The sequence below is a fragment of the Thamnophis elegans genome, chromosome 1, assembly GCF_009769535.1.
Source record: "Thamnophis elegans isolate rThaEle1 chromosome 1, rThaEle1.pri, whole genome shotgun sequence".
Lineage (NCBI taxonomy): Eukaryota > Metazoa > Chordata > Lepidosauria > Squamata > Colubridae > Thamnophis > Thamnophis elegans.
This window is the reverse complement of record NC_045541.1, coordinates 117088749-117232927: the sequence shown is the minus strand read 5'-3', so window position 1 is coordinate 117232927 and position 144179 is coordinate 117088749. Positions and strand designations below refer to the sequence as shown.

At 40.3% G+C, this 144179-nt stretch overlaps 2 protein-coding genes across 3 annotated transcripts; both read left to right on the top strand.

Annotated features, from left to right (window-relative positions):
- The first annotated feature begins 29027 nt into the window (after window positions 1-29027).
- On the top strand, window positions 29028-30684 carry LOC116505973 (transmembrane protein 151B-like). The gene is made up of 2 exons (XM_032213492.1): window positions 29028-29168; window positions 29263-30684. Exons 1-2 carry the CDS (start codon window positions 29028-29030, stop codon window positions 30682-30684), a joined length of 1563 nt encoding a protein of 520 aa, XP_032069383.1.
- Window positions 30685-44318: 13634 nt separating this feature from the next.
- TYRO3 (TYRO3 protein tyrosine kinase) lies at window positions 44319-136469 on the top strand. 2 transcript variants are annotated; one of them, XM_032229305.1, is made up of 19 exons: window positions 44319-45567; window positions 62698-62881; window positions 67299-67399; window positions 81113-81283; window positions 85948-86034; window positions 96913-97028; window positions 103682-103853; window positions 104305-104447; window positions 107055-107199; window positions 109798-109927; window positions 110886-110983; window positions 112533-112628; window positions 114021-114101; window positions 114818-114910; window positions 116770-116891; window positions 120934-121043; window positions 128065-128224; window positions 130202-130338; window positions 132076-136469. In XM_032229305.1, the coding sequence occupies exons 1-19, from the start codon at window positions 45474-45476 to the stop codon at window positions 132437-132439; spliced, it is 2604 nt and encodes an 867-aa protein (XP_032085196.1). In that variant the 5' UTR covers window positions 44319-45473; the 3' UTR covers window positions 132440-136469. The 2 variants fall into 2 exon arrangements, with proteins under 2 accessions (XP_032085196.1, XP_032085188.1); XM_032229297.1 differs by having other exon boundaries at window positions 44324-45567; window positions 103679-103853.
- The last annotated feature ends 7710 nt before the right edge of the window (window positions 136470-144179 follow it).

Genomic DNA, 144179 nt, shown 5'->3' with positions numbered 1-144179 from the left:
CAGATAGAACACACCCATTGTGCAGGTCCAGATTCTGAGTTCAGCACAGCAAGAGTCGCTGGGTAACCAAGTCCAACGGATACATAGAAGGTCCAGGAAAACAGTTCACAATTCAAATGGCACGAGCACACAAGACACAGAATTGGACATGTTGGTCCAGCAACACTCGTCTTCCGGGCAGGATTAAGTAGGCAACGGGGCGCAGCCCTTCCTGAGATGCAAGGTTGCCTCTTCATGAATAATCTAGCTGACCGGCATTATGCCTGTCTCATCTCTGCTCTATGTGCTCTTACTTCAGGAGGAGGTGTGGACTCCACCTCTTCTTCATTGCAGCTGCTTCCAGTCCTCACCTGGAGCCTCCTGGCCAACAGATCCTCAGACTGTACTTCATCTAATTGACCCAGCTGAGGCTGCTCCATCAGGCTAGCACTGTCTGAGCCCTGATCCTGACCAATACTCGGCTCTGTGCTTTCCTCTGCAGACTCACTCACCCTCTTCCCCTGAACTCTCATCTAGAGAGAGTTCTGGGGGCAGATCCATGACACAGAGAGTGTTTGCCACTGGGCCCCCTCCTACCATACTTCCTGGCTGATGGGCCCATTTTTAGCAGATAAAGAGTAAAGAGGATGTCTTGACACAGAGAGAGGAGATTCCTTACCTAAGTGCTGGGAGGGATACTGCTTAAGTCTAAACAATGGAAAAGGAATGTGAATATTGTATGTTTCAGACACCTTCCCAATTTACATAGTATCAAAGAGGGAAGAAGTAAATCATAATCAGATTTTCAAGATTCTGTCACTAGAGCCAATCTTCATAACAGTAGCTTTAGCCTTAATATGGAGATGAATTCTTGGTCTGATCTTGGGGTTCAAAGATAGTTTAGTTTTTCAAGTAAGGTGAATAGAAGCTATTGAGGTGTTTTTGGTGCTCTCTGAGCTTGCTTGTTTTCTTACAGACATTTCATTACCCTAACTAGGTAACATCATCACTGCTAGTTCTTACTCGCACTGATGATGTTATCTAGTTAGAGTAATGAAATGTCTGCGAGAAAACAAGCAAGCTCAGAGAGCATCAAGGACCCTTTATTTCAACTCTGAGATACAAATATTCTCCTTTATTAGAAGCTATTGAGAAATTGTATTTTTAAGGCTTTTGGTGACAACTAGCATCTTGAATGACATTTGGCAACATATGGACAACTAGTGCAGCTTCTGCAGCAGAGGTGCAGTGTGGAAATATCACAGCTGGCATGAACATATATGCCACTGCATTCTGATTCAGCTGAAGTTTCCAAGTAGTCTTCAAGGGCAGCTTGATGTATAATAAGTTATAGTACTCTAACCCACAAGTAAAAGGCATGAATGGCCATCTTCAGTGCATCCCGTTATGGCTAAGGCCAAAGGAACATCGTCTGAAATTACAAAACCTTCCTGACTGTGATCACGGCCTACTTTTGGAGAAATAGCTGTGAGGCCAGGAGGACCCCAGACTGTGAGCTTGCTGTTTCTGGGGAAGCACAATTCCATCAAAAGTCAAAGATAGTCCAATTCTGGAATCAATCTAACTATAAAACAATAGTCGTCATTTTGTTTGGGATGAGTCTGAGCCTGTTTTCCCACATCCAGGCCCTGTCAACTTTCAGATCAGGTCTGCATTGTATCAGTTTATGCAGACATTGATTTTGGGGGGTTGAATTGTTAGAGGCTTTAGGGGGCACTGCAGGGCCATATAAATCTAGAGGCTTATTTCACTTAACTCTTTTTAATTATGTAGAACAAAATGTTCTCGCTGCAGGTACTGGAGTTACCAGAGTTGTTGTTAACTTTCTATATATTTGAAAGTATTTTTTTCTTGTTTTGTACAGAAAAGAGATTTTTTGTGGGTGGCTTCTATAAAACGTCAATAATTTTTCAAATTTCTTATGGTGTTCAGAGCCAAATGTACTCAAGGCCAATAGCTTGGTAGGTGTGAAGGAACCGGAAGAATGTGAAAACTGAAGGTTTATTCTAAAATAACTATAGAAGTGATTACATAGCAGTTGTCCTGACAACAATTCAGTTACATACACAAACACACACATACATACACCGATACATTCTAAATATATATATAAAAACGTCTTCAGTGTGTCCATTTCCATTGAATTATACAGGAATGTAAAGGGAATCAATTATACTTAATATACTGGTTCACTATTGTTAATTTACTTAATTGAAAATGGTTTGTAGCTCATAAAAGCTTATGTAGCTATTCTTTTTAAGGTACAGTTGCATTAGATGTAGTCCTCGACTTACGACCACAACTGTGTTAAGTCCTTAACTTGCGACCAGTCCTAGGTCCTTGACTTACAACCGGCCACAAATCCTCAACTTACATCTGACAGCCGGCAACTGCTCAGCCATGCCTGATTGGCTAAGGCACGGCAGGCTGAGCCCGGGCTGTTTGCACCATTTCCATTGGTCGCCCTGCTTGACAGCTCGCGTATAAATAGCTGTCAAGCAGGGCGAGGTGCTGAACTCTGTACATAGTTATTCTGGTTAGCTGTTCTTTTGAAATAAAGCTGTTCTACTTACCTCAGCCATTCCACGTCCCTTCAATCAGACCAGCATTCAATAAACTGAACTCAAAATGTCTGCTATGGTGCAAAAACAGTGAGTTTTGCCCCATATCACGACCTTCCTAGCCACAATTGTTAAGTGAATCACTGCAGTTAATAAATTAGTTACATGGTTGTAAAGTGAATTCGGTTTCCCTTTTGTCGGGAGGTTGCAAAAGGTGATCACATGACCCTGGGACACAGTAACCGTCATAAATATGGGCTGGTTACCAAGCATTGGAATTTTGATCATATGACCATTGGAATGCTACACAGAGGTGGTATTCAGCTGGTTCTGACCAGTTTTCGCAAACCAGTAGCAGAAATTTTGAGTAGCTTGGAGAACAGGCAAATACCACCTCTGACTGGTCCCGCCCCCATCTATTCGCTGCCTCCCGAGTCCCACCTGATTGGCTGGGTCTTCTTTTGTTGCTCTACACAGAACGGAGCTGGAAAGCAGGTTAGTGGGTGGGGAGAGAATGGGGATTTTACAGTATCCTTCCCCCAGAAGTGGGGAGGGAATGGGGATTTTGCAGTATCCTTCCCCTGCCATGCCCACTGAGCCACACCCACAGAACCAGTAGTAAAAAATGTTGAATCCCACCACTGATGCTGCAATGGTCATAAGTGTGAAAAACAATCATATGTCACTTTTTGAGTACTGTTGTAACTTTGAATGGTCACTAAATAAATAGCTATAAATTACCTGTATTCTATACTAGAGTAAATTAGAGTTGATAATTATCAGGCGCAAAGAATCAGATCCAAAGTTCCAGTTAAGAAGATTCATTGCTCAAGCCTATGCACAAGAATATATTCAATTAATAGCATTAAACTGGCACTAGATAAGAGTTAATGGAACTCAAGGGGGAAAGCTGGATTTGGGTTGCTTGTCAGAATGTAATGATTGCAGGCTGATTCTTCTCTTAACTCTGTCCCCATGCTCTGCCTCTTCTTCTCCTACAATAATTATTGTTAATTCGTATAATAGTTATGCTTATATCTAAATTGGCCAGAAATTGTTTTTTTTTTAATTCTTTAAAGTCCTGTCCTTAAATTCAGTGGAATTTTTAGAGTAATTTACAATATATATTTTAAAATAATATAACATCAAAAATGCTATATAGCTAAATAATATGGCTATATCTTCCAACATTACAATATGGCAGCTTTAATTGTTGAAAAGCAGACAGGAAAACTCACCTCTTAAAAAAGTCAAAATGATGGAGTGGTCTGAGACCAATCTCCTGTCTTTCCTGTCTCTCTCTTTTTTTAAAAAAATATTTTTTTAAAAAAATAATTTATTTATTTTTTTAAAGCAGGAATATATCTTCAAAAGTGATAATATCTATAAATGGACACTTTGTTACTGAAATTATACAATTGACACTTCTTATTTGTGGATAAAAGTTTCCAAGCACAATATATTGAGTAGTTTTCATAATTTAAAAAACAGAAAATGTTGAGCTGCATCCCAAAATATTTATTATTGCTTATCAATTTTTTAAAAAGAATAAAAATACACCTTTGAAATACAGATAAATGTTTGATTTCAAAAGTATATAAGTCTAAGTACTATTCCTAGTACTATTGCTATAAAAGCTAAGAAGGAAACGAAAAGATCAGAACGCAAAAGACCAGTCTTGAAACTACCATATCCATTTTCTAAACATGCAAAAGTCTGAAGGAGTCCATTGCCTTTATTCTTCAGTCTATCAGCATAATTGGCAGATATGAGACAGGGCGGATGTTACGTAATACAGTAAAGCGTGTGGGTCTTGCTAGTGTCAGGAAGATTTGCTATTTGCACATCAGTTTGACCTTGCTTACATATAAAACAAGAACAAAATTACATTGCCAGGCAAGCAATTCTATATAGGGTTGTCAATTATTGCAGCTTTCTAGATTCTATGCACTTCACAAAATATATTCCCCTCCCCAACACACACACACACACACACACACACACACACACACACACACACAAGAAAATACATCCTCTTTGAGTTCTATGGTTTTAGGTATCAGGACATAATAGATAAAAGTAGGCAAATATAACCTCAGATGAACAACAATTCATGACATATTACACCATGTCATCTTTTATTTTACAAAAAGAAATGTCATCTCTCCAAGAGCTTGGCCAACATTGGATCATGCAACAGAACAATGATCCACGGCACAACAGCAAATCTACAACAAAATGACTGGGGTGGGGTTGAGGGTGGGGGAATCAAGATGTTGCATTGGACAGTAAAAGTCCAGACCTCAACCTGACTGAAATGCTGTGGTGGGACCACAAGAGAGCTGTGCATAAACAAATGCCCCACAAACCCCAATAAACTGAAGCTATGTTGTAAAGAAGAGTGGGCCAAAATACTTTCACAACAATGTGAGAGACTGACAAAGTCACACAAAAAATGATTAGTTCAAGTTATTGCTGCTAATGGTGATTCTACAAGCTGTTGGATGGTACAAGGTGCACTTAAGTTTTTCACACACGGTTTCTCCATTTTGGCTTTCTTTGTGTAAAATCAATAATAACATGGTGTAATATGTCATGAGTTGTTGTTCATCTGAGGTTGTATTTTAACTACATTTAAGAACTCATGTGCAAAAAGCACATTGCCACGACTGCCTTCTTGACAGTCCTGTTTATAATAAAGTTCTACTATTGGTGATTAATGACTACAGAAAACAATCAATCTTTACTATAGTCAAAGGTCAGCATAAATTCTAGTGAAGTTTTTCAGATCTGATGCCTGCCTTCCCACTCACCCCTTCTTAATTCCTGTTACGTCATCTTTTTTATACTCTAAGCCAGAGGACAAAGAAAGTCTACATAAACCATTGAAGCTGTTTGGGTTGGTACAGTAAACAGGGTTAAATGCTTGAAATAAATAAATGTCTCAGTTAAGCAAGTTTGGGCAACAACCAAGGAATTGCCGGGAACACCCCAGGAGAAGGCACTGGCAAGCTACTGTCATAGTACTGCCAAGAAAACTGCAAAGTTGTGTCCAGGTAGTCACATTCACTTTAAAACAATATTTATGAATACTCTGAGACTGCTTTAAGAAGGGTGCGACATTGTCTAAAAGAGATTGAACATTACTATCCAGACAAATAAACAAACATTTCCTTGAATGGTCATTCCACTGTCTCAAAATTCAAGTTCAGTTTATTGACCCTCAATCATTCTGTTACTGATTCCAAGCAGTCATTCCCTGAATTGCCTTTGGTAAAGATGAGCTGCAAAGGAAGCCGAGAAAACCAACAAATATCTGAATAGCAGGAGCTGTGGGAAAGCCAAAAGGTTGGCACTGTTTATATTTTTGATCCAATCACAAATAAGTTATGGGGAAGGGAGGTGAGAAGTAAGTGGAGTGAGGTAGGATCTGTCCAAAGTGCCATCAAAACTAATTCAGATAGGTCTTTGGTAAGGTCAGTGCCTTTCTTTGGCAGCACCTTTTAACAGATTAACAGACTTGGAAGGGACCTTGTAGGTCATCTAGTCCAATCTCTTACCCAAGCAGGAGACCCTAAACCATTTCGACAAATGGCAGTTCTGTCTCTTCTTGAAAGCTTCCAGTGATGAAGCTCCCACAACTTCTAAAAGCAAGCTGTTCCATTGGTTGATTGTTCTCAGTCCAAAAATTTCTCTTTATTTCTAGGTTGAATCGCTCCTTGATTAGTTTCCATCCATTATTCCTTGTCCGGCCTTCAGCTGCTTTGGAAACTAGCTTTACCCCCTCCTCTCCATGGCAGCCCTTCAAATATTAGAACACCAACCCTAACCTTTTCTTTCACTTGTGCAGAGATTTTGTGTGATCTCAGTTAACCATATTAGTTAAGCAACATCCTCTGGCTGACAGAACTGCAGCTGAGTTTCTTTTGATTAAAAAGTGTTATCTTCTGTTCTTCATGATCTACTATCACCATAAGCTTACTGGTCACCTATATATGTGTAGAACAGAGACCACAAGGAAGTAGCATCAGTTGCTAACATGTAATCATGGTTGTCCAAGAGGCTATCTGCTTTCCCACAGTGCAGTCATCCATTCCCTCCTCAAACCTCTAGATTTAAACATAAAAGATGGTTTCCTACAGATTTCTTTGAGCATCTCAAGGAAACTGAAGAGAGAAGGACAAATGACATTCATGTACCGTATATGCATGTTTGGAGGCATCGTTCCATCAATCTCTGACACAAGCCAGAAAAGTTCTGATATTAATCATTTTAGTTCATTGTTTTGTTTTGTGTTGTGTTGTTATAAGGCTTACATACCACTTTAGGCTAGGCAACTGTAAGCAATGTACAATTAGAGCAATTATATTATATGGGATATACCAATGCAAAGTTTAAAAGATCACATCAAATTTAACAACACTAGATAAAGCAATTTACTATTTCACTTTGAGCTCATCAGTTCCTGAAGGTCCTCTGAAGCAACTGGGTCTTACTGAGTTTTCAGATGTCCACAACGGGGAGTGCCATGCTAACTTCAAGGGGCCATCTCTTCCAAAGGAAGGGAGCTCCTACAAAGACTGCCCAATTTTTAAGTCCTTCCCTTGCACCTGTTATGGGGGGCGGGCTTCAGCTGGGATTCTCTGTTTGCATGGTGTGGCTAGGCAATATCTACCTGGGAAAAGTGGTCTTGCAGATATACAGACTGTATACTGTATACTGATATACTGAGCTGTATATCTATATTAGGTTTTATAGGTGATGGCCAGCACCTTGAATTGCACTTGAAGCATATCGGTAGACAGTGCAGCTTTTATGGCAGAGGCATTACATGGCAACAATGAGACAATTACATAAGCCTATAGGCTGTGCATTTTTGCATCAGATGAAGTTTCCAGATGTCCTTTAAAGGCAACCCCTTGCCAAGTAAATTGCAAATAATCTAGTTGCAAGGGTGACTTTTTGGAAGGGCTCCCATCTTAGGAAAGGTAGACAAAATCCCTCTGTGTCATAGCTTCCATCTACTCTTGGAGCAGAAGCTGAGAGTCCACAAGGATTCCCAAGTAATGTAGGCTCATCACTTCTGGGCACAGGATTCTCCACCAATATGTGAAATGTAGAGAGATCAAGAAGAAGAGGGCAACAGTGACCCTTGGATTTTTGCTGCGCATAATAATCAAAATCTGTCATAAAATGAGAAACACTAAAATAGAAATGCAAAACATGCAACCACAATTCTACTTTGAATCAAAAGAGTTTATTTCATGATTAGTTCAAACATGACAATGCTAGAGATTTGCATCAATACCTAAGTTAGACTGTGCTCACATGACACGAGTTGCAACACGGGTCAGAGATAGCAGCTATGTCCAGTGAGGAGCAGCTACCATCAGTGGCCTCGACATGATCACAAACCTTCTTTTTTATATCTTTTCCCTCATATCTTCTGTTCCTTTGGAATATTACTAGAGAACTTCCTCTTTTTGCAGAGTTCTCCTTCATTTACTGTATCTTGATATGGCCCTCTGAGATCTGCTACCCTCTGCCATTTTCACTTTCCTCTTCACTTGATGTCCCAGACAAGCAATGTTTAAAAATATCAAAAAACTGCATTTTATAAGGCTTTCACAACAAGGATTATAAATGTCCATTTATCTGCAAGTTTTAGCAAGTTCTATAATATGCCAACTTATGGGTCTCTACTAAGAATACAGGTGTACAGGAGCATAGGTATAGAGTCAAAGAATACTTGAACAGGAGGGGTCTTTTTCCTCACACATACAATATCTTCCTTCTGCAGCAAGCAGAAAACTTTTCAATCTTTTTAAGTGGACCAAAAGGAAGGATTTCGTAGAAAAATATAGAAAGAGATTCAGTATAGAAGATTTTCGATCTTCACAGCAGCTCTTCAGTCATTTTTATAATCCCCAAGAAGCTAGCTTGATATTTTTTAAAAAATTTGGCAACTTTAAGATGTGTGGACTTTAACTCCCAGAATTTCCCAGCCACAAATTCCCTAGTTAAGGTTAATGTCTTGATGTTGACAAGTTTGAAAAACACTGAGCTATCAGGATTCTGTAACAGAGTTAAAAGATGGTTGTATTTTACCTTTAGAGGGGAAAAAAGATGTTATCTATTTCTTATTGGCTCATCTGCCAAAGGAGATGGAAAGGGTTGAATCCAGTAATTGCCTTAAAGAGCCTGTTTGGTGTACCAGTAAAGGCATCAGGCAGAAACTGGGAGATCATGATTTCTAGTCCTGCCTTAAGTACAAAGCAGCTGGGTAAACTTGGGCCAGTCCCTTTCTCTCTGCCCTAGGCAGGAAGCAATGGTCAACTACTTTTGAAAAACATTATTTAAAAAAAAACTGCAGGGACTTATCCAGGCAATCTCTAAGAATCAGACATGATGGGAAAATCACTACTTTAATTAGCTAAACTCTTTAATTAAATCATTTATTTTGGAGATATAATGTTTTGCTTGTTAAGTGAAGTGTATATGGATTTTCCATTAAGCTTTATTCTTTTCTACTTTTCTGAATAGCCTTTAACCTTGTTAAAAAAACCTTGTATTGTCATGCTCACATTGTGAGGACAACATACCAAAGAATGGCACTGTAATGGGAGGAGGGTCAAATCTAATGTTCTAAAGCAGGGGTATCAAACTCCAGGTCCAGGGGCCGGATCCAGCCCACAGGGTGCTTAGATGTGGCCCATGGAGTCACCCTAGAAACAGCAAAAGACCAGCCTGTGGTGCCTCTGTCAGTGAAAACGGAGCTCAGGAGGGTCGCAGGCAGCCCTCATGAGCTTCATTTTCACTGGCAGAGGGTTGCAGGAAGCAGTCACAACCGAAGACGGAGCTTAGGAGCCCGTTTTTGTTGACAGCACTTGGGTCATCACAGGCACCACCGACATGAGTGATGTCGAGCTGGCCACACCCACACCAGCCACATCGCTCCCCAAGGTCAAACACAACCCTGATGCTGTCCTCAATGAAATTGAGTTTGACATCTCTGTTCTAAAGTTGGTGACCCAAAATGAGTAATTCTTTGGGTGCAATACATATCTGAAATATTAAAAAGGGTTCTGAGTAAGTAAACCGTTAAATATATCAGGACTTGCCAGTTGAAATTTTGCTTCAACCTTTTCCCTAAGAAGATTTCCAATAATGAATAGATTTTTCAGGATAGAGAGGCCTTTTGGGGAACTAGTGTTCCTTTCTCCCATTTTTTTTAATCACCTCTTTGCTAAAGGGGGTCTTATTCATGTTGTGTAAGAAAGGACAACCCTGGGAATAAGATTCAGTGAGGGATAGAAAAAGTTGAGCAAGAGAATCCTACGTTCTTAGTAACTGAAAGGGAAACATTGTCTTTTTTTAAGGCTTTAAGTCTCTAGCATTTTGTATATTGGATGGATGGGTGAATGGATGGATAGATACAGATAGATAGATAGATAGATAGATAGATAGATAGGTAGGTAGGTAGGTAGGTAGGTAGGTAGGTAGGTAGGTAGGTAGGTAGGTAGGTAGGCAGGCAGGCAGGCAGGCAGGCAGGCAGGCAGGCAGGCAGGCAGGCAGGCAGGCAGGCAGGCAGGCAGGCAGGCAGGCAGGCAGGCAGAGATAGATAGATATCAAGGTAACAAGATAGTGAAGTATCTAGATATCAAGATATTCATGATATATTATATGGATATATGCACAGGTAGTCCTTGACTTACAACCATTTGTTTAATGAAAACTTAGAATGATGATAGCCTCAGAAAAAGTGACTTATGACCAATTAAAGATACAAGCGTTGCATCATCTCTGTGGTTGTGCGATTGCACTTTAGGCACTTAGCAACTGGCTCTCGTTTAATGACTGGTTGCAATACTCTGTTCACATGCGATTATAATTTGTGACATTTTTGCCAACTTATTCTAGCAAAAAAAAAAACCATTGGGAGGGCTGAATTTGCTTAATGTCTGTGTGAGCCACTTAACACTATAAAATGGTTGTAAAATAGGGTCCAACTCTACTTATGATCACAACAACTTACGATGGAAATCTGGGTCCCAATTGTGATTGTAAGTCAAGGACTACCTATAAATAAATCATATAACTAAAAAAAACCTGCCCTAAGCATCCAGTAACCCCATTTAAAGTAAACCAAATGATGCTTGCATAGCCACAGTTTAGAGTTAGTATCACTGCACTTGTACAGAGTAGCTTCAACACCAATGTATTAATCAAATTAGGAAGCTATATAGCAGTAGCAGTAGCACTTAGACTTATATACCGCCTCATAGTGTTTTACAGCCCTCTCTAAGCAGTTTACAGAGTCAAGATATTGGCCCCAACAATCTGACTCCTCATTCTACCGACCTCGGAAGGTAAAATAACTATTTAAATAATTATTAAAATAGAACAAGGAGTAACAACAGGGCAGACACCATTCCACTCCTCGAAAGAGCTATTATAATAGATGTTGCAGTATTTATCAATAAACATATGGAAGGCTGAGTCAACCTTGAGTCTGGTGAAATTCGAACTGCCAAATTGCTGGCAGCCAGCAGTCAGCAGAAGTAGCCTGCAGAACTGCATTCTAACCACTGTGCCACCATTGCTCTGTCAGGACTAAACAGGTGAAATTTTTCTCCAATCTTTTTCCTAAGATTTCCAAAAAAGAATAGATTTTTTCAGGAAAGTGAGGCCTTTTGGGGATAGACTAAGTTAAGAATTGGAATTTCTTTTCCTCCCTCCCCGGAGCTCCGTCCTCAAGACCTCTACTAAGATGACAGAATCCATTTGGTGTCAGAATTATGATAAGCTGTGGAGCAAGCTCATATTAATATTTCACCTTTTTAGTATGCATGGTTGAAAACAGGCAAGATTAAAGTACTTTGAAAGCTTAACACTAAATTTTCACTCTTTGATCTATGAACTAAAATGTAAAATGTCAAAAAGTTCACTGCAATTATTATTTTAATTATTTCTCCTTTTCCAGTTAAATTGTCAGTTGTAGTTTTGAAGTAGCTGAGGAAGATAACGGTTAGCCCCAGCTATGTAATGCTCTGAAAGCATTGGTAGAATTAATCCCACATCCCCATTTACTACCCATGTGAAAAATTGCATGGCTCTGATGTTCTGCTATTAAGAGATAAAATTAGCAGAGGGCATTTGCGTAAAATATGCCTCTATGTAAGGCATCCATCAAACATTTAGCATGGAATATATAATTAATGTGTATTAGAATAGGAAGAAAAAGAGGGCTCTTCTATACAAGTATTACTGATAAGGGATCCCATTGATGAAATCTCAGAATTATCTTCTTAACATGAATATTGAATACTTTTTCTGGAACGTGAATTTTTTGACTGCTTTCCACCCTTGGGATGCTAAAACCAATCATAATTGCAGAATGTGAGCTACTTATGAAACAACTCATCTGTTCTTTTAAAAGGGCTATTGTGCTTTCTTCCCATATTATGCTACTTTCCTTTAGAATGTTGTTGCAGAAAAATGCATTTAATAATGAGAGCCAATTTATGTCTCTGTCAAGAAGCTTGATTGGATGTATTTTGTACCAACTTTGGCCATGACATTTCACTCAAGGAGAGAACTGCTGCCTTGAGGCTTTGGTCTAAATCTAAAAACATCTTATGATGCCCCAGTTCATCATTCACTAAACTGCTGTGATATTAAAAAACTTTGAATGCTTGAAGGACATCAATGAAGAGGGATGGTGGGTGTGCATTTGTGTGTGTGTGTGTTTTCTCACAATAACTACCAGCCAATAACCCACCTGCCTACTAAGCTACAGGACCATATCGACTAGGAGTGTCAAACTCAAGGCCCGTGGGCCGCATCCAGCCTGCAAAGTGCTTAAATCTGACCCACGGGACCGGCCTAAAATAGCAAAGGACCAGCCCGTGGTGCCTCTGGCAGCCAAAATGGGGTAGCACAAGTACTGGTACTGCACATCAGATCTATAAAAGCTTGAGTCCACCACACTAGATAGGATGTGAAGTGCAAACTATGCAGAGAAACCTCAGAGACTGTCTAACACATATGGGCAGGGCTTAAGATGCAGGCAGGAATAAAATACAGTGAAGCACTGCACTGCAGGAACATTTGCACAATATATGGGCTCGGCCCATGATGGCAAACTTATGACACACATGCCACAGGTAGCACACAGAGCCCTATCTGCAAGCATATGAGTGGGTTGCCAAGCTTAGCTCCACCGTGCATGCGTGTGCACCGCCCACCCACCAGCTGATTTTCGGGTCACTGCTGCGCATGTGAGAGACGTACATGCATATGCGTGGGGCATGTACACATGCATGGGGGGAGTGTGGGGGTGCAGCATCTCCCCCACACCCTGTTTTTGGTTCCGGGAGGCTTCAGGGAGGTCTGCTAGATCCAAAACATGGCATGAGAAGGTCATGCACATGCACAGGGGGCAGGGAAGCATGGTGGTCATGCACATGCATGGGGTCACGTGCATGCACAAGGGTCATGTGCATTTGCGGGGTCACGCACATGAACGGGATCACATGTGCATGCACAGGGAACAGGGCACATTGCATTATGGATGCGGGCTCATGTCTGCATGCATACCTTTAGCACGCGAGGACAAAAGGGTTAGCCATCACTGGGCTAGGCCCTCCTAAGTCCAGAAAGTCATGGAGAATAACTGGCTAAGATCCTTGGGACTCCCAGATTCAGATGGCCGTGCAAGTACTGGCCAATCAACCAGACACTGTGGTAGTAGATAAGGACCAGATGATCACAGTGGTGATAGATATAGCAATGCCAAATGAGCAACATCAGAGAGGAGGAGCATAAAAAACTGGAGAAGTACCAGGGCCTGAAAGAGAAACAATAGAAGATGTGGAAAGTAAAGGCCAAAGTGGTCCCAGATATGATAGGAGGACTGTGATTCCTAAGCTGGGAGACTGTTTCCAACATATCCCAGGAATAACATTGGAGCCAGAAGATACAGTGCTAGGAACAGCTAAGAAACTGCAAGAACCCTCAAACTCCCACTGTGCTAAGTTATAAACAGCCTGCATTTGGCAATTGCAGGAGGTGCACTGTATTTTAGTATAGATTGACAGAGACTCAATCAGGATATTTCTTTGTTAAAACTGCAACATATCTAGTTTTCCTCATAAACCGTCCTTATGTCTAAGGATAGATTTAGCACTGATATCGTGCTATCTCTGAAGGAGCCATTTGCAATTTGCATCCTCCATTAATTTGCAATTTAGACTCCATTAATGAGTACTTGTTCAGTATGGCAACTCAACCAGCTATGGGTCTATTTTAGAACTCCCTGGCTTACATTGTACCATCTTGTCAGCAAGAAAACCATAGATCTTTTCATGTGCTTTGCTGAAATCAAACCAAATGTTGCCCAAGCATCTCCACGAACTATTGGACTGCCATCCCTATTTTGAAAAAAACAAACACCGTATAGTCAAAATGAAGTGCTTGCTTGACCCACAAGACTCTTTTTAGCCCCCCAACAAGAAATAGGAAAAGATATGTTCAGATCACAAATCATATGGGCATTCTTTGTTTCCCTTTATTTTGGTTTTCCTAAATCTCCTAGTTTCCTTGCTGCTCTCCAGTTTCCCTGTACTTTCTGATGATCTGATGATCCCCATCCCAATTTTTTTTAAAAAAAAATAGTTCCAGTTTTATACTCGATTTCTGCCAATTTGCCATAAATTTTATCTTATAGGAATCCTTCTACTGTATTACAAAATTTCCACTATCATTCGAAATCAATCCATTCATGCCACTGATAATTCAGTGTGTGTATGCTTCCTCCCATATTTGGGCATACCAGGGGTTGTGACACAAAACACATACCTATTTCCCTGGCTCAGCTGATAAAGGAGGAGAACTTCTGGCTTACACCATTGCTTAAGATGTAATACAGCACAGGTTCAAATCCCAGTAAGAGTATGGCTAGCTGATGAGAGCTAAATAGCTTGAAATAGATCTATACTAGTCTCCCTTTATTTATTTATCAGCACAAATTGCCACACACACACACACACATATATATCCAATAGTAACTATATAAATAGTAGTTACTATATAAATTAGCTGAAAGAATAAATCTCAGATGTGGTTATGTTTCATCTAGAATCTAGTTCAAGAATAACCTTTGTATGGAGAGCCAGTTAGTGGCCAGTTGTTAAATTATATTTAGGATGTCAATATTAGGCATTTAATGTCTTCCTGCTTTGGATAGGAGGTTGGATCAAAAGAGCTCTAGGATGCCTTCCAAGGATCCCTCCTTCTAATTCTATTCCCCACGCCCCAAACAGCTAATACTTGGCTGTCACCAAGAGGAGATGAGGAACACACCAAGGGATATCTGGTTCATATGTCAGGATAGAACAGAAAATGTTCAGTCAAAGGGTTTCTGGGACGTAACCTTGAGAGACTTTTGTGACTATCTAGTCCCAGAGAAGATCGATCTCTTTCCTTGCCAATCCTAAGCTTATCACTGGCTTATCACTTATCAGGAAGGGCTCCACAAAACATGCGTCACCCAGATATGTAGTGGAAGCTAGAGGGCTTTTCCCAGGGAAATCCCTCAGGCATCTTGGTTTCCCTCCCTCCTTTCTGACTGGCAGCCGGGAATGCCAAGTGACCAAAAAAAAAAAAAAACAGAGAAACCCGAAGTTGGCAGCCAACTAATTCCACTGCAGAGTTGGGGGCTGCAGAGGATTTCTGGACGGAGAGAGCGGGCGGGGGAGAACAGCCGGCACCGTGCCCAGCAAGAAGGACCTTCAGTTGGCTCGGCCGCCTCTTCAGCGTCTCCCAGAGGCGTCTCCAGCCTCTTTCCTTCTAAAGTTAAAGAGCAGTCGCAGTCTATCCCGACTTGAACGGCAGGCAGTGAGCGCAGCAGCCGGAGCCCCTTTAGCCCTAAGGACGCACCTGACTCGGGAGCCGGGCGGGCTGGCGGCAAAGGCTCGAAAACCTGGACTGGATCTCCCGTTTGGTCTGCGCAGGGAAAGCGGGACCAATTAGAGAGGAAGCTGCAGCCGGAGGCAGAATCCGGTGGATTCCCTCAGCTCTCTCCTCGCCAGCCCCCCCCGTCCCCCCCTCTCCTTAGAGGGCCCGAGTCGGCTGCTCTGGAGCGGAACGGAGGAACTTTCCCGTCGACTGAACACCGGGAGCTGGGCTGCGGGATCTGTAATGGCCAAGGATGTCTTCGGAGGGGGAACCAGAGCCATCCGCTGGAAATAGTCCAGAAGCAGCAGTGGCGGCGACGGCTGCAACTACAGATGCTACCGAGGAGGTGAGAAGCCAAGGGCGTCTGGGGGGTCTAAGGCATCTTCTTTAGGCAACGCCAGGTGGACCAAGTCGGAGAAGCGGAGCTGTCTGTACCTGAGGATGCGTGTATAGTTGCACCCATCCTCAAAAGAGCCAGCGCGAAGAATATATCCGAACCCAGAATGAAGGGACGTTGTGTACCCATGCAACTTGGATGTGGCACTAGGAGAGTTAATTAGGGGGGGGGGGGCAAAAACCACAGATATCACTAGGATTCTTTCAGGTTAGGCCTTCACTAAACCCACACAAAAGTGTTGTTTAAAATAGACAGGTCAAGGAAAACAATAATAAGGCAGAAAGGGGTCCTTTTCATTTTCTTTTGTAGAAATGATTGAAAACACAGAGTTGGAGATCTGTACTGGTAATCTCTAGTGTGCGTGTTTGTGTGCGTGCATGTGCATTTGTGTATGCACACTCATCCTTTTCTTAGGATAAGATGGGTGAGCAAAAGAAGTTTTTGTTGTGTTATGTTGTGTAAACTTCTCTTCCTTGGAGCAGTACCCAGGGCCTATCTGGGGCACTAACCAGCCAACCAAAATGTATTGTTTAGCCAGTCAAAGGTGATCAAGTTTAAAGTCATTTCCAATTGCAGAGAAATGTTCCAAAAACCTTTCTCTGGACTATGGATAAACATATGATTCAATCTTACTCTGTTAGGTTCAAGGATCTGAAAACTATAAGCTGGGTCCCCCCCACCCCTTTTTTTTTGCTCCTGATTTCCTCCCTACTTTTTATGAATATATCCAGAGTGAGTTTTCTCTGATAAACAAGTGCTCTCTCACTCATTGCTTTGCTGCTGGTTTGAGTGACATTTTGTATGATTGGGCTTCCAAACTAAAAATGTGCTGATCTGATAGATGGAGCAGAACCAATCTGTTTTCCACCTGGGTCCACAAAACACATTGCAGATATATTTGTCTGTCGTGGTGCAAACTGCTAGCCCTGACAACAAAATGCCAATAGAATCCACTTGTACATGGTTTTGTAATCATAAATTTGACGTTGTAAATTCAAAGGCCTACATGGTATACGAGGTCCCCGAATAAGATCTAAAAAAAGAATGTTGCTGAATCAAATCAAGGGCTTATCTAGCCTAACATAGGAATTCCTTGGGGGCCAACCAGGGAACCCGGCCAAATCCTTGTTGGATGTGAGCACAACACCATTATCCCATTACATTCATTTTTTATGTGTTAATGTATTCCATGCTTTTTTCTCCAGGAGCTTAAGCCAGCATACTTAGTAACCCCACAACTGTAAAATACATTCAGCTCAGGCAGTGCCAGATCAAGGGCATCCAGTGATTTCAGCCAATAAGGATTTGAAGTGGGTCTTTCCAATTCCAGGACAATTCTTTAAATACTGGCCCATACTATTTCCTTTAGGCTCCCAATAATTAGTACTTAGGTAAAGGTTCCCCTCGCACATATGTGCTAGTCATTCCTGACTCCAGGGGGCAGTACTCATCTCCATTTCAAAGTCGAAGAGCCAACGCTGTCCGAAGACATCTCCGTGGTCATGTGGCCGGCATGAGTAAATACCAAAGGCACAGGAAGCACTTTTACCTTCCCATCAAAGGTGGTTCCTATTTTTCTACTTGCATTTTTACACGCTTTCGAACTGCTAGGTTGGCAGAAGCTGGGACAAGTAACAAGCTCATTCCATTACGTGGTGCTAGGGATTTGAACCTCCAAACTGCCGACCTTTCTGATTGGCAAGCTCAGTGTCTTAGTCACTGAGCCATGGCGTCCCTTTTAATTAGTACTTAGACGCGTATTTTTCTAATGTTATAGCAATAGCATTGGTAATAAATGCTATTCCTAAAGGAAATCAACCCTGATTGTTTTTTGGAAGGACAGGTGCCGAATCTGAATTTCAAGCACTTGGACTGCCTAATGAGAAGAGAGGAGTCTCTGGAAAAGACCCTGATGTTGGGGAATGATTGAAGGCAAAAGGAGGAGGTGATGGCAGAGGATGAGATGGTTAGATAGTGTCAATAATGCAGTGAACATAAATTTGGACAAACTCCAGGAGACGGGGGGGGGGGGTGAGCTGGCATGCTATGCTCCATGGGTTTGCAAAGAGCCAGAGACAACTTAGCAACTGAACAACAATAAAATAAATATTACTATACTGTAATTGTATAATAATAAACCATCATTTTAGTATCTGTAGACAAACTTTAAACTTTGTCTAACTTTAAATTTAGTCGACCCCAATCTTTTGTTATTGGAATAGTGCAATAGAGTTTCCTTTCATTTGGTCTGAAATTCCCAACAGTAGCTTACTTGAAAAATTGTTTGTTCTAATATTGTGAGATCTCTATCCCTCCACCCATTCCTTTTAAAAGATTAAAAGGACCCTTGAAATGGTTACTTTGCTTTTCATAAAAGTTGTTAAAGTGTTTAGGTTGCTTTCTACACCTGTCCATCTCTACGGTATCTTTTTTAAGGTTTCACCACCAGAATGTTAGACATTATCTAAACTGTAGTTGAACGCATTTTGGTTAAATTGCCATGATTTTGAAAATATTATTTTCCTAGTAATATTGTAATGATACCCAAGTAAAATGTGTCTTTCACAGTAGCTTTAAAATGGGTCAATATTTTAATCAAGTTTTGCAGCATCACTTTGCTGGGTACTTCCAATTCCAGAGAGAGAAGAGGAGAGACAAAAATGGACGTTGCTCTTTTGATAATTGCTTATATGATTATATTTGCCATTTTAATCCTTATTCCACTTATTTCTTGTAGTTCTTGAAAAAAATTGATTGATTTGATTTGATTTCAGTGCTGCCCATCTCATCTAGAGGCATTAGCCATTTAAAAAAATAGTTGATCCCCTACCTTAATTATGCAGTTAATTTAAAACCAAGTTTAAAAACGTTGCTCTCAATAATAATTCTTTTCTAACCTTTCTGATGTTGTTGTTGTTATACTGTGTGTGTGTGTGTGTGTGTGTGTGTGTGTGTGTGTGTGTGTGTGAAACTCAGGGCAGCAGACATACCTAGGGTATTCTTTCACTGTACAAATAGCTCTTTATTCCAACACTTTCTCATCCTGCACTGGTTCTGAGTCCATAACTTGAGAATTCCTCTAGTTCCCTTGTCTGCTAAGGGATAAATCTTTTAAAGTGCACATAAACACGTTCATTGCATCGTTGATGTCTTCCTGTCTAGTGGCAGTCTCCTGGGACTCTAAAATGTTGTTAAAAGCAAGATCTACCTTTACAACAGTTGCCCTAATTTCTCTTCAGTCTCTATCATTTTATAGAGACGCTTCCAATTTTCTGCTATCTCCTCTGATTTTAAAAAAAATATAAATTGATCACTTTTATATCCTTTGAGATAAAAATAATGTTAGGACAATATGGGATATACTTTTCTCAAAAGGACAGCAATTCCCTACCTGAGTTCTATGGTAGGAATCTTACTTAAGGAATTGAGTCAAAGGATTGGAAACGTATAAACCAGGACTGTTATACTTACGGCCTGCGGACCGGATGCATCATGCACTAGCCACGCCTATGCCCAGTTTAGTGAAGGGGGGGAATGTCCCAATATGTCATGTAACACCGCCATGACAACACAAGTTTGACACCCCTGTTATAAACTAATTTTTGTGGGTTTTTTAGAATACAGTGCTCATCTCATTCCTAAGCAGCCAAGGGAAGGGCCCAGTCTTCAGTCTTAGAATGATTACAAAGTTAGTTTACAACTCTAGATAAGAAAAACAGATAGGACCAAAAGGAAACTAGGGTCATTTTCTTGTCTCCTATAGAAAATTATTCTCTGTATACCATGACCAGCACAACAAAGACATAAATACTTCAATTATCAATGCCTTGTTTACTATGATAATAAAAAAAAATTCACACTCCATAATAGGGGGTGGCAAGCTGTTGAAATTTACTGTTTCCTTGAAATAATTACAACTACCAGCCAATTACTTACAAATCAAAGTGCTTGCAGGGTTGGGAGGAGGTTATGTTACTGGAAATGTATCTTCCAAGAAAGATTTATTTCTGTATCAATCTTTTTAGCTGATGACACAGGGTTGATGATATAGTATAGGCCAGCTTGTTGTTCTGCTTGATCTGCTTCCATTGGTTGCTTTACTTTTTATCCCCACATTTGTTTTAAGAACTTTTCAGATGGACAGCATCTTGAGTCATAATGTATTTATTTTAAGTACATCAATAAGCCCGCTGAAGTCACTGCAAATTGCCTATGCTCTACAGCAGGGGTGTCAAACTCACATTGTCACATTGTCACTCCGGTGTCATGTGGCATATTAGGACTTTTTTTCCCCTTCACTAAACCAGGTGTGGGTGTGGCCAGCATGAGACACATCCGGCCCTAGGGCTGGGAGTTTGACAGCCCTGCTCTATAGGTTCCCTTCCTGATAATGACATTTCAGCATGGGTTTTACAAAGAAATCAGATGCAAAATAGTCAGTTCCTGAGCAATCTCTTCACCTCCTTTAGTATTGTTATGTCCTTGTTATCTGATTATACGAATGCTTATTTATCTGTCGTAGTATTTCTGATGCATCTAATCATGTTGCTTTTATGCATGGTCTTGATGTTATTACAAATTTGTGCTTCAAGATCTCTTTGTTTGTCATCTACTGTCTGTTTCTGTTCCTTTTGTACAAAACTACAATCCTTTTCCATTAATTTATTTTTATTTATATGATTTATATGGCTGTCAATCTCACACAAGCAGTTCTGGCCAGTTTACAAGATTAAAAAGAAACAACCCTCCCAAAACATTTTTCCGTCTTCAACCTTTTTCTTGATATTTTTATTGACCATGCTGCTGATCTCTTTGTAGCAGTTTTCCTCACCATCTCTAGCTGAAATTCTGCTATTTCTTCCTAAGCAGCATGACAAGACTAGACCCTTGACTTCTCCTCTGACCTCTCTTTTTACCAGATGCCTCATTTTAGAGAAATTGCTTCTTCTGAAGCACTTTCCTATGGCAATATTCCATTTATATTTTGATACGCATAATTATGTGATAGTCATTCCAATTAATTCAACAATGCTATGTGTTATACTACGTATGTGCAGGCTATTCTGATAATGTAGTTTCTTTACTATTGACTCATCCTGATTGATACCGCAGTGTATCGCCAGCTATGCTCACTAAATGGGATTGTGGCTGTTTAAATTACCCCGTTATTCAAACTGGGTTATTACACACCCACTGCACTCACATCAAGCAAGGGGCCTGCAGCCTCCTTCCATACTGAATGATTCCCAATTTTCTGGAATTATATTTTTAGGGGACTAAAAAAAATCCAGAGAGAGAAGCTCTGCTCACAACTCTTTGGAGTCTTTAATTAAAATTAATCCTTTGTGATTGCAGCATTAAATGGCTATATCCAGAGAGCCTTTTAACTTAACTCCTATGTTTTAATGCGAATGCATGTTTAGTTAATGAAAGTAAATGAGTTGAGTTAATGGAAGTAGATGAAAGCAAGGTGGTTTAAGGTTACCAGAAACCTTATTGTTGAAATCTATTCCATGAGACAAGCTATCGTGCATATGATGCTGCAAATATAAAAATGGAAGTTTTAAATTAACTTAGCTTGCATCCTGTTGCCAAAATGGAGACCTAAGGTAATTATATTTCCTATAATATAAAAAGCTCAGAAATATTGCTCATTGCTCTCAGATAAACACTGTCCTACGTGTAATGCTGGTCTTAGTCAATTAAATAGTAAGGAGAGAAGGGGAAATAAGGCACATTTAAGAGATATTATAAAGCAAAACATAAAGAAAAAGGAGATAATTGCAGTGGAGAAATATGGGGACAATTATTTATACTGATAGCTAATTTAGTGTATTGGTTAAGTCACCAGGCTAAAAATCTGGCAGATGGTAATTCCAGTTCTGCCCTTTGGCATGAAGCCAGCTGGGTGAACTTGGGCCACTTATTCTGTCTGAGTCTTGGAAAGGAAGCAAAGGCATAACCCTTCCTCAAAAGTGGCAAAGAAAACCCAAACCCAAAACTGCAGGGACTTGTCCAGGCTACTGACTGACTTGAAGGCAACCCAAAAATACAATAATACAATACAATACAATACCAGAGTTGGAAGGGACCTTGAGGTCTTCTAGTCCAACCCCCTGCCTAGGCAGGAAACCCTATACCATTTCAGACAAATGGCTATCCAACATCTTCTTAAAGACTTCCAGTGTTGGGGCATTCACAACTTCTGGAGGCAAGCTGTTCCACTGATTAATTGTTCTAACTGTCAGGAAATTTCTTCTCAGTTATAAGTTGCTTCTCTCCTTGATTAGTTTCCACCCATTGCTTCTTCTCAAAAAGGATTCTCTAGTAAGTTAATCAGTTTAAAGGAAGTTATTATAAGCTCTCTATATAAGAAATAACTACATCTCTTCAGAAATAGAGCACAACAATGATGAGAACTATCTTGAATGCATTTGGATCAATATTAAAGGTTTGGTGGCGGGGGGGGGAGACATTGCCATAGGTCTATGCTACAGGCCGCCCAACCAAGCAGAGGAAATATATGAACTTTTTGCTAGTCAGCAAACTAAGGTATGTAGGAAACACATCACAATAGTAATGGGGGATTTTAACTACCCTGACATCAACTGGGAGACAAACTTGCACTTTCAGTGCATGGCGAACCGGTGGTAAAATTTTGTGAAACCCACCTCTGGACCTATTTAAATATGTTACTACAAATCATCAACATATTAGTTCTCCTTCAGTTTGATACGTTTTAGCTATTCTCCATACCAACTCCACAATATTTAAATTTTGATAGTTTCTTAACATATGCTAAAAAGAACATTTTAATATCCAGCAACATCCAGAATTATATTAACAATCCTGTTGATTTCAGTATAAAATGTAATAGCCCAATGAGAGTAGCCAATGCTTAAAGATTTATTAACTTCATTTTAAGGTGATGTATGATGTAATATTCTTTAAAGTGATCATCTACTGGTGGGATGGGACATTCAAGTTCATAATTCCAGAATGTAAGTAACTAATATCAATTTCAATTCATTACATCATCATGTAAGTAACTAATATCAATTTCAATTCATTACATCATCTTCAACTACTTTAAACAAGAAAAGTTACTAATTTTGAAGCAAGGGTTAATTCTTCCCAAAGTAGCCACCACTGTGGAATTTCAGAAGCAGTGACAACATCTGGATCAAATAAGTTGAATAAACCACCAAGAAGTACCAGAGGATAAATTGGCATTGTTTTTAAAAAGGACTTTCTCAGAATTGAGTTGATCCAACATAGTAATGTTGAGAAAAGTCCAGTTTACCGGGCCGGGGGGGGGGGGGTTGTTGTTAAACATGTCTAAGTTTAAACACTATTTTTAAATTTTCATAGCTGTGCCATCCTGAGTGCCTATTTATGGACAAGGACTGGTTTCATTTTTTTACTCTGATTGCTGTATTTGTACATTGTTCCTCCTAATTTCTGATTTTCTTTTCTTTTCTTTCTTATGATTATTTGGTATCTTTCTCCACTGAAGTGTTTGTTTTTTGGATGACCTGTTAGATTATGCAAAATTAATAGTCTTTGATCATTGCTCCAGGAAGCTATGGATTAAAAATACTCAGCATGAATGTAGCTGATTTTCAATAAGCATTCTATATATCCTTTTTTAATGTAAGGTAGATCTTTGTACATAGTTCCAATTTTTGGAATGAGGGAAACTGTCACTTATGTCCTCATCATTTCACAACTGGATTATAGTTTCATAATGTGCTTTACTCAGGGCACTTTGAAAGTTACCGTATATACTCGAGTATAGGCCGACCCGAATATAAGCCGAGGCACCAATTTTACCACAAAAAACTGGAAAAGTTATTGACTCGAGTATAAGCCTAGGGTGGGAAATGCAGCAGCTACCGGTAAATTTCAAAAATAAAAATAGATACCAATAATGTTTTTGAATATTTATTTCAAAGAAAAACAGTAAACTAGCGGTGTATTCAATGAAATACTTCACTCACCTCATGATGCTGATGTCCCGCTGTGATGATGATGTCCCGTGCAGCCGCGGGAGCGATGTCCCGCCTCCTATGACACACGGCACAGTGATTCCTATCATTGGATCACTGTACCAGAGGAGGTGGGACATCGCTATGTGGCTGCTTGCCATAACAAGGAGGAGGTGGGACATCGTTGCAGAGCGGCAGGAGGGGGAGGAAGGGGAATCGTAAGACAGCCCTGCATTACATTAGAACGTGAGGAGGGGGGATGGTGCGGTGCGCGCTGCGCGGCAAACTGACACAGAGGGAGGGGAAACTCACAGGGGCACTGGGCCATTCACGAGTGTTACCCAGCGGCATGGCCCCGCCCCTTTTTCTCCTCCATTTCGGGCAAATTTTTCACTGACTCGAGTATAAGCCGAGGCGGCTTTTTTCAGCCCAAAAAGTGGGCTGAAAAACTAGGCTTATACTCGAGTATATACAGTACTTAAAAATGGAATAGTCCAATTGCAGAGGGGCCAATCACAGTTGAGCAGCTTTATGCCCACTTAATGAGAACTTCCTGAATTTCAGATGCAAGTTAAAGTTCTCATTATTATTTATAGATCTCTTAATGTCTTGGGGCATCCGTTTTTAAGGACCATTTTCTTAAATGAGACTCTTCCCACCCTATGCATTCTAGTAGAAAAATATGTTTATGTTCCTTTTCCCCAAGGTTTTGGGCGACAGTAGCAGAAATGTTTTCTTCATACCTGCTCAATCCTTCAGTGTTCCCTTCTTCCCCAAATCAGAATAGCTCCTTCCTCAATGAACAACTTAACAACTAGGGCAAGAGAGGTCATGCAATGGGGCAAAATTCACTTAACTGTCTTGCTGAACAACAGAAATGTTGGGCTCAGTTGTGCTCATAAGCCGAGAACTACCTGTATCTCTTTGTGCTTATGTGTAAATAAAGGTATATTAATCTACCTTTCCAGCTCGGATCCTATTTTGGCAAAGGGCATTCCAGGGTAAGAACCTTGCCCTTGTTTATGGCTAACCATTTGGAGGAGGCTCTATGTATTTCACTTTGGCTCCATGAGGATATCAAAGCCTTTCCAAATATTGTATCGTAAAAAGTTCTCTAATCTCAGAAATAATCATAAAGAAATAAATATACAGAAATCACTATTTGGATGTCTTCAATGGTTGAATTTACACAAAGGCTATCTAGAGTGTTACATACTGGGATGGAAAAGAAAGGGGAAAAGTTGTATAAACAAGGACAATGTAAGGCAAAATTGCACAGGAGATATGTAGATACATATATTAATTTCTTGTAGCTCATATATAAATGTTGAGGAAAATCAGTGATATGAACCTGAATCTGAACAGGACTTAAGTTCAACTGACTGTAGTTCTTGAAATGTTTAGATGGACTCTTTAATAGTACTTTGCCATAAATTTTGCCCAATATTGGAAGAAACATGCACCATCAACAATACTTTATTGGAAATTCAAACCTGGATAGCAGCAATGGCACAATTAACAGCATACATCCAGAAGTAAAGTTATACTAAATATAAGGCAGAATGCAACAAAACAAAACAAAAAACCCCCCAAGCAATGACAATAATGGTTTCTAAGACAGTCTAAATGTTTATAAATCATGAAAATTAGTTGGAATATAGAGAAAGGGGAAGTTATTTGTTTTTCAAAGTTGCTTTTTATTTTTATTTTATGTTTGTTTTTTTCTTTATTCATAAACAAATATAAATAGTATTAGGAAGACTAGTTTCATGTAGTGGTTAAGGCATCAGACTAGAAATTAGGAGACTGGGAATCCCATTTTAGGCATTATATTTTTTTTTGAAAAGTTAGAAAATACAGCACTGTAGCTCCAAATCATTACTTGCTAGAGGCAAAGAATAGAAAAATAGAATATATCTTTATTATGGTCATAGACCAGCAATAGACATCACTTTTTACAATATGTTAAAAAAAATAGTACTGACATTAATAGTGGATAATAACATCCCTGTTAAGAAAATACATGTTCTCAAACTGTTAGGGTCACTTCCTAGTTTACGTGGGTGAAAAGCCGATAAGTATGTGAATTAATATAATGTTCCAAAAATTGTTCAAGATATCTCCAAAAAATTGGTGCAAGTTGACAGCTATAATTCTGTAACCAATTTTTTTCTGGTGGACATTGCAGCAACACGAGGCAAAGAATAAGGTAGTTCCTTTTCATTTAAAAACATCAACTGAATTGACCATTAAATTTTAGTTCAGTCCTTATGCTGGGACAACATTTAGTGCCTCATAGAAAAATAGCTCAGTAGTTCAGAGACTGCACAGCAAGCGGGAAAGTACTTTAACTGTGTCTTTTTAATCTTACTGCTGCCTCTCAGGATCAATTTTACCAAATTAGGGGGACTGTCTTGCTAGTAACTTTTAGAAATGCAGTCTCTTCTTTTATTTCCAGAACTCATTGAGTTGACACCATTCAACAGCTATTTCAATTATATTAGTCAAGATTTTCTTGCATTTTCAGGATAACGTTAATTGGTTTATTGATTGGATGGCTCATTAAAAACTTTCAAAAACTCAGGAGTTGGTGGCAAAACGAATATTGTAGAAGCATTAATAAGATAATAATTATTCATAATATATTCAAATTCAAGTATCACGTACAGGCCTTTTTTTAAACCTTGTACAACCTCCTTGGTGGAAATTTTGAAATGCTATAACTGATAGATAATCAATTGTGCAATTGAGCCATACTTTCATATTTATAAAACACAAATTGATGCACATCTAAGATTACGTAGCTTGGAAAGAATAGCTGTTTAATTGAGCACGAGTTTCCCTTTAAACACACTACTAAATCATACTTATCAGATTTTTCTGTTGTTGTCAACTTGGCAAGATGTACTCTATATCAAAAATTATATTTCTAAATCTGAAAATACTAGAGTGTTAGGTAATTTAAATTTTCTTTCTAAACAAAATAGCACAACAAAATGCTATGGTCACACCATATGAAGAGTTCAAGCCATGAGTAATTTATTACCAACTTAATTAACTTCTAAAGAATTAAGCTTGGAAAATTGTTTATAAGATTTGCATGTGATGAATTCATTTATTGTTCATTTATAATAGTTCGTGACAAGCTTTATATAATTTTTTGTCCTGTTGCAGCTTGTGTTGTTAGACTGGGTAATTGTAAAGTGACCAAGATGTCAGTCTTAAATATGAAAAATTGTCATAAGTCACCTTTTTCAGTGCCATTGTTTTAAAAACTTGGAGATATTTCTAAAGGATTTATTTAAGTATAGCTTGACCGTCATTTCCCTTCAGCCCACTTCTGCTTTAAAGAAGATTCTTTAAAGCAGAAGTGGGCCAAAGAGAAATCTCAATCTCTTAATCTATCCCTGAAAGATCTGCAGTGGATTAACAACCAACAATAAGCTGTAACAGTGACAAGAATGCTACTTTTCTACCTAAATTAGGCTGTGGAAATGAAGAAGGCTTGTGATACCCCTAACATTACTGAAATGATTTTACTTTTTCATTTTTCCTTAAAAATACCACATAGGGTGTAAGTACCTTCTTTGTCCCATATTCCCGGATTAGGGGCAAGACATTAGGTGAGGTGCCCCAAAGAAGATGTATAGCATATCTCCCTCCTGCCCCCAATACAGGGGAGGGGCCCTGAAGTGAAGACCCAGAAGGTTTTTGTGTGAGGGCAGGAGATTTGAAACTTCCAGTTTTCTACATGCTGGATGAACTGTTTTCTACATCCTGTAATGCCCTTCTCCCAAATCTAAGCAAGATAAAAGTAGCTAACTTTGTCTGGTTGTTAAATGGAAGCCAGAATTTATCATGGAAAAGATGTCAATTGGATCAAGAATAAACTATTTCCCAACTTCAAGGCCAAGAGGTACAGTAAATTTACCACTTTATAATGCCTTGGTAAGTCCACACTTGGAATACTGCATCCAGTTTTGGTCGATGTAAAAAAGATGTTGAGACTCTAGAAAGAGTGCAGAGAAGCACAACAAAGAAGACTAGGGAACTGGAGGCTCAAACCTATAAAGAATGGTTGCTGGAATTGAGTATGTCTAGTTTAATAAAAAGAAGGACGGAGGTCGTGATGGCGAACCTATGGCACACATGCCAGAAGTGGCACGCAGAGCCCTCTGTGGGCACGCACGTCGTTACCAGCTGTTCTTCTGGTTCCCAGTGCATGCACATGCACCAGCCAGCTGGTCTTCATGTGCGCCAGAGTGCCAGAAACCTGAAAACCAGGTAGCCGGTACACGCATGCACACTGGCCAGCTGGTCTTCAGGTTTCCAGCACTCCAGTGTGTACATTGCCATGTTCTGGTTTGGGCACTTGGTGCTGAAAAGGTTACCATCACTTGACTAGAATGACATGATAGCAGTGTTCCAATATCTCAGGGGCTGCCACAAAGAAGAGGGAGTCAAGCTATTCTCCAAGGCACCCGAGGGCAGGACAAGAAGCAATGGGTAGAAACTAATCAAGGGAAGAAGCAACTTAGAATTAAGGAGAAATTTCCTGACAGTTAGAACAATTAGTCAGTGGAACAACTTGCCTCCAGAAGTTGTGAATGCTCCAACACTGGAAATTTTTAAGAAGAGATTGGACAACCATTTGTCTGAAGTGCTATAGGGATTCTTGCTTGAGGAGGGAGTTGAACTAGAAGACCTCCAAGGTCCCTCCCAGTTCTGTTGTTCTGTTCTGTGGTGTTCTGTTCTATTCTATTCACTGAAGTTTTTACTTAGGTTGTTGTATCTATTTTGAAAGTGTATAAAAGTATAGTTATCTGAGACTTGTACATCAAGAACTCTTCAACTAACTAGATAAATTACATGTTTCCTTAAAAATAATCATATAGCACATTATTATTTAAGAAAAGCAACCTGAAGTCTTCATCTTATTAAAGTGTGCTGACAATAGTCACTTAGTTGTATCAGCTTACGAATTGACTCAAATCCACTATTAACACTGGAGAATTGATAACACTTCTAGACACTTCCCACTCTGTTAAAAACAATTTTAAATAGAACAGATTGTTAAATAGAGCAGAGCTAACAAATCCTGCAAAATGCTTGTTTTCTTTCACTATGCTGAATTATTTCAAAGCAATTGTTTGTTTATTTACTGGAGGAGGCAACCTGGGACATATTGCAAGTTTGGAATACCCTCTACCTGAAAATCCTGATGAGATGTGCCTTATATCTCTGAAATATGAAAATTTAAAACATGTAAGATTAATTACTGTATTATTTGACCAAAAATGATCTTTCTCTCTTTTCATTTCTGTTCTTTCTTTTTTCTTCTCTGTTATCTGATTTTCAGCAAAGACCAATCAAGCAATCTTTGAGTTCTTCACTGTGCAGAGAATCTCACTGGAAGTGTCTCCTTCTCTCAATTCTGATATATAGTTGCCTGGGGGCTATAGCTTGGTGCCAACTCACACAAGTCACTAAGCTCAGTTTTGATAGTTCTTTCAAAGGCAAGTCTATGATTTACCATGACAGTCCTTGCTCGGATGGCTATGTGTATATTCCATTAGCATTCCTTGTTATTCTTTATGTGGTCTACTTGGTGGAGTGTTGGCATTGCCGCACCAAAAGTGAACTTCAATACAAAGCTGATGTGGAAAGTGTCTATGATCGAATTGCCAGAATGAAACAGGCCACACCGTGTATATGGTGGAAAGCCATAAGCTACCACTTTGTCCGACGGACAAGGCAGGTAACTCGGTATCGCAATGGTGACTCTTATACAACAACTCAGGTTTACCATGAGAGAGTCAATACCCATGTGGCTGAAGCAGAGTTTGACTATTCCCACTGTGGATTCAAAGACATATCTAAGGAACTCATGGGCCTGGAATGGTTTTCCACCACAAGACTAAAGTTCACGAAATGTTTCAGTTTTGCCAACATGGAATCTGAGAACTCTTACTTGGCACAGAGAGCTCATTTCTTCACAGAAATAGAAGGTCTGGATGATTATATGGAGATCAGGGAAGGCATGAAACTCAAAAATATAGACTTCAAAGAAGTCATGATGGCTTATGGAGACCCAGAACATCTTCCCTGGTATGTATCCCATTATGCTTTCTGGGTGGCTGCTTTGATGATGATTTCATGGCCACTGAGAGTCTTCATGGAATATCAGACTGCACATGTACACTACCATGTGGAGAAACTTGTTGGCCTGGAGTACAGTGTGCCTTCTGTGGCAGAGGAGCCCCTCTACAGATACCGAATCCCCAGGGTAAGCACTCAGGACAGTACTGAGCTTGAGTGGCACATCTGCAGCAATCGCCAGCTGATTCCCAGCTATTCCGAGGCCATGCTCCTGAACCTGACCCATTCTTCCGTAGGCAACAGTTACTCGATTCGCAGATACAGTGAAATCACTCATGGCTGTGAGACTTGCCGTCATGCCTCCAGTACCTCCTCTATCTTTTCTCGCCACAATGGCAGTGCAAACTCACAGCTCTCTCTGAACACTAGCCGCTTCTCCTTATGCCAACTTCATGGCTCTCACAGGACAGGACTCTGGAGAAGTCACAGCAGCAGCATCACTGACCGTGGTTGTCAGGATGACCAATGCTGCTCCCACTCTAGCCAACTGGTTATCAACGAAAACCCACCCACTTACCAAGAAGCTCGTTTTTTCCCAGTACTAATTGTCCATAGGTCAGAGGGCCAGGAAAGGAGACACTTCTGTCTCCGCCGTGCTTCCTGCCTGGAGACCTCGCTCTGACTTTCTGTTAAGAGAGTTTTAAGGGCAACTACTTGTTTGCCAATAACAGCAATACATATAACATAAACTCATTAGTCTCAATTGTCCATTTCTCCAAAAAAGAGAATCATTCATGTAGAAACCTAAGAAAAGTCAACTCTGAATCTAAGGGTCTCAATAAATACTGTAGGTTAGTTAGGATGTTATCATGATATGATTGCTTCTTCAGGGATTTTTACAGTTTGTATGGTTTTATCCCCCTTTAATCTAAAGCTCATGGTTAGTGTAAGAGAAATTTCTAAGGCCATCATGTGAACTTTACTGAATTCAGGTCCCCCCTGAAAAGCTCCATACACCTCAACTCCTATGCCATAATAACCTGGTTCCTGTGTATGCTACATGATGATAAGAGCCAGATTCCTTATTTTATTATCTAATTTTAAAATAAATAAAATATTGTGTGTCATTCAGAAGACAATAAAAATGTTTATGCCTACAATCATCCCATAACTTCTCTATGCTATTGGCTTCATTTCACTTTTCTTCTAAGACATCTCTGTCTCTATCTCTTTCTTTCACTCTCTCTTTGTCAAACTGATAGGAACACACTTTGCTTCCTCTCCTATTTAAAACTATTAAGGAAATATGTGGAAACGTGTGACATGCAAAGACCCTTTCTTCAGTCCATGTTAGAACAGTCTATAGCACAAAACTAGCTTGGTGGCTTTGGGCCCATTGCAGGTAATCCTTAACTTACGGCTATAATTGAGCCCAGATTCTGTTGCTAATGAGATGTTTGTTAAGTGAATTTTGTTCCCCTTTGACTTTTCTCACCACAGTTGTTAAGAGAATCGCTGCAGCTGTTACCTTAGTCATTCATTCATTCATTCATTCATTGGCATCCTTCAGTCTCAAAAAGACTATGCTATCGTGCTCTGGAAAGAGGTAAAGCTGGAGTGTCCTCTCCAGAGCACAAGGCCTGGGTAGATTAATATGGAGGATAGACTGTTACCCAAGCAGCAGATCCCCCCTCTCCACGTCGCTGAAATAATCCAATGGAGCAGCAGAGCTGATATGATTGGTTCCAGCTGCGTCATAGGAGTTACAAGAAAGTGGTTGTACCCAGTCACGGACTGATTCTGGGACTCCGGTTCCGGATTTTGCCTCGAGGTTGACTCCTGAAGCCTTTTCCAGTAGTGGATATAGCCACAAGGCAGTGGAGGTTTGTAATCAAAGTTTCCCTTCTCCTAGGAGATGTTACCTTTTAACACCGTTGTTAAGTGAATCTGGCTTCCCCATTGACTTTGCTTGTCAGAAGCTTGCAAAAGGAGATCACATGACCCTGGGACCCTGCAACTGTCATAAATGTCTGGATTTTGATCATGTGACTATGGGAGTGAGAAACTTTTTTCCCAGTGTTGTTGCAAATTCAAATGGTCACTAAATGAACAATTGTAAATCAAGGACTATACTTTATCTCGGCCTTAGACAAGAAGCAGTGGCAAATCACTTCTGAAAACCTGTGCCAAAAGAACTGCAGGGACTACTTAAGGCAGTTTGAGGATTGGAGACAAATGAATGAAAGGTTGGGGAGAGTTAAGTTCATGAATATTTACATAGGGATTGTGTGTTTGTGTGTGTGTGTGTGTGAGAGAGAGAGAGAGAGAGATCTTAAAAGACAGATGTCTTAAGAGAAGTTCTTAGAAGAGACACTACTTCACTTCCCATCCTACCCCCTGCTCATAACAAGTTGTTTAGAAGTCAACAATCTAATCCTCTCCAGGTGTTTTTTCATAACACCTATTGACAGTACAGTCAGTGATGAAGGGTTCCAGAAGTTCAGTTATGAAAATATCAAGAAGTCACTAGATTCTTACTTCTAGCTTTCACCAATCTGATGTCCGTTAGATATATTGTACAATTGTACAAGTTCTACTCCAACACAATGCACTAAATTGTGTGGAATGCTATCTCTGTATCATGACTGAGTAGCACATCTAATTTACCGGTAATTCTTCTCATTTCTTCAAATGTTCCAAAGCCTGAAATATGGGGGGCGGGGGAAGAGGAGGGTAGAAAAATACCTTATTTGCTATTTCCACTATGCAAGGGGAAAAAGCAAAATATGTGAACTGAGAGATTTAATAAGATCTTTCTCTGGTTCATCACAGATGTGTCTGCCATGTCTCACTATCTAACATTCTCTTCTTTTCTCTCCTCTTACCAAAATGTGCTTTGGCTTTCATTTACTCCCCCCCCCCCCAATTAGTTCCTTACCCTCTTTCTTCAGTTCTTTATCCTCTCTCTGTTGGCTTTTGTTCTGGCCAATTTTCCAAGGTGAGTCCAAGTATGTATCTATCCTCTTTTTTTTTTTTGCAATATACTGTAGTCTGCTGGTGCTGATGAAGTATATTTCTCTCCCACACAGTTTTAACAGGGCATCTTTCCAAAGAAGTAAATAGCATGCTTTAGTACCATTGGCTGAAGCAGTGATTTGCACTGCTGCACATCCAGTCCTGTGCTTTCATAAAGAGCAGTCCCAAATGGACGTTTTTACAGTACATGCCAATTATTTGCTTAACATACAAAGGAGCTTGAGAAAATATAAGGTTCTGTTAAAATAGGCTTGAACAAAATGGCAGAACAAAAAAGGCATTCTTGTCTCACTGATGAGAGTCTATTTTTATGTTTTTAATATATTTCCACTGAGCAAAATGATTCTTTGGTCTGCTCACCTATTCTTAAAAGTCTGTACATCTTGCAGGTACCCTCACAACCAAGGCATCCACGTTCCTCCCTTTTTCCTCAGGTAAAAATATATTCTCAGAAGCTTCACATCAGCAGTCTGTGGACATAGAAACACATACACACACACACACACACACACTCATGCACACATATTGAAGAAATCTTCAGAAGGAATATGGGTGTGGGCTGCATATGTCGATGATTCCTGAATTGCAACAGACTGCCAAACTGTATTATTGTCTTTTATAAACACCAATGCATATGCTGGTATAAAGAATATAAATTAACGATGTTGAATTTAAAAAAATCATCTTCAGCTTAGTATTCCCTCAGAGGTATTGGCTATTGGCCAACATGCTGACAACAAAATGGAATCTGTGGTCTCATGGTGTAAGAATGAAAAAAGCATGAGTTAGGGACTAACCCTACACCGCCTTTTATTTAGTCATATGTTGAAATATGTGTGAATACAGAGATGCCTTGGCAAGTCATTTTTCGGACTTCTGAAGCTAAGCAGAGTCTTGCCTCATTAGTATTTGGATAGGAGATTATATGGGATCCCAAGGCTAGAGGTCTCATATAATATCCTACAAAGAAGGCAGTAACAAAGCATTATTTCTATAACATTGCCAATAAAACCAACAACCCTGCATGAACATGCCTATGAAATTGTTTAATGTCAGCTGTCTCAGCCTTTATTATACACAGACTTACCTCGCACCTGCGTAATTGTTTCTGACAGCACTGTTTACCATCCAAAATATAAATATTTTACAAATCTTAATGTGTATATTTCATTAGCGATGTAGAAATTAATTTTCATTCTGCATACTGACTGGATGTACTAGAAGATCACTGCTTTTAGTGGAGAATGTCTTTGTAGCTTTCTTGCTTTGCTGATAATTAAACGGGTAGAAGCAGAGGTGGCATTCAGCAGGTTCTGACCAGTTCTGGAGAACTGGTAGTGGAAATTTTGAGTAGTTTGGAGAACCGGTAAATACCACCTCTGACTGGCCCCGCCCCCATCTATTCTCTGCCTCCGGAGTCCCAGCTGATCTGAAGGGAATGGGGATTTTGCAGTAACCTTCCCCTGGAGTGGGGAGGGAATGGAGATTTTACAATATCCTTCCCCTGCCACACCCATCACCCCATGCCCACCAAGCAATGCCACACCTACTAAGCCATGCCCACAGAACCAGTAGTAAAAAAATTGAATCCCACCACTGGGTAGAAGTGTTTTGCTGCTGAGGTTCAATTATAAAACTGGTGCCCCTAATGGGCACAGAAGGCATGTGTTTTACATAAATATAAGCATAACTATAATCTTTATTGTCATTGTACTTAAATACAACGAAATTGGTTAGCAATACGTAGCAAAATGGTGAGTGGGACAATACTGCGCCCCAGAACTGAAAAATAGCATTAAATGAATGCATTTTCCAGGACGTCCGATATACTTCAGAAACTTAGCAATATAGTTTTCATCACAATTTTTTTTAAAAAATTAATTGATTTCACATCTTTATTATTCATCAGCCCCATTCAGAACTATATGAAGGCAGTGATGTTGTGCAGAGGCATTCACAACAACTGTCAGAATGGAAAACACAACCAGGGAAGCATAGTCCTACTCCTCTTTGTTGGATGCAAAACAAATTAAAAGGGGGCGGGGCTTGGATCACCCAGTCACACCCATAGTTTGTGCCCGTTGCTGCTGATGCCTATGGGGTTATGCTAAATGACCTACATTTACTGCTATCTGATAGTCAGTCTGGATTTACCTAGCAAAAGCACAATTGAATTCACTTTATCATGTTGCCTTAACGATCTTCATTCCTTTTAAAACCCTTTAAGAGATCCATATAGGAGAACTGTAATTTTGATTCATGACTATAGCCCACCCGCCCCGCATGTCACTCCTTACTGTCTTTACAGCAGGGCTCAGAAAAATGTGTGGGCAGCTCTAATCTAATCTGCTCATCGAAAGCATGCAGAACCCAGAAGCCGAGAAATGTTACACTCGGAGGTACATGCTACAGCAGATACAGAGCTATTTACCAAACACAAATGAATTACCCAGTTGCTAGAATGTGTAAATCTATCATGTGACAATAATAGAAAGGGTAGAATATCTCGAGGCTGCAGTCACCAACCTTAAAGCTAGCAGTATTTATAGCATCAAGAAAAAGCTTATGAATTCTTTAGAACTAGCTATCATTCTGAAATGCTGTGACGTAGGTGTGCTCAGAGCTTCCTCTCTAAGCTCTATCAATGGATAAAGAGATGCTGGTTTAACAAACAAACTTTATGGAACACACTGAGCTAACCTTCATTCTACTTCTTAGGAAAAGTATGAGAAGTCCTAGGATACTCAGCTCTCCAAAGAGGGTAAATTGGGTCAAACTTTCCCATCCAAGAAATGACAATCAGGTGTTAAGTTTGAGGAGCACTCTCCTAAAAAAATGGCTCACAGACATTGAGTGCCATCAGCAGAGACTGTTATTCATGACACGGGTTTATGCAGTGGTGGGTTCTTACTGGTTCGGCCGAACTGGTAGTGGTTTGGCAGCCTGGGTCGCTGGAACTGGCAGCAACCCAGGCTTGCCACGCCCCCGAACTGGTTCAACAGGCAGCGCCAACGGCACCACCATCTTGTCTTTCAGTTCTGCGCATGTGCAGAACAATTTTAATTGCACTGTGCATGCACGCACTGCACGCATCAAGCCACACACAAGCGAACCAGCAGTAGTGTGCCTGCCGGAACCCACGCCTGAGTTTATGAATGTGAATTGAAAGAGATCCTTGTAGATCAAAATGGTCATAAAGCTAGAAAAGGCTACAAAATCGGTGCCAAAACCAATCCTTAGTCAGGAAAATAGTGCACCAGTACACCAATGGAGAAAATGCAATATTGCTGTCCATTTTCCATTAGAAAATCGCCACAAGAGTGAGGCACACATGATTTCGGGAGGCTGCTGTCATCCCTATACACCAGACTAAAAAAATCAGTGCCATATAGGTCAATACTACAGCTGCATTGCAAGACTTGGATGACCTTGGGGATACCAAAAGAGATGTCATGGCGCAGGACTAAGCTGTTCCCACTGAATTTATGGAGTGTCAGTCTCAGGAATCACCTAACGCTGATCAAACACAAACAGCTTTAGTTGTCACATAATGAAGCATCCCACCCCCCCCCCAACCTTCAGACTCAGCAAGTAGAGCTGAGAACAGAACAAAAACATTGTCCCTGCCGAGCATCTTAATTGAAGATAGCTGGCTGCAGTAACCTGATTTAAGAGGCAGATCTGACCTATGTTTCTACATTGGAAATAGCTACCTAACCTCCTGCTCTACTCTGTCGTTCCTGTGAATCCTGCTCATGAAACCGCCCTTTGGACTGACTGACAAACCTGATCTGGCTCTCTGAACTTCAAACTGGATTTTAAATTCTCTTCTGTATACTCCTGTTGAAAGCGAAACTGTGGAATCCTTGGTGTTCTCTGACCTTGGCTGTTCTCTTGCAGGTGTTTCATTACCCACCTAGGTAACACTCCACAATTCAACCCTGAGTTACATGCAGTATATTCTCCTCTATTGGAAAGTGAAACTACCAAAGCAAGCTCTCTTTCCAAAGATACTTCGTTAATTTCCTTTCCTTTGTCTGTAGTTATCTGCTAACTACACTGCTGCATTTGAGGAAACTGCTGTGCTCACCTAGCAATTGCGTGGGAGTATTTGAAACAGGACAAGAGGTGGGAGCAAAGACACCATGGTAATAGCAAAAATTCAGCAGGCCATTCTTGAATTCCCTGATGTCAATGCTGAGGACATCAAACACCCCATCCCCACCCCCAAAAAACAAAAGAAAACAAAACTCCCCACCTTATTAGGGGTCTTCTGTTAATTTACTGTGTCTGAACAAGTCAGAGGCTCAAAAGAAAACAAAACTCCCCACCTTATTAGGGGTCTTCTGTTAATTTATTGTGTCTGAACAAGTCAGAGGCTCACTTAATTAAGGAGCGTCAGAGCCAATTCTATGTTTTAGGGAATCTATAGCAGATCAAACCTAATATTAGCAGAGATTACCTAATCTCCTAATTTGGGAGAAGTTAGGTCAGGGTGAGGTATTGTAATATATAATTTAATTTAATCATTAAGTCATTTGTGGGCCAGCCCTGATGTGAACTGCCTCCTGTATAGTCACAGAGCAGAGTTCGCAGCAAACATCATTCCTGTTTAGCTGTGTTTCAAACAATTGTAATCTCCTAGCATGCTCTACAATAACATATCAGCAGGGACACTGGAAATTAAAATGCTACAAAAAGATATTATTGAAGAGGGTTGCAAGATTGTAGTGGGCCCTTTCAGCATTCTTTGCCAGCTACCCTGGAATTTGAGATGTTGATACCAGTCATCTAGAATAACATGCTTCAAGCAAGATCTGTTGGAAGAATTTGCATAATTTCAAGATGTTGCTACATCAAAAGGAATTTATGCTGAAACTAAATCCCTAGTAAGAGTAGCCATGCAATATTGTTATGCAACATGCACAGTGCAGTGGTTAAAGTGTTGGCTTAGGAAACAGGAGACTGTGAATTCTAGTCCCGCCTTTGGCATGAAAAACTGGCTGGGTGACTTTGGATCAGTTACTCTCTCTGAGCTGAACTCACCTCACAGGGTGGTGGTTGTGGGGAAAATAGGAGGAAGAAGAAGGTATAGGCATGTTTACCAGCTTGCATATGAAAAAAGGAGGTTAAATTGAATCCTAAGAGACTAAATAAATAATTCCATTGCTGAAATCAGCAGGGTAGAACAAAATAGCTACTTGCCCGAGATCACTGTGTTTGTCATTCATATGTGCAGAAATTTCATCAGATTATTCCTGATTTTCCTTCATTCCCTTTTCTCCTTCTTTGAAGTTTCAAAATTTCTGTGTCTGAAGAATGTACCAAAGTTTACTTAGACCACATAGATAACTATTCTGTTATCCATTATAAGATCTCCAAGCCATGCTGTCTAACTTTAGGGCAGTGTTTCTCAACTGTGGCAACTTGAAGATCTGAGGTCTTCAACTCCCAGAATTCTCCAGCTAGTAGGCTTCAAACAATTCAATTCAGTTTCAAGCAAGGACATCTTTGGATTGCTAGGATGGAGAAACATTGCCTTAGGATCTTTATTGGGCAACAAAGCAGAACAGAGACTATAACTTCCTTCAGGGGAGGACAGAAGCAGGTGGCGAACAAGTCTTGTAGTACCACAATTGCCAGCAGCAAAAGACCTTTGGAACTTTTGCTATTGGTTATCTATCTCACAAATGGAATAGGTCACCTTGCAAAGAAGGAGTTATTCTCTGCAACTGCTTTCCCCCTGCTTCTCCTGCCACCCAGAAGAAATTTGGTGGGAAGGGAGAAGACCTGGGTTCTCTTACCACAGGGGACAAAACAGGAACAGGAAGAGAAATGGGTCTTTTTGTCCTTTCCCACAGGAATGTGGAGGCTGCAGGTTGCAGAGCTCCAGAGTTCCCCAGGTAGGGAAGCAATGCTATACTGCAAGGGGAACAGTTCTACCGAACAGCTACCAACATCCATTTAGCTTTGCCACTGACAAATTTACAAGGGCGTTTTAAATGTGTCTAGCACTCCAGGGTATGACTGCTAGCCTAGCACTTAAAAGTACTCCCCCAGCTTAACTTGCTGCAATGCCTAAATTGCAAGCTGGAACTTTTTCTACATGTGTCCAGAGATCTTCTGGAAGCCTGCTGGACATGTATTATGCTGTCACTTTGGCAAATCCAATGAAGCCTGAAAGAATTGGAGATTTTACTGCAGGGGTGTTGGCTGCTTTTTCCATGATTCAGCTTCCCTGCCCCCCTAACTTCAGTGTTAAAGGTAAAGGTTCCCCTTGCATATATGTGCTAATCATTCCTGACTCTAGGGGGCTGTGCTCATCTCCATTTCAAAGCCGAAGAGCCAGTGCTGTCCGAAGACGTCTCTGTGGTCATGTGACCAGCATGACTAAATGCCAAAGGCTCATGGAACACTGTTACCTTCCCACCAAAGGTAGTTCCTATTTTTCTACTTGCATTTTTACGTGCTTTCAAACTGCTAGGTTGGCAGAAGCTGGGACAAGTAACAGGGGCTTACTCCGTTATGCGGCGCTAGTATAACTTCAGTGTTACGTGACTATAAAAGCCCCTTTACAACTTAGGCACTTGGAATGGACATGGAACTTGCTGGGGGGGGGGGAGATATCCTTGCAAGTGACCTTTCAGTGGAAAAGAAAACCTTCTGTGGAAAGAAAGGAGAACCAGGACCTCCATGGTAGTGGATCTGAGTACTTGAGAGACCGCCTCCTGCCAATTACCTCCCTAAGACCTATCAGATCACACAGATTAGGCCTCCTCCGAGTTCCATCCGCCAGTCAGTGTCGACTGGCAACTACGCGGAGGAGAGCCTTTTCAGTAGTAGCTCCGACCCTTTGGAACGATCTCCCCGTGGAGATTCGTACCCTCATCACCCTCCAGACCTTCCGCACAGCCCTCAAGACCTGGCTATCCCGTCAGGCCTGGGGATAAAGATTGTAATCTGTCCCCACCCGAATGACGAATGAATGTTGTGTTCTATTTTTACTTATGTGTTGTTTATGTCTTATTGTTTTGTATTCCCCTCCCCATAAATTGTAAGCCGCCCTGAGTCCCCTCAGGGAAAAGGGCGGCCTATAAATAATAAACAAATTCAAATTCAAAATTCAAATTCAAAGCCCCACTTCCCTCCCTTCTCACTCTGCTTTTCCTGCCATCCATTGTTTGACTAGACAAATTGAGAGATGGGTTTGGAGCTCTGACTCTCCTGCTGTCAAAGGGCAAATGGTAACCAGATGCCAGGGACTGGAAGGGTGGCACACTCACAGACATCAGGTACCCAACAACAGCAGAGCAGGCACCCTTGAGAGACTGGCTGTTCAGCATAGCTTAGGGTGGAAGAAGCTGGAACAAAGTCAAACAGCGGCCGCGTTCACAGGAGTGGCCCGAGGATGAGGTTGCATTCTCAACAAATGTGTAATGCTGGAGAAGCACTTGATTCCTTATATTGAGAAACACTCTTTAGCAAGCACAGAAAAGGCTTCTTAGGGATGACTGTGGAGGTTATAATGACATCACAAGACCTACATTTTAAAGCTATAAATCGAAGTTTCTTGCTGTGCAATTGTTCATTCAGTCATTTCCATCTCTTCGTCAACATCATTTTGCTATGACTGATTGTTGTAAATGAGTTCTTGTAAGCTCCTGCTTGTGTCATCAGTGACAGCATCTGGCCACCTCGACCTCTTGTCAGCTTCATTTTCAATTGTCCTTGATTTTTCCCACGCATCAAATTCTTCACATTGTGAATCCAAAATACTTAAGCTATAGCTTTATTGCTTCTGATTTTACTTTCCCACCAGACACCTGTGCTGATTTAACCAGCTTGGTTTTGTATCTTTATTACTTATGTGATGTTTCTTTGTTCTTGTCTTCCATGGTTTTATCTGTTTTCTTTGAGGTACCCAGAGAGCTCCAGCGAATAGGCACGTAATGAAGAAATATAGTTACCATTATATGTGGTATTTCTGCTACTGGTTAAATGAGAAAAAAAATCATGAAAATAGTTTTTGTAATTTTTTCATTATAGATTTTATAATGAATTCTATATTCTGTTCTAACTCTTTGCCAACTTAAGTGAGGCAGGAATGAATATCACTATTTTAGTGAAACCACACTCACAAAGTCACTCTTCTCATACAAATAGTCTCAGACACGTTCATCTTATTCACTTTTAAACATACTCACAATCCATCCATGTATTCATCTATCCATCTACCCAAATACACCAAATGTGACTCAACTGAGACCCTCGATTCCCAAGGTTCAATATCTTTCATTGGCAGTTTACAACAATCTTTTACTATGGTCTTGAGATGGACTCAAAAGTCACAGTAATTATTATACTAATTACAGAATTCTGGAAGTTAAAGAAAGTAAGTACATCTTACTAGTGCCCAAGCTAGGCTCCCACAAATAAGTATCGGACTTATATTCAAACTACTATTAAACTAATCCAAGTATTTCAGCATAATAAATGCATAATTTCTAACTATTTTTCCTAATAATTCATACTTAAAAATGAATACTTTTTAAGTTGCCTTTGTGTCATTTAATACAGAAAGTAAGAAAAAGTTTTACAAAACAGAAAATTCAACAAAACACTTTAAACACATGGGAATTTCATTAATAGCTGCACATTACTTCAATAAAATAAAATAATAGGTTTAATGTTGGAGACCAGATTTCAAATTTAATAAAGGGGAATTTTAGGAACACTATGAAAAAACAAGTTGTCTTTCTTAAAATATAACAAATGGGAAACAAGGTTTATTATTAAAGAATTACAGGAATTGTGGGATTATTTCCCCCCCCCCAAGCTAAATGAAAGCACGTTAAACACTTATTTAAAGGACCAATAAGCAAAAGCGTTTCATCCTACTATATAACTATCCCGCTGTATTTTCATACTTAGGTAGTAGAAGGGCATTTTTAATTAGCAGAACTTTCATAATGCTCCTAAGGGTTTGAACCAGTAGGTTGCTTTACAGGCCAAAATCTCATGCTGACAGGAAGGGATATTATTAATTGAACACTCTTACAATGCTGATAGGACTTCTTGATATCCAATCAGCATATCTGATGGAAATAGTTTTTTACACATCCTGGTTGAAGAAGAGTTCTTGGAATCTGAAAAGTGTTCAACTATTTTGTATACCTCTAGTTGGATTAATATATATGGCCACAAACCAGATGTTTTATGAGAATATAATTTTTTCCCTATTAAAAAAACCTGATTTTTCCCCCCTGTTGGCATATGAAAGCTAAGGCAGCAACTACCACTTCCCCATTGTTGGTATGAAAATTGAATGGATGCATCCGTGAAATCACCAGGAGTGGGGTTTAAATTGAAATAGACTTTATCTTAAAGTTTGCTAAAACAGATAAATTTGATGATGAATTATTTGGAATGCTTCTCAATTTCTTTTTATGTAAACAAGATTTAAATAAAGCTCTTCATCAGGATAAAAAATAATAATAATTGTACCAAACCAGAAACAGGTCAAAAGTTGCATTTATGCAAAACCAGAAAAGGGTTTGAATTATGATTATAATAGCCAAAGCTAAACATTTCATGCACGCAGGAAGTAAGAAATGTACAGGAACTGGGGAGGGGGGAATATTAAGAGTACTCTGTATTATTTTTCTCTTTTATTTAAACCTAATTACAACCTTGAAAGCTACTTAATCTTATCTACCTACCATCATGCTTCATAAAGGAAATACTAACAAAGTAGCCAAAGGAAGTAATAAATATTTCTCTAAGGAAGTTACAGCTGGAATTTGAAGAGGTAGCTTCCATGCTTAACATTACAGCACAACGCATTAATCAATTCAACAGAGTTTTAATAGAAGAGAATATGTGTACTCCGGGTTGAACTATGGAATCCTTGATGCGCTTGGCTTTCTTGCAGATGTTACATTACCCAACCAAGTTTCATTACTCAATCCAACTCAATAGTTCGGCAAAAATCGATCAAAAATCTGGTAGCACCTTTTCTAACAGATTTTTGTGAGCTTAGATGTGTTAGTTAGAAAAGATGCTGATTTGTTTTTTAACCATCATAGAGTAGCATGGCTTTCTTACAGAGCTTGCCAACTATTTATTGATTTCAATATTCAGAAAAATTGCCTCCCTTATTATTATTACTGCTCATCATACAGTCAGCCAGATGTTCAGACTGGATTTGGCATTTTTGTCCACCTATTGAGTCCTTCCCAAGGAGATGGGATAGGCAGATGTGGATGGTCTTACTTATCGTCACAGGATGTAAGCTGTTCTGAATAAAGCTGCCTTTTGTAATTGACTGGTAATGAATTTATCAATGCCAATATTTACATATTTTACTGGGTTTTGCTATTTCTTATTATCAGTTTTTTTTAATACAATTGATACATAGCTCTTTAGGGTCCTAATTTGGACAATGTGAAGTAACCCAGTATATTTAGACAGCTGTGAAACAACAGCAAATTGTTATGTAATTTGTTATGGTATTACTGCCTCGAGAGGCTGTTGGGATATTTTCCTATATTTTGTGTCAAAATAATTGGCCATAGCTCAGGCAGCCAGATATCCTGGATCAGCCATACACAGGGAATTAGGGAATACAGTTACACACTCTCTTTTCTCCAGTTTTCAAACAGTTAAGCAAGAATTACTACATATCTCTGCTGCCCAATCTGCAATCAAAACATGATAGCCCAATTCTTGTTTTTCTCTGTTGGCTTTAATTTCCAGTAAACTGTACTGACAATTTGGATTAAGGCATTTATACAGGAGAGGGCAATCCAAACATACCAACCTTACATAGATTTTTACAGTACAAACAAGCAAGAAGCAAATTTACTTCTTCCCATAAACATCCAACTAAATTTAGTAAAAATGTACATTTTATGATGGTCTATGGGAGAGAGACTCAGACCCCCCCCCCCCCGAATTTAGACACATAATGTTGATTGGCTGATGGTCCTAATAACTAGGTAGAATGTCACACAGGTCTAAGGAGACTAGGTTCAAGTCCACATTTAGTTTAATAACTTTGGGCCATTCACTATATTTAGTCCATCCCAACTTAAAAGGTTTTTGCTGTAGAACTGGTCTTGGAGTAAGAAATATGCAGCTGCCATTAGGTCTTGGAGCAAAATTGGGTTCAAAGAAGTTAGCTACACAAAATGCATAAAATATCTGAACCATACATTATGAACATAAGATACAATATTCGTAATTAAGAATTCCCCACATTCACTTATTTCACTGGCCACATTAGCAAGAGAGGGCAAAAAGAGAAGTGGGATTAAGGTAAACTGTTCAATGAATTTCTATGTAATGCTTTGATTCCATGGAAAACACTCTGTGGAGAACGTCTAATAAAAACTGAACATAAAATGTATAATCTATACAAAAAGAAAAAAGGAAGAAGAAACTACATTCTCACTCTTGGATTTTTACTGGAAGAAATCCACATCGATGTTGTATGCCTCTGTAAATATTATTTATTATTATTGATCTACTGGCGACCTTCTCTGGGTGAAGATTGAAATGGGTAGTCCTTTATTTGTCCGCGTCTCACACAGACCCTTCTGTTTTCTCCCTCCCTCTCTTTCTTTTTCTCTCTCTTTTTCAAACCACGACCTCTCTGATTTGGGATGAGCTGCTCCTTGAGTAGAAACTGCGGCTCGCTGACTAACTTGCGCGCAGAAAAAAGGTGGCACCCGCGCCTTCCCCTCTCCTTGAAAACGGGAGACCACGTTGATTCTGCCGCAGGCCTGTTATTTTCCACTTCGCGGGGGGATAAAACAACAAAGTTCAGGAAAGCAATAGGATAAGCCGTCGATGGATTAATATTCATGAAGCCGGTGATGTCATGAGCAGGAGAGCGCCATTTCCTGGAGGAGAAGCAAGAAGCCGATGCCAAGACTTGCAGAAGGAAGTCGCGGCGGCCGAAGGAGGGAGCTCCGCGCCGGACCAAGCTCAACTCGGCGGGCTCGGCGGGCCCGATGAATTCTGTGCACTGCGGGAGGGAGGCCGGCAGGGGGGGACCTTCCCAACTTGGTGATCGCAAGCTCAGGGAAAGGGAGCACAGCCACCGGCCGAGCCAGCACTGGTGGGGTGCCTGGCGCTGCCATCTCCAGCCGCTTCTTCTGTTCCTGGCTTGCCGGGCGCGATCGCGTGGGCGCCGAGCTCCTCTTCGCGCCCAGATCGAGGGGGCGCGGACCTTTTCTTTCAAGGAAGGGGCGTCGTTGGTTTTCCTCTTCCTTTCCTCCCCGCTTCCTTTTTGCTTTGCTGCCCGCCCGTTCTCCCTTTCCCCCTTTCCCTCCCCTTCCTTTCCTCCCCGACTTTGAATTTTGGGGTCCGACGCGAGGCAAGCGCTTTGGAGGTCGCAAGGAGGATGGTGATAAAGATGATGAGGGGGAAGAGATGGAGATGAAGCAGACTATGCAGATGCGGGGACTCCTGTTGCTGTTGCCGGCACTATGGGCTCTGTTTTCGCGGGACTTCAGGGCTGTAACAGGTAAGGAGATTCCGTTCCTGCGAGTTCCCTTTCGGCCAGGGGGACGGCAGCCGACTCTCGGCTTGATTTTCCCCCTTTAACGCTCTCCCGCCCGCTTGATTTTACATTTCCCAAGTGGGTGCGCTCCAGCTCCGAGTTTCTTGTTGGGCTATGGCTATGGAGATTCTCAGTCATCCAGGTCATAGTTGTCCCAAAGGTGCTTTTTCAAGAGGCAACTGGACTTTCTGATTTGTCTTTGAAGACGTTTCGCTTCTCACCCAAGAAGCTTCTGAGCTGAAGAAGCTTCCTGGATGACAAGCGATTGCTCTTCAAAGACAAACCAGAAAGTCCAGTTGCCTCTTGAAAAAGCACCTTTGGGACATTGTTGGGCTATGGGTCACTTCTGTTCTGCAACCGAGTAGATGAAGCGGCACAACCAGATCTGGGGCTGCTTTGGAGTGGGAGCCTTTCCCTTTCCGGCATTCCTGTCCCGATGTCCCTTCTTTTAAAGAAAAATAAAAAATAAACAAACCCAAGTAGAGTAAACTCCCATTGATAGTTTTGTTCTTCCTCCGAAGGGACTTCCAGGAGAAGAGAAGGTTTCCCTGCTGCCCAGGTGTAAGTGCAGTAGTTACAACGACCTTCCCATCTATTCCCAGTGCTGTGAGACTGGCCTGCATCTTTCCTCATTGGAGCTGAAACAAATGACAAACATTAAGAAAACTGTATTTCATGGTTTATATATTTTTTTAAACCCTGGTGTTGTTTTTGTTTTTATGATTATTTGGTAGATGGTGAGTTCATGCCCATCTTTGTACCCTGTCAAGTTGAACCAATAGTTTTGTATGCCAGGAATTTGACTCTTCCATTCCACTCCATTGCCTGCTTTCCCAATCCTCTCTGTAACATTATTTGGAGAGTCCTTGGTAGAGTTAGAACTTCACTGAGATGGAGATCCTTCCCATTAAAGGCTTCCTAATTGGATGAATTGGTCCAGTTCTAAATGGAATGTCCAGTAAGATGGCCTCATTATCTTTGTAGAGGTTTTAAGTGAGGATTTGTTGGATTAGCACACTTGAAGGTTAAAAAAGTCACACTCTATGAGAATACTCATATGCAGATATTTAGCATGAAATATATTTAAAGGTTTTGCCTTTAAAACCAGGCTCTATCATCAGGTTAGGATGGGTAATTTGTGACTCTCCAGTAGTTTGGAACAGTAATTCCAATTGTTGCATCAGTCGCCAGGATGTCTAGGACTGTTAAGATTTGTAATTCATTAACATCTGGAATGCCATAGATTCCTCAGGCAGCTGTCCCAGGTAGATGAAGTTGTGGATGGTAAAAGAGCAGTGATTTGTTTTTTATTGTAAGTTTCTCTTCTGCTGGTATGGCAGAAAGGAAAGATACTTGTGGAGTTTTCTGTCCATGTACCAAAATAATGATGACTTCAGGACTATGGCTGGCTAAGGTCCATGAAAGGTTGCAAGCATGCTTTGGTGTTATATCTCAGGCAGAAAAATATATATTAGGAGAATCATTGGCTATTTTAGTATTTCTTTATTGCGTCAACATCATAAATATATTTGAGGTCTTTGGCAGCTCTATTTATATTTCCATAATTGAATATTGGCTACAGCTCTTGAACATAAGGGTATCCTTTTTCTCTCTGTGACTTTATCCCAAGCATTCATTTTTATGGAAAGACAGGAGGTTAAAAAAACTGTTTACTTCTTCTACAAATGGTAATAAATATACCACTGATAATGTTTTGTAGAATTTGAATAAATATGTCTGTACATCACCTCATTAATGCTTTTGTGAAATACTGATAGAAATAATGTTCTATCAAGATCCCTACTGAAATGTCACAAATGCACACATAAATTGATTTTCCAATGAATTAGTAACATTTATAAAATTCTTGAAATTAATACCTGTTTCTTCTAAAATAAGAGCTCCCCGGATAATAAGCTCAATTGGACTTTTGAGCGCATGCGCTAAAATAAGCCCTCCCCCGAAAATAAGCCCTCCCCCAAAATATTGCAACACAGCAGCAGCCATGGGATGACCATGCTCGCCACCTTCTGCACCTCAAAAATAATAAGACCTCCCCAAGTGCTTATTTTCGGGAAAACATGGTATTTTGTTTTCTAACTCAGAACAGGTTACAATTTGGAAGTCATTTATTTATGGACTTTATCTATTATTGTAATAACTCACCCTCCTACTCTATTGGTGAATTATTGTAGTTTGGAACCATAAATGTTGTCACTGGGTCATAAACTAATAATTCCATGTGGGATCCATCTGTTACCAATTTCCAAAGTTAGCTGGTTAGTGTGACTGACTGAATGAAGGCTGATGTCAGTATTGAGTCAAAATAATCTGTGGGTAGAAAATAAGTGGATATAAATAGAATAAAAAAAAACAATCAATCTCAAAGAAAAACAGTAATGATGATTCTTTGACATAATTTAGGTTTGTGGGTCAGAAACGATCCTGGATATTTTCTTCTGGAAAAATGTTTTTGAGAATTAATGTAGATCTTATCTTACTTGCAAACTCAGATCATAGTATCTGGAAAGCATGCAGATCCTTCTATATCTATAGACTCTGCAACTATAGTCCTCTGTTGCACCTCTTTTGAGTAGTACAATCTGTATAGTGGTTAAGGCATGGGGATAGAAACTAGGAGTCTGTGAGTTCTAGTCCCACCTTAGAACGAAAGCTGACTGGGTGATTTTGGTCCAGTCATTCTCTGTCAGAATAAGCTTCCTTACAGGGTTGCTATATGGAAAATAGGAGGAGGAAGGAGCATTCTTTTTTAATTTTTATATATGTTTTTTGTCTTGTTGTGAGCCGCCCAGAGTCCCAAGGGAGTAGGGGGCATACAAATGTTAATAAAACTAAAACTAAACTAAACATTGTATGTATTTCCTGACTTGAGTAATCTATAAAAATAATAAAGGCGGGATATACATGATAGAAAAGAGAAAGAAGGAAGGAAGGAAGGAAGGAAGGAAGGAAGGAAGGAAGGAAGGAAGGAAGGAAGGAAGGAAGGAAGACTAATTAGAGTCACTATGAGAGCATGTTGAAAATGCTGAGGTTTTTGAAATTCCTCTAAATGTAAGAACTTGAGCTATGCAAACTTTGGACCAGGAAGTGTCCATCAGTTTTAGTTGCCATTGATAATGTGTGAGATTAGCAAAAACTCTATACAAGCAGGCTGATCAGGTGCCTGTTCCAAATTCAAGCAAACCTACATTGCAGTCTTATATATCTGGCAATTAATACAATAGGAATTAGAGGAATATTCCTCTGATAGACATCCACTTCCGTTTCCTTTTTTCCCTCTTAAGAATCCCAATGCCAGTAGTAAAGAATGTTTGCCAAAGCAGAAAGTTAATATGCTACACTGCAAATACATCTAGAAGGACTTGGTAGTTAATTGTTACACCTAGCTGATAGCTGGACTTGGTAGTTAATTGTTACACCTAGCTGATAGCTGGACTTGGTAGTTAATTGTTACACCTAGCTGATAGCTGCAAAAGTAAACTGAAATTTCTTGCCTACCATATTTTTCAGAGTATAAGATGCACCTTTTCTCCTCAAAATAGAGGCTGAAAATCTGGGTGCGTCTTATACATCGAGTACAGCATTATTTTGCCTCCTGAAGCCCGCCCCTTCACCAAAATGGCTGTGCATAGCCTTATGAAGGCTTTCAGAGAGCACCTGGGGGCTGAGGAGGGCAGAAATAAACAAAAAATGGGCCGGTTTTTTTTGTCCCCCCCAGCAGAACTCTATAAGCCTCCATAAGGCTATGCATGCAGTTTTTTTGACAGAAAATAGGCCCGTTTTTGGAAAAACGGGCCGGTTTTTGCTCCCCCCCCCCAGGAACACTCTGCAAGCTCCCCAAGGCTATTCATGCCTTTTATTTGAAAAAAAAAAACGGGCCCATTTTTGCAAAAAAAAACAGGCCGTTTTGGGGAGGTGTGCATAGTGCAAAAACTTTTTTTTCCCTTTTGGAAAGCTCTTTAACTGATTGATGAGAATTACATTGATCAAGTGCTGTGCCAGCAGGAACAAAGTTAGGTGCTGTAGATTGTCAGCTATTTCCTTCTCCAGCACATGGATAAATACACCTGGAAACATCTACCTACCTACCTACTCTCTCTCTCCCTATCTACCTACTGTATTTCTCTCTCTGTCCCTCTATCTAACTACTCTCTCTCTCTCCCTACCTATCTACTGTATTTCTCTCTCTCTCTCTCTCTCTCTCTCTCTTTATTTCTCTCTCTCTATCCCTCTACCTACCTACCTACCTACACTCACTCTCTCTCCCTACCTACCTACTGTATTTCTCTCTCTCTGTCTCTATATACATCCCTTTATTTACCTACCTACCTACTCTCTCTCTCTCTCCCTACCTACCTACTGTATTTTCCCTCCCCTCCTCTCTCTCTATCCCTCTATCTATCTACTTACCTACTCTCTCTCCCTACCAACCAACTGTATTTCTCTCTTTCTCTCTTTCTCTTTCTCTCTCTCTCTCTCTCTATCCCTTTATCTACCTATTTATTTATTTTATTTATAAAATTTATATGCTGCCCAATTCCGAAGGACTACCTACCTACCTACCTACCTACCTACCTACCTACCTACCTACCTACCTACCTACTCTCTCTCTCTCTCTACCTACCTACTGTATTTCTTCCTCTCTCCCTCTCTCTCTCCCTCTATATATCTACCTACCTACCTACCTACTCTCTCTCCCTACCTACCGTATTTCTCTCTTTCAATTTCTCTCTGTATCCCTCTCCCTACCTACACACACACACTCTCTTCCTATCTACCTACTGTATTTCTCTCTCTCTATTTCTCTCGATCTCTCCCTCTTTATCTACCTACTTACCAACCTACCAACCTAACTATTCTCTCTCTCCCTACCTACCTACTGTATTTCTCTCTCTTTCTCTCCCTCTCTATCCATCTATCTACCTACTTACTTTTTTTAAAAAATTGCCTCTTCAAAACCTTGGTGCGTCTTATGCTCCAGTGCGTCTTATATTCCAAAAAGTATGGTAATTTGAAAGAGAATAGTGTTTTACTGGTGATTAGACCAATAGGAAGAGGGGTAGGGAGTTCATAGTGTTGTGCAACATCTTTTGTGTTTTTCTCATACCCACACCCAACTGTTTAGGCAGCTTTTATTTGTTTAATAAAGGTATAGAATTAAAGGTCAAGGTGTGCCTTGAATGCAAAATAATTGTTAAGCTATTGCTAACTGAGCTTCTTATTTCTATAACCATTACATTGTTATGATACATTATTGACCATGCTTCAGTTAAGCAACAGTTATGTGTGCATACATGTATGCATGTGAATGAATGCTGTGCTTTTCCATAGAAAATATATACCTACCCTACGATTTTTCCGGAATTACTTATGCCTTAAATGGTTATTCATTTCCCACAATCAAAAGCCAAAAATATGCTGTACCTTATTTTTTATTTCTTTCTTTCTTTCTTTCTTTCTTTCTTTCTTTCTTCCTTCCTTCCTTCCTTCCTTCCTTCCTTCCTTCCTTCCTTCCTTCCTTTCTTTCTTTCTTTCTTTCTTTCATTATTTGTGCAGGGCTCTCCTTCAAATGTGAAATGTATTTTGCTTACTAAAGATTATGGCAAGTATGGTGACTTATGATAAATCTGAAGTTGTCTGCAAGGATAGCTTTATTTGTTCATGATTGTCTACTTTAGCAAGTGGATTACTGAAAAGCTGAGCAGTTTTGCTATTGCAAAATATTGCCTTTATTTCATGAATGTCATGAAATAAAGCCCACTTTTTGTATCTATAGCATGGTCATAGGGCGACTAGCAGAAACTTTATTGCTTCAAAAGGAGAGGGAGGATGTTTTCTGCCACATGCCCATATGCACAAACACACGTAATTTAATCTCATTTGTTGAATTAAATAATAAGGGCTTAGATCATGTTTCTGAGTGTGTGATTAATTCCTTAGCCCAGCTACAAAAAAGTGCTGTGTCTAAACGTAGTATATTTTGCCAGCTTCACTGCTCTTAGCAATTTATTTAAATTAAATGAACAACAAAGAAAACATTACCTAGAAAATGACATGGGAACCATTGGTTTTACTGGCTGTCAAGCCAGTAGAAATCCATAATAGAACAAAATGCTTTTATTCTGCAGAGGTTCCTTAGTTCCACAAGTATGGTTTTCTTTATTTTTATGTAATGTATTTATATTGCATACCAATATACTTTAAGCAATTTCCAATACTATAGCAAAATAACATAAAACAATATAAGACATAAAATACAAATATGAACTGGAAAAAAAGAGCAAAACTGGCTGCAATATAAAACAACTATAGCCGGAGATTAGTACAAAACATTTTAAAGTTCCTTAAAGATTTTATGGTTGAAAAAGAGTGAGAAAATAAAAAGTCAATTTTCCACTAGAAGAACTACAACATGGTTGCTTAGTGCACATCCCTGCAGAAAGCAATCTGAGACTCAGGTATCATAATTAAAAAGGCTCTTCACCAAATCTTACTATGTAGTCTGTGCTAAACTTTGCAGCATGCCCTGATATTAGAACTTCAGCAAAAATGTTCTGTAGTTGGAAATTTTTGACAGTATGTTCTGTATATGTTGCTGCTAGATATGTTGCTGCTGACACATTGCCCTTAGCTATAATGTAGTTTATCCCTTCCTCCCTCCCTCCCTCTTATACACTAACTTTCAATCTATTTGGTAATCAAAGTGTCTTACATCTGGGGGGAAAATCAAATTCAAATATAAACAAACCAATAAGAGCTAGACAAAACAGTTAATATTGATTAAGCTAAAATTTCAATATTGGTTAAATAGAAATGTTTAACTAAATGCTTGATGGAAGAGATTATTACTTCCCGTAGAAGAGTATATATGTATTGTACCTCAGGGTTGAGTCCTTGGTGTTCTCTGAACTTTGCTTGTAGATATTTCATTACCCAACTAGGTAACATCATCAGCGCTAGTGAGTATGGTGATTGCTCCCTGTTTATATACATTAGCTTGTCCTTCCATTTTAGGTGGGGGGGGGATTGATTTCTCCTTGGTTGGTCCTTTTTTGGGTGTTGACTGCTGGAGAGGAACTGGAGAACACTCCAGCAGCCAACACCCAAATGAGCAAGGATTAACACCAGCCAAAACAATCAAACAGAAAACAATACTCTAATCAAAGGGGAGTGGGTTTTTTTTGTATACAATGAACTTTAAATATTGTAAGTCACTCCGAGTCACCATGTTTGAATTGGGTGATCAATGGCCATGTAAATTTGTTTAATAAAAACATACTCTTATCAAGGAGAAAACAGCCATCAATATTGGCAGGGCAAGCATTTTCTTAAATCATGTCACTTTTGATAATTTGAATTAGATTTTTTTTTAATTTTGGAAGATACGAATGTAGAAGACAAATTTATATAAGTTTATAAAATTTATAAATTTGCAAATGACACCAATATGAGGGGAATAGCCAATACTTTAGAAGATAGGTTCAAGAACCAGAAGGATCTTGACAGACTTGAACACTGGGGCCTTTCTACCAAAATGCAGTTCAGTGGGGAGAAATGTAAAGTTTCACAGTTAGGCAAGAAAAATGAAAGGCACAGATATAGAATGGCTCAACAACAGTAACTCTGAGAGGGATCTAGGAATCCTAGTAGACAACCACTTAAGTATGATCCAGCAGGATGCTGCACTGCCAAAGAAAGTCAATACAGTCCTAGGCTACATAGGACTAGAAGGATAGTATCAAAATTACATCAGAGGTAGGTTGCTCCCAGTTTGGTCCAGATTGGGTGAATTGGTAATGGTGATGGCGGGAGGCTTCACCCACCTGCTCGGACGCTTCTGTGCACGCGCTACCGCATGCATGCGCACAAGCGAATCGGTAGTAAAAATAATGGAAACCCACCAATGAATTACATTAAATGTTAGTATCGCTTTATGCTGCTTTGGTAAAACCACATTTGGAGTACTACATTCAGTTTTGATTATAGCAATACAAAATATGATGCTGAGACTCTGGAAAGAGTACAGAGAAGAGCAACAATGATGATTAGGAAGCTGGAGGCTAAAACATATGATGAGTGGTTGCAGAAACATTTGCAGATGATTTAGTTTTGGCACACTCCTTAAAAGAGATTGAGTAAATTAAAAGTAAATTAAAAGAATTTTGATGACTAGTAGATTTCAAGATTAATACACAGAAGACAGAAATATTTACAGAAAATATGAAGATACAAGATCAAATAGAATTGAGAAATAAAACAGTTTTTAAGATTGAGAAGAAGGTAAAATATTCAGTATAACTATGACAAATACAGATTTTACATTATTTCCAAATAACTCTGTTAAGTTAATGAAGTCAAAAAGACATGTTAAGATGGGATCAGTTGCAATTGTCATTGTTAGATAGAATTTCTGTGACTCAGATGAATATTTTATCTAGAATGTTATTTTTGTTTCAGACGATACCTGTTGTGACAGCTGACATAGCATTTAAACAATGGCAGAAGTATATATCTAAATTTGTATGGCAAGGATAAAAAACAAGAGTTAAATATAAGATATTACAAGATGTGAAGGAAAAAGGAAATTTGGGCCTACCAGATTTTAAACTATATTTTGCATCCTGCTGTTTGATTTGAACGAAAAGTGGGTGTTGTTAAGAAATAGAAGGTTATTAGATTTAGAAGGTCACGATTTGAAATTTGAGTGGCATTCACATAAATGTAGATTTCAAAAGTCTTTATCTCAGGCAAGCTATTCTTAGAGTATGGAATAAATTTAAATGTAGAGTCTTCTTGAAAACACATTTGCGGTTTACAGTGCAAGAAACAGTTTATAGAAGAGAAGCAGCAAGTAAACATAAATAGTTAACTTATTACAATGTGTTAGAATTTCTCTCAAGGAGATTATAAAATGAAATCAAAAGAATACTTGAAAATGGAAGGATGCTCTTATTAATGATTTTCTTATGAACAATTAACAGAAAAGTTTAAAGTGGATAAAAGACTTTATGATTTTGAAAAGAGAAAGCAAGTTTGGAATAGAATTATATGCTAATGATGAACAAGTTATTGCTAAAATGCATAAACAATTGCTAAAATATTAAAGAAGAATAAGCGAAATAATGGATAATAAAATGGGTAAAAGTTAGGCTCTAATATGCAGATAGATCAATAGAAAATATGTGGCTGAAAGGATTAAAATTTACATTATGCTCTAGTATTAAAGAGAATGTTTATAAAATGAGTCATCATAGGTATTTGTCACCAAAGACATTGTCTAAAATATAAAAACGTACTTCAAATCTTTGCTGGAAATGTGAACATTATGAAGGGACATTTTATCATGCCTGGTGGACATGTAAAATAAAAACCTTTAAAAATGGATAGAAATAGATACATTAATTCAGATTTGAAAGGTTAGATACTGTATAGTTGAAACCAGAGTCTTTTCTTTTGATATTAATGGACAAGCAACTAGAAAAAGTAATGGAACTTTGTTTTTATATACTGTATGACAACTGAATAAAATTATTGTATGCTCAAAAGTGGAAAAGTTCAATGATACCCACAATGGAGGAATGGTTGGTTGAAGATGGTGGAACTAGTGGTGATAGTTAAATTACGGTAACACATTTGATTAGAAAAGAAACAACACCTATATTTATGGTTGACTTGTAACCTTTTAGAAACTTTTTTACATAAAAATGAGAACAAAATGCAGTTATGATTTGTTATTTGGTGCAGTGATTAGAATGCATATTGCAGGCTAACTCTGCCCACAGCCAGGAGTTCAATCCTGACTAGCTCAAGGTTTTCTCAGCCTTCCATCCTTCCCAGGTCAGTAAAATGAGGACCCAGATTGCTGGGGAAAATATGCTTATAAATCTCTCGGCATTATGAAGTGGTATATAAATCTGGTTTCTGGTTTCAATGATTAAAAAAGATGGGTAAGAGTGAGCTTTCTTTTGTAATCATAGAATAAGAAGTAACGTTGTAATTGTACTTATATTTGCTGAAAAGGAAATTGGAATCATCTTTTTCTTTCTATTCTTTCTTCATGTTAATCTTTGTTTTTCTTGTCTCTCTTTTCTGCTCTTGCCTTTTATTAATTTGTGTTAGCTTTTATGCTTGTTGTAAAACTTTCAATAAAAATATAACAACAAAACAAAACTGGTAAGGCAATCTACTACTAAGAGGCAGCAATCCCTACATTGACTTGTATTGATGATATTACTAGTACTACTTACTAGTAACTACTACTATTGCTAGATGTTACTAGTTACTACTATTGATGTGACTTGTATTGATGATGTTACTAGTTGAGTAATGAAACAAGCAACAACCAACCTCAGAGAGCAGCAAGGACTCCATAAATGTTTATTTCTTAAATAGCAGGAGAATGGAAGTACATATTTCCTAAGGTTGTTTTGTACAATCCAGGAGCTACTTCAGAGAAAGCCCTTTTCTGCACATCATATAGTTAAACTCCTCGCACGACGACTATCTTCAACGGGGCTTATCCTGTTGATCTGAAAAGCATATTACATGAATAGAACTATTTTTGTTTTATTTTTTAAAGTAAATAATAGCTTAGCATGGTGTACATTGTCAGTCAATATTGTGCCTCAATGAGTGAAATTGCTAGTTTATCATTGGTAGATGAATATTTTGTAGAGATGCATTATTAATATGCTGGACAGATGTAGTGTCTGCTTTTTAAGAGATCAGTGAAACACAAGTTCAGTTCTCACATTTTGCACTGTGTTCTTTGGCTTTGATGTAGGAAAGGAGAATAATTGTTACAGCTGTTTTCACCAAGAGAAGCAATAGGTAGACTAAAATGCGTGTTTGTTTGTTGGCATATGTCGCTATGTGACTTGACCATGAAATACTTTTTAGTCTATGAGTAGTCCTGTTTGTTTTCCTTTTTTTAAAAATCCCATTAAGATCTGAATGGAGCCTGAAGGCTCAGGGGTTAAAGATGCTAAGCTTATCATTTGGAAATCAGTCTACTTGCTATGGAGATGTTTTTAAATCTCTTCTTCTTTAGGATTCTTGAGATAAGGCAAGAAGACAGATATAATTAATCAATAGCAAAATATATAATTAACAAATAGCCATGTTTTATCACTTTTTTGCAGGACTAACACTACCTACCAGTAGTTATTGGAGACAGGACTCTACCCATTGTGTGAACAGCAATGGCACTAGCACTTAAACTTATATACCACTTCACAGTGCTTTTACAGCCCTCTCTAAGCTGTTTACAGCGTCATCCTATTGCCCCCAACAATCTGGGACCTCATTTTACCCACTTCAGAAGGATGGAAGGCTAAGTCAACCTTGAGCCTGGTGAGATTTGATCTGCCAAACTGCTGACAGCCGGTGATCAGCAGAAGTAGCCTGCAGTAATGCGCTCTTAACCACTGTGCCACTGCGGCTCTTTAGAGGGTTCTAATGTTTCTTTCTCCTTATCATTCAGACTCCCAATGAGTTTATGTAGAATGAATGGTGCAGGAACTGGATATGTCTAACAAAGAGAGGGATTAAAGGTCACATGATAGCAGTCTTCCAATATTTGAGGGACTGTCACAGAAAGGAGGGGGTCAACCTATTCTCCAAAGTCCTTGAGGGCGGAACAAGAAGTAATGGTTGGCAGCTCATCAAAGAAAGAAGTTGTGGGTGCTCCATCACTGAAAGTTTTTAAGAAGAGATTAGACAGCCATTTCTCCAGAATGGTATACAGTCTCCTGCTTAAGCAGGGGATTAGACTAGAATAGCTGTCCCCAACTTTGTGGCTTGGTGGCCTGGCTGGGGGTGGTGGTGAGAAGGGGATCAGGCTGCAACTCCTATGAGTGGAACTATGCTCACCGGTCTACCAGCCCGGTTTTGAATAGGCCATTGTCAGGGAGGTTGGGGATCTCTGGACTATAAGACTTCCAAGGTCCCCTCCACCTCTATTATTCTGTATTCTATATTTTTCTGCTAGTGGAATTCCACCGGTGCAAAGGTAACACTATATCAATGCAATTATTTCGTCTCCATTATCCCAAGGGAAGTTGGATTGATTTTAAGACTTACCATTCTGCCTGATACAATTTAAGAAATTTATTTGAATATGTTAATAACTATGCACTGCTGTATGGTATGGAATCCAATCAATTGGATTTTTTGAAACACAGTTGTCATAAGCTTGTCAAGCAAGTTGGGTGGCTCTGACTTTGTGGCTTGTTCATTCCCATAAATGCTGTAATAGTCGGAGCTATCCAGTCAGTTTGATTAAATCTCTTAAACTCCATTAAATGTAAGACACATTTTAGACATACATTCAATTTATCAGATCACATGATCCGAAAAGCGGACCCTGCACCCGCGGAAATACGCTAGGAAGAAGAAGATGGGTGTGATCTTATGAAGAAAGCTGATAATAAGCTTTTGCTTTTTAAAAATATGACCGTATCAAAGCAAAATGGATCGGAATAGATATGGGGCTATGAAAATTCACAAGAGTACTTTCTTAGGCGCCTACAGTCTCTGCCTGGTTATTATTTAAAACGCCTTTGAGCCATCCTTCAGTTCAAAAATTCAAGCCTAGTTTATTGATGTGTTTATATACACATTTCTATACCATTCTATCCCAGGTCTTTGTGCAGTTTAGCCAAGACAGAAAACATCATAAAAATAAGCAATAGCTTTTATAATCATAATTATAATTAAAGCAAGATAAAATCATGTACCTACAAAAGTTATGTATACACTCATAAACCAAATCCTGCAGCCCAAACATTCCTAATATTCAGAAGACCAATTAAATAATTTTTGTCACTGTTTTTTTTAAAAACCTAGCAATGAAGGGGCTCCTGCCATACTCCTTAGATCTGTCATAGTACAAGAATCCAAAGTTTCTCTCTCTGAAAAGACTGCATAGAACAAGGAGATTCTCCCTAAAGTAGACAGGTTCTATGATATTCCAGAGCCAAGCTTTGGAGGGCTTTTTATAAGTTAACACAAGCTTGTGCAATATATTCATAAATCTGTGGGCAGCACACATAAAACCAGTGTTATCTGACTGGCCAATTACATTCTGAACCAACAGATTTGGGCTGGTCTTTGGGTGGTCTTTAAAGACACTACCATGTACCATGTAAAGTACATTGAATAATAAACACAAAGTGATAAGGCAATTTATAACAGAGCTTTGCGTAGTTCTAAATGGAGTTTGGGTTTGCAAAGGCATTGGTGGAATTACAGAATAATTGATCTGCAATCTGAAAGAGATTGAGTGATCAGTGAGTATAATATTTATTTTCAAAACCTATTATTATTATTATTGTTGTTGTTGTTGTTATTATTATACAATTGTATCACAGCGGCCAGTTGTTTTGCCGGATTTGGCATTGGTTACTAGTCGGGCCCCACCCAGGGGCCTAGGACGTTGTAACGTATTTTCGTAATATGTGTGCAGATCTAAGCAGTGCGGCTTTTTGCATTTGACTGATGGTGAATTTGTCAATTTTTAACTATTTTAAATGTAATTCCAGTGCTTTTGGAATAGCACCCAGTGTGCCAATTACCACTGGAATTACCACTGCTGGTTTGTGCCATAGTCGTTGAATTTCAATTTTTAAGTCCTGGTATTTTGCGATTTTTTCATGTTCCTTCCCAGCGACCCTGCTATCACCTGGTATTGCGATGTCTATGATTGTGACCTTATTTTTCTCAACCAGTGTGATGTCTGGTGTATTATGCGCCAGTATTTTGTCTGTTTGTACGCGAAAATCCCACAAGATCTTGACCATCTGATTTTCGGTGACTTTTTCAGGCTGATGTTCCCACCAGTTTGTTGCTGTTTTAATATTATAATTTTTGCACAAATTCCAATGGATGATTTGTGCTACTGAATTGTGCCACAATTTATAATCAGTCTGCGTGTTGTTGTTGTTGTTGTTGTTGTTATTATTATTATTATTATTATCTCTTTTATTCATTAAATATGAAACTCAGTCAACTGAACATTCAAAAATGCATCACAAATACCACTGACTGGTGCTAATGGTTGATATGGGTTGCTGCCAGCGTCCTAGATATCAACCAAGTACCTTCTTAAAATATATGATGTTCCGAGTAACGCAGTTTTTGGCAGTTCTGCTGGTATTGCAGGAAGCTGCAATTTGTTGATGTATCTTATAAAATTCTTGGACATGGTACCAAGTGCCCCAATGACAATGGGGCACATGAAACACTGTTACATGTTTCATCCATAATCACGTAGTTTCAGTGGCCAGGTTGCGTTATTTCATGATTTTTTCCCAGTTCTTTTTCTTTGACTTTGGCATCTCCTGGTGCTGTGATGTCAATAAATTGTATGTTTTGGTTTTCGACAACTGTGATATCTGGCGTGTTGTGTTCCAAATGATGATCCGTCTGTATTCGAAAGTCCCACAAGATCTTCACCTTCTCATTTTCAATAACTTTTTCCACTTTATGTTCCCATGAATTTCAGATACAGGTAAATCGTATTTTTTACATAATGACCAGTGGATTAATTTAGCAACTTGGTCATGTCCAGCTTTGTAATCAGTTTGTGCAATTTTGCTGCATTCACATATTAAATGTGAAACAGTTTTGACTTTGTCGTTGCAAAGTCGGTAGTTTGGATTGTCGGTGGAGTTTTGTATCTATGCTTTCATGTCATTAGTTTGTAGTGCTTGTTCTTGAGCAGCCAGTATCAGACCTTCCATTTCTTTCTTGATTGTTCCTATCGTAAGCCATGCCCATGTAAGGTTGTCAGCACGTTTTCCTTCAATGTTTTTCAAGTGTTGTCCATGCAAAGCTTTGGTTTTCCATCTATTTAATCTGTCATCCAGCTGTTTTTCCTTATATTCTGCCTTTGTTTCTGTTGTTTTTATAATGTTCTCCATTTTCACGGCCTGCAGCAATTTTCCTGTTGTTGTGATTGTAGTAATTGTAGTAGTAGTAGTTGTTATTATTATTTATTATTCTATATTTTGCCATTAGCATGTGTGAAATATCTAAAAAGATTAACATTGCTCAGTTATATAAAATTGTTCCAAAAGTAACCAAGATAATATAAAGCTACCAAGAATGTAATAATACTGATGGGCAATAGTCTAGTGCCAGGATGGTGAACCTATCGTACGCATGCCACAGGTGGCACACGGAGCCATTTGTCAGGGCACATGAGGTGTTGCCCTGTCAGCTGGCCAGCACACATGCGTGCGCTGGCCAGCTGACTTTAGCCTTTTTTTGAGGCCATTTTTCACCCTCCCCAAGATCCAGAGCCTGGGGACGGTGAAAACAGCCTCCCCTGCTCCCCCCGGAGGCTTCAGGAGCTTCCCTGAAGCTTCCGGAGCGCAAAAAACCCCGGCCCTATGGGCAAACCGGACGTTCGGGAATGGACTTGTGGTTTGCTCGTAGGGCCAGTTTAAGTCCTCCGGAGCCTTCAGGGGCCTTCCGGAGGCTTCCCTGAAAGCTCTGGAGGGTGAAAAACAACCCTATGAGCAAACCGGAAGTCACTTCCGGTTTGCTCGTAGGGCCGATTTAAGCCCTCCAGAGCCTTCAGGGGCATTCCGGAGGCTTCCCTGAAGGCTCCGGAGGACTAAAAACAGACCAACGGACAAACCGGTTTGCTTATAGGGTTGTTTTCCATCCTCCAGAGGCCTCCGGAAGGCCCCTGAAGGCTCCGGAGGACTTAAACCGGCCCTACGAGCAAACTGTAAGTCCATTCCTGAACTTCCGGTTTGCCCACAGGGCCAGGTTTTGTGCTCTGGAGGCTTCCGGGAAGCTCCTGAAGCCTTCTGAGGGCCTCCGGGGGCGGGGGGAGGCTGTTTTTGCCCTCCCCAGGCTCCTATAAAGCCTCTGGAGCCTGGGGAGGATGAAAAAAGCATACAAAAAATGGGGGGTCGTGGCTGTTATGCACGCTGGGGTGTGTGTCGCACATTGCATTATGGGTGTGGCACGCCCACACACGACCCCCCCCTGCACTCCCCCCACTTATGGCACACGGGCCAAAAAAGGTTCTCCATTGCTGGTCTAGTGGCTGAAATCTCTTCTTCTTGAAGCTTAGTTATTGTCTAGTTTATTTTCTTCCTTGCAGTATATCGTCATCTTTTCTACCAATGCTGAATATGCTATACTTCAGACTATCTGGTCTGTTAAAAAATCTTCATGGTCTCCTCCACTGACATTAAACGTGTCTGGTGGCCCTGAAACATATCCTGAAGAACATTTATTCTATAAATGGAGAAACATCACAATCTGCAAATGAATTAGTGACACCTTTCCAAAAGAGAGATGAGATCAGCATTTGGCATCTATCTTGAGTTTGGGGGTTGCCTGGCTACTGGTTCAACTAATTCTGCACCACACATCAAGGAAAGGGGAAGAGAAAAGGAGAGAAAGAGGGAGAGAGAGAGAGGGAGAGAGAGAGAGAGAGAGATGTTCTGAAAGTGGTTGTTTTCCTTTCAGGGCTAAGCATTCAACCATGCTTTTCCATCCATAGAGTTTTCACATAGTTCAGAAGCTTTTGCAATTAAGAGAAGCTGTGAGCTGAATGACTCCCTATGTGAATGATTTCCTTTTACTCCCCATAGAAATAGTTCAAAGCTGTGCTTTCTTTAAAGTAATGAATATTACCTGGGAATCAAAAAGCCTCCAGAGGGAATTTTGGTGGAATTGTACTATTGTTCTGAGAATAATTCTTTCAAAAGCATTAACTGTGTAGTGTTGCAAGGCTACCTAATTCATCTGCCTGTACTGCTGAAAAATTGCTACTGGGCTTCACCCTGCTGATTTCCAAATTAGCACATTGTCCTGCATAGTTTTATTCTCCTTTGCCATTTCCTAACTGGAAATTCAGTGTTCGTATCCTGTAATTATCCCAATACATATATAAAAAGCTTCAGATGAGGTGCATTGAAGTGGTTGTGCATTTAGTTCTTTGACTGTATCACCCTACAGATCAGAAACCTTGATTGATCTGCTGTACTCCCAACCTCCTTGCTCCCCTACCTGGGAGCACGGATGGGCGGGAGGTTCCTTTCTTCTTTCCAGAAGCAAAAGGGGTTGGAATGCCAATCAAACTGACCGTGTCCCAGGGGCAGCCAGTGAAGCTCAACTGCAGCTTGGAGGGAATGGAAGAACCAGAGATGCTGTGGATCAAAGATGGAGCTGTGGTGCAGGGTATAGACCAGGTGTACATTCCAGTAAATGAAGAACACTGGATAGGCTTCCTCAGGTAAGAATAACATATATAACAGGATAGGCTAGGTCAATGTATGATGAATGCGAATATTAAAGATTAGTTTATTGTGTCCTTTTCTGTGGAATTTTTTTGGGGGGAAGGGCATTTGTGATTCTCTCGTCCCCCCTTATTTATTTTCTCAGTAGCCCCATGAAATAATTTAGGTTAAGCCAAAGGACAAAATATCCAACTGGGCAATTTGTTTCCTGGATTTATTCTTTATTTGCTTAATATCTGCTGAATCTAAGCCAGTGTTTCTCAACCTTTGGAACTCTTAAGATGGGCGGACTTTCCCATTCAGTGTGGAAAATTCTGGAAGTTGAACTCGGCGCATCTTGAAGTTGCTGAGGTTGAGAAACACAGATCTAAAATTTTCATGCTTTCTAGTTCTTTCCCCATTTTCGTTGCTAATGATTTATAACATTTCTACATGCCGGTAATACTGAAATCTACGTTTGTTACTTAGTAGCAATCCTTATAACAAATCCTAAACGTGCTGAACAAGTTCAATATAATTTCCCCACCCCCACATCTCCCATATTACCACCTCAACCTGAGGTAGAATGATTTTCTGTAGGCAAAAGTGGGCAGCTATTTAGGGACTGCATTTTGGAGGGACAATACTACCGTAAAGTGTGGTGAGAAGGCTAAGTGGATGGATTTTCAATTTCTTCCTTTGTTGTAGGAGAGGAAAGCCTCTTGGTTTTTTGTTGGTTTGTTAAGCTTATTTTAGGGGATTTGCGCCTGTAGCAAGATAATGGTAAATGGTGTTACTGTTCTTCAAAATTACTGTACTCCAGGGACATACTGGGCATCCATGTGGAGATATCAGAGGTCAAGATGATAGCCACAACCCACAGAGCTTTGATTGCATGGTTGTTACTGCTATTATGACTTTTACAACAGACACACGCACACACACATACACACACACGCATACACACACGCACACATTGCAGATACCCTTGGAGCCAAAAAAAGTGGATTTTATTCATCTCTGGCCTAAGGAAAACTATTTTTGCAACCTGGACTTAAAAAGCCCACTTGAAATAGGTCCAACTATACATCCAACTGATAAAGCTGCATGATACCATCTTTCTCTCTCTCTCTCTCAACCACACAATTTTTTTCTTTTTTGTACCACACATCGTTTCATTGATTAGAATTTCTTGGTGGCACTTGCAGGAATTTAAGAAAGGATGAAACAAAAATGTTTGGATAAGGTAGAAGGTTTGGTGGGTGCCAAGCAACTTATCCGGTACCACATTTGTGCCTGTGCAGAAACTATTGCAATCACTGGAAGCAGAATATATTTTGCAAATACCTGAAAATAAAGATAAAGGTGGATATATAGATGCCGTTTTCTTGGCGACAGTAGAAATGCAGCTTTATATGCCCTTCTCTGGGGCTACTTTTTAATTTCCCAGTTTGTCTAAACACAGCTGTCTTCCTGGCAGTTCTAACCAGCCTAACCCAGACCAGTTGGTGGGTGCTGCTACTTACTGTGTGTATCTGGTAGTGGTTTTTTTTTTTTAACTTGGGGTCTTGTTTTCTATATCCTGGATTCATACATAAAAAGGGGTCATTTTTATAAGTAACAGGGATACTTGCGTTCTTGCATATTCCAGTGCAAGAACGCAAATTGACATGGAATAGTCCATTCCCAACCTCTTAGCTTTACTAGCTAAGGAATCCAGAAAAAAACTTTCCTTTCCTTTCATCTCTAAGATTGGCATTAAAGAGAACTAGCAGCCAACATTGTATTAGTCCCCACAGTTTTCTGCTGAATCTGTAGTTGTCATTTTATCCAGAGTGAGCTTTCTCCCCTCTGGTGGCTTTTGTTTCCAGCATTGTTAATGATAGATTTTGAAGATAAAGAAAGCTCTATACTCTTTTTTTTGTTCCCATAAGCTCTGCAACAAAACTAGATGGTTAGTTTTTGAGATATAATTAAACATTTCCTTGACATTGTTTTCCCCCCTTCACATTCTTTTCACCTTGACTTTGATTAAAAGGAGATAATTTAATTCAGCCTGTACTTCCTAGATCAAATCTGAGTTCTGCTGAGAGAAGATGTGTCATACAAACCAAGCCTTAGTCATCTCCCACAAGAAATGTTCCAGAGTGTTTACTCCATCATTTACTTTAACCCAAGCATGCTTCAGTCAGTTGATGTAGAAAATATGCTTATTGTGCTTCTGTGTATGTCTATTTAAAAAGTTGAACCTGTTTTCATGGTGCTTTTGCCAGACATACTTGAGAAGAAGCTATCTGCAAATAACGCCTTCAAGGCCTTCTGAATAAATAGTTTCTGGAAATTTGTAAATTGTCAGCAGAGCCCGTGAAATTTTATTGTGCTTCTATAATGAAATTGATATCTCAGTGTTTGCAGGAAATTAATATTTCAATGTTCTACAGTGACAAGCGTTAATGTTTGCACCTCAGGCAACCCTAACGAAAGTCTGCATTGGAGACTTCATGTTGCGTTGGTTGAATAATACTGTATGGAAGGAGAAGTCAACTTTGATGGACAGGTCAAGGCAGGCAGCAAATTAACAGAGAAATCTAAATATGAAAGTAGACTTCCTGTCTTCATGTACAGAATAAGTGTTTAGTTATCAACAAAGCTGGACACTGTCACTAGCTGAAACTTCGATAATTTTAAAAACTAGTGATGAGTGGTGGATCAGGCATTGAACTATGGCTGGGAAGATTCAGGTCCAAATCCCTCCTCAATCATGGAAATTCTGGCACATTTTTTGGACCACTCACTTTCTCTTCGTTCAGCCTACTTTACTGGGTTATTGTGGCAGGGGTAAAATGAAGGCAGCTTCCCATGGAAATCAACTTGAGCTCCTAGAGAAAAGATAATATATATTACCATGTGAATTAATAGCTGGGGGTAGAATATCTCTCTTGGATGAAGTTTTTAAGATGTCTCCCCTAACAGCTTGTACAACAAATTGAAGAGATGCCAGGGAAATGTTTCCTAAATGTTGTTATTATTTACCTGACATCTGAGGCAAGTATATAAGTCACAGTATTTGCATGATGACATCATCATGCATGCTTCATCATTTATTGCCTTGCCTCACCCGCCTTGCCTCTCCTATGGGCATCCATGGCTGTACCACATCCCAGTGAAATGAGTTATACTCCCAAAGGCATTATAATATTTCCCTTTCTTGCTGATAAGAAAATGATTAGTTTGTTAGGAGGCTTATTAAATTTGAGCTATGCTGAGTAAGGTCAAAAAAATCACAGATCCTTTAGTAATTTCTTTTATGAAGAAACGTGTGTGCTCTTCACTCTTGTAAAACAAACACATTTGCGCTCTCTGCATATTTCCAAACTTCAGGTTTAGGGCTGAATGGTTTGGCAGCATCAGACTTCCTGGAATCAGTGAATGATTTAACTCTCTCAAAATCTTCAGACAGGAATTGCACAATTAATTCATGTGGGTAGTAATCCTAGATTATTACTTATCTTCCATTGGTGCCAATTTTCCTAAACCCTTTTGGAGAAAAAAAAACAATCTTCCTTCCACTTGATTCATTGCAGTGTTTTTGTTTCTAGAGAAATTTCCCCCCACCAGATGTCTTCCAGATGTTTTGGGGTCCCATAATTTTGGGCCAGGATAGTCAACACTTGGAAGCTGTGTTAGGGAAGGCTGTTCTACAACATAGTTCTTGCTTCCTGATCTATTCTCAGAAACATTTTTAGGTGAAACTACCTGAAGGGGAACTTGTGTGTTTGTTTGCTTGTTTGTTTCCCATCTCAGCCACAAAGTGACTCTGGGCAGCTTACAATGCTACAGGATCAATTCTAAGACAATGAATATATCTTGTTTGCAAAATGATCCCAAGTTTATACCATGGCAATTTTACTCTATATGGCTAGTCTGGGAATGTCTTCCAGGTAGAATCTGCTAGTTGGAGGAGATAGAAATTGACTAGATTTCATTTTGAGATCCAGTTTAATGTAGTAACTAAGGCATCAGACCAGAAACTAGAAACTAGGAGACCATGAGTTCTAGTCCTGTCAGCCAAGTGGATAATCTTGGGCCAATCAATTTCTCCCAGCCCTCGTAATCAAGCAATGACAAACTACTTTTTAAATTTTGCCAAGAAAACTACAGAGCCTAGGCTGGACAGTTGCCAAAAGTCAAAACTGACATGAAGGCGCACATACACAACAAAATTTTTCATTTATTTCATTGATGCATTTCCTTTCCTCCTTTTTAAAATATCTAGGGTGAGGAAAACAATAACACTAAAAAGACTACACTATTCAACTTCTGACGAATTTAGATTTTCTGGAAAAACAAAAGAATTGAGAATTTTATTATATCCACACGTTTGTTTGTATACAGTGTTATTTACCATTTTATATTCCCCTTTCAACTTTCTAGCTTGAAGTCTGTCGATCGGACAGATTCTGGAAAATATTGGTGCCAAGTAGAGACCAATGGGAAGAAAGAGGAATCACAGCACGTATGGCTTATTGTGGAAGGTAAGGGGTCATGTTGCTGACTTCTGTCTGGGGCAGAAGTAGTGATTACTGTAAGCTGCGAGAGGAGGTTGCCTTGATTGATGTTAGCCCATTTCCAGGGTCTGTGTAGCTATGGTCAAAACAAAAATACTCTCATAATCAGCCAATAAAGATCCAAGTGGTGGAAGGGAGTAGCTGTAGGCTATTGCATAATTTTTGTAATCTTTGGTAGTACAGGACATGGAACATTTCCAGTGCTATTTCCAGATTTGTATTTGAAAATGTGCATAGGAAATTGCTAGAATGTGGCTGTCTGCCTATGTCTTCACAATAGAATAATAAGATGAGTATGTTAGTGAGCTTACCAATTGTGGAGGAAGGTGTAGATAATTTTTCAAGACACTGATTTGCTTCTTGCAAGTGAGGAGAAATTGATTTCCTTCTCTATTTTAGTTCTTAGATCAGTGGTGGGTTCTGGCCAGTATGGCCCGGTATGGCTGTACTGGTAGTAGTCGGGAGCCATGGCCACCGTATAGTGGCTCATTTGGCCCACCCCTCTGCCCGCGTTCCATACCTCTTTTTGAAGCAACCAGGCCAATTGCACATGCATACACAGCATGTGGCGCCTGCGCGACCTCCGGCAAGCAGCTGGGTGTCGCAGGGGCAGTAGAGTGTGCATGTGTGCATAGCACACGTCAGGCGCGTGCACAATGCACATCAGGTGCATGCACAAACAAACCAAAAGCAGCGTACCAATTGCAACGGTAAGAGCAAACCACCATCGTCTTAGATATGTGTTATGAAAATAGGGGGAAAGGGAGGTCATATATTATTTCCTGTGGCGTTGATTTCAAATCTAGGGCTTAGCTTTGTTAGGCAATTCCAAAAGGTCCCAGTCAATTACAGAGAAATGTTAATCAGATTAAGGAGAGGCAGGAGACTGGCTAAACACAAGCTAGGGTTGTGTTCATAGCTCAATAAGCTGTGATCAGGGAGAAGTTGGAGTCCAGTATTAGATTTGGTAGATCATAATCAAAGAGACAGAGGATAAGACTCAACAGAAAACTGGGCTGGAGGATTATTGCTAGATAAAGTCAGACAAGCTAAAACTAATGAAAAAAATGATACTTTGGAATAGAGAGTTCTGCGGCTTTTACACGCTTCTGATGGGCCGCTCATGCTTGTAGCCGAATGGGAAGAAAGGACACCGGACAAATCCTTCTTGTGATGAACTCTGGCCCCGAGCAATGCCCGGGAGGCTTTTTTATTAGTCCCAAACAAAGAAAAGGTGTATACAATATTACATCAACAGGCACATGACTAAATAATCCAATGATTAATATACAGCGTGGCAAAAAGCTTCGTCTCTGGGCAAAAGAGGGGGTGAGTGAAGAGGGGGGCTGCTTCTTCCCTGGGCAGGAGAAGTGAGATAAGGAATAGGGAGGGGGGAGTGGAGGAAAGTGAGCAGCTCGCATTCCTGCCTTTGAAATGCTAACTGCTAGATAGATGCTGGTACAGAAAGGCGCGCTAATTAATAGAAAGACTTACGTATTGCTAGCAAGAATGTTTTTGTTAGTATCCATCTCTGGCCTATATTTTCCAGACAGCCTTAGCTGTCCTATATACAGAAATAGCAATGGATCTCAACATCTCCTCATTTTTGTTTTAAAATGAGAAGGAGGAAAGCAAACATATCAAAATGCAGATTCTTCATCATCACTGGTTATAGCAAACACCTTTACAAACAAATTGTTGTCCAACTCATGGTTGTCCTCAGCGTCCAGAAGGGACTTAGTTTCGTGGATAAGCACGTTCTTCCTAGCTGAGGAAAAAAGGCCTTTGAATAGCTGAAAGAGGGAGGGTAGGCATTGAATGCAGCAGCAAAGTGACACGAGCACTACTATAATACATATAATGGAGGAAAAAATGCTTCTTAACCAGGAGCCATCTGGTAGCCAGGACCACAGACCATCCCACCAGGCTGGCAGGACGTCTTCTCGAATCTGGGAAGCCAACTCCTTTAAGGAACTGATCTGATGCTTAACCAATTGAGAGGTGTCTGACAGGTTAAAACAACACATGTTTTTGACAGATTCACAGCCTAGATGATGTACCAGTAACAGAAAATCAATGGCAGCACGGTTGTCTAAGACAGCATGTCTGATCTCTGCCTGTTCCATATTCAAGGCAGCTATGGCTGCAGATGTGATGTTTATAGTTTTTGCAAGGGAACAGGCAATGCGATGGGCTGTCCTGTGGTTATGCATTGCTAATGCCGGAACACCAACTATAGAGGTAGCAAGGGAAAGATATTCAGCCTCGTTAAAAAGATTAATTGAGCTGTCACATGTTTCATCAAGGACTACCGACCTCTGTGGTCGTGAAGTGAGGTCCTGTTTGGTTGGTAGAACCGCAGTGAGGCGACTCAGACAGCAACGTGTATCTGATAGATTAGCAGGTATGTAATTAAAAGTTTTTTGACCACATGTGAAAAACCAACCAGCAGGAAGCAGAACGTGAGCCCGGTTGTAGGAAATGTTCTCGTAGGTGGAACAGTTGGCAGGAAAGATTCCCGTGGGCATACAGGATTGTGTGAGAGAAGCAGTACAATTTTGAATGCGTGCACATGTAACGTTGGGTCCACTAGCTACAAAGGGTGTGGTGAGAGACATGGCATCAGCTGGGAGCCGTCTTGTGAAAGGGCCCCACACCATAGAGTCACCGTAATTAACTTCCTTTCTTTTTTTAAACATTGCTAGCTGGGTGTCTTTTAAAATAACAGAAAGAGGTGTGCAAACTGGTATTAAACAATTCCCTAATAACATGTTCAGGTCCACAGCTTCGCTTAGGCAAAAATTGGATACGTTTGCCTGTTCTGCCAAACGCATCCACAGGTTGTATGTCATTCGAGTGTGCAGACTGTGAGAAGCAGCTGACCTTTTCACCCTGTGTGTGAGAGATCTAGTAGGCACATGTAATGGTTCCTGTAACTTGTAAGAGGCACGATGGGAAATTTCACAGCGTATTAAAAATGCAAGCAATACTAAAACTATGCCACTCAGTGAAAAAATAACATAATGATATGAGAAAGTTCTAAAACTAAAAGGTTTCATACTCTCCTGCCACCGCGACAGGGGATAACCTGGAGGTCTTCTTCGAAATAAGGGACATCCTTCTGGTGGCGAATACGGTGGAGGGTGTCCTTCCCCGTTTTCCTGGTCGGGGCAGGAAACAGCCTCTGTGGTCTCATATGGTGGAGGGTGTCCAGGCCTGTGTTCCAGGTCAGGCCAGGAGGCAACCTCCAGAAGCTGTACCTCATTTGGGGACTGACGGACGATCGCCATCCCTGGAAGTGTGTGGTGGTGATTTAGGAAGAAAAGGTCTTACGTGTCTTCCTGGCACCCAGAGCACCTTGTCTTTTAGCTGGATGGCAGCGTAGCCCCGTCCCCAAGTGATCAGGTCAGCAGGTCCTCGCCACGTCAGGTCAGGCAGGCAGCGATAGTAGACAGGTGGACGGGGGGTGTCTGCAGTAGGTGGAGCTGCAAAATGACGAGTCGCTGCTGAGGATGGTGGGCTGCCGGTAAGATTTAAAAAATTCAGGGTATAAAGGCAGAGGTTAAGCGTGTCTTGCACTGCTGGGAGGCCAGGGGGCATTTTTCCCCTATTGCCAATATATCTGTCCAGGGCATGTTTTAATGTCTGGTTGGCGCGCTCAGCCAACGCCTGACCCTGGCTGTTATAAGGAATGCCAAATTTATGTACAATGCCCCATTGGTTACAAAAGGCAGCGAAGGCTGCACTTGTGTAAGAAGGGCCATTGTCTGTTTTTAATTCTTTTGGGCGTCCCAGCGATGCAAAGGTCCGAATACAATGATTAATAACGTGTTTGGTGGCTTCGCCCCTTTGGGGGGATGCCATAATGTAGCCTGAATACGTGTCAATGGAAACATGTAAATATTTCCAAGGGGCAAATTGAGGATATTGGGTAATATCCATTTGCCAAATTTGGCAACACTCTGTCCCCCTGGGGTTTACCCCCATAGGGAGAGAGTTTGCATGCTGGCTACAAGAAGGGCACTGCTGAATAATAGCAGAAGCCTCATTTGCAGTAATGCCAAATTGTTTCATGAGCGCTTTCTTGTTCTGATGAAAGTAAGAATGACTCTCCCATGGCGTGGGAGCTGTCAAGGTTAAAAGAGAAGAAGAGTTGGCAGCAGCCGCTGCTGCAGTGTCGGCCACATCATTGCCTTCCTGGAGAGGCCCAGGGAAGGGCTGATGGCTTCGAATGTGGGAAACATGAAAAAAGTGGGTGCGGGCAGAAATTAACTTCTGCAAAGATAAAAAGAGCGAGAGTAATTGTGGTTCCAATGAGGGAGAAAGATAGGCCTCATAAATTGATTTCACAATCTGAGTTACATAGAGGCTATCCAAAATCAAGTTAAAGGGTGTATTTGGAAAAGTTGAAAAAGCCAAAATAGAGGCAGCAAGCTCCGCACGCTGTGCAGAAGTCTGCGGGGGGGTGATTTTTGTACACCACCGACCATTCTCCTGCCAGGCACAAGTACCATAGGTTTTGCTTCCGTCAGCAAAAATAGTCATGGCCTGAGGAAGCGGGAGGGGGGAATATGGAGTGTGCCATTGCAAGGGAACAGTTTTCAAAAGAGCCAATCTTGGGTCAGGGGGTGCATGGCAAGAAACAGTTTGCGATCATTTTCATGGAGTGGTATAGAAAAAAAGGCATCTTTTAAATCAATAATCATGAGATCCCACCCTTGGGGAATCAAATTTGGATTGGGAAGACTGCATTGCAATGCTCCCATGGGCTGGAGAATTTTATTAACAGCCCGCAAATCATGCAAAAAACGCCATTTACCAGATTTCTTTTTTATGACAAATACAGGGGTAATGTAAGGGCTGTGGGATATCTCTTTCCTCTTTCTCTCTTCTCTCTCTGTCTCTCTCATACTCTTTCTCTTTGTCTCTTTCAGTCTCTGTCACTCTTTTTTCTTTCTTCCTCTCTCCCACTCTTTTATCACTTTCTCTTCACTCTCTTTTCCATTCTTCAGTCACTTTCTCTGTTACTCTCTACTGCCCAACTTGTCCCCATAATTTATCCACTTTCCTAGTTTCCTTACTGGAGCCCTTGCTCCCTCAAACAAACACACACACACAAACACACTCATGCATGCACAAAAGCATTCTTCTCCATTCCAATTCAGATCCTATAAATCAATTGCTCTTTGAAGCATCTGTGAAAAAGATTCAGGTGCTCAGGCATGAAAATATCATCAAAGCAACAGAAAAGAAATCAAAAGAGCCAGTAAGAAAAGGAATAGCAAGAACTCCTTGAGACATGAACTCACGATGAGGAAGGACTAAGAGAGGCATCGTAGGGGGTAATGGAAGAGAGGTAGCCAGGATGACCGGAAGAAAGTAAGAAGAGCCAGGCATTGGAGCATCTATAGGTTCACTTGCCAAGAGATTGAAATAAGAAGGAAGATAAGAAGCAGCCTTTTTTGTGAGGCTGGCTTAGTTTCCCGACTATGAGTCAGGTTGGAAAGCAGGCAGAAGCTTCCTCTAAAGGGATGTAATGCCGAGGAGCTTCAAAGGCTGAGGGTGACAAAGGCATGCATATAAGGGAAGAGAAAGCCTTGGATTCAAAGTGTGAATTTAGTGAAGAGGTTTCCAAATATGGCAGGGGGGGGTCCGGTCCCCCCATCATGGCCTTTTCATGAACTTTTAAGCATTCCATGACGATCTGCCAAGTGGAGAGTATTTTCGCTGGTGCCCTTGGGGGCTGGAGAAAATACTTCCCTAATTTTGCCCAAATGGCTGTTCGAATTGAGCCCTTCTCAGGATATGTGGGACAAATTTGATAAATGTACCTGAGACAATTAGTAAGATCTTTTTTTGAAGGGATGGGGAGAAAGTTCCCATTGTTTTTTAAGATTAATATTGAGGATTTGGACAATTCTCTAAGTTCGAAAAGGTGTGCAACCCGAGGCTTAGAGAATCCTGCCCCCATTACTCACGAATCTGGGAGGATGCTCCGTCTGCGACGGCCGGTCCTGGTATGCAAGAGGCGTTCCTTCGCCGGTGAGCAAGAGGACTCCAAATTGGGACGGATGCAGCGACGTGTTTGATCAGCAATCACGTCGGAGGTCACCAGTTGCGGCTTTTACACGCTTCTGATGGGCCGCTCATGCTTGTAGCCGAATGGGAAGAAAGGACACCGGACAAATCCTTCTTGTGATGAACTCTGGCCCCGAGCAATGCCCGGGAGGCTTTTTTATTAGTCCCAAACAAAGAAAAGGTGTATACAATATTACATCAACAGGCACATGACTAAATAATCCAATGATTAATATACAGCGTGGCAAAAAGCTTCGTCTCTGGGCAAAAGAGGGGGTGAGTGAAGAGGGGGGCTGCTTCTTCCCTGGGCAGGAGAAGTGAGATAAGGAATAGGGAGGGGGGAGTGGAGGAAAGTGAGCAGCTCGCATTCCTGCCTTTGAAATGCTAACTGCTAGATAGATGCTGGTACAGAAAGGCGCGCTAATTAATAGAAAGACTTACGTATTGCTAGCAAGAATGTTTTTGTTAGTATCCATCTCTGGCCTATATTTTCCAGACAGCCTTAGCTGTCCTATATACAGAAATAGCAATGGATCTCAACAGAGTTCTTATATGCAAATGCTGCAATCTGCTTGGCTCGCTCAAGAACCAGAGGACTGGTGACACAGGAGGGAGATTGTCTGCTGGAGGCTCTGATTAAATATCTCTCTTGGTATCTTACAGCACATTAAATTGTAATGGTTGTTGGGTTTTTTTTTTCTCCTGGTATCACTGCTTAGATTTTAAAATAATCTATATTTTGATATTTGGTGAATGTAATACCGTAGGATCTTAGCTGCTTATTAATACACCCGTGCTTTTAACTGTAGTGAAACTGTGTGGGAGTAACATATAGGATTTTCTTCCCTTCCTTACTTCTGTACTTGGTAGCTTATGCAGATTGGATGGAGGACATATGAGAGAGCCTTTGGCCTGGTAACTATACATCTGGGAAGTCCAAAAATTACATGATTCATAAAGGATGGGTGGCTTCCTTTAACTTACCTTGGGAGGATCTGTATGGGCTATAATTATGGCCCTGGATCCGACCATGCTATTAGTGTCAGCTTGTATAATAACTGGAAAGGATTCTGCGACAGGGCTACATTCTAATGCAGCAAGCAGCGCTTGCTGTTCTGACTCATGGCTGAATCAGAGCCCCAGCATGGGCTCAGAGTACCATGCTCTTTAGATATTTTTATTTTTTTGGCACAAAAATACTTGTAATACTGTGTGTCCCCCCCCCCCCCTAACCTTCTTCTGGAAGAAATAATGAGACCTTCAGTGGTGCTAAAGCAGATAGAACCGATACAGGAGGTTTGCATGAGCTGTGTCAGCCACACTGGGAACTAGGAAGCCTCTGCTCTTCCTTACTAGCTTTTGGAGTTTTAAAAAAGCAGGGGAAGAGGGGGAGAGAGGCTAGGTGTCATTTTAAGAAAAAATGAGTTCTCTGGAGAAACTGATAATAGAGAATCTAGGTAAGAAAAATTGGGTGTTTTAATATATCAAAGGCTATATCAGAGAGAGAGAGAGAGAGATACATGAAATACACACACCCTGATGCCAACTAAGCTCATCTTTGTAAAATTGAAGCAGCCAGGCTTACCCAGTCATAGCTGCTCCTCCTCCAAACATCCTCTCTTTAGTATATTCTCTATGTTCCTTCTCCTTTCCAAGTGTAAAAAGGAAACAGTTGTCTTTAGTGTGGGAAGGGAAAGGAGAATTCTGATTATAGATCTCAGCTCTTAAAGACAGATCAGCCTAGAAAACCAATGTTCTGCATGCCAACAGATTCTTTTATGTAGGTATATGGTAGTGGCATTTTGCAAGTCTCAATACGCTTACCCCCTTCCTTCCTTCCTTCCTTCCTTCCTTCCTTCCTTCCTTCCTTCCTTCCTTCCTTCCCTTTATTTTCATGAGAACTAGGGAGGATCTTGTCTGAGGTGTTTTCTCGGGTTACATTTCTATCCTTACATATATAGAAAATAGAATCCACCCCCACCCCCACCCCGAAAATTGTACAGCTAAATGCTTCTGTTGACATAACTTAAACTCTGAAGGTCAAACAGTATTGTTTTTACTTTACTAAAACAAAAAGTATCAAGTTTAAAGCCAACAGAGCCAAAGAGCTATTTGATTTGGATTTTGAGCAGCTGTTTATTTAAGAATGAAAACAAAACAAGCTGTCAATTAAAATTATTACTCAATACTTGTGTCAGCCTTGCGAGTTATTTAATATCTGAAAGAATATCATTAAGTTGTCTCATGGCAGATGTGTGTCCTAAAATACTATTCCAACTTCTAAAAATGAAAAGCAGCTCCAGGAGAACACTAGACTACTGCAGGGATTTCCCTAGCTTTGAACCAAACAGATTAGGAGAACTCTCTCAAAATGAGATCAGTCCCATTGTGGGTGTTTCCTAACATTCTTTCAATCCTTCAGGATATTTTCACTATCCTAGTTTACCTGTGCTATTATTTTTCTGGCCAGATAGCCATATCTAAACAAAGCACAATTTTTTTTCTATAGGGATCAGGAGTTACAGTTGGGAATATGAGGGATACTTGAGTCTGGTACTTTGCTTTTGCTTTGTACTTTGCTTTGCTTGTAAGCTTTTCATGTCATATATTTATTTTGAAGTAACGTAAGTAAAATAAAAATCAAGGAAGCTTGCAATATGGTGGGCACTAGAAAGGTGAGGGTGGAACAGTGGTTCGTTTCAATTTTTTTTAGAACCTCTTCTGTAGGTGTGGCCTGCTTTGTCGGAGTGGCTTGCTGGCCCGGTGACTGGGTGGGAGTGGCTTGCCAGCCATGTGATCGGGTGGGAGTTGCTTGCCAGCCATGTGACTGAGTGGGAGTGGCTTGGTAGTCATGTGACTGGGTGGGCATGATCAACTTGTAAAATGTGGCAAAACTCACTTAACAACGCTCTTGCTTAGCAGAAACTCAGAAAACTCTGGCATTTGAAGCATGCAAGTCTTAAAGCTGTCAAGTTACAAGACCTTTGCACCTCAACCCTTTAGGAAAAAACCCCAGGGGTGTTCAAACTTGACAGCTTTAAGACTTGTGGACTTCAACCCCCAGAATTCCTCCTCTCGCTCTTCATCTTGATGATGTCTCTGCAGCTGCTGGGCATGGATGGACGGAGGTAGCCAGAGCGGTGCCAAGGCAGCCCGGCAAGCGAGCTACCTGATCCTCCATTGCTCGCTCGCTCGATCTTTTGCCCGGCTGGGCCACCTTAGCGCCATTCTGGCTACCTCTGTCCATCTGTGCCCGGAAGCTGTGGTGACGTCATCAAGACGAAGAGCAAGAGGGAAGAGCCCGGCTGGGAAAGAGAGCCCTGCTGTCGCTTCTTCTGAATTGCGAAGTGAGGCGAAGGGGCCTCAGTGCCCTGCCTGTTTCAGGCAGGGCACCGAGGCCCCTTTGCTCCCACTTCGTCTTGATGATGTCACAGCAGCTGCCAGGTGCGGATAGACAGAGGTAGCCAGAGTGGCGCTGAGGTTGCCAATGCGGACGAAAGAGTGAGCAATGGATGGAGGATCAGGAAGAGCACCGAGACCCCTTCGCCTCCCTTCGCTCCCATTTCGTCTTGATGATGAAGACTACTTCTGTCCATCTGCACCTGGCAGCTGTGGCAATGTCATCAAGATGAAGTGGGAGCAAAGGGAGGTGAAGGGGCCTCGGTGCCCCACCTGATCCTCTATCGCTCGCTCGCTCTTTTGCCCACCCGGGCTACCTGGGCAGAAGTCCTTTGTTAGCGGCCAGACCTCCTCTCCCCGGACTTACTTTGCTGAGCATGGAGCAACAGGCGGTAGTTTGCCTGGTGTGGCCGGCGCTTAGGAGGTAAGCTCCCGCTGCCATACCCGCCCCTGCGCCTGTACTTGCTGGCAGCCAGGCATCTTAGGCAAGTCCGGGAACCTTGCAAAGGCCTTGTGAGGTCCCCAAACTTGCCAAAGATGCTGGCCGCACCGCGTAAGCTTCCACCGCTGACCCCACCCCTACGCCTGTGCTTGTTGGCGGCCATGCCTGCCTTGCACTATAAGCTAGCCCGGGATCCTTGCAAGGCCACAAAAGGTCCCCAGACTCACTTATAGTGCATGGCTGCAGCAGGCCGCTCCAGCTGGCCTGCTGCCCCCCTGCCCTGCACTTAGTTGCAGCTTACTTAGCTCCTCGGCAGGCAGCAATAAAGAGCCAAGCAGGAAAAATGGTAGGTGGGTTTAGATAGGGCTCTTAGAGGCGGGCGGGGTGATCGGTGAGCCAGCCAATCAGTGAGCGGTGGGCGGGGCAAGCGTGGTGCAGACAGATGGGGAGAGCGAGCGAGCAGCGACCGGATGGGCAGGGGGAGGGGATGAGGGGGCGGGGCAGATGCTGGAACCGATTCTAAACAGCACGGTAGATTTGTGGAACTTCTTCTACCGAACCTGTTTGAACCGGCAGGAACTCACCACAAGATTTTTCAGAAGCAATTTTCCATTGCTTCCTTCTTAGGGCTGGGAGAAAGTGACTAGCCCAAGGTCAACATGATATACCAACCTAATAAATGGCTTCACATTTACATACATTAAATATGTCTAAGGATAAACAATGAATCATAGTCCTCAAAAGCAAGAAAATAGCTGTCTTTGTGCTAAGCCAAAATAAAACAATCCTCATCTTGGTTTAGCATATTATATGAAGCAAACTTGTGTTCCTTTTACCAAGCTTCATATAATATATTTGCACCAGTTCTTCGAATTGACACTTGGTGAACTTCTTGTTGAGAAGAGGACAAATCAGGGAGTTCATGACTCATAACTCAAGATACTTTCCCCCTATGTGTTAGTCCTCTCATAATTAAAAAGGTAGAAGGGTGAGACCTTTAGATGATTAGAAAGTTTGTTTGGGAGGTGATCACAGCCTTTATGCTCACAGCCATAAAGAAAATTGGATGGTTAAACCCAAACCTAATATTAAAGAGCTTGACTGAACTCATTAGAATGAAGTGACTAACTTATTAACACCTTATTAAGGTTTTTAAATATTTTTAAATATTTTCAGGTGCTTATAACATGAAAAAGAATTTTAAAGTGCATTGGCCCTTTAAAAGGTTTTTAAAATTTTTGCTGGGAAAGACAAACTGAATGTTTTGGGGTTCTACAGATCAAATGTGTTCATTTACAGCATGGATAGTTAACTAATGCGTCCTAGATGCCTCTGATTTCCAGGAATTAAATTAAAAGTGAATTTAGTTGCTTAAAAATTAGAAAAAGGAGAGAAGTGGGTAAGGTATGAGGAAAGAAACTTTTCCATTTGATGTTTTTCTCTGGATGTACCCACATTCTTCTTGCTCAACCTATTGTTTAGATTTGCTTATTCAAGCCCTAATATTCATGCTATCTCATAGCATTTGATGAAAGGGCCTTTTTCATTGGCCATGGAGCAGTTCCTGTTCTAATCAGTTCTGAGGAAGGTCATGTTGTCCTGTTGTGTTTATCCAGGAGATTTGGACTTTGCCATATCCTTCTGTATCTTACTCTGTTTACTCTATTTAATTACAGTTATCCTTCTCTATCTTACTCTGTAGAGTTCAGTGAACATTGAGTGGTACATTGAAATCAATCAAGAAAATGCTTCTTGGTTTAGAATCATGTCCAAGATATTGCAAGCAATTTATATAGTTGAAAAAAGCTGTGTCAGCTTGTTTTTAGCTATCACTTAGAAAATGTGTAAAGTATTGGGATATTTGTTTAAGATCAGGCAGCTAATCAGAGGTCAAATGACTTAAAAGTAAGAATGAACATTCCTGCATAGTTAGGACTCTGTTGGGGCTTATTTTTCTTTATCTGATAGTGTTGCCATTGTGTAAATATCAGTTTGTGATATAATCCTATCAGAGTTAAATACTGGTAAGGATCAGTGATTTCCATAAGTTTAGATTATGCATTCTTCCCACAAAAATTGCTAAACATAGGCAAGTTTGTCCAAAGTTATTATCTTCAAATGCAAATAAGTGGTTAGAATTTAAAATAAATCCAAACATTTTCTAAATGTCAAGAAAGTATATGTTAATAAGTTACTTAGATAACTTATGGGGGCGCCAGTCAATTATGGATAAAAACCTATTTGAAAATAAAATCAAAGAGTGTATAGAAAACAAACACAAAAAGCTGGGTGGACAACCACTCATATCTAAGTGATTTGAAACTAGAGAAGCTGTGTTTTTCTATTAAAAACTACATTTTTCTCAAAGCTATTTTGAAAAAAACCAATTAAACTTTGAAATATATGTTAGATACATTTTCAGGTATTTGATGAGTATGAAATGTTTGGATTGGTGGAAATTTTTATATTTGTCATTGAAGCGTATTTTTTATCCTCTTTTAGGCATTCACAATAAATGTAGTATTATTATGAATATATCAACATTGGTACAATTTCTCCCTTCAGTTAACAAGTCACTTAGCATTAATTAGCTACCCTAACATATAGCATTGACCAGAGGTGTCAAACTTGATTTCATTGAGGGTCGCATCAGGGTTGTTTTTGACCTGGGGGGGGGGAATGAGATGGCCGTGGCCAGAGTGGGTATGGCCAGCTCGATTTCACTTGTATCGGGGATGCCTGTGGTGGCCCGAGTGTTTTGCCAGCGAAAATGGAGCTCGGGAGCCTGTTTTTGCTGGCAAAAGCACCACAGGCCAGTCCTTCACTGGTTTTTCAAGGGTGGCTCTGTGGGCCAGATCTAAGCACCCCATGGGCCGGATATGGTTTGGTTGGTTGGTTGGTTTACTGGACATATATATGGACCTGGGCCTTGAGTTTGACACCCCTGGCATAGACTAGGACATCAAGAAAAGCACTATAGGGCAAATATTTATTTGATTTCCTTCGCTGTAAATTTTATTATTTTTTTGGTTAGTTTAGAATAAGGATCAGCTATATCTCTGAATACATTTTTATAATGTAGCCAAAGAAAGGTATTCAGAGTCAGAATACAAAATAGGAGTATAACTTCTGACAGTTTCTAAACTTGAGACATGTTATTTTGGTGCTTTTAATATGTATGCTTCTAATTATGTTGGCATCTTTTAATTATTTGTCAGATATACATCTATGCGCATAGTAAAATGCTTTCACTGAATAATGCTCATCATACAGTTTACACAACAAAAGAGAAAAGACTAATCCTTCGTCAGGAAACCATATTTCTTTGATCCCCTTTCTGTCAAAAACAGTTGAAATTTCTCTTTTAATTACCTGAAAGAAGGATTAGATAGTAAAATCCCCTCTCTGCTCCGTTTTCCTACCAAGCAGTCAATAAGTCAGGTTCCAAATTTTCAAGACAGGCTAGGATAGTTTCAAAAATTACCTGGCAGTGTATCAAAACATTTATTCCTTTCTTTCTCCCATTCAATGATCAACTTAGTTCTATAGTAACAAAATATACAAAGACATGTTTGATCCGGCAAATGAGAGTGGTGTCTTCTTTTTGCAGAGAAAGTGACAAAAATAGCCACAAATACCGAAATATATTCTGTGAGAGCAAGAGAAAATTAGTGTTTTGTTAAATATAAACTGCTAAGAAAGAATTAGTTGCGTCTATTTCAGTTCATAAAATGCAAACGTCTCCCATTTTATTTTTCAAGGTGTTCCCTATTTCACTGTTGAGCCAAAAGACCAGTCAGTCATCCCTGGTAGGCCTTTCCAAATGGCCTGTGCTGCAGTAGGACCACCTGAGCCAGTAACAATTGTCTGGTGGATGGGCGATTCCAGGCTTGGACATCCAGATATCTCTCCCTCCACTCTAAATGTGTCAGGTAAGGCTTCTTCCTGTGATGAAAACTATTCAAAAAGGAATTAGGTGGCTAGTAGGGCAAAGGTATAAACAACAGTAATAATCAGTTTCTGAGACAATGTAAAATTGTGTCTCAAGTGTGTTAAAAAGGAGAAAAAACAAATGAGAACCCAATGTAGAACTGAATTTACCAAAGACAACAGGGTTTCTAAAATTTCTGAATGGCAAGTTAGATAATTCAAAAACAAAGATGTGTTCCTTTCTCCCCCATCCCAGTATTTTGTTGGAAAGATGTTTTTATTTTCAAAATTGTTTATTGTTTGTAATGACTTGTATGAATGTTTTTATTTTCTAGCAAATGTCAAAAGCTTACTATGTGCACCAGTTTGTAGTAGGTGAAAGAAAATATTGTTGAATCTGCAACTAGGGAGATTAAACAATTACCACCTAGAACAGGGGTGCCAAGCTCATGGGCCACGGGCCGGATGCATCCCATGCTGGCCACACCCACCCTTGTTTTCGCGAAGGGGGAAAAAAGTTGTGATATGTCACGTGACGACAATCTGTCGTCACAAGCTTGATCCCTGACCTAGAACTTTGAGATTTTCAAGACAAATTTAAAGATATATCTGTAGTGAATATTTTTCCTATGTTTAGGAGCAAATAAAAGTCATTCTAGATTTAAGACAAAATAGGGAGCCCTGCCAAGGAGAATTTCCTGTTGGTATTTATCTTAAAACTGAAAAAAAATATTGCTTCATAAAACAGGTATATATGTGCTTGGAAAGCCCTTAACTAAGCCCTAACATGCCCTGTTTCATCTAATGCCCGTTCTGCACAAACACTAAGGAGGAAGTTAAAGATCAGATGAATGTGCTAAAACTTTGTAAAACGTTATAGCTCCTTCGGCATGCAAGAACAAAGTTGTATAAGGAAGGGGAAAAAAGCCTGGCATCAGCAGGGAAGAGCACAGAAATGCTAAAAGAAAGTAATAATAGACCAGGAAGAAAGTAGGGTGGGAAGAGGCAGTGTTTTCAGTGGTTAAACTAATTTTGTATTAAAAAGTTGATTACTTTTTCAGGGCACAGTCTGGCTTTTCTGTGTTTATATCTGCCTATACCTAGAGGATATTGAGAACATGCTGAGTATTGTATGAAAGAGCAACAAGAATGTTTTCATTGTTTGATCACTTGATGCCCAAATATGCAACTTTGAGATTTCATAAGAAGGTTTTAAAACTTGTTGACATCTCTCGAGTCACCTTTTCATCTACTTCTGCTTGTTAACTTCAGTTTTAGTGGAAGGTAATATAAAGATTGCTCCAGACAAGTTTTGACAGTACACCATGGTTTCCCGAATGGCAGCCTCAGCTTGTAGCTCAGACTTAAGCATATGTTGAAACAAGTACTACAAGGCAAGTTGAAGATGAGATTAAAAACTCCAGGGACCAGTTTCCACAGATGTATTTACCTCAAAGCTTCCCACTTTCAGTTTCCTAACTAATGGAGATTTGGTGGTATCAATTGTGTTTCTTTCACAAGCAATACCACAGGTAGTTACAAAATCAAAATGAAACATATGTGCAGTGAGGCAAATTGGACATTGAAAAGTAAGCTTATAAACTCATTCAGAATCTCATTGCTCCTCTAGGTCTTTTGCAGGGAGCTTAAAATTACATTTTCCCAGTCACAATAGTTCTGTGATTCCAACCAGCATGATGTCAGTAATAATAGCAGAGTCAATGCTTTTGCCTGGGGGAAATTGCTAGATAAGCTCCAGTCAGAGGCCTTGCTTCTTATCATTGGGTGGGTTAAGGGACAAAATAAACATTCCAAGAAACATTCCCTTTCTGGATGGCTGGCCTTTCATCCCATTGTTCCATCATAAATAATTGTAGGGAGGGTAAAGCTAATTGTTACTTATCAGAAACATCCTATTTGGATAACCTCTTTGCAGTGATTTATTCTGAAGAAGAGATGATCCTTTATTGAAGGTCGGGGATATTGGCACTGGACTCATTGGACTTAGAACTTCCCAACTTCTGAGTTCAGTCGACCTCCCATGTTCTTGGTGATCTTTATTGTGGGAACTGGTAATCTGTTCACATTTAATACTAAGCTACCATGTAGGTTTTTTTGGTTCTCCAAATTTAACTAATGGAATTTGTAAATCATGCTTCATGGTTAGGATGGGGGGGCAGGGGTGGGTTCCGGCTTCTTCTACTACTGGACGTGCTTTGCACACATGCTTGATACGTGCTATATGCGCATGCGCAGTAGGTAAATAAATGCTTCGGCACATGCACAGAAGCAAAAGCCGATGGTGGTGCCTATGGCTGCACCTATGGTGATGCCGATAGAACCAGTTTGTGGGGCTTGGCCGGCCGAGTTACTACCTACAAACCGGGCCAAACCAGTAGGAACCTACCTCTGATTGTGGGGAGGGGGGAGTTATATAAGTTACTGATTGATTCTATCCATCCCACCCAGTGTGACAGGAGGGGTGCACCCTGGATCTCCTCAACTAAAAATGCCATAACCCTAACCCAGTGGTGGGATTCAAATAATTTAATCACCAGTTCTCTGCCTAATGATTTCTTCCAACAAGCAGTTCACCAAACTGCTCTGAAAGTTAACAACCGGTTCTCCCGAAGTGGTGGGAACTGGCTGAATCTCACCACTGCACCCTAACTCTGCTGCCTGGAACACCATACCCTCTGAGGTTAAATTGATCCTGACCCCTGACCTTTCTCAAAGCATTGAAGAGACAGATATGTTCCAGGGTTTGGGGTTTAGATGGTCTGTGAGATGTGATCAGTGGTGGGATTCAAATAATTTAACAACCGGTTCTCTGCCCTAATGACCAGCTGGATAGGCGGGGCTTGGTGGTCAAGAGCCAAGGTGGCGCAGTGGTTAAATGCAGCACTGCAGGCTACTGCTAGATCAGCAGGTCAGCGGTTCAAATCTCACCAGCTCAGGGTTGACTCAGCCTTCCATCCTTCCGAGGTGGGTAAAATGAGGACCCAGATTGTTGGGGGCAATATGCTGACTCTCTGTAAACCGCTTAGAGAGGCCTGAAAGGCCTATGAAGCGGTATATAAGTCTACTGCTATATTGCTATATGTGACTGGGTGGGCATGGCCAACTCAATGTCACTCACGTCGATGGGCGCTTTGCCTTAGCTGTTACAATGTAATAAGGGTTAACGGGAGAGGCAGTTTCTGTAAGCAGGGCAATAAAGATGAGGCTAGAAACACCACCAGAATGTTTCCTTCCTGCCTTCCTTACAGGATTCCACTGTAAAGTGGAAAAAAACCAGAAGGAGTTTTCTTCCAACAACCAGTTCTCTGAGCTGCTTAGAAAGTTAACAACTGGTTCTCCCGAATAGGTGCGAACTGGCTGAATCCCACCACTGGATGCGATGTTCTTGTGCTATTAAGATCTTATGGGGTTTGTTCTCATTGGTATTTTTAAATATATTGTTGATACTGTTTTTGCATTACTTTAATGTTTTTATTCTGCATCTTGCAACTGCAATCTGCAATTTTAAATTGATTTATTATACATACATGCATACATACATACATACTGTATATACATGTACAGGTCTACCTGCAAACTACCTAGCAGTTCCACCAACCTATGATACGGAGGGATCATTTTACAGGATTTTCTCACTACCAGGAAGCTTGTTTATGGGATCAGATGAAACGTCCTTTAAATAAGTTTCAGATTGCTCAAGCATGATTACCTGGATTTTTACAAGCTCAAAATGAAGTGGAAATTCCATTTTGATTTGAAAGCATAGTTGATTTTGTTTTTCAGCCATGCTCCTTTTTTGACCTATTAAACTTCCTTCACATGTGCATGCAGTATTCTGCTCTCTAGATAAAAAAATAAAATTCAGGCCAAAATGTAGATGAAAACACAAGTCTGAAAGGAAGAAGAAAGGTAGAAGTTTGTCTTTCTTCACAAGGTGTGCAGACAATGGCTCTGAAGAGCTAACGTGCTGTTTCTAGTTGAAAGCTTTTCATTCTGCAGCTTTTATTTCTGTAGACTAGTAGTAAAGCCAACATATATTCCCAGATATATACTCATCATTCATGTGCACGCTTTGGGAAACTAAAGTTGCTAAAATTTCAAAGGAAATAGGAACTTATTAAACTATGTTTGTGATATCCCTTTCCTGGCGACTGCGATAAGCTTACCTTTGAAACAGCTTATTCACTTCACTGGAACAGCCTCCCTTCCTCTCCCTTGCCCATAAGTATAGTGCCCTCCCTTTTGGGGTCCCAGAAAACTATTAAAACCTGTTTTGGATCCAGGGCTGCGATTCATGTATTGATGTATTTTGGGAGGCCTGTTGTGATTTGTGTTCCTTTTAAGATTGTTTTAGGCTAGCCTGTCTGTGCAGTTTTATGGTTTAATTGTTTTATCAAGGATTTTTGGTTTTGTATGCCACCCAGACTCTTTTGGAATTGGATGACTATAACCAATAAATAATAAACATACCAGCATGTAAACAAAACACCCACATAATTTTGGATCAGCTTTCAGCTTAGTCTTTTGAATTGTGTAGGTAAAATCTGAGCAGTGCATGAAACCTATAAAATTCTACCTTAAGGATGACTAAATGTTTAGATAGTTTTCTGGTTTTTTTTTAAAGTATTTTTTTACTGATTTCTAGGTATTAACCAAAGCACAGTTTTCTTCTGTGAAGCCCACAACATAAAGGGATTATCTTCATCTCGGACGGCCATTGTACAGATTAAAGGTGAGAAACCATTTCCTGTCCTTCCACAGATGGAAACATAGAAGGAGGTTTATTCCCTCACAGGAAAAGAGAAAAAATACTCTGTTTCCCTGAAAATAAGAACTTCCCTGATAATAAGCCCAATCGGGCTTCTGAGTGCATGCGCTAAAATAAATCCTGCCCCAAAAAATAAGCCCTCGCCCCCCCAAAAATATTGCAACACAGCAGCAGCCATGAGGTGACCATGCTTACCACCTCCTGCATCTCAAAAAGTGCTTATTTAGGAGGTCAAAAGAAAATAAGACCCTGTCTTATTTTCAGGGGAACACGGTAGTCTAAACTAAGCTACAGTAATTTTTTTTCTCCATGTTTTAAAACTGCTACACACAACCCTCAAACATGACTTCTTAGCTGATTCTTCATGTTCTCAACAGATCTATTTAGATTTTTAAAAAATTCACTATATTTTTATGCAGGCCCATCCCTTTATCAGGAAAATTTGCTAATAAATATAAACCACCAGCAGCTGAAAGGGGGAATGAGATACTAGGGAACAAACCTTGTTTTAGCTTAGGAGGCCTACGGTTAGAATATCAAAGGTCTTTTTAGAAAAAAAGGGGTGCTGTAACTATAAACCTCAGGTGCAAAAATATGAGAAGATGGGATGAGTCAGAATGTCACAACACAAACTCCAGTCTTTAGTTCTTGTGCCATGACATTATATATAGAAAGTCAATAATGTGGTTCGTGTCACGACAGTGCAATGCATGCTTCCTCATTAGTCTCTCCTATGGATGCCTATGATCATGACATCGTCTACAATATGTAAATGAGAACAGCATCTTTTTTGGCCGGCATACTGTAGATTTGGTGTCTTGGCAGCCAAAGTGTCTCCCACTTTTCATGAGCTATTGAAAGCAGAAGGGTACAGGCCACTGTTTGGAACAATTACATTTCAAGAAGACATCCCTTTTATATCTTTCTAGAACTTTGCGGCACTAAACTTTCATTTAAAGCATAACAATATTTTGCTTGTAAAGTATTTTTTTTATCCTCCCGCAATTTGTTCTATTTAACAAGAAACTAAACATGTAGGTTAAGTATAATTAATACTTTTGTAGGGCAAGGAAATATAATTGGGGCTTGATTGGCTGCATTCCTTGTGCAAAATATAATATATACGAGTATGTTGTTATGACTGAGTTGAATTAATGAGAAGAGTGGATTTCTTTTTCTTTTTTAAAAATAGTCCTATTGAAGTTTTTAATGAACAGAATACAGGCTAAACTAGAACAAAAAATGTTCAGAAGGTGCAAAAAGAAAACGGCACCATAGATAAGAATAAAGAAGAAGCTTCCAACCTTCATCACACTGAGCATAAGATGATTAACTTTTCACTCTTTTTTAATGTTACGTTCTCTCCATAACCTAACTTACCTTTTTTGAATCCATAAATCATCTTGGTTCAGCAAATAGTTTATCAGGAGTTAACAGAAATATCAGACAAATAGCTTATTCCTGGCCAAATAGTGAAACTTTATATTAAAGGAATATTAAAGTTTTGCTCTACTCAATATTGACCTTTAAATCATTCCTACGGCATCATAGCACTTGAGCTTTCATCATTCTTTGGAGTTTTAAATGAGTCTTCAAAGCTTTTACCAACCTTCTTTGTAAATCCCCCAAAAATGCATTGTCCAAATTTTCCTGTTGCAGCTGTCCCATATCCAGATCTTTTTCCTGAGTTATTTTTTGTATTCCCATATTGGTAATCTCAATTTTGTTGTCTTTCATGCCTTCAAGCTCTATATTGTTTATGCACATTTTAAAAAAGTTTTTCTCATCTTCTAAATGTTTATCATTGAAATTTCCTTTCTGACATTGGTTATTAATATTTTAGTCCATGGTTTATTGTTTGAAAGCTCTTTAAAATAAGAAAAAGGTATAGCCTGCTTAGCTATTTTAACTCTTTTCTGCCTAATTCATTAGTTCCCTCTAGTGTTTATTCACAAGCTTTAGTTCCTAATATGGAACTAAATTTCAGTCCATTTCAATTCCATTTCAGTCATTTCCCACAAGTGTATTATTTAACTACATATTTGTTTTTTTCAAATCTTATAACTAAAATAATCAATATTCCAAATGTCTCTGGTCTCCAAATCAGTTTAAATCTTTTTAAAATAAAAACTGCTTTTTTGGCTTTTTGCCAATTGTATATTATTTTAAATTCTTAAGACTCTGTTTAAAATGTCTTAAATCCAAAGAAAAAAGAGAAAACTCACCAGATATCAAACTAAACTCACCATTTTGAAGATCTCTAATTTCAATACAGTGGTTAATGTTTTCAAATGTGATTAGAAAATGAGTTTAACTGTCTTAGTGTCCTTATGAAAGGTTCTGCCATGACTGAAGATGTTGTCTCCCTTGGCTTAAAGCACATAAACCTCTGGGAGATCACCCTTTTTGGTCTCTGTATGAGGAGCTGCCATTCAATGCACTCATGGACCATCTCTTGGTCTTCCCTTTTCCAGAGAAATTTGAGGAACTGGTCTTTCACTGGTCTTTCATTCTTCACAGCAGTTTTCATCTCTGCTCATTTGTGGATTTCAGTCAGTCAAGGCTCACACAAGAAGCCAAAAGAATGGATTCTTTTCCAAAGGGTCATGTATGCAGCCATAGCTATCTTGTACAGACCCTTGATACATGATGAAGAATGTAATATCCAATGAAGGTTCAGGATTCTGAAAGTTGCTTTTCCCTTAGTCAAGGAATGTAATTACTTCAGTAGTTTTTTTGACAAGGTTATGCAGCCATTTTAAATTGGTGAGCACATTTATAATCTAGAGAGCACATTTTGGTTACTTGACAAAATGACCACTGTAACCATGCTTAATCATGAAATGACTGTTGTGGTAGGAGAAGCCAGTCACAAAGCACTACTTTTATGCAATCAGGGGCTGCCACAAAGAAGGACTCAAGCTATCCTCCAAAGCACTTGAGGGTAAGACAAGAAGCAATGGGTGGAAACTAATCAAGGAGAGAAGCAACCGAGAACTGAGGAGAAATTTCCTGACAGTTAGAACAATTAATCAGTGGAACAACTTGCCTCCAGAAGTTGTGAATGCTCCAACACTAGAAATTTTTAAGAAGATGTTGGATAACCATTTGTCTGATGTGGTATAGGGTTTCTTGCCTAGATGGGGTTGGACTAGAAGACCTCCAAGGTCCCTTCCAACTCTGTTATTCTAATCTATTCTATCCCTATTTTTATATGGGCGATGCTGAAAGCTGGCATTTTGCTTTACAGTGCACCACCTTCTGATAGATAGACAGTGGGTAAATAGACAGACAGAAAGAAAAGACAAGTGAGACAGGAAGCCGGGGATACCATAGATCTGTGATGAAGAACCTATGATACACATGTCAGAGGTGCGCACAGAGCCCTCTTTGGGGGCACGTGCGCTGTTGCTTCAGCTCAGCCAGCTGGTCATTAGGTTTCTGACATGCGCTTGCGCAGTCGCCAACTGGTCGTTGAATTTCCAAAGTGCGCATGCACGCCGGCCAGCTGGTTGTCAGGTTTTCGAGGTGCATGTGTGCACCGCACAACTGGTCATTGGGTTTCCAAGGTGTTCTGGCGCATGCGTGTGTGCCTTACCGTTTGGACACTCTGTACCTAAAAGGTTCGGCATCACTGCCATTGATATTACATTGTTTTCCTAAATTTGGATCTGGAATAAATGTTGCCAAATACAAAGTGTAGAATACAGATATCCCTTGCTTAGCAACTGGTTGTTACCATTTCCAGTTACCCCAAAGATGCTTTTTTCACAAGATAACGTGAAAGAGACAACTGGACCTGTCTCAGACCTGAAGAAGCTTCTTGGAGAAGAAGCTAAACATCTTCAAAGAAAAACAAGACCATCCAGTTGCCTCTTGAAAAAGCACCTTTGAAACAACCATGGCCTGGATGACTGAGAATCTCCATAGACATTCCCAGTTACAACAATGATGAAATAGTAACTTTGAAATAAACACCCAGATTTTATGACCTTCCAGGTCTGTAAAGAAAAGAAAAGCTGAAGTTAGATCATAAGCACAGTCACAACTAATGATTGAATTGTTGTCCCAGTTATGATCGCTAAATGAGGACATCTGTTGGTAGAAAGATACTAGCATTTTTTGTGTGCCGATCTAGTCAAGTTCTTTCAGCTCAATTAGGGTTGATTTATGTGAAATGTCTTCACAAAAAGCCTTTCTAGTAGTCATTGCCATCAATGATCTAACTCTTATACAGGTAGTTCTCACTTAATTACCAGTCGCCTAAAGATTGTTTAAAGTTCCAACAGGCCCCCAAAAGTTACTTATAACCCTTTCTCAGAGTTATGACTGCCACACACCCCACACACCTCCCATGGGGAGGTCAGATGTCAAGCATTTGGCACCCGGCTTGCATTTACAACTGGTTGCAGTGTTCTGTGATTATGTGACTACGATTTGCAACTTTTTTCTACCATTTTTGTTTTGCCAGAAAGTGGCAAAAACCACCTATTTGGGAGAATGGATTTGCTTAACAGTCACAGGATTCATGTAACTACTGCAGGGACCATCCTAAATATAGTCATAAAATATACTCAAGACAGGTGGTGACCTGCTTAGCAACTACAATGGCTTGGGACCAAAATTCCCAATTCAGCTGAGGCTGTTAAGTGAGGGCTTCTGTAGTGATTTTTCATCCATCTTGCATTATGCTGTTATATTATTATTTTTTTGTTAAGGCCAAGTTGGAAGTCAAATACAGAACCGGTGAGTTGAAAAGGACAGGTGTAGAGTGACACTAGGAAAGAAAATACTGAGGGTCAGCCATAGTTCAGTAATTTGTTTAGGTTTTCTTGGTTTAGAATGATCTGTGAACCAAGCCATTACTACTTAGTGTTGTGCCAGCTCAAGAATATAGGATGCCCCTTGGGCCACCTTCCACAGGGGCAAAGCTTTACATTTATAGAACGGTTTGGAAGGAGAGAAGTTTGGCCCTGTAAGCCAGTGTTGATCTGAACAGGTTGTTATATTGGGGTGGCCATTGTCTTCTAGATCAGGAGCTGGAATTCAACTTCTCAACCTGGCAGCGTGCTGAAAGCCTTATGGTGAGATAATGGCATAAACTGAAAAGATGGGCCTGAAAGAAAAAGAGCAATTTTCTGCTCAGCTCTGAAGATCTCTGGTGGGCATCAGAGTGAGAATGAGAGCATTTTTCCTCACAGAGGAAGTGTGGTTCGAAATCTCCAAAACTGCTGCTGAAAAATCAGTATTTTACTGTTGTATTATTTTACAAATTTTACTTTTGAATTTCAGTACTGCAGTTGTGGGGTATCCTTGAAGCTGCATGTGTTATACAGTCTAGGTTATGTTCAGACCAGGCCATTAGATTGTTTCCAACAAATCACAGTGAGGGGGGAAATACTGATTTTATTTATAGATGCCACTTTCTAATTCATTTGACCCACTGGAAAGAATTCCAAACTTCTTGAAACTGAGGATGTTATTTAATTCTTAACTCAGGGGTGTCAAACTGCATTTCATTGAGGGCTGCATCAGGACTGTGTTTGATCTCGGGGGGGGGGGCAGGGTGGGTGTGGCCAGCTTGATGTCACTAGTGTCAGGGGTGCCTATGGTGGCCCGAGTGTATGCAGCCCTCCCGAGCTCCATTTTCACTGGCAGAGGGTTGCAGGAGGCCGTCCCAGCTGAAAACGGAGATTGGGAGCCCATTTTCACTGGCAGAGGCAGCGTGGACTGGTCCTTCGTTATTTCCAAGGCAGCTCTGTGGGCCAGATTTAAGCACCCCTGCTTTAACTCTTGAGTTTTTAACAGAAAACTGCATTAGATTTGTTTGGAGCAGCTCAGAATGAATTTTAGGATATATTTAGAACTCTTTGGGCAAGATATTTGAAAGCCCTGCAAGTAAACAAAGTATGAGGAATTTCTGCTCTAGAAACTAATGGGAAGCAAATTACTAAAGCAAGATCTAAAGATAAGAGGAAGCGTTTGCCAAGCAAAGAGTGGGAGTTGGTTTCAAGAATCAGTGGCAACATGAATGGAACCATTGAGCCATGAGTGGGAACAGGAGATGACGGGAGCAGTGAAGGGGTGGAACTGAGAGAACATATGGAGAGTGAGGAGCTTGAGAGTAAATGAGAGGAAAATGGGCCAGAACAAGAGAAGTGAGAGGCAACCAGCTTGAATTTATATTTAAAAAAGACAACAAACCAAGGAAGAAATTGGAAATGGTTTTCTGAAACCAGCAGTGTCATCACAATCTTTACCCTTTTTATTTCTAGTGTTTTCCAAAAAAATGTGTAATGATTAGGCAACTGCTCCTATGCGTTCCCACTTTCTTTTCCTGTTCATTGACAGTTGCTTGTGCTTTCTCATATTCCTTTTAAACATGTGTTTTATTATGAGACTCATCCAAATTGTCACTTCATTTCATTTCAAACTTATCCTCTCTTCCTATATACTTTTAATGAAATATTGCCAATGAATGCCACAATGACAACAGTGATAAAAGTACAAATGAAGAAAAAAAAAGAAATTAATCTCAGAATACTTATGGAAAGAGGACGTCTGGAGCTTTTTCAAACCAGACTGAATTGTGAAGACGTGTTCTTTCCTTAGCATCGTTTGCAATGTAATTAGCAAGGAGATGTAGCAGTTTTTAGTCTGCTGTCCAGGATAATCTAAACCAGGCTTGTCAAACTCAATTTCATTGAGGCCGCATCAGAGTTGTGTTTGACCTTGGGGGCCAGGGTGTGCATAGCCAGCTTGATGTCACTTGTGTCAGGGTTGCCTGTGGTGGCCTGAGTGATCAGCCAGCAAAAATGGGCTCTGTTTTCAGCTGCGCTGGCCTCTTGCAATCGTCTGCCAGTGAAAACTAAGCTTAGGAGGGCTGCCCTCCCGAGCTCCATGTTCGCTGGCAGAGGCACTGCAGGACAATCCTTTGCTGTTTCCAAAGCGGCCCCGTAGGCCAGATCTAAGCACCCCATGGGCCAGATCCGGCTCATAGGCCTTCGGTTTGACACCCCTGATCTAAACCAAAAGGGTCCTACAGGGATGGATCATTCCTTGAAGTTGCCAACTTTTGTTTGGTTCTGTGTTGTTGGCTTTTGTATTCATAAGAGCCATAGGCCACCTCTGGAAGTAGTATCCGCAATATTCAGTGTGTAGTGTAGGAGACATTAATTTTTTGTAATGTCCTATATAGCAGAAATGAATAAAATAAGGGCAAGGAATGCTAGGTTCTACTCTGTGTATCTTGCCCCTGACATTACATATCTAATCTAGCGTCCTCTGTGCATAATCTGCAGATATGTAAAAGAAACAGTTCCCGAACTGTGGTTTCTCTTCTGAAATATTCAGATGTTGAGTAATAGCGTAATTTAAACCACGTGACATTGGGGAATGCCTGCCATATGCATATACAGTATAACGCATGAATAAAGTTTGGCTCAAGCTGTGGAAATTCTGAAGTAGTGCAAAAGGTTGGGTGTAGACTTTTTACCCATTAATGTGATTTGTTTTCCTAATTACCAATGAATGTAAGTTCTCTGGGCAGTTGCCAAAACTGCTCAATATTACATCAAACAACGAAGAGGAGAAATAGATTACAAATTCAGAAATCAAACTGTAAAATGTAAATTATTTTAAAGTCTGTAATCAGTAATAATATACTAGAATAATAATAATAATAATAATAATAATAATAATAATAATAATAATAATAATTAGTTGGATCATAAAATGCTTAGAAACAACTGGCATTAGCAAAAATATTACATCCTTTACTGAAAAGGCAATGAAACAATGGAGAACTGAGTTGGCAATAGGGAATGAGAGCTACGGAATGGTTAATATCAAGCGAGGAATTTTCCAGGGTGATTCACTTTCACCTCTTCTCTTCATCATCGCAATGATCCCACTATCAGTAATCTTAAAAAAAATGAAATTAGGCTACCAAACAGCCAAAAAAACTGAAAAAATTTCGCATTTACTATATATGGATGATTTGAAACTCTATGGAAAGTCAGAAATAGAAATCCAATCATTGACAAATACAGTCCGAGTATTCAGCACCGATATTTCAATGCAGTTTGGCATGGAAAAATGCGCCACTGTATCCATAAAAAGGGGCAAAATCACTGCATGTGAGGGAATTGAAATGCCCAATGGCCAACTAATTAAATGCAAAGAAAATGAAGCCTACAAATACTTAGGCATTCTGCAGTTGGATAACATCAAGCATGGAGAAGTAAAAACTATTGTCAGGCGAGAGTACACCAACAGAGTTAGGAAAATTTTGAAATCTAAATTGAATGGTGGAAATACAATCAAGGCCATAAATACCTGGGCAATACCAGTTATAAGATACACAGCTGGCATAGTTAACTGGACACAAGCTGATTTGGACCTTTTGGACCGAAAAACCAGGAAACTAATGACAATGCACTACAGTTTACATCCACGTGGTGATACTGATAGACTATATCTGCCCCGAAAATCAGGTGGCAGAGGATTATTACAAGTGAAGCAAACAGTTGAAGAAGAAAAACATGCACTGGCTGATTATTTAAAAGAAAGTCAAGAACATCTATTAATCGAAGTAAAGAACAAAAATCTACTGAAGGCCCAACAGACAAAACAAGAATACAGAAAAGATGTGATAAAATCAAGAATGGAGAGTTGGCAGAACAAAGCACTGCATGGTCAATTTCTGGAAAAAATAAAAGATAAAGTGGACAGTGAACAAACTTGGTTATGGTTAAAAACAGGTACATTAAAGAAAGAAACAGAGTCACTAATCCTGGCTGCGCAAGAACAAGCTATCCGCACAAATGCCATTAAGGCCAAAATTGAAAAATCCTCTGATGATGCCAAATGCAGACTTTGCAAAGAAGCTGATGAAACTGTTGATCACATACTCAGCTGCTGTAAAAAAATCGCGCAGACTGATTATAAATTGCGGCACAATTCAGTAGCACAAATGATCCATTGGAATTTGTGCAAAAATTATAATATTAAAACAGCAACAAACTGGTGGGAACATCAGCCTGAAAAAGTCACCGAAAATCAGATGGTCAAGATCTTGTGGGATTTCCGTATACAAACCGACAAAATACTGGCGCATAATACACCAGACATCACACTGGTTGAGAAAAATAAGGTCACAATCATAGACATCACAATACCAGGTGATAGCAGGGTCGCCGAGAAGGAACATGAAAAAATCGCAAGATACCAGGACTTAAAAATCGAAATTCAACGACTATGGCACAAACCAGCAGTGGTAATTCCAGTGGTAATTGGCACACTGGGTGCTATTCCAAAAGCACTGGAATTACATTTAAAACAGTTAAAAATTGACAAAATCACCATCAGTCAAATGCAAAAAGCCGCACTGCTTGGATCTGCACGCATATTAAGAAAATACGTTACGACGTCCTAGGCCCCTGGGTGGGGCCCGACTAGTAACCAATGCCAAATCCGGTGAAACAACTGGCCGCTGTGATACAATTGTATAATAATAATAAATGCAGTTGTTTTGAAACAGGCTATAAAATAAACATAAGAACAAATTTCTCCAGTAAATCAGGTTTATTATTGAGTGCTATGTCAAAAGATCTTCTCACTTAATCGGAGGGGGAAGAGAGGGTATTATACAACCTAATTTGGAGAATATAGAAATTGGGTAGGAAAATATGGAAAAGGTCAAACATCTTCCATACAATAGTACTGATACACATACATAGAAGCTTCAGTTGATGCCAGATTTTTTATACAACCTTGAAAATACTGGAATTACAGTAATTGAACTTCCCAAACAACTATGACTCATAATCAGGGGACTGAGGGTTTTCCAGCTAAATGAGAGTTGCTTGCCTGCACCATCAGTGACTCCAATGACTTCAGCAGCAATTGCATCCCCTTTTGAGTTTGCTGAGACCAAGAGAAAGTGATGCTGCTCTGACATTGGGTGATCTATCACTCAGATGAATCTCATTACGTACCCAGAATTTTTGCAAGCCTCATAAACTTCAGAATGAGATAGAAGTTTTAAAAGTGTTGATAGTCTCGATTGGCTCAACAGAATGAACGTAAATGGATGCTTGGTGAATGACGTAGGGTGGCTTGTTTGTTAATAAAGATTTAAAATGCCACATTTTGAATTTTCACTGAATATTGTTTATAAAAATTGAACAAACATGCCTGAATTTCTGTACGTTTTCTGTTAATCCTGTTCTTTTCCAGTGTATTCCAATATTTTAGTAATGGCAGCTACTTTGCAGTAGTGGTTAAATCACCAGGCTAGGAACCGAGAAATGCTAAATAGACCCATTTTAGGAATAAAGTCAGCTGGGTGACCTTGGGCCAGTCACTTTTTTTCAACCCTAGGAAGGAGACAATTACAAGTCAGCCAAGATTTGCCAAGAAAACTGCTGGACATAATCTAATGGAAGAAGATGTGCTTTTGTATGTGTGTGTGTATGTGTATCAGTAGTATTATAGGAGAAACATGCAAGTATGACATAGAGGTAGTACTATGCCATGTTATTCGAAAGGTTTAATAAATGTCAGATTACTATCGCTTGACTCTCAGACTCCGTAACAGAATGTTTTTGAAAATAACAAATGTTCCTTATTTTCTCTGTTTAACCATCAACTCGGGGGGAAAAAGATATGCCATGTTAATCAGGATTTAAAATGTCATGAACAGGCTACCTCTGCTCATTCATAGCTCAATTAGCACCTCTCAGGGATCTTGTCCAAATTCCCCAGACTGTATCACTTGCACATTTCTATGTAAATAACTGCTCAGTTTTGCATATGTTAAAAATCTTCCTTCTGTTTCAGCAACCCCTTTCCCACCTCTCAATGTGACAGTCACTAAGATCACCAGCAACAATGCCAGTGTGACTTGGCAACCCGGATTTGATGGCCTTTCCCCCCTACACTCTTGTACAGTACAGGTATGGAAACGATTACATGTATGTCCTTCTCCAGACTAAACTGCTAAACGTTGCTAGACTTTGTCACAAACAGCAGACTAGGGAAAAAGTTAATCTGTATTCAAGCAGAGCTCTAATTCTGTGTCCAGACCATGATAAAATGCTAAGGATCAGAATGAAGTTATTGTGGGGAAAATGGAAGGAGGAAAGAGTATTAGGTATGTTGAATTATTTATGGAAATAATAAAGGTGGGATAAAAAATATCTAAAGGAGAGACAGAGACAGAGAGAGAGAGAGGGAGGGGAGAGAGAGAAAGAGAGGGAGGGAGACAAAGAGAGAGAAGGAGGGGAGGGAGAGAGGGAGGGGAGAGAGAAAGAGAGAGGGGGGAGGGAGAGAGAGGGAAGGAGACAGAAAGAGGGAGGGAGGGAGAGAGGAGGGAGAGAGAGAACATAAAATCTTGTTCAGAAGTGTGGATTGTGAGACAAATTGGAATGGATATATCTTTAAAACTACTGATAGGCAGGCAACTAGGAGTTTCCACTTGAAGGCAGCTGTTAATCTTTTTCCCCAAAAATAAAAAAGCGAATCAAATGGACTTTACTTTTAATTTACTGAATCTTACAGCTCCATTACATTCTACCAGTCAAGCTTTTGTTTCTAGCTTTCATATTCAGTGTTGGAACAAGTTATATTTATGTCTTACATGCCCTGGTTTTACAAAGACTGCAGATTTCATCTGGACATCCCTTGTCACCATGAGTGACAAAACTGCTCTTTGAAATGGCATAGGTAAAGGTAAAGGTTTCTTCACACATATGTGCTAGTCATTCCCGACTCTAGGGGGCAGTGCTCATCTCCATTTCAAAGCCGAAGAGCCAGCGCTGTCCTAAGATGTCTCCATGGTCATGTGGCCAGCATGACTAAACGCCAAAGGCGCACGGAACGTTGTTACCTTCCCACCAAAGGTGGTCCCTATTTTTCTACTTGCATTTTTTAATGTTCTTTCAAACTGCTAGGTTGGCAGAAGCTGGGACAAGTAACAGGAGCTCACTCCGTTACGTGGCACTAGGTATTCAAACCGACGAACTGTCGAACCTTTCTGATCAACAAGCTCAACATCTTAGCCACTGAGCCACCGCATCCCTTGAAATGGCATAGGAGAATGCTAAGGGGGCATCTTTACTGCAGGAAAGGGAAAGAATAAAAACATTCCCAGATGTAAGAGTTCTTGCCAATGAGAAAACATTTGGCCAATAACTCCATAGGAAATATTATAAAGCATTTCTGAAGCTATATTGTTGTGGAGCTCCAGGAAGAAATATATAAATCATGAACAGACCATTTCATGCTTGAGTTTCAGATAAAGACAGAGAACTTGAGGGATTTTCTGCTTCAAGTACAAAAATCACTTAGTTGTTGGTGATATTGCAGAAAGGCTGAGGAACATATGCCTGCTCCTCCTATGTCTCAAGCATCAAATCTTCCGAGGCCTGTCCCAACAGGAATCACTGAACAATAGGCAATAACAAGCTTTGCAACCTGATCATGCATTGGAGCAATTGATTATGGTAATTGCATCTCAGATTGAACCAGTTCACACAGTTCTCCAATGTGTTGTTGTCAAAACCGAGCTGCAGGTGTCCCTGAAGCAGAAACACCAGAGGCCAAAGTCCTGAGGGTGTGGGAGAGTCAAGAATAAGAAACAGCACGCAAAACAAGGGTGGAGATCTTTTTTTTCACTTTGAGGCACACCTACACTTATAAGACATCCATTCATTCCATGGCTGCATTCCAGCAGTGGGCAGGCCAAAGCCAAAATTGGGGTTGACCAAAGCAACACCTACGAATGCCTGTCATATTGATACTCATTCTGAAATGAAGAAGCTGAGACTTAATTTATACCATGGAGATACTATCTGTAGGAAAGAAGACGTATGTGAAGTAGACATTTGCAGTTATTGGAGATGTCTTCTAAAATTCAAATATGCAGTGTAGGACTTCTCTTAAGTTTTTAATGGTGAGACAACCTTGGTGATACCAGTATTATTTTTTTCTGAGATGATCTGCTCTACCAGCTGTGGCCCTGTCTAGAGAAGATCTATGCATCGATTTAACATTCAGGTTGGACTGCTGTAATTTTTCTCTAGCTGGATTTGGTTTTGAAATTTTCAAAGCTGTTTTGGAATTTTCTATTGATGAGAAAGTGGCTAAATGTATTTGTTCAGAAGTTGCCTGTATTCTGCAAAGTTTTGTAGGGTATAAATAGTTCAAAATCTTGTTGCCACTACTCCAGAATTATAAATTTAGACTTTGTGTGCTGAGGTTTTCTCCACTCTAGTTCTCCTTGTGGTAGGCAGGGAGGAGAGTATTATAGCCAGTCTCTTGGTGTACTGCTAGTGGATCATTCAACATTTTATTTAATAAGACCACATTGTCTGAATAGATCAGGGGTGTCAAACTCAAGACCTGCGGACCAGTTCCGGCCTGTGAGGTGCTTAGATCTGGTTCATGGGGCCGCCCTGGAAACAGTGAATGACCAGTGCCTCTCCCAGCGAAAATGGAGCTCAGGAGCCCGTTTTTGCTGACAGAACACTTGGGCCGCACAGGCGCCCCTAACATGCATGATGTCAAGCTGGCCACGTCCACCTTGGCCCCCCCAAGGTCAAACACAATTGTGTTGTGGCCCTCAATGAAATCGAGTGTGACACCCCTGTTAATATTAATAGATGTTCTTAATATAAACTGTTTCTGTCAAAAAGTTCAGAACTTCATATTTATGGTCAGAATTAGTTTCTTCTTTTTCACATGGTTTGCCAACACTATCCAACCGCAATTACGAAATGTGTGCTGCTAACTGTGTGTGTGTGCACGCACGAACATCTCTCCAGTTTGTTATCTTTCTGTCCTCTTATAGGAAGTGCCCTCTTAACTCTTCCCTTTCCTTAGTAGGGTGAAAGTACTCTATTGTTTCATCACATTGGTCACCAAAGTAACAGTGGGATCAGATGCCACTGGTACTTTCGCTAGCTGCACTGGTTGTCATTGAACTCTGATTTTGATTCAAAGTACTGGTCAGGCTCTAAAACCTAAGTGGGTTGAGGCCAAGTTGCCCAGAGGATATTTTTTTTCATCTGCATTTAGATTCACAAGATTTGTGCTGAGCTGTTGGACTCTGAAACAAGTGCAAAGGGAAAATCCCTTTCAGCTGTCTTCTGTTGGGTGAAATCCCTTTCTTTCAGGTCTGGAAAATCCCGTAAAGCTCACTTATTCTCACTGACTTTCTTTTAAATTAGTTGAGTTGGCACGATAAATGTAACTCTTCATGGATTTTTAAACTAGACTGTTAAACTTTATATGCTAGTTCCTACAGCTTATTTTGGTGCTGGAGATTTCTGCTATGTTTATTTCCCAAATACTTGAAAATTGCTTTGAAAAGTTTTACGATAGAGTGAAGAAAGGATTGGAAAATGATAATGTCTGATGCTAGTATCATACAAATATATGTATATATAGTATATATTTAAATCTGTTGGACACCAATCACTGCAACATATGTATTTGTGTCAGATACTGGGATGCAAGTACATAATTTACATGATGAGCTTACACACCCATGATGAGCTTACACACCCATGGTTGTCATCATGGCTTGTGGCAGATGCTTCTGCTAAAGATGCCGATCACGAACAGTTAGGTTTGGAAAAGCTTCCTATAGTCCTCAGTTGATGGTGTTTTTCAAGCCTCTTTGACAATACAGTTTTGGAAGACCAACTGCAGTCCAGGGGGAAGAAAAAATTAACTCTTTCCTTTCAGGAGCAGCAAACTAGAAACAGCCTTCTCTCCCCCCCCCCCCCCAAGAAAATATTCCTTTTTCTTCTTTATTATCACTTTGATTAATTTTGCTTCAAATTTTTATCTGTTACTTGTATCTGTTTCTTATGTAACACACACACAACACTTTTAGTCTCAATTCAGAGCTTTTTTTGATAGCAACTGAGATGATGGGAAAGGACTATAAATCCTCTAAATGGTTGACTAGGCAAGAAACTGCAAGAATAACTTTCCAAAAACACAGAAAAATCAGCTAAGTTGATTTGTTGTTGAAGAGATAACAAAGCCATTATATTAAAAAAAAAATCCAGGAATTTACATGGAGAGCAATTGGCTAGAAGCAGGAAGGATAATTTCACCTGGGCTTTGTTTTGGAAATGGACTGGTGTGGCACGAAGCTGTTTACTTTGAGAAAAACAACTGGGCTTGAGTTTTGCAATCCCTGAAGCAAATGCTATATATATTGAAGTAAATAGTATGTTTTATATTTCTTGCTGCGGAAAGCCATGAGTCAGCCTGGGCTGCATCTATAAGGAGAGATGAGAATTTCAGCTGAAAATTCAAGCCTCTTTATACTAAATGACCAGACTCATCTCTATAGATTAATGTAGCTACTACCCTGGACTTCTTAAATTTAAAAAAAATATTCTTCCAAAATATTTGAGTGATTGCTTGATTAAGATAAAATGTCTCCCATGAGGCATTGATTTGTGGTAACTGCATAGACACAAACTATGATTAGAAGTAATCAAGTCGACAGAACAAGGTGTTTGAGTGATGTTGCAAAAACAGAACTGGGGAACAAAGAAAGAAAAACGGAATGGTTGTTTTTAAAGCCTGAGTTATTTTTTTAGATTTACCTCAGTCCTGTGATGGAGCCATGGACTAAACGCAATTTCTCCAGGTTCTTTTAGGCCACAGAGTATACTTAATCCTGAGGGACAAAGAAAACTGTAACTGAAAGCATGAGCAGCCAGGTAGTGGCTGTAGTTTGACTTATTTTATTCAGTTTCATGAGAGATGCAGAATGCCCTCTTACCTTTCAAGAAACCAAAGAGCCCCCCCCCCTTTTTTTGTGCTAATGGCACTACTTTTATCCTTGCATGCAACCCTCCCCTGCACGGTCTCTATTGCTGTTTTCCTGGGACATTTGACAGATCAGAATGAATTTCCTCTTGCACATTAGAATTCTGCCTGCTTGTACTAGGTACAGCCTATTCTTCCTAACATGCACGTCCATCGGTCACTGCACACAGTGCTAATCTCTCTAAGTTCCAGGCTCCTCCCCACAACCATTTGTCCCATGGTTGAAGCAGAGAGAGAGAGAAGCCAATTGCAAACTTCTTAGACAGTGGATTCCACCCCCATCCCCCCCTTTACATCCATTTCTGTCCCATGCTGGGAAAAACAAAGAAGCATTTCATTCTCTGATCTGTCAAGTTTAGTGAGGCAACCACCCTCCAGTATAAAAAGATCAACTGGAGCCGAGAGTTACCCCAGCAAAGAAATACAAATGTGCCGTTAACTTGTAAACATTACTGCCCCCTGAGCCATCTTTCTACTACTAGCAGTCCCTGGTGCTTGTAGGAAAGGAAGGGTTGTTATTTTTCTAGGGCTGCAGAAAAGAGCTGAATACATGCTTGTAAAGATACGATAATGAAAAGCAGGCTCACTCATACCTCATTATCTCTGGCCGTAATGCATACAGTACAGAGGTATACAGACTGCAGAGACTATTTCATTGGATTGATGGTAGAACAAAAGGTATGAGTGGATGCCTAACGTAAAATGTGTGTGTGTGTGTGTGTGTGTGTTTGTTTGTTTGACTAATTGAATAGGTTTCTCCTTGAAACTAAGAGGGATGTATGACGTGAAAGGGCCACAGTAGCTCAGTGGCTCAGTGCTGAGCTTGTCGATCAGAAAGGTCAGCAGTTCGAATCCCTAGCACCACGTAACAGAGTGAGCTCCCATTACTTGTTCCAGCTTCTGTCAGCCTAGCAGTTCGAAAACACGTAAAAAATGCAAGTAGAAAAATAGGGACCACCTTTGGTGGGAAGGTAACAACGTTCCGTGCGCCTTCGGCATTTACTCATGCCGGCCACGTGACCATGGAGGCATCTTCAGACAGCTCTGGCTCTTCGGCTTTGAAACAGAGATGAGCACTGCCCCCTAGAGTTGGGAATGGCCAGCACATATGTGCGAGAGGAACCTTTATCTTATGACGTGAAAAAAGGGAATCAATAGAAATGTGCAAAATAGGTTGGTAAAATAAAATAAAAAAGACATCAAAGTCCAAAGCCCAGTTAGCCAGAGGGATTAAAAACTGCATCTAGATGCAAGGGTTATTTTCATGTTGCAGTTTTCCTCCTCTTGTTGATCTCCAGAGGTGACTGCAATGCCAAGAATTCTCACCTGTGAGATCTCAGAACTATTGTAGGACGTATGAGATTTCTCATTTTTTCCATTAGTGCAGTTCGTTGCGGTTTTACTGACGCTATAAGGGGGGGGGGGAGGAAATGCTGCAGTTGTATTTATGAAATACGCTTGGCCCAGGAGGGATTGGCAGCAGCTTTCAAAATGCCAGATTAGTCTAATCTTCGATTTTTTGTGCTTGTATGCTTGTTATTATCATTATGCTAATCTTTTGATTATTCTAGAGTTTCACAGGGTTCAATTGTTTGAAGGATTCATCACTGCAGTTCAATGGCCCAAGGCCAAGATGATGCATAGTATATCATTTATTTGATGCAGCCCTCCTATGATTTTCGTCCATGACGCATTTTATGTGAAAACCATGAATCTGTTTCTTCATGTTTTTTCCTTTATCCCTTTATCCCAGCAGGTAGCTGAGCTGCAGGAAGAGGTGGTCACCGAAGTTTTCTCTGTCCCTCCCTTTACAAGGGCTTTGCCAGGTTTAAAGCACGCCACCAATTACACTGTTCGAGTTCAGTGCTCTAATGAGATGGGCAGCTCTCCTTTTTCAGATTGGGTCTATTTTCAGACCTTGGGATTAGGTAAGATTTAGAGGGCTAGAATCTTAAAAAATATAGTGGGGTTTTTGTTGTTGTTGTTGAATCAGAAAATATTTGAAAAATAGCAATCTCCTGATTAATTGAACAGATATACTGTCTGATTAAACAAAGATTACAAGGAACGTGCAAAACTCAGGTGGTTCAAGCAATCAATCATCTGCCTCCATATTCTTCCAAGTAGAATAGAATAGAATTCTTTATTGGTCAAGTGTGATTGGACACACATCTGGATAAAATGAATGTTTCAGTGTTTAGAGCTTGTTGAAAAGGTGGGAAACCTTTTAGAAGGCTGTGTAGAACTTAACCACAAATTTAATAAATGATTATTAATAGCATTTAGGATATCTTTAGGATTTCCTAAAGCTTTTCTGTACTTTGAGGCTTACTCTTTTAAACGCACAACAAATACATTGCAATTTTCTTTCCCTTGCAGCTCCAAATTGTACTCCACAAAATGTACACATTATCCAAAGAGATTCTTGTCTGATTTTGGAATGGGAAGCAGTAGCTCCAGAAATGTTTGGGGAGAATGCCTTAGGATACAGGTTGGAGTGGAGCCAAGATAACATAACTCAGGTAATAAACTCATGCTCTTGGTGGAGCAGGCCAAAGTCTATTTAGAATAACCTTTTCTAACCTTATAGCCTGCAGATGGATTGCTCTTCAACTCCCATCATCCTTTAGCTAGCTAGTGGTCAAGCAGGAAAATATAGTAACGACAGCCCAATAGGCTTAAATGCCCAAACAAAGAAGTTCAATTAACCCATAGATCCTTATTACGAGTGATAAATGACCTTCATAAATTGAAAATGCTGCTAAAAGATTTCATTGCATCTTGTGGCAATGAGTTCTAAAAGGTAATAATTTGAACGATTAAAAAAAGCAGCTTGGTTAGAATGAACTACCAATAAAAGCAGTGGGGTCTCCATATTGGTAAGATATGTATTCACAGATTTGTGTTTTTATGGTGGCAGTTGCGAAATTTATCATACTAAAAATTTGGCTGCTGCTTGTTGCATGCACATTGAGTAATGATGCTGAGTTTCGCAGTGAGAAGTGTTTCTTTGTGTATTGTGTGCATTTATTCTGCATCTGGTTTTGTTTAACTTGCTGATTAAGGCTGGAGAATCTCCTCAAAAAATAAAAGAAATACTTAAAAAGTGGAGGCATTTCAAATGTATCCCCAAAAGAATAACACTGCCTTCACAGATACAACGCATATCATCACAAGCAGACCTGGGTTTAGTCTTGGGGAGTATAAATTAAAAACCTATCCACCCTGATAAGAATAGATTTTGTAGTACGACTGAAAGCAAGAAATATTAGGGATTGAAGAGGTAATGCTAGTTATTTTAAGGCATAACTGAATGTAGGAAGCCTTACTATGTTCATGCTTGGGATGAGCTTCTCTTCACAGCCGCGTAGATTTTAGACATGCATATTGTATTTGCTCTTTGGACTGCAAAAACTGTGTAAGGAATAGGATAGCAAGACTAAAAAATCATCTGCCTCGACATGAACTTTCCAGTTTAAAGCCCTACTTCACATACTCCTTTACCAGTGAGAGACTGAGGATCACTTGTTCTATTATCTAGTGCTAATGATTCTTGCGAATTTGAATGCCAGATATAAACTGTATTTCGTGCCCGGTTTTTGTTTTAATTTAGGACTATTGTCTATCAATGCATTTGGTCAGCTATTTTTAGGGAACCGAATCTGGTTTCTCTTAACGGTTACTACACTGTTCCTTCTTTTTATAACAGTGTTAATAGCTTGCTGAAATAACAAACAATTGAGGTATCAAGTAGCCTCAGACGAACATACGCCAATCATATGTGAACTGGAGTGGGAAGCAGGAGATATCTGGGAAGGAAGATTTAATACTAATGACGATGGAATTAAATTTCTTCCATTATTGTATGGACGACATTTTATTTCTAAACTGTAAAATAATATTTTGTACAGTAATTCCATCCTTACATGGGTACAAATCAGGCTCAGAGACCACAGTTCAATTATGCAATTAATAATGCCTCTATTTAGTGTAAAACCAAATCATCAGTTATTTACTATGTAACTGAATGACAAAGACTATGCCTGAGTCTTGATTCCCAGGCTTTGGAGCACAGAATTTATTTGATGGAAACCAGTGAATTTCATAAAGGTGAGAAATTAGACAATAACAACAAGCAGCTGCACAGGGTAGAACAATTCACACTCTGAATTGCCCTGGAATAGCCTTGCTTATCAACCCAAATAGTGCAGGCAAGCATGGGATGTACAAGAGGTGCCGGAAGCACAAATAGCTTCTTATGGTTGTACCGTCTTTTGGAAAGGGCAGATAACAATAGACTGTGCAGCAAACCCTAATCCCAAGATTACTAGATAACTTGGAACAGAAGAAATTGGTTTTCTAATTCAAATCTGGTCTGGTGCACCAATTGCGGCCCTATTTGCATCAGGAGGCACTTCAAACGGTTACTCACGCCCTTGTCACCTCAAGGCTGGATTATTGCAATGCGCTCTACCCCTGAAAAGCGTTCGGAGACTGCAGTTAGTCCAGAATGCGGCTGCGCGAGCGATATGTTACATGTTACACCTGTCCTCCGCGAGCTGCACTGGCTACCAATTGGTCTCCGGACGCAATTCAAGGTGTTGGTTATCACCTTTAAAGCCCTACATGACTTAGGGCCAGAGTACCTTCGAGACCGCCTACTGCCACATACCTCCCAGTGGCCAGTAAGATCCCACAGATTGGGCCTTCTTCAGATGCCGTCAGCCAGATAGTGTCGGCTGGTGGGCCCCCGGAGGAGAGCCTTCTCTGTGGCTGGTCCGACTCTTTGGAATCAGCTACCCCCAGAGATTCGGACCATACCCATTCTCATGGCCTTCAGGAAAGCTGTAAAAACTTGGCTGTTCCGGCAGGCCTGGGGCTGTTGACCTCACTGTTGAGGTCCAGCCCTGATTAGAATGAATGTATGAGGTGTTGCTATTTTAAACCATTTTCTTTTGTTATGTGTTCGTTATGTGTCTTTTTTTTCTCTTTATTTTTGTAAGCCGCCCGGAGTCCTTCGGGATTGGGCAGCATATAAATGTGGTTAATTAAATTAAATTAAATTAAATGTAATAATGAACAAGTGTCACTTGAATGACAATGCACCATTTGTGGTTTTTTGGTTACAGGGGAAAATGATTGTGAAGGAAGCAAGAGCTAACCTTTCTATGTGGAATCCCTTAAAAGACCTTATAATAAAGGTCTGTATACTCAGTTCAGCCGGTTGCGGACCTTGGAGTGAGCCCTTATTGCTTACATCCCAAGATTTAATAGGTAAGTGGCAAATGCAGGAAGCTTTTCTGTTTGCGTTGGAGGAAAATGGGCTGTTGTTAATATGGTGCATCTGATGAGGAACAGTGAGAGAGCTGGTACCATTGTATTTCTCTGGCTGTGCTCTTTCCAATATTCTCAGCTGCATATGTAGTATGTTTTCAGAGATGAGAACCAAGCAGCTTCAAACAATCTAGCAGAAGCAAGGACTGGCTGGGACTATCACAAATTTTCTGTGTAAGGGAATGTTTGACATATGAAGGAAAAGAGCAGTATAATACAATTGGCTCCCCTACTATTGTTTGGTGTTACTGTATTATTAAAAATGATTGAAAGACCTGTGATCATGATATGGCTTAGATCAGGGATGTCAAACTCCTGGTCTGCAGGCCGGATATATCATGCGTGAGCCTTGCCGAGGTGGCGCAGTGGTTAGAATGCAGTACTGCAGGCCACTTCAGCTGACTTCTATCTGCAGTTCAGCGGTTCAAATCTCACCGGCTCAAGGTTGACTCAGCCTTCCATCCTTCCGAGGTGGGTAAAATGAGGACCCAGATTGTGGGGGCGATATGCTGACTCTGTAAACCGCTTAGAGAGGGCTGAAAGCCCTATGAAACGGTATATAAGTCTAACTGCTATTGCTATGCCCATGCCCGGTTTACAGAAGGGGGGAAAGCCCTGATATATCACGTGATGCCGCTGTGACAACGTGAGTTTGACACCCTTGGCCTAGATCAGTGATGGCAAACCTTTTCGGCACCAAGTGCCAAAATCGGAATGTGCGTGCATGTGCTCAATGCACGCGCCGGAGTGCCAGCAACCCAAAGACCGAAAGACCAGCTAGCTGGTGCACTTGCCTGTTTTTTGGCCGTTGTTGGCCATTTTTCAGGCAGTTTTGCAGGCTGTTTTGAGGCCCAAAACGGCCTGGGTTTTGGGCCTTTTTCATGTCATTTTCAGGCTGTTTTCCAGCACTTGCGAAGACCAACTGGTCACACTGGAAACTAATAGAGCAGCTGGCAATGGCACATGTGCCCACAGAGAGGACTCTGCGTGCCACCTCTGGCACTCCCGCCAAAGGTTCGCCATCACAGGCCTAGATTAATAGAAATAGTATTTTCTGCATTTGAGATATCCCCCCCCCCCCCGAATGAGTTATAAAGATTCCCAGATCAGGGTATGTAACAGTTTTTGCTCTTAGTTATAAAAGAATTATAGGGAGCCATCGTTAATTGCTTATCTTTTGAAGTACAGCAATGTGTAATTATAGCATTGCAAATGCTATATAAACATTATCGTATGTTATATTATGATAACATTATCTTAAATGTAATTATGCATTGCAAATACTATGTAAACGTTATTGTATGTTATATTATGATACATTATCTTAAATGTAATTATGCATTGTACGGGTAGTCCTCGACTTTCGAGCACAATTGAGCCTAAAATTTCTGTTGCTAAGTGAGGCATTTGCTATATGACTTTCGCCCCATTTTACAATTTTTCTTGCTGTGGCTGTTAAGTGAATCACTGCAGTTCTTAAGTTAGTAATATGGTTGTTAAAGTGAATCTGCCTTCTCCATTGACTTTGCTAGTCTGAAGGTCAGAAAAGGTGATCACTTGTGGTACAGTGATAGTAAAATACATACATTTTTTTGATTTAAAATGTACAATTCAATTTGAATGAAGTATATGTAATGATTGTGGAAGAAACGCACGAAATGTATTTGTAACCAATCGACATGCTTTCTACAAGATGTAATGAAGGATGATTCTTTTTTTGTGTGTTTTTGTTTAATTAAAACAATAAAACTTTTTTTTTTAAAAAAGGTGATCACTTGACTCCGGGACACTGCAATCATCATAAACATGAGTCAGATGCCAAGCATTTGAGTTTTGATCACATGACCATGGGGATACATGCAATGGTTCTAAGCCTGAAAAACGTTCATAAGTCCCTTTTTTCAGTAACATAAATTTGAACCGTCACTAAATGAATTGTTGTAAGTCGAGGACTACCTGTAATATAAGTATTATAGAGTATGGGCATAAAATGGAGGAGTGGGGAATTGTTCCAAATGGAAACAGCTGATTTTTCATTTCTTCCTGGAAGTTTCCCGCAAGGTTTCCAGCATGGGTTTATTTTCTCAAACCAAAGGAAAACAGATTTTTTGATACATAAAAGTGACATTCAACACTTCAGAGGAACTACTGTAAAAACCACACTGGGTGGTGTAATATGATTGTGTTAGATATAGTACAACTTGCAAACATCTCCGAGATAAATTTTGCATCATGTTCCAGCTGCATCTTTGAACAATCAGCCTTTGCCTAAGAACAACATTAGTAAGATTGATGACACCAAAGGCCCAGCATGTTTAACCCTCTCTTCTAAGGATGGCAGGTCCAGAAACTGACCAAATGGAGATGTACCACTTCAAACCGCGCAGAACATCAGCTTTGGCTGTGTTGCTGCATCATTTTAGCATTATTTAGAATGTGACTAGCGAACCTCCTTCTAGGAGTGGACCTCTTTCATGGATAAAAATACTTATAGGCTAAACATTTCGCTTTCTCACAAGGATTATATTTTCCAAACAGGGGGGCAAAGGCAGCCTCTTTATGGAACATCCTGGGTTCCTGTGGTTTTAGGAATTCTGACTGCACTGGTTACAGCAGTTGCCTTAGCCCTAATTCTTCTACGGAAAAGAAGAAAAGAAACGCGGTTTGGGTAAAAGTCTTTTTTTCCTTTTTTTGCTGTTCATCATTCCCATTGTAATTTCAGTATCCCTTTGTTCTGAGATCCTCAAAATGTTGCCGCCTGATATGTCAGCAGGAATTCCTTAGCTGGCATAGCGTTTAACCATGTCAAACATTTCATTTTCATTTTATGTTTTATATACCCTTTCATAGTCTTTTTCATATTCTCTCTCTCTCCCTCCCTCTCTCTCTCTCTCACACACACACACACTCACACACACAGTCTGATGTGGGTATGGAAAATATGATAGTCTTTGTCCTCCTGATTGAGAATTGAAATTTTAAAATATCTGCTTTCTGGAATGGAAAAACTGATGACCTAATCAGTCTTTCCATTCCATAAACCAGCCCTCCAGACACAACCAGTTCTCCTGGAACTGAAAATATGAGCATGCACACGGCATCGAAAACCCGGCGATTATATATAGGACGTGATAGCACCAGGGCGGGTGGGTGGGTGGGCGGGCCCAGCCGCTGGTCGCAACTACCGGTTCGCCCGAACAGGTCTGAACCAGCAGCCACCCACCACTGCCTTTATATAACAACCTGTAGAATTGGCTTCCAGATTTCCCTGTGCCACTGACTATATTACACTTTTGCCAATAAGATAGTAGAGAAAGAAGGAACCATAAGAAGAGAGTGGCATAGGTAATAATGAAGCAGCAGCAGTAGATTAAGCCTTAGAGGAATGCTATTTTCCCTCCCTTACAATACTGTATTGTAAATGTAACCATTTTCCAGAGACCCTTTGGAAGTCTGAAAGAATTTTCCTGGGTCTTCTGATATTTTGCACGGCCTCAGAAAAAAGAAAATAGTTGCCAAGATAAACAGGTTCTTAGCTGCTGTCTGTAGTAAGTACATAACTTAGGTTTTCTGGTACTCTACTTTGCACATTTTATGAGATGTTCATTGCTTTCCCCCCTGTTTAGTCAAGCCTTTGGCAGTGTGGTCGGAGGTGATCCTATAGTCCATTTCAGAGCAGTGCGATCATTCAACCGAGAAGTCCCAGAGCTTATTGAAGTAACATGTAAGTAAAATATATGTGACTCTTTCTTCAGCAAGTGTATTTCCATTCTCTTAATGGAAATTCTCATCAAACCATTTCCTAAAGCACTGTGATGATGATAATAATGATGATGATGATGACAATGATGATACATGTAATATTCTATTCATTTGCCAAATTGAAAGACTACATAAGATCATGCCTTATGCAAAATTGGTACCCCTATCCATGTTCCTTTGACTTTTGTAGGTTGGGGGGGGGCACACAACAAAACTGGATTACCATGTCATCAAGGATCTGTTTTCATTCTGCTTCCTTTTACCTGAATCCTGATTCAAATTATTTATGAGTAAAATGAATATCTTATTGGGTATAAAATCCAGCTGACCATAGAGTCTATGTTCTCACATAAACTGGAGACGGTGATCCAACTGAAGTTTGAAGCAGTGATACACTTTTGTACTATATTTCAAATCAGAGTTCAACTATTGTGCTGCTGTTTGGAACTTGATTATAGCATAAAAGATAGAACTTGCCATCTTCAGATTGAAGCATAAATTGCAATCTTTGAGGTTGATTCACAGACACTGTTTAAAGCAATCTGTTCCCACCTGTATTCTCCAGACTGTAACCCCCAGAATTGCCAGTTATTAAGTGGCGATGACCACGATGGGAATGGCTGGATTTTAAACTCATATTTCCTATCATTCAAAGGAAGTAGTGCAAATAATTTGAAACACTGAAATGTTTTAGCACTGAAAAAAGCAATTTTATTGCATCTTTGTTGCTTTACATCTTTTATAAGAAGGGAATCACTTCCTAGGGAGTAAGAGTGAATTTATTTAGTTCATTTTTCATGCACCCTTACTTAGTGTTCTTCAAACTGCTGCCCTTCAGTGCATCTAACCTTAATTCCCATGTTTTCCACTCATGGTATCAAAGGTTGTGCTAGCCAAATATAATGAGAGCTTGTAATTTAACGCATCTCAATGCCCATGGTGAGGGAAGTTTATTCTAAACTATGCAACATTAACTGTTCCTTGGGTCAAAAGTATATCAATCTAGACCTGTGGTGGTAAACCTATGGCACGTGTGCCCGAAGAGGCACATGGAGTCATGTCGCCTGCACATGCAGCATTGCCCGTTCCTCTTCTGTGTTTCTGGCGCATAGGCGCACACAGCGATCAGCAGGCCATTGTGCATGTGGCAGTGCCGGAAAACAGAAGAGCTGGTCTTCCATTTTTCGGTGTGAGCATGTGCGCCGACCAGCTAATTGGCATGTGCACATGCGCACCAGAAGCCAGAATATTTGCTGGCTGCTGTGCATGCATGCGCCGGAAACCAAAAGTTCATTTTCCAGCACACACATGTCCCCTGGGCAGCTCCTCTTCCTCTTCACGGCCCAGGCGAGCGCGTGGGTGCATGCGAAGCGCACACACACACACACACACACGAAGCGCTTTCTTTTCAGCATCCGGTACCAAAAAGTTTCGCCATCACTTATCTAGACCATGATTAAAGCTAGATTTTCTCCTGGTTAAGTTGCCCTTGTTTTCTTCTGTTTATTCAGTGGACAGTATAGGAATCAGTGATGAATTGAAGACCAAACTGAAAGATGTCCTAATTCAGGAGCAACAGTTTACTCTGGGAAGAATGCTAGGCAAGGGTGAGTAGTCCCTCAAAGCCTACGGAAAATGCACTTACTTTGTTTAAGCTCAGTCCTTATATTGTCGTTTGCAAATATCTCATTTCTAAGGATTTAGCCACACTAAATGGCAGTGACCTAAAGTGCAATAGTTACAACCGAATGTAACTAGGAACTGGAACTTTAGATGGGGAATACTCATCATTCCATCGGTGCTTTTAGAAGAGAACCGAGGCTGATAGATTGAATTATCTTGGGCTAAAAAAGCAGGTCTGGCTGCACATTGCGATTATTAGAAGCATTTTTGAGAGCATAAGATAAGCACCGTATCAAAGAACATGAACGTTAGAAAAAACAAAGAACAATAGTGTAAAGGTGGAACTGGAGAATGCATTTATAAAATGTGTGAAAGCTGCAGGAAATGAACAGAAGGAAAGCTAATAGGGAAGTGGAAACTACAAGGGTTATGGCAGCAGAAATATTTTTGGAGGATCAAGAGAGATTTAGGAAGATTATTGCTGTAGCTTGTTACTAGCACCTTGTCAAACCTCCAGATATACAATGCAGTTAAACAATTTTATGTCCTATTGATTCCAGCATAAGTTGGCATAAGTTTATTACCTTACGTTTCAACCAATTCCTGTTTTTCTGTATTCCTTGGGAAGAAAAAAAAATCTGTAGACTTTCAATGCAAATATGGTGGTTTTTATATTCCTTCTCAGAGAATATTCCCATGGAAGAATATATCTGACTGGAAGAAACTCTAATTTAGTAGTTTACATTTTAATAACTTTTAACCGAGGCTTTCTACTCTTAATCCTAAAACTTTAACTGAAGTGTCGATGAAGGTTCTCAGTCATCCAGGTCATGGTTGCCCCAAAGGTGCTTTTTCAAGAGGCAACAGCACTTTCCTGTTTTTCTTTGAAGACATTTCATTTCTCATCCAAGAAGCTTCTTCAGCTTTGATTGGATAATGGGAAATGGAAGGATTTATACTTGCAGACTGCTGATCATTTGTGTTCTTTTAGAGAGTCATTGAGGCCACCTTGAAGTTTATCTATGTCGTCAGGGTCATCTGAGTAGTGCAAATGGGTGTGGAGTCTGACTATGACTATGTTCTAGACTGGAGACAGATGATGCTGTATCCCACCCCCTCTGATGAGAGAGGGCTGTTCAATTTTTACATAGATGGCTTCTTTGGTCCCTCTTTCAAATCAGCTGTCCTCTCTGTCCAAAATGTGCACTTTGCTGTCTTCAAAACAGTGGTTTTTGCCTTTTAAATACAGCTGTCCTGATCCTCCTACGTTGTGCCATGTGATTATGAAGTGGTTGTTTTGTTTCCCCAATTTAACTGCAGTGAACTTTTTAAATTATCATACTCCTTTACTTTACTTCTTTTTTGTAATTTATTAGGGGAATTTGGCTCCGTAAGGGAGGGTCAGTTGAAAATGCCTGATGGCTCTCTCCAGAAAGTTGCAGTGAAAATGCTAAAAGGTGAGTAAATCTAAACTATTTGAACTGTCTCCATGCCATTTTGTACCATAAACCTTTCATTTTCTGAGTTTGTGACTATATAGTCACCAAACTACATATAGTTGGCTGTGCTTTATCTGTCTTCCCATTTTCCCTTTTCTTCTATTGCCTATAATTGACATAAATTCCTTGAATGTGCAATTTGTTTATTTCATGTATATGGCAACCGTTCTCATCAGTGCAATTCTGGACAGTGAACACAATTAAAAACTTCAATATAAGCATAAAAAGTAGAGATATAAGCACAACAAAAGTATAGCATCAAAACCAAGACCCTTCAGACATCCTCCAGTTATGTTGGTTTTTAATTCCCATATGCCCCACTCGGTAGCATAATGATGCTGTATTCTATAGTTTAATTTATATTCCATTTTTTCCATAACTTAAATGTTTGACAAATGTGATTCACAATCTGCACATTAGGATTAGTAAATTAAAATATGACTAGTAACACTCTTCATATCCAATCTATTTGTAAATCTATTTGACATATTTAATGGCCAGTTCTATGGATTAAGCAGATTGCACTGTGCCCGTCTTGAAGTGTTATTCATATCACCTGTTTTTACTGCTTTTCCTATAGACTTCCAACTGCTCTTTGTACATTCTGCTCTTTTTCTTGAATTTGCTGCTAATGAGTTTAAAAGAAATCTCAGTAGTACTTCCTTTTCTTTTAGCTGACATCTTCACTTCCAACGACATAGAGGAATTCCTGAAAGAAGCTGCTTGCATGAAGGAGTTTGACCATCCACACATTACTAAATTAATAGGTGAGCATTGTCACATTTAATATTTGCTCTAGAGGGTCACAAACTATATATTTATCAAATCAAATCGAACATTTATTGTCAATTGCACAACGTGTGTACAATGAAATTGAATGAGCCTCCCTTGGTGTAGCCCACCCAAGAACACAGAATACATCTCAATAAATCAATACATAAGAAGAATATTATATTACACCGGTATATACATGTTGCATGTTACTCTGGCACTGCAAGTCTATCACATTAGCTTGATTGTGGTATTATGTTGCAGTAAAAGGTCTGACAGCCTATGGATAAAAGTTATTTTTCTGCCTATTCATTTGGCTGGCTATGCTTCTATATCTCCTGTCCAATGGTAGGAGAGTAAGGAAATGCTTTCCAGAGTGTGAACCATCCCTGAGGATTTTCCTCACTCTGCTGAGACAGCGGGACTTGGCGATTTCATCCAGAGGGGTTAGGGGGAAGCCCATGATTTTTTGTGCTGTGCTTATTTGTAGAAGGAAATTTACTAATTTACTAAATCTATCAATATGGCTGCCCATCTTACAAATCCAACCCTGGGTGGCTGGCAATCTGTTGAAACAATAAAGAAACAATATAAGCAAAGAATTTTAAAAGCAACAATGGTCACCAAGAATAAACCCAAGCAAAACATTTAACAGAGGCTTTCCACAGAAAATTAGAAGGAACGGTAGTCACCAATATATTTGGAGTGTAGTTGTTCTCAGTGCGTATATATACTGTATTGTTACATTTCAAATAATTCTTCTGAAGACTATTGTTATTTGATAGTCCTCATTTTCTCTAACATATATTGGTTCTCAAAAATGAAGCAAGTAGTTGCGATGGCTGATAAGTATGACTACCAGTCTGAAACCATCCTGTTGCTTTAGATCAGGGGTGTCAAACTCAATTTCATTGAGGGCAACATCAATATTGTGTTTGACCTTGGGAGGTGGGGGGTGGTGGCCAGCTATATGTCACTCACATCAGGGGTGCCTGTAGTGGCCCGAGAGCTCTGCCAGCAAAAATGGGCTGTTTCCAGGGTGGTCCTTCGGGTCAGATCTAAGCACTCCATGGGCCAGATCCAGCCCCTGGGCCTTGAGTTTGACACCCCTGCGTTAGATGGAATGTTTCTGAGTACTAATAAGAAAATATCCCCAATTTGGCGTTATCATGAGGTATTTTTGACCGCTACTTGATCCAGATAAAAAGTCAGGTTATTTGAAGAATACATAGTTTTTTTGATGCCGGAAGTCCTCAACTTACAATAGTTCATTCAGTGATTGTTCAAAGTTACAATGGCAGGGGGAAATGTGACTTATGACCCTTTTTTCATAGTTATGACCTTTGCATTATTCCCATGATCATGTGATCAAAATTCAGATGCTTGGCAACTGGTTCATATTTATGACCTTTGCTGGGTCCCAAGGTCATATGATCCCCTTTTGCGACTTCTCACAAGCAAAGTCAATGGGGAAGCCAGATTCACTTAACAACCTGGTTACTAATTTACCAACTGCAGTGATTTCCTTTGACAGCTGCGGCAAGAAAGATCATAAAATGGGGCAAAACTCACTTAACAAATGTCTCACTTAGCAACATAAATGCTGGGCTCAACTGGGGTCGTAAGTTGAGGATTACCTGTACCGCTTAAATATAGCCTTGTGAAGCAAATAAGAGTAGATGGGATGAATGCATGGATTGCATTTAACTAAACTAAGGGTTTAGAAGTGCTGCCTTCTCAGAATGTAGTGTTGCTTTCAGCAGTTTGTGCAGCGGGAGCTATGCTAAGTATTTATGGTCATTTATTACAGGTATCGTGGTTCTTGCAAATTCACATTTCTGTTTTCTCAAATCAGGGGTCAGTTTGCGTAATCGGCCTAAAGGTCGCCTTCCAATCCCAATGGTTGTCCTGCCCTTCATGAAGCATGGAGACCTTCACTCTTTTCTACTAATGTCCAGGATTGGAGAAAACCCCTTTGTAAGTTTTTTCTCTTAAGGCAACACGGAGATTAATTGATCTTCTATCGCTTACATTGTTGTAAATTATTCTCATGTATTGATTTGTTTAGTTCAGGGGTAGTCAACCTTTTTAAACCTACCACCCACTTTTGTATCTCTGTTAGTAGTAAAATTTTCTAACCGCCCACTGGTTCCACAGTCATGGTGATTGATAAAGTAGGGAAGTAACTTTACTTTATAAAATTTATAAAGCAGAGTTACAGCAAACCCCTACCGCCCATCATGAAAGCTGGAACGCCCACTAGTGGGCAATAGGGACCAGGTTGACTACCACTGGTTTAGTTGGTTGGTTCCTTGCAGGGCTGTATTTGCTGCTACAAATCCAAAAAGATTCTGAATGGCTTACTTTCTCCTCTTCCAGTAAGTTGGTTAAAAATTAAAATTAAAAACAAATGATAAAATAACTATTAGCAATTACAGCTAAAATTATAAAAGCATCTAAGGAACAAACATCAAAACCCAAATAAGCAAAAGGGACTTGCAGCTTATGTCAGTTCTACTCTCAGTTTTCTTAAACATCCAGATTTTAATGGCTTTCCTGAAGCTTGTAAGAGTTTAAGGGGGAAGCTGATCCAATAGGGAAAAGGGGTTGCATTTAAGAAAGCCTACCTCATGACTCCCCTCAAGATGATCATCCTTGAGAGAAGAAATTTAGTGAATTTAGTATTAGGTGGCTCAGTGGCTAAGACGCTGAGCTTGTCGATTACAAAGATCGGCAGTTCAGCAGTTCGAATCCCTAGCACCACATAACGGAGTGAGCTCCTGTTACTTGTCCTAGCTTCTGCCAACCTAGCAGCTCGAAAACATGTAAAAATTCAAGTAGAAAAATAGGAACCACCTATGGTGAGAAGGTAACAGCGTTCCGTGTGGCTTCGGCATTTAGTCATGCCGCCACATGACCATGGAGGCATCTTCAGACAGCGCTGGCTCTTTGGCTTTGAAATGGATATGAGCACCACCCCCTACAGTCGGGAACAAGTAGCGCATATATGTGAGGGGAACCTTTACCTTTACCGCATCATACTGGGCAATTGGAAGAAAGTGCTATTTTAGATAATCAAGTGCTGAATTATGTAGGATTTAAAAATATCATCTAGCATCTTGAATTCCACCTGGAACCAAACAGAGAATCACTGCAGCTCTCAAAGTAGAATTGTAACTTGGGAGAAATCCAGTTTTTGAGTGGATGTATTCTGAACCAATTGAAGTTTCTGGATAGTCATCAGGAACAGCCACTTGTAAAGCAAATTGTAGTAATCCAAATCTTATGTGGGCTGTTAATTATATACAATGAAAATGGTTAACACCTTTAACCATATAAAACATGTGGAGAGTCGCAGCTATTTTTAGAACCCCCTGTGCTATCTGCCATTAAATTTCCGATTCAGAAATGCTAAATGTGCATTTCAGGGGTCAAAATCAAGGTGAGCTGCGGTGGCGCAGTGGTTAGAATGCAGTATTGCAGGCTAAGTCACTGCTCGCTCCAGGAGTTCGATTCTGACCGGCTCAAGGTTGCCATCCATCCTTCCGAGGTTGGGAAAACGAGAACCCAGATTGTTGGGGGCAAAATGCTGATTCTGTAAACTGCTTACAGAGGGCTGTAAAACACTGTGAAGCAGTAAAGAAGTCTAAGTGGTATTACTATTTTGTTGCCAATAGCAGTGAAAGTGTTCTTTGCTAATTTTTGTATGTGTTCTGTGGAAGAGAATATTTGCAGCTCAGGGCTGAGTTTAGGAGTCATGGGACTCTCTGAGCTTCATTGTTTTCTTGCAGATGTTTCATTACTTAGTTTAGGAACATCATCAATGCCAGAAGGGAGTGGGGTTTGCTTTCAGTTTATATACAAGTGCCTTGCCCTGTCGGTGATGGTAGGCATATTTTGGGTGATATGAGTTGGTAGGTCCTTGATTGGGGTGTTGTTTATAGTTTGGTTGTTGATCTAGTGTTGAATCTTGGTGTTAATCTCTGCATATCTGTGTGTTGGTTGCTACTGAAGAAATTTTTGGTCTTTTCCTTTTTTTGCTTTTTGATTATCTATTTTGAATGGCATGTAGATGTTGTTTATCTCTATGTACCTTTGGATGGCTGATTTGTCATCCATCATGTCAGGCTTCCAGGAATTCTTTTAATATTCTTGGACTTAGCCTGGTCTAGGATGAAAAAAATGTTTACTAGCACTGACCCTTGCAAAGTCTTTGCATTCAGACTGATAATGCTGCAATTGAAGTGCAATAGTGTTGTTTAGGGTTTTTTTTATTGAAGTATTTTTTCAGTTGGGTTAGAGCACATGCAATGCTTGGATTAGAACAGTTGTAAAGACAAGGTTAGGCTTTAAGATATTTACTGGGAGGATTTGAGGACATACAAGAAAGGATTTTTTTAAAAACCAAAAGACATTCATTGATATTTGTAACCTGCTTGTCACCAGTACACAACAGATATGTTATTGCTGCTGCTAGATACCATACACAGCTAGAAACATCTAGCCATTGGAAAGCTTTCTCTCTTGTCTGATGTCACGCTTCCCCCTCTGCTAAATTTAATGGATGCTAAATATATATATAAAAAATCCATTGGTCGAAAGCATTTGCCCCTGTGATTCTGGAGAGGTAGAAACTACAAAGTGTGTCCTTCTTCACTGCTCCCATTAGGGAGACATAATAGATATTGGGTTGCCCAGATTCAGCCCTTGCCCAAATGCTGCTTATAGACAAAATGATAATAGCAATAGCACTTAGATTTTACAGGCTTTATGTTGCTTTATAGTCTTCTCTAAGTGGTTTACAGAGTCAGCATGTTTCCCCCCAAAAATTGGGTCCTCATTTTACTCACCTTGGAAGGATGGAAGGCTTGAGGATGGTGAGATTTGAACTGCCAAATTGCAGGCAGCTGGTAGTCAGCAGAAGTAGCCTGCAGTACTGCACTCTAACCACTGTGCCACCACAGGTCCTTGTTTCCTCTTGTTACAGCACATGTAGCTAAATTTTTACAGCAGCGGAGGAGATCTGTCAAAGTCTCATGGGCCAATATCCTGCAATGCATTTCCTATAAGTATTAGTTGTTTAAATTTTAGATATTACCACTTCACTGATATTAATAGATATTTTTACTTTCTAGTATTTTTACCTATCACGCTTAATATAATTTTAGTATATCTGATGTAGGTTGTATTCTGGATTTAACATATTAGATGCTAGCTAGGTTATTTAATAAATGTATTTTAACTCTGTCTTAAATTTTATTTGTTTGTATTGGTCTTTGAACACAATAAATTAAATCCAAAATTGAAATTCATATTTGTACATTAACAGCCTATTGATTCTTGGAGTGATTCTTTATTTCTAAGAAAAATCATGGATATCATTTAAATGAAGGAAATTGCTGGGCAGTTCTTCCTACATTATATTATTTGTTTTGCAAAGTTTTGCCAGTTGAGAAAACATACAACACAAAGTAAAAAGAAGGCCCTTCTCCTGATGTCCTGCCTCTTATGTGCAGGGAATTTGTTATAACTTGGCCTCTAACGTGACTAGTAGAGAGAGCTTCTGCTTTTCATGTGTTGTTAATACATTTATTTTTAAACACTCTTAGTGAAAGACCAAAATGGTTGTTTCCACAGTAGGATTTAAGATTTAGGATTTTCTATGCTACTGTGTTTCCCCAGAAATAAGACAGGGTCTTATTTTCATTCAACCCCCCAAATAAGCACTTGGCCTTATTATCGGGGAGGTCTTATTATTTTTGAGGTGCAGGATGTGGCGAGCATGGTCACCTCATGGCTGCTGATGTGTTGCAATATTTTCGGGGAGGGATTATTTTCAGGGGAGGGCTTCTTTTAGCGCATGTGCTCAAAAGTCCGATTGGGCTTATTATCCGGAGAGGTCTTATTTTGGGGAGAAATGGGGTACTTTTGTTGTATAATTTCTGGAACTCATAATGGCTTAAAATATTACATTTTCTTCCTAATAATCTACCTTCCACTGTACTTCTTTTTTTTACAGAATTTGCCTCTGCAGACCCTCTTAAAGTTTATGATTCACATTGCTAGTGGCATGGAATACCTGAGCTCGAAAAACTTTATACATAGGGATCTAGCTGCTCGGAACTGCATGTAAGTTCACAATGTCCTTATAAGAAGATTGGATTGGATTTGGATTTATTACATTTATATGCCGCCCTTTTCCCCGAAGGGGACTCAGGGCGGCTCACAATTCAGTCAGGGAAAGGGGTACAGACAGGGGATAAAAAGACGAACGTAACAGTACACAATTTAAAACACACAACAACCATACCATTCGAGGAGGGGGGCAGAAGCTCTTTAGCCCCAGGCCTGTCCGAATAGCCAGGTTTTAAGGGCTTTGCGGAAGGCCTGGAGGGTGGTGAGGGTTCGAATCTCCACGGGGAGTTCGTTCCAGAGGGTCGGAGCAGCCACAGAGAAGGCTCTCCTCTGGGTAGTCGCCAGTCGGCATTGGCCGGCGGATGGAATTCGGAGGAGGCCTAATCTGTGGGATCTGATCGGTCTATTGGAGGTAATTGGCAGCAGGCGGTCTCTCAAGTACCCAAGAAGAGTTAAAGCATGCATAAAAAATAAATTTAGAGGCGCTAGATTGGGAAGGCCTTATTGTACCTATCTGGGGAAGAATTGGGGCTGAGATTTAAACAAAATACTTGAAATTTTATTCTAAGAGACAGGTAGTCTTCAACTTATCACCACAATTGTGCCCAAAATTTATGTTGTTAAGTGAGACAATTAAGTGAATTTTGCCCCATTTTAACCCATTTTTCTTGCCATAGTTGTTAAGTGAATCACTACACTAGTTAACGTTAATTAGCATGGCTCTTAAGTGAATCTGGCTCCCCCATTGACTTTGCTTGTCAGAAGGTCGCAAAAGGGGATCACTGGAACACTGCAATCATCATAAATATGAGTCAGTTGTTGAGCATCTGAATTTTAGATCATGTGACCATGGGGATGCTAGAGGAGTCGTAGGTGTGAAAAATGGTCATGAGTCCCTTTTCTCAGTGCTGTTGTAATTTTGAACTGCTGTATGTCGAGGATTATCTATACTGCTCACTTTGATGTTCTGATTGATGAAAGCAAACATCAATACAATACAATACAATAGTTGGAAGGGACCTTTAAGGTCTTCTAGTCCAACCCCCTGCCTAGGCAGGAAACCCTATACTGTTTCAGACAAATGGCTATCCAACATCTTTTTAAAGACTTCCAGTGTTGGGGCATTCACAACTTCTGGAGGCAAGCTGTTCCACTGATTAATTGTTCTAACTGTCAGGAAATTTCTCCTTAGTTCTAAGTTGCTTCTCTCCCTCATTAGTTTCCACTCATTGCTTCTTGCTTTACCCTCAGGTGCCTTGGAAAATAGCTTAACTCCCTCTTCTTTGTGGCAACCCCTGAGATATTGGAACACTGCTATCATGTCTTCCCTAGTCCTTCTTTCTATTAAACTAGACAAATCCAGTTCCTCCAACTGTTCTTCATATGTTTTAGTCTCCAGTCCCCTAATCATCTTTGTTGCTCTTCTCTGCACTCTTTCTAGAGTCTCCACATCTTTTCTACATCGTGGTGACCAAAACTGAATGCAGTATTCCAAATGTGGCCTTACCAAGGCATTATAAAATGGTATTAACACTTCACATGATCTTGATTCTATCCCTCTGTTTATGCAGCCTAGAACTGTGTTGGCTTTTTTGGCAGCTGCTGCACACTGCTGGCTCATATTTAAATGGTTGTCCACTAGGACTCCAAGATCCCTCTCACAGTTACTACTATTGAGCAAGGTACCACCTATACTGTACCTGTGCATTTCGTTTTTGTTGCCTAAATGTAGAAACTTACTCTTTTCACCATTGAATTTCATTTTATTAGATAGTGCCCAATGTTCATGTTTGTCAAGATCCTTCTGTATCTTTAGCCTATCTTCTGGAGTGTTGGCTATTCCTGCCAGATTGGTGTCATCTGCACATTTGATGAGTTCCCCATTTATTCCCTCATCCAAATCATTGATGAAGATGTTGAAGAGTACTGGGCCTATAACAGAGCCTTGGGGTACTCCACTGCATACTTCCCTCCATGTAGATACAGTTCCATTGAGGACTACATGTTGAGTGTGGTTGATCAGCCAGTTACCAATCCATCTGGTGGTGGTGCTGTCTAACCCACATTCTTCTACTTTATCTAGTAGTAGGTTATGGTCTACCTTATCAAATGCCTTACTGAAGTCCAAGAAACTATATCGATGACATTCCTCCGGTCCACTAATTTTGTCACTTTGTCAAAGAATGCAATAAGATTAGTCTGGCATGATCCATTTTTGACAAACCCATGTTGGCTTTTGGCTATTACTTTGTTTACTTCTAGATGTTCACTAATTTGTTGCTTTATCTTTTCCAGAATCTTTCCTGGTATTGAGGTCAGACTGTTAGGTCTGTAGTTTCCTGGATCTATTTTTTTCCCTTTTTTGAAGATGGGAACCTCATCAGCTCTTTTCCAGTCCTCTGGCAGTTCCCCGGTGCTCCAGGATCTCTGAAAGATATAGTTCAGTGATTCTGAGATCTCGTCTGCCAGTTCCTTCAGAACCTGGGAGTGTAATCCATCCGGTCCTGATGATTTGAACTCGTCTAGGGTAGACAGATGCTCACTTACCATTTTCTTCCCTATTTCAACTTGTGTTCCTAATCTGATTTTTGTGGTGCTGTTTTTGATAGGTTTTATCCCTTTGTGTAAAGACAGATGCAAAAAATGAGTTAAATAGTTCTGCTTTCTCCCTGTTGCTTGTCACCTTCTTGCCACTTTCTCCCAGCAATGGACCAATTGTTTCCTTAACTTTTTTCTTGTTTTTAACATGTTGGAAGAAGCTTTTTTTTGTTATTTTTTACTTTGTGGCAAGCCTTTCTTCATTGTGAGCCTTAGCTTTCCTCACTTCATTTTTACATTTTTGGGGTTATTTGCTGATATTCTGCCTTAGTTATGTCCCCCTCTTTCCACTTTTTATACTTATCTTTTTTGTCTTTTAATTTGTCAGAGTGTTCTTTATGCAGCCATGCTGGTTTCTTTTGGGAGCTGTTATTTTTGTTCTTCATTGGTATTGTGCTAGACTGGGCTTTTGTAATCTCATTTTTCAAAATTTCTCAAGCTTCTTGAGTTGTTTTCCCCTTGAGGATTCTCATCCATGGAATTCTTCCCAAGCTCTCTGAAATTAGCTCTCTTAAAGTCCAAGACTCTAGTTTGACTTTGTTCTAGTACTTGTTTTTGCAAAATGTTAACTTCCAATATCGCATGGTCACTTGCCCCCAGGGTTCCTGTGGCTTCAGCAACTTCTATCATTTCCTCTCTGTTAGTGAGAATTAAGTCCAATATGGCTGATCCCCTTGCTCTCTTCTCTACTTTTTGGGAAACAAAATTGTCTGCTAGATTCATTAGGAACCTGTTGGATCTTCCACTTGGTGTAGAGTTTGTTTCCCAGTTGATGTCAAGGTAGTTAAAATCCCCCATTACTATTGTGGTGTGCTTCCTACATACCTTAGTTAGCTGACTAGCAAAACGTTCATCTACTTCCTTTGCTTGGTTGGGTGGCCTGTAGCATAGACCTATGGCAATGTCATTCCCCCCTCCAAAAAAAACCTTTAATATTGATCCAAATGCATTCAAGATAGTTCTCATCATTGTTGCGCTCTATTTCTGTAGAGATGTAGTTATTTCTTATATATAGTGCAACTCCACCCCCTCTTTTATTTGGTCTATTTCTTTTAAATAATTTAAATCCTTCTAGCTGTATGTTCCATTTGTGGGTTTCATCCCACAAACTTTCTGTAATGGCAACAATATCATATCTGCCCTCATTGAATTTCTAATGCACCCTGTTTATTCCTCATACTCTGTTCATTGGTGTATAGACATTTGAGTCCATTTTGATTGACCCTGTGTTTACTGTCTACATAACCTGTGTTATGCTTGACTGCCCCTATTTTCTTTCCACTTTTATGATTCATGCACATGTATGGCACTCACTATTAAATGCTTGGTTTTGCTTGATAGCAGGAGTGATAATCTTACCCACACAAACATCTATGTTACATGCACTGATAACCCTATGAATTTTAGATTGCTGGGGACAGAAATGTTCTGTATCTATTAATTCTCCGTCCCTGCTGTTCAGTTTAAATGTTTATCCAGAAAATCTGCGAATTTAATGCCAAGTAACTCAGTCACTTTCTTGGATGCATGCAAACTATCTCTTTTGTACAGTTTTTCATTCGACCAGCTACAGGCATCATGTCTAATAAAACCGAAGCCTTTCCTTCCTATTTTATTCCTTATATACTGGTGAAACCTCTGAAAAGATAAGCCTACAATCTACACTACTAAGTTCATACCCCAAGCTCTGGAAATAATTCTTCACAGAAAGTACATCTTTTTGGGACAGATCATTAGTGCCAAGATGTATAATAGCATCAATGTCACAGTCTCTACTTGTATTCTTGACTATCTTAAGAATACCCCTCTTGTCTCTGCTGGCAGTAGCACCTGGCAGACACCTGACCTCTTTTAAAATCTCCATATCCTTTCCTGATGTGTGATACCTGGTTCCCCATTTCGTCTTTCCAAAAAAAGTTCTTCATTTTGGACCACGATCCCTGCTTATTTGAGTCATCATCACAACTACCTTGACCTATCTCTTTAGTGTTCCCATGAAGGTCAGCAAGGGCACCATATCTGTTATGCTGGGTCACAGCAAAAGCTTTGTGTTTATGGTACACAGCTATCACCCTGCCAGATCCCACGGTTGTCCAGATTGCTCTTCTCCTGCAGGATCTTTGCGATAGAGGGGACTGATAGCGTGGCATCTCCATAGAGTGAAATGGCCAAATTGGACACCTAATTTCTGCTTGGAGAGCACAGATTAGAGATTCTAGATAGGTAATCTTTCTATGTAGACTAGTATTTTGTTTACAAAGGGGACAGTATCCAAATTTGAAAAGAGTACTGCGAAAGACAGGTGCAAAACAGCTATTACATTGAATTAAGGCAGTCATTTTGAAATAAAATGAAATCACAATCTCAAACACACTAATCCAGAATGTATTATTGCTATTTTGGTTTATAGATGTATGATTCGCTACTACCTCAGTCTCTTTGTCTCTCTGACTCCCCCCTGGTATCCAGCAGCTCCAATCCCAGCCTCAGCAAGGTTCAAATGAAATCATGATTGATTCTTCTTCAGCAAAAATATCAGAATGATTAGGCATTGAAAAATCTCTTTCATATGACAGCTGATGAATTGGCACTGTTTCAGAGAATGCATACTTCCACTTTTCTCCCTTTCCAGAACGAACAAAACAATAATGAGAAAGGTGGGCAATTTAAGACAAAGCCATCTGCATTCTTTAAGGATATTCATTTCAGCCTGGTTGCTGAAAGAGGAGCAAGGACCCTCTGTGTCCTAAATTTATTGAATTTAGGAACAGCACCCAGCTGAAATTCTGTGCCATGCTGCTTGGTAGTAGATACTGTTAATGGGCTGTGAGAATAACCTTGGGAGATAGGAGGAAGAACCAGTCAGGGTAATGGTCAGTCAAGAGATATTTCAACCCACAGAAGGAATGGGGGTGTGCGAGGTTGGGTTACAGCCGTGATGGTGAACCTATGGAACATGTGTCACAGATGGCATGTGGTGCCCTCTCTGTGGGTGCGCAAGCCATTGCCCAGCTCAGCTCCACCGCAATGCGCGCACGCCTTCCACAGGCGAGAGATTTTTGGGTCTCTGCCATGCATGTGGAAGAGGCATGTGCGGGGCGTGTGTGAGGGGGAGCGCCCCCCATGGCCTGTTTTTGGTCCCAGGAGGCTTCAGGGAGGCCTGCTAGGCCCAACATGGGTTGGGGGGGTTGGGCATGCATGTGCAGGGGCGGGGATCCCAGGGGGCGGGTTTCATATGTGCATTGCATTATGGGTGTGGGCACGCACGCTCATGCATGCTTTAGGCTCACTGGGTTAGAGAAAGCATCTTGGAGGGAACGCTTCCTTGTTCTCTGAAAAGTAAAGGCAAGGGCTTTCTTTCAGACTTGAGAGATTCTGTTACTTAATCTTAGGTTGATATTAGTAGTTATGTTTCTTGTTTAGGCTATTTTGAAGGGCTGACAGACGCTTGCTTGATCCCAGATTTGCTCTATTCTTCACTTGACCCATCGGTGACAAGCAGGAATTTGTCGATGTAATATTCCTTCAAATTGAGCCAGCCATTGGATAAAGACAGGATTGTTCCAAGGAAGAACATTGTAGAGAACACCGCTTGATTCAGGGTTGGACCTTAGAAATTGGAAAATAGGAAGTTTTATGTGTGTTTGCTGCCTTGAGTTACTTATAAAGTAATAAACGTGAGATAATTATCAGATAGATTAGATTAGGATAGACAGACAGAACAGTTACTTTCTTTTCTACAGCTTAGTTACATATAGGTATATAGAAGGGAAAATCCCACAAATATACCACTATTTATGGCCTCTCCAACTAAATAAACGAGCAGTATGTAGTGTATCCGTATTCTCGCTGTATTTGTAAATAAATACTCCTCTAATAAAGACAATTAGTACTACTTTAAAATGCTTGGCACAATATACTCAAGGCAAAACTATTGACTAACTGAATTCTTTGAGGCCCTGTGTGAGAAATACACAATGTCACTGCCTGAAAGCAAGGATCTAGCCCCAGAATCCCTCTAGAAAGTGCCGTAGCTTTTGCAGTAGAGAAAAGTATTAAATGCACAAGGAGTAACTGTATTGAACATATAAAATAAATTTGTAGGGGAAGCAACATGGAGTGAATCACCTACTTTTCCCCTCATCACAGCGTAGTCCACTGTGAAGGTCTGTTCACGAGGACCAGCAGGCAGCCATTAAATATTCAAGACTTTGGCTCAGCAACAGCCTGAGCATCTTTTATCTAAGTGTTCCTGTGGAGCATGTTGCATTGGCACGAAGAAAGAGTTCTAGTCTGAAGCAGAGAATCTAAACCTTCTTATTCCTGTGTTCTTTCTGTTGATGCTCCTTCTTCTACATCTTTCTCCCCCCCCACCCCCACCCCCCGGCCTTTTCTCTTTTTTTTGGGTCTCTGTTAGGCTGGATGAAAACATGAATGTCTGTGTTGCTGATTTTGGGCTTTCGAAGAAAATCTATAGTGGAGATTATTACCGTCAGGGCTCTGCCTCAAAGCTCCCAGTGAAGTGGCTTGCATTGGAAAGCCTGGCAGACAATCTCTACACAACCCATAGTGATGTGGTGAGTGGAGGGTTTTTTTTTTTGTCTTTTTGTGCATTGCTTTTGTAATTATCAACGTGATGAAGAAATATCTATTATTCCATTTTCTTGACTAGGTGTTTTGTGACTGGAGGAGATCATGTTTATTTTTTGATGATCTTTGCACCATAATTGTAGGTACTGATATGGGTCAGACCACGGCACAGATTTATTCTGCCATATCATCATGAACAAAATCATGAAAAGTGAAACGTGCTGACTTTTGACCTGAATCTGCAGCATTGGTCTGCAAAACAATCAATCATAGAGATAATTCCTAAAGAAAATAGCAGCTTAATTCACACCTTCCTTTGAAACACCCAGTTGGCAGAAATGAGACCTGGATCTCCTCCAGTCAGCGCATTAAAGTTTTTTATTGGTACAATAGATTTTAGATCTTTAATATGGCATTTGTGATTGTCTATAGGACCCTTGATACCTATCAAGTTTAATGCTCTGGTTTAAAAAAAAAACCTTTTAATTAAAATTTATATAGTGGGAAGCAAAATGCTCAAGGATAATAGATATTTCTTTGTATGTTTGACTCCCATAGGCATATTTAGAAAATAAAATTGGAAGATAAATCTGTGCCCAATGCGCAGCATTTTATGAAGCAGTTCATAAAATGTGCAATGTCTCTAGCTTGGAAACCTATGGGTGAGATAAGGCCACCCTCCATGTTTTTGATCATGGAATGTTTTTGAAGCTTGCGGATATAAACTTGCAGTAACATTTTGCATTGGATTTTTCTGGTTTCTATTTTATCACGTCTGATTTTCTATTCTCTGCCCCCTTTATGTAACCTTGTCCTTCTGCGTTATCGCACAGTAATTTCCAAGCTTGTATCTACACTTTGCTTAAAGGCTGTACTATATATAAATTCTAACAATGAATTATATGATATGGATCATGCAAAATCTTGTAACAACAGGAAAATAAATACAGATTTAAATCCCTATTTGGGAGCAGAATTTCCACTGCCTAGGTAAAGCGGTCATTACGTGAAACTTGTGACCGTACCACTTAGTGATATCTGCTCCAGTAGTCATAGTTGTGGTACCATTAGGTGAGGGCCTCACACTTCTCCTGCCACGCTTGCCTCCACTTCAATTTCCTCCACCCTTCTATGTTTCCCCAATCCCTGCTCTTTTGGTTCCCCTGCCCTCTGTCATCCCTTGCTACCCCCAGCTGATGTTCACTGTCTTCTTCCTCCCTCTGACGTGTACCTAGCTGAATTTTGAGCATGCAACTGCGGGAATGCTGCACTGGTTGTAATTTTAGGTACATATCATTACCATTCATTCATCTCCATCGTAATTTCAATCAGTCACTGAACGAATGGTCATAAAGCAAAAACTGCCTAGAATGTAACATCTACAGTTCTCTGAGTTCTTAATGAAAAGGAAAATGGGACTGTCTACGCTAATCTGAAGTCTCTGAAGATCCTTTTTTGCAAGTATCAAGAGTCAGATGTTTCTCAGAAGTAATGCACTGTACACAATCACTTTAAGTACAAGGGTTCATGAATTCAGTTCCCAGGAGAATGTGTGAATTCCATAGTAAGATCTGTTCCATATAAAATGAAAACTGCCACATACTGCCTCCTGGTGGTCAACAAAAGTAAAAACCAGCACCCAGGATATACATTTTTGTACAGGAAAGTAAAGCCATTCTTTTGTTATTCCACATGTATTCCTTCGGCTGTTATATATATTTATATGTACAGTATATCCTGGGTGATGATTTTACTTATGTTGACCATCAACATAATAATATATTTACACACATAATAATATATTTACACACACACACACAAGCTAGAGAGTTCTAAAAAATAATGCGAAACACGACTGATGCAAAACACTGATTACCAGACATTCTCCTGAGTCAAACACAGTTTCTTTTCTGTTTAAAATATATGTAATTCTTTTTCTTCCTCACCTCTTAATTCCAATTCAGTGGGCATTTGGTGTGACTATGTGGGAAATTGTGACCCGAGGGCAAACTCCGTATGCGGGCATTGAAAATGCAGAAATTTACAACTACCTCATCAGTGGGAACAGACTGAAGCAGCCCCCAGAGTGCCTCGAAGATATGTGAGTGGCTTACTGGCCTATTATCTTACCTAGGCTTTGTGTAGAAAAGTAATCATGTTTTGAACAAGTTCAGTATTGTTTGAACAGGAAAACCTACTTACCAATGCCCTATGCCTCTAGGAGTGTGATTGCATCCACATACTTTTAATTTGAAAAAATATATGGTGTGCTTCAAGGAAATGTTTCTAAATTACTTTAAATAAGCATTTATAACGTAAACAGGCATGGGGGTACCCACTGTAACAAATGCTCTATTCCCAGCACATATGTTGTTGTGTTGTTGTACAATCACTTAGTCATGACTTTGCGACCCCATGGACTACAGCAAGCCAGCCCCCTCTCCCATCTCCACTGGCCCAAACCCCTGCCCAGACAATCTAACCACCTTGTTCTCTGCCATTCCCCTTCTCCCTTTGCCATCAATCTTTCCCAACATTGGGGTCTTTTCCAGTGACTCCTCTCTTCTCATTAGAGGGCCAAAGTATTTGAGCCTCAGCTTCAGTATCTGTCATTCCAAAGAACAGCCAGGGTTGGTTTCCTTTTACAGCATATACAGTATAAGGTAAAGGTAAAGGTTCCCCTCGCACATATGTGCTAATTGTTCCCGACTCTAGGGGGCGGTGCTCACCTCAGTTTAAAAGCCAAAGAGCCAGCGCGGTCTGAAGACGTCTCCATGGTCATGTGGCCGGCATGACTAAATGCCGAAGGCGCATGGAATGCTGTTAACTTCCCACCAAAGTAGTCTCTATTTTTCTACTTGCATTTTTTAGGTGCTTTCGAACTGCTAGGTTGGAAGAAGCTGGGACAAGTAACGGGATCTCACACCATTACGCGGTGCTAGGAATTCGAACCGCCAAACTGCCAATCTTTCTGATTGACAAGCTCAGCATTTTAGCCACTGAGCCACCGCGTCCCTCACAGCATATATAATGCTTGCTGATTGGGAATGAGTTACATTTTGTAAAAGATATTCAGCATTTTAGTGTCCGAGAGTCTTATCACCTCATACATACAGAGGACCATAATATTCCTTTGTTCTCAGTTCCCAAATTCTGGAAATTTTAAAACAGGTTAAGCCTATTCTAGGCCTTGATACAGCATTGCAATGTATTTCCCAAAAGATCAAAATTCACAAATTTACAATGAAATTCAAAGTCTTAGTTCAAGGGGATTCCAGAAATCAAAAACGAGGATTTGAAAACTATAGGCCCTACAGGTTGCAGGTTATCCACCTTGCATTCTTTTAATATTTATTTATTATTGCCTTAAATAATCCCAGCTATAATTTAGTAAAGAACAAGTGATTGTGTCACAATCATATTTAATGTATTTGTGTATAAATACAACTAAATTGTATGTGGTTAATCTGAACAAAACAGATCTTGCACTTGTGGGAAAATGCTAGGAAGAAAAAAAAATACCGTGTTCTCCAAAACATAGATTTGTGCTTAATCAACACACAGAGCAGATCATTTAAATACAGTAACAATTCAACAATGATGGAACTGTAAGGTAAATGAAGCCTAAAGGTACAAAAATATGATGATATGAATTCAGTTTAAGCATCTTGAGAAATCATCCAGTGGGCAGAATATGTATTTCTATCGTTCATTAGCCTCCGTATCCATTCCTATGATATGGAGTTCATTATCAGCAGCCATTTTCAAGAGGGAGGGGGAATGCAGATGGCTTTCTTTGTTTTGTCTCAGCACTCTTGTCCTCTGACTTGCCTTGCAGCTACGATCTCATGTGCAGATGTTGGCATTTGGAACCCAAGCGACGTCCAAGCTTTGGAGCTCTGAAACTGCAGCTGGAAATGATTTTGGCAAGGCTGTCATTGCTTTCAAACAGTCAGGACCCTCTTTATGTCAATGTTGGGAGATCCCAAGAAGCTTGCAGCAGCGAAATCACCATGAATTGTCCTTTTGGAGCCTTGAATGGGGAAGCGGGAGCAATTGTTGCTGTGACTAGTGACTACCGTTACATCATGAACCCGTCGTGCCTTGGAAACGATGCAGAAAGTGAGAGGCGTCAGGATTTATATGACGGAGAAGCCCAGAGCCTCCTTTACGATCTAGAGATGGGAGCAAAACTATGTTAGCCCAAATAACAACAACAACAACAAAATAGACTTTACTTCTCCCTCCAATAAGATGTGTCTATCTTATTGTATCATCTTATGGTATCGCCAAACAGAGACGGTTGGAAGCTGCTTTTAACCAACAGAAGTTGTAGTAATTAATGTCAGCTGTGGCTTCTGACAGCTGTTTTGGAGTTAATATCTCAAATTGATAGAATCACCTCCTGGCCTTCCAAGAGAAATCCTGCAATTGTCCGTGAAATGCAGTGAGAGTGGCCTCTGAACAGCCTGCTGAGTCGCAGCGTTCTCCCTGGGAGTTGGGTTTAAGTACTCTGCATATTTGGGGGTGAAGGGTTTTGGGTGTTGGTGGGGGTTTTTTTTGCCCCTAACATATGTAGGAGAAGAGGCATGTGTCACATACTCCGAACCACGGATACTATCTTTCAGAGCATGAGAAACAAAGAGCCTAATTTAGCAGTAGCTACCTCAGTGGTCCTCAAATTGGGTTCTATACAGCTGCTTCTCTACAATGAAGAAACAATGGGCTTCTTCTCAAGAGTGGTATTTAGTTGGCCAAGGAAAGCGCTCCTAGAAAGATAAGGAGTTGAGCAAAAGTGTTCCAATTTCCCTCTTTTTCCCCACAGGCTCTTATTTACTTACCTATCTTCCTTTCCCCTCTTCTTCTTCTTCTTCTTCTTCTTCTTTTCTTCTTCTTCTTCTTCTTCCTCCTCCTCCTCTTCTTCTTCTTGATTTGAATCAGGCAGATTCCCCACCCCCACCTTATTTATAACAAAACTGTGTGGAGAGTGTTGGAATTTATGAGAATAATGCAAGACTAATAAGGATACCTACATTGGAATAATTTGGTATTAAGATCAAAATCTTGGACCCATTTGCCTGATAGTAATCCCCAAATTCAGTGGCATTTACTTATGAATAGGTATTATAAACTTCTGTTTCCTGTCTAGCTGCTACAATGGTATGGCTAGCCTTGCTTTCCATATTTATTCCTTCGGAACGTGGAGGAGCTAAACCTCCCCCAAAATGAAAGTGCTGAGGGGTTTCATATGGCTTATAAATATATATTGCTTAGAAGTAAGCAATAACATTTTTGCTATGAAAACACACACAATGTTTAAAACAATAAAAGGAGGCAATTCTTTAGAAACCTATTAAATTTATGCATCTAATCTGGCACCTTTTCTTTTTTAGTCAATATTAGCCCCTCTAAATAAATGATTGACTGACATCAAATGAATACTTAGAGGATTTCCCCCCCTAATACAAAAAAAGAGCTGTTTTTAGTTTGAAAGCTTGAGAATCACTGGCTTGTTAAATTAAACATCTTCTTAAATGCTTTTCAGCTTTTCTGTAAAAATTAAGTTCCGTTGCATTATTTTGTGCCTTCAAGTCTTGACTTCTGATATGGCTACCTAATTCAGCAACATTCCAGAAAAAAGATTCCATTTGAAATTTGTGATTTCTCAGTTTAACTTGAACAATTAGTCACAATAGGAAAGCACTGTATCATGTGCTTTCAAATGATATGTCAGTGAACACTGTTCATTTTTTTTTCTAGCTATTTCAAATATAATGTAAGGCTTGGGTACCTAATGTGATGTCCAGAAGCAACACTGGTGCCTACCAGTGCATTTCTTAACATCTGCAAAAATCTCTACCATACCTGATTGTATTTATTTAAATTCATTTAGTAAGCAACAATGATTGGAAAGCTAGCATGTTCTAAAACACAGCACCAGTGTTAAATTTCTAATAATATTACTGGACTTTCAGTGGCTGCAACTTGGGTTTTTATTTTCCTTCTAGTAAAAGATGTTTGCGACTGACTTCATTTATCTTAGCAAGCCATTTAGTGGGAAAGCCTATATAGTATTTTTTTAAAACGCTCATTCATTTTAAAAGGTTAAAATGGCTTAAAATTGTTAGCCATACTCTCTTCGTTAATGGTGTTCACCAAAAATATTTCTTCCTTCCAATTGTAGAAAATCAGTAATCTAGTATTTCTGTAATTCTAGTCAGCAAAGAAATCCTCATGAGAGACCTTGACAAGGTTCTTTCTACCTATTATTTTACCTTTTTGTTCTTTTCAATCTTTTTTCACAAAAATTGGATGCTTAAATGTGACATGCCTCCAAGAATTAAGAGAGGAATTACCCTACTCGGGTCACAATACTTACCTGTGCTATTCCATTTCTGCTTCATTTCTTACACAGCCGTTCCCTACCCCAGCTCTTCAGATAAAAGTTAAATGTGAATGTTAAATTCCATCACAAGATATTGAGCTGGGCTGATAGAAGAAACTGCATTTTATAACATCTGAAGCATTGCAAGGCTGCAGGAGGCTCCCGCATTATCAGTTTTCCATGTAGCTAAGAAATAGAACCCACCGGAGTCTCTATAGATGAGGCCATGGTTTGATCTTACTGAGCCGTGGTGCCTCAGTGGTTAGAATGCAGTAGTGCAGCTAATTCTGGTCACTTCCAGTACTTTGATCATTTCCAGGCACAAGGTTGACTCAGCTGTCCATCTTTCTGAGATCAGGAAAATAAGGACCCAGATTGTTGGCAATATGCTCACGTTGTAAATTGCTCAAGAGAGTATTGTAAAGCCCAAACATTTGGGCACCAAGGACAGGTGCCTGCGAAGTAAGTATGTACTATCAGGATGTCATGGAGCACTATCAGGATGTTATGTTATGTAGGAGTTTGTTTTTTCCTATGTGGTTCAGCGTGGCTCTGCATGCCCTGTTATCCACTGGGCCATGGGTGACCGCTACGCCTACACAAGGAATTATATTACAACAGGTGCCGTGGAATTTTTTTCCTCCACGGACCGGTGTGTGTACGCATAGTTTCATATGTTACCTATTTCCTGCACATGTGCAGATGAGGGTTCATTCACTTGTGTAGCCGGTTCCTATGGGGGCTGGGGACTCCTGCTGTAAAGCACTATGGAGTGGTATATAAGTCTAAGTACTATTGTTATTAGTTAATTATGCTACGTTTAGGGGATAGTAAAACTGGTCCCCGCAAGAAAATTGGGAGAGAAACAATTTATTAAAAGGCAGTAGTAGTACTTGGCCTTTTCCTATTTCTATCTGTTCTATGGAGAAATTTTCTTAACTTCTACCACCAGATTCCTTAACAACCACTATGAACTATATTATAATGTTCATTTCCTTGTCTGCCTTGTTTGCATATTTAGTGACTTTTTTTTTAACATAAAAGCAGGGAAAAGCAATCCATTCTGGCCGGAAAGGGCAATAAGAAGGATGGATGTTGTCCAAAAGCCTTCTACACCTGAACAAAAGCTGTGTGTATGTATTTGGGAGTGAAGCAAACTGCTCCTATGCCTTATTCAACCACATTCCTTCACTATAGGGACCTTTCTTCGTGATCCAGTACCCAATGAAATAGAAACTTCACATCATCATAATGCAATGTTATCAAAAGCAAGTCAATAATGTGGTGCATGGTAAAACAGAGGGCATGCTAATGATATAATTATGAACAATAGTCCTGTCAATGATGTTAAGAAATTCTATATTTCATGTTCTGGCTTGAAGTGAAAGAGTTGAGATCAAATAATTATCCAACTTCAAATATCATATTTGCATCTAAGTCTCAACGAGAAATAAACGTTCTGTTATAGTTTATGGGTACTTACTTGATTGAATTAAACCTCCCTTCTATTAAACTTAAAAGAAACATAGGAGACTCTTTAAAACTGCACAGCCACATCCAGGCTTCCATTGTAGTGAGTAACAATACCGTATGACCCCATTATACTGTACCTGCATCCTAAGATCTGAATGCTTTTCCTTGTGTATTTCTCAATAGCAGAAAACTAAAACAAAATGATGCACAATGAACAGATTCTTGTGGACTTTGGAGAACACTGATTGTTTTTTAAAAAGGAGGGGTGGTTTAAAGCTGTATTGATAAAAAAAAATAACTTATCTGAGCACAGAATCCTGATAATAGAGTTTGAATGAAATTGGGATATGATTAGACTGACGATACAATAAAGTGTAGAGAAAAATGTCCAGAGATTCTCTCTCCTTTTAACACTTGGCTAGTGCTTTGTTATAGGTGTAGGAATTCAGTCTCAGTGAATTCAATTGGATTTACTCTCAGATAAATGCCTGTGGGAGTACAGGTTGTTTCTGTGGCAGCCATTTGGCAAGAACAGCAAATGTACATATAAAATCTAATTTTCTGAAGCATGTATCTAGTTTTTATGATTTTTTAAAAAAAATAAAATACGTACTGTGCCCTACTGATTGACTGATTATATGCTGTTGAGTTGCTGTCAACTCTTAAGAACCACGTATATATTCTCCAGGAGGAACTGTTCTCAATTTGATTTTCCTACAGTGCACCCAATACTATTGTAATTGAATCCATCTCTCTAGTAACCATCCTCTTCTTTTTTTTTCCTTGCAGCATTAGGCCTTTCTCAAAACAGCTAGATATTTGCATACTGTGCCCAAAGTAGAATAATTGAAGCTTGATAATTTATGCCTCAAGTAAAAACCCTGGGTTGATTTGTTTTCTTAGCTGTCCATAGTATTCTCATGACTCTCTGCTCCAATACCAACATTCAGAAGCTTCAATGCATCTTTTATTCATTTCACTTTGCTTGCTTTTTAAAAGCCCAGAGTAGAATTGATTACACTGATGCATGGAATCAACGGAGTAATAATATAAAATGCATTGAATCCAATGATCACTTTTGTTTTTGCAAGATTGAATAGGCAAAATTGGAGCATAAAATGAAATTAGACAATCTTACTCTTAATACTACCGGTAGGATCCAAACAATGTGTTAAATGCAAACCATTCAAAGATTAAAAATGGGCTCAACATGATCTCGATCCAGAGCTGGGGTGGGGGAGAGCCGTGTTCAATCTTTTAAAAGGCAGGAGGATCCAGCCTATTAGGAGAAATGCTGTTTCAACTATGGTGATGGAGAAGGCATATCTCCTGGGTCCCCTAAGATGATGCTTCTTAATAGATGGGACACAAAGCATATTTTTAATTTATTTATATCAGACCTGCAAACAACAGTGGAGACAAACCCACAAATAACTGGCTTCTATGGCCATACTGATACCTGCATGCTGTTTTCATGTAAAAACGCAGAAGGTGGTGGCTCAGCAGAATGACTAATTCCATCTACATTCTTCATCCTCAGATAAAATTCTAAAATTCAGATATCATCATAATTCATAATATCTGGCCTACTTTTTGTTTTTCTTTCTTCCCTTGATTTTAATATCATATCAGTCTCATAAAGAGTTCTGAAGAACTAAAAAATGGGTAGCCCATCAAATTATGGGATTCGTTTTTTTTATAGAAGTGAGATCTTGTGCTGATAAAAGTGCTACATCCTTTGTAATCCATAGTGTTCACACAGCATTTTCAAACTCTGTATTATGTAAGATGCATAATTTTTTTTTAAATTGCATATGACATGACCATTTGTTCAGTTGCTGTTTGAAATTACAACAGTGCTGAAGGAAAGGAATACAACTTGTCATTGAAGTTACAGCTGCTGCAACATCTATATGGTCACATGATGAAAATTCAAGTGCTTGGCTATATACCCGCCCAAATGACCAGCCACAGGGATCTGGCAACTGCTTCCACTCACCTACCTTTCCCCCATCACACCCTGCTGGGTTCCAGAGGTTTGGGCCTCCTGCCCACCCTGGAACATCTTGCTCTGCTTACTTCTTCCAAAGATTGACTTTTTTTTTTGTTCAAAATTGTATTGTTTTTCTTAAACAAAAACACACAAAAAAAAGAATCGTCTTTTGTTACATAGAAAGCATGTCGATTAGTTACAGATACATTTTGTGTGTTTCTTCCACAATTATTACATATACTTCATTCAAATTGAGTTGTACATTTTAGAATTTATGTATTCTACTATCGCTATACCACAATTCTCATTTGATTACAGTTACTTAGACGTGTTTTTATCTAAAATCATTTGTATTTGAAGACACAACCACCTACTGGCATACATTCACAATCTCAATGAGTCTTCCATAACTTTACATCTTTATAACATATCCTAAAACAAAGTCAGTCAGTAGGATATCTAGCATTCCCTCACCCTTTCCCCCACCAACTCACAAATTAAAGCTTATGTCCAATTTGCCTTTCTGAAAGAGTGCCTAGCTAATGAGATGCATGACCTTCCTACTGAACAACCTCATGCCATCCTGGACGTGGGGACCATTCTGGAAGCAGATGCCATTCTCATAACCACTCAGAAGAATGTGATTTTCCAAGTTGTGCATTCAAAATGTGTGGAATCTGCCATTCCTAGAGAATGAGAGAATGGTGACCATTTCCAGAATGGTGCAAGTCAGCCTGTGTAGGAAGGCATCAGCTGGGTACTCTTTTGTAAAGGCAATGTTTGGAAGAGATAATTAGAGCAAGACATGAAGGAGTGGGTGTGTAACACTATATCAGTTGCTTATAATGTGGAAAAGGCCCAAAGCTGTGGCATCTACTGGGGCGCGAAGCAATGCAAGAATGCCTTGGAGTGGGGGAAAGCATGTGTGAGCTGGGGAGTGCTTCAGTACAGGCCTGGGCCTCCGCCCACTTTGAGGCATTCCACGCTCCGCTTAACAACTGCAACAGGGAGAGCTGGGATTGTGGACACTGAATGAGACAGTCAGGTAGGCGCCTTACTTAACAATTGCAATGATTTCTGACCATAATCCTGGGCTCAATTGTGGTCCTAAATTGAGAACTATCTGTGTCTCAGATTTTGGACCATAACCAGATAAATATAAATTAAAGCTATAAAATACATCTACTGCATATTTTATTAATCTTTGTACAGTATTCTAGATTACATTTTATCCATGGGTCTTTTATTTACTCAGTAGATTATTTCTAAATTGTCTTCTAACCCAGGAAAATCCCCTATGGAAGTTTACAAAACTCACAAATTTCCAATTCCAAAATTATTAGGTAGAAAAAAACAAACAAATATAAAGGGTAAAGTTCAGTGGTGGGTTGCTAACCGGTTTACTACCGGTTCGCTCATGCATGCACTCACACATGCACGCAATGGGTGGGTGGGCAGAGTCTTCCACCGCCACCACTACCGGTTTGGCCAAACCGGGCTGAACCGGCAGCAACCCACCTATGGTAAAGTTATTACTCTTCTGAAATTGGAAAACTAAGTAGAACAAAGTAAATGCTCATACAAATTCATATAGAACAACACATCTAATATCCTGAGGAACAGTTACATATCTTGAAACTTTCGGCTGGTGTAATCCAGAAGAGCCCTTGGGAACATTTTGCCACTGAGAATAAGATCTGCCCCCTATTTTTAGCTTTCAGTATAGACCTTAAAACCTGGCTATGCTGTCTGGCATGGGGTCCTGAAGGAGAAGCTATCGGCTGGAGGTAGTTAGTCACAGAGAAGGAGCCGTAGCTTTTCACTCCAAACTCTCATTTCTTGTTTTAATTTTTGTATTTTTAATCCATTTTTATATTTATAATTGTTAAATGTTTGTTTTGAGAGGTGTGGTGGTGAAGGCACTCACTTCCCACTCAGAAAGTTGAGGGTTAAATCCTAGATGTTTCTCTCCTAAACATCTTCAAAGAAAAAATAACTTGCTGTGAACTCCACGTGACAAAATTAGTGGACCAGAGGAATGTTGTCGATATAGTTTACTTGGACTTCAGTAAGGCATTTGATAAGGTAGACCATAAACTACAACTAAATAAAGTAGAAGAATGTGGGTTAGACAGCATCACCACCAGATGGATTCGTAACTGGCTGATCAACCACAATCAACGTGTAGTCCACAATGGAACTGCATCTACATGGAGGGAGGTATGCAGTGAAGTACCCCAAGGCTCTGTTTTGGGCCCAGTACTCTTCAACATCTTCATCAATGACTTGGATGAGGGAATAAATGGGGAAATCCTCAAATTTGCAGATGACATCAACCTGGCAGGAATAGCCAACACTCCAGAAGATAGGCTCAAAATACAGAAGGATCTTGGCAAACTTGAACATTGGGCACTATCTAATAAAATGAAATTCAATGGTGAAAAGAGTAAGGTTCTACATTTAGGCAACAAAAACGAAATGCACAGGTACAGTATAGGTGGTACCTTGCTCAACAGTAGTAACTGTGAAAGGGATCCTGAAATCCTAGTGGACAACCATTTAAATATGAGCCAGCAGTGTGCAGCAGCTGCCACAAAAGCCAACACAGTTCGAGGCTGCATAAACAGAGGGATAGAATCAAGATCACGTGAAATATTAATACCACTTTATAATGCCTTGGTAAGGCCACACTTGGAATACTGCATTCAGTTTTGGTCACCACGATGTAGAAAAATGTGGAGACTCTTGAAAGAGTGCAGAGAAGAGCAAGAAAGTTGATTAGGGGACTGGAGACTAAAACATATGAAGAACGGTTGCAGGAACTGGGTATGTCTAGTTTAATAGAAAGAAGGACTAGGGGAGACATGATAGCAGTGTTCCAATATCTCAGGGGTTGCCATAAAGAAGAGGGAGTCAAACTATTCTCCAAGGCACTTGAGGGTAGAACAAGAAGCAGTGGGTGGAAGCTAATCAAGGAGAGAAGCAACTTAGAACTGAGGAGAAATTTCCTGACAGTTAGAACAATTAATCAGTGGAACAGCTTGTCTCCAGAAGTTGTGAATGCCCCAACACTGGAAGTCTTCAAGATGTTGGATAGCCATTTGTCTGAAACGGTATAGGGTTTCCTGCCTAGGCAGGGGATTGGACTAGAACAGTGGTCCCCAACCCCCGGTCCGCGGACCGGTGCCGGGCCGTGGAGTACCTGGCACCGGGCCGCGCAGCGGCCGGGGGCCATGATCGCTGCAGCGGCCGGGGGCCATATTTGCAACTTTTTAGTCCTCATGAACGCGCCCTTTCTCTGCCCCCCCCCGCCGCCCCAGATGTGCGGGGCTGGGGGGGCGAGGGGAGGCCCGATCTCCCCCCCCCCGCCCTCTTGCTCTGCTCGCCCCGTGAGGGAAGGGGCGGCGGCGGCGGCCTCGGCCTCGGCCCGAACTTGGGATGCTGCTGGCGGAGGCTGCCTGGGAGACGAAACTTTGTCCGCGGACTCACCCGGCCCGCCTGCCCCGTGGAATGACGAGGGGGGGCAGGAGGGGGCGGCGGCGCTGCATTTTCCTCCCAAGGAGAAACTAAGGTTGCGGGGGGGAGGGGCGCAGCGCGGCCGTTTCGGGGGAACTTGGGGAGCTTTGCCGTTCCGAGAGGCGCTTCGCACGCAGCCCCACCCAGGTGGGAGATGTTTTCCTCCGCCGAGGCGGGGAGGGGGGGCTTTATGTAAGACTCGCGGCGCAGCTCTGCCCCCCCTCCTGGAGTGTCACCTGCCTCCCGCCCCTCCCCTCCGCCGCAGCGCTTTTTGTGTCAGGCCGGCGGGGCTCTCGGGGGCCCTTCGGCCGCAGCCCGCCTTCTCCCCCTCTTCCCTTCATGGAGCGCGGCGCGGAGGCCCACCCCCTCGGAAGCAGCCGGCCTCCGCCGCGCCAGCCGCCCGCCCGCCCGAAGTAGGACACAGGGCCATCTTTTTCCCCCGCCGAACTGCAGTGAGGAAAAAGGGCTGCCCGAGTGAGCGGATCGCGGGGTCGGTTCCCCCTCCCTTCCCCCGACGGCCAAGGAGGAGGCGGGGCGGTCTCGTGGGCTGTCGGCCTTGGCGTGAAGGAAGCCCCCCCCCCGCCCTGCGGAACGCGCGCCCAGGATGGCCGCCTTCCCACCCGCCGGTCCGGAAGGCCGAGGGAGGCTCATCTGACTGGTCCGCGGCGATAAAAAGGTTGGGGACCACTGGACTAGAAGACCTCCAAGGTCCCTTGCAACTCTGCTATTGTATTGTATTGATGTCAGGAAGAACATCTGGCCAGTAAATCAGCTCTGTCTAGTCGCCCTGGCTCTACCCCAAATTAAGAGATTGCAAGGTCATAAAAAGGGAGTTTTTAAAATCATTAAATGTTTTTATTTTATTTTATTTTAATTGCCTGAACTGCAAGATGGGCAGCAAATAAATTATCTAGTGCTTAAAGTAGGCTAGAAAGCAAGAGGCCAGGAGTTCTGGTGCTTCCTTAGCCATGAAAGCTCACTGAGTGACCTTGGGCCTTGGGCCGGTCACTTTCTCTCAGCCCAACCCATCTCACAAAGTTGTTGTGTGGGAAAAATAGGAGAAAGAAGCATTATTGGATATGCTTGCCACCTTGAGTTATTCATAACAACAATAAAGGCAGGATGTAAACAAATAAAAATGCTGGTGGGGATTGGGGGTTGATACTACTTAATAAAACAAGAGAACATTGTTTGTTTTACTGGAAGGGAAATGTATGATTCACAGAATTGGAAGGTGATAACTTTACTCTCTGCATGAAAAAGCCCTTTCCTTAAATTATCCCATATTGGTGAGGATAATAATTCCCCCGCCTCAATGCTGAGGTAACAATGAGGATGAGACAAAGTCTGCTGGGATATCTTTGCGTTGCCCCATAAACTGGAGGAAATTGCATTCATACAGCTCTGAGGAAGAGCAGTTGGGAATCAAAAGAAGTGTTGGCTGTCTGGCAAATTGCTATAGTGATGATCAAGAAAGAACATTCTGTTACAGTTTGCTAGAGGAAAAGCATAACTCTCAATAAATGCTCCAGATGCGTCTTAAATTGCTTAAAGACCTCCTAAATTAAGCTATGACATATTTTGAAAACTGGCTGAAAATACTATTGCCTAAAATCAATCTTCATAATGTTTTTTCAATGTCTGTTCTTCAGCTCTTCATAGATTAGCATGTTTACCAGTTTAAGCTTCCATGCTACATACTACCCTAGATATAATTCTTCTGAATATATCTGCCAAATGTTGAATTATTCTCTTGTGATGTAGAGAGCATTCATGCATTTGATAATTATCCAGGAAAAGGAAGTATAGTGTAACACAATGATAGTAAACCTTTTCGAAAGGTTTTGCATAGGAATGTCACACACACTTGTCAGGACCACGCCAAATGTCCAAGATGGCATGCATGTGCATCCTACAATCATCTGGTTGACACGCAAGCACACACCAGTTTTCGGCACTGCTATGCATGCGAAGGACAGCTGATCGTCACATCCACATACATGCTAGAAACCCAGAATACAAACAGGCAAGGTTGCATGTGCCTTGAGACTTGCTTCGCCTGCCAATTTGGGCACGCATGCCATAGGTTCACTAGCACGTGTATAGCAGTTTAATAAAAAGAAAGAGGAACCAAAGAAAGATTATTAGAAAACTGTTTGGAACAAAAGAAATTTGTTACAGAATGCCCCAAATGTGTAAAAACTTACTATTTCCATTTTTAAAAACACATTAATAAACGTGTATACTGATCTTAAGCTCAGATAAATGGGAAAAGTTGAGATAAAATCGGGCGAACAACCTCATAAAAAACCTTTCCAAGAAAATTTTATGGGAAGCCTCTCAAATAAATCAGGTCTGGTGCCACCCAATAGCGTGGCACGACAAAACCGTGCTCGACTAAAGCGCGCCCGATTAAACCGCATCACTGACGTCATCAACAGGGCGACAACAGCGAGCGTGGAGAAAGAAGGGCGCTTTAAATAGCGCTTTGAAAGCAAGCCGATTCAACTTAAGGTAAGGGTTAGCTTTAGGGTTAGGTTAAGGGTTAGGGTTAGGTTAAGGGTTAGGGTTAAGT

Excerpts from the sequence above, each read along its gene's own strand:
- TYRO3 (XM_032229297.1), top strand. The coding sequence starts at position 45,474 with ATGGAGATGAAGCAGACTATGCAGATGCGGGGACTCCTGTTGCTGTTG. Across the intron at positions 107,200-109,797 it reads TACATCCCAAGATTTAATAG|GGGGGCAAAGGCAGCCTCTT; the intron begins GTAAGTGGCAAA and ends TTTTCCAAACAG. Across the intron at positions 121,044-128,064 it reads CTAGCTGCTCGGAACTGCAT|GCTGGATGAAAACATGAATG; the intron begins GTAAGTTCACAA and ends GGTCTCTGTTAG.
- LOC116505973 (XM_032213492.1), top strand. The coding sequence starts at position 29,028 with ATGCTGAATTATTTCAAAGCAATTGTTTGTTTATTTACTGGAGGAGGC. Across the intron at positions 29,169-29,262 it reads AATATGAAAATTTAAAACAT|CAAAGACCAATCAAGCAATC; the intron begins GTAAGATTAATT and ends TCTGATTTTCAG.